The 124,839-nt window shown below is 32.5% G+C and overlaps 14 protein-coding genes and 2 long non-coding RNA genes across 26 annotated transcripts; 10 read left to right on the top strand and 6 right to left on the bottom strand.

Annotated features, from left to right (window-relative positions):
- Positions 1 to 1,702: 1,702 nt before the first annotated feature.
- LOC8284349 (kinesin-like protein KIN-7D, mitochondrial) lies at positions 1,703 to 13,679 on the top strand. 3 transcript variants are annotated; one of them, XR_001534803.2, is made up of 25 exons: positions 1,703 to 2,717; positions 2,806 to 2,903; positions 2,993 to 3,082; positions 3,177 to 3,229; positions 3,784 to 3,849; positions 4,120 to 4,173; positions 4,402 to 4,461; positions 4,854 to 4,932; positions 5,032 to 5,099; positions 5,940 to 5,996; positions 6,088 to 6,192; positions 6,497 to 6,601; positions 6,924 to 7,031; positions 7,126 to 7,257; positions 7,379 to 7,561; positions 8,044 to 8,259; positions 8,995 to 9,132; positions 9,700 to 9,819; positions 9,933 to 9,983; positions 10,332 to 10,379; positions 10,590 to 10,736; positions 11,351 to 12,076; positions 12,650 to 12,724; positions 12,869 to 12,982; positions 13,329 to 13,679. XR_001534803.2 is itself a non-coding variant. In XM_015715468.2 (25 exons), the coding sequence occupies exons 1-24, from the start codon at positions 2,353 to 2,355 to the stop codon at positions 12,952 to 12,954; spliced, it is 3,285 nt and encodes a 1,094-aa protein (XP_015570954.1). In that variant the 5' UTR covers positions 1,708 to 2,352; the 3' UTR covers positions 12,955 to 12,982; positions 13,329 to 13,679. The 3 variants fall into 3 exon arrangements, 2 of the variants coding, with proteins under 2 accessions (XP_048233983.1, XP_015570954.1); XM_015715468.2 differs by having other exon boundaries at positions 1,708 to 2,717; positions 12,650 to 12,779; XM_048378026.1 differs by lacking the exon at positions 8,044 to 8,259 and having other exon boundaries at positions 12,650 to 12,779.
- A 1,766-nt stretch (positions 13,680 to 15,445) lies between these two features.
- On the bottom strand, positions 15,446 to 17,699 carry LOC8284348 (B-box zinc finger protein 20). Of its 2 annotated transcripts, XM_048378027.1 has the most exons (3): positions 16,885 to 17,699; positions 16,237 to 16,686; positions 15,446 to 16,017 (listed from the first exon to the last, which is right to left on the bottom strand). In XM_048378027.1, exons 1-3 carry the CDS (start codon positions 17,161 to 17,163, stop codon positions 15,742 to 15,744), a joined length of 1,005 nt encoding a protein of 334 aa, XP_048233984.1. In that variant the 5' UTR covers positions 17,164 to 17,699; the 3' UTR covers positions 15,446 to 15,741. The 2 variants fall into 2 exon arrangements, with proteins under 2 accessions (XP_048233984.1, XP_015570812.1); XM_015715326.3 differs by having other exon boundaries at positions 15,875 to 16,686; positions 16,885 to 17,696.
- Positions 17,700 to 25,388: 7,689 nt separating this feature from the next.
- On the top strand, positions 25,389 to 32,012 carry LOC8284347. 3 transcript variants are annotated; one of them, XM_002512924.4, is made up of 11 exons: positions 25,389 to 25,591; positions 26,020 to 26,129; positions 26,373 to 26,478; positions 26,869 to 26,967; positions 27,060 to 27,125; positions 27,328 to 27,444; positions 28,158 to 28,232; positions 28,861 to 28,963; positions 30,276 to 30,323; positions 31,275 to 31,396; positions 31,521 to 32,012. In XM_002512924.4, the coding sequence occupies exons 1-11, from the start codon at positions 25,517 to 25,519 to the stop codon at positions 31,617 to 31,619; spliced, it is 1,020 nt and encodes a 339-aa protein (XP_002512970.1). In that variant the 5' UTR covers positions 25,389 to 25,516; the 3' UTR covers positions 31,620 to 32,012. The 3 variants fall into 3 exon arrangements, with proteins under 3 accessions (XP_002512970.1, XP_015570700.1, XP_048233965.1); XM_015715214.3 differs by lacking the exon at positions 26,373 to 26,478 and having other exon boundaries at positions 25,407 to 25,591; XM_048378008.1 differs by lacking the exon at positions 25,389 to 25,591 and having other exon boundaries at positions 26,393 to 26,478.
- A 507-nt stretch (positions 32,013 to 32,519) lies between these two features.
- On the top strand, positions 32,520 to 38,258 carry LOC8284346 (coatomer subunit alpha-1). The gene is made up of 4 exons (XM_002512923.4): positions 32,520 to 32,769; positions 32,881 to 33,122; positions 34,188 to 34,682; positions 34,938 to 38,258. The coding sequence occupies exons 2-4, from the start codon at positions 32,915 to 32,917 to the stop codon at positions 37,886 to 37,888; spliced, it is 3,654 nt and encodes a 1,217-aa protein (XP_002512969.1). The 5' UTR covers positions 32,520 to 32,769; positions 32,881 to 32,914; the 3' UTR covers positions 37,889 to 38,258.
- Positions 38,259 to 39,605: 1,347 nt separating this feature from the next.
- Positions 39,606 to 40,534, top strand: LOC8284345. Its single transcript, XM_002512922.4, has one exon. It carries the CDS (start codon positions 39,725 to 39,727, stop codon positions 40,301 to 40,303), a length of 579 nt encoding a protein of 192 aa, XP_002512968.2. The 5' UTR covers positions 39,606 to 39,724; the 3' UTR covers positions 40,304 to 40,534.
- A 3,994-nt stretch (positions 40,535 to 44,528) lies between these two features.
- LOC125370864 lies at positions 44,529 to 45,161 on the bottom strand. Its single transcript, XR_007217015.1, has 2 exons — positions 45,117 to 45,161; positions 44,529 to 44,721 (listed from the first exon to the last, which is right to left on the bottom strand). It is a non-coding gene; the product is annotated as an uncharacterized LOC125370864 (long non-coding RNA).
- Positions 45,162 to 50,342: 5,181 nt separating this feature from the next.
- LOC8284344 (protein SHI RELATED SEQUENCE 1) lies at positions 50,343 to 52,018 on the top strand. Its single transcript, XM_002512921.4, has 2 exons — positions 50,343 to 51,228; positions 51,502 to 52,018. Exons 1-2 carry the CDS (start codon positions 50,967 to 50,969, stop codon positions 51,837 to 51,839), a joined length of 600 nt encoding a protein of 199 aa, XP_002512967.1. The 5' UTR covers positions 50,343 to 50,966; the 3' UTR covers positions 51,840 to 52,018.
- Positions 52,019 to 56,138: 4,120 nt separating this feature from the next.
- On the top strand, positions 56,139 to 61,753 carry LOC8284343 (DNA replication licensing factor MCM4). 2 transcript variants are annotated; one of them, XM_015715206.3, is made up of 18 exons: positions 56,139 to 56,277; positions 56,391 to 57,035; positions 57,156 to 57,284; positions 57,361 to 57,442; positions 57,908 to 58,040; positions 58,125 to 58,196; positions 58,278 to 58,400; positions 58,485 to 58,598; positions 58,678 to 58,890; positions 58,997 to 59,095; positions 59,450 to 59,610; positions 59,861 to 59,957; positions 60,049 to 60,210; positions 60,577 to 60,657; positions 60,753 to 60,831; positions 60,935 to 61,071; positions 61,171 to 61,224; positions 61,337 to 61,753. In XM_015715206.3, the coding sequence occupies exons 1-18, from the start codon at positions 56,253 to 56,255 to the stop codon at positions 61,409 to 61,411; spliced, it is 2,481 nt and encodes an 826-aa protein (XP_015570692.2). In that variant the 5' UTR covers positions 56,139 to 56,252; the 3' UTR covers positions 61,412 to 61,753. The 2 variants fall into 2 exon arrangements, with proteins under 2 accessions (XP_015570692.2, XP_025012061.2); XM_025156293.2 differs by having other exon boundaries at positions 58,278 to 58,598.
- Positions 61,754 to 62,807: 1,054 nt separating this feature from the next.
- Positions 62,808 to 71,389, top strand: LOC8284342 (V-type proton ATPase subunit a3). The gene is made up of 18 exons (XM_002512919.4): positions 62,808 to 63,094; positions 63,340 to 63,384; positions 64,074 to 64,196; positions 64,282 to 64,389; positions 65,172 to 65,282; positions 65,356 to 65,529; positions 66,166 to 66,303; positions 66,519 to 66,626; positions 67,521 to 67,628; positions 67,736 to 67,884; positions 68,418 to 68,571; positions 68,826 to 68,986; positions 69,068 to 69,274; positions 69,391 to 69,574; positions 69,673 to 69,756; positions 69,856 to 70,049; positions 70,435 to 70,494; positions 70,823 to 71,389. The coding sequence occupies exons 1-18, from the start codon at positions 62,963 to 62,965 to the stop codon at positions 71,025 to 71,027; spliced, it is 2,445 nt and encodes an 814-aa protein (XP_002512965.1). The 5' UTR covers positions 62,808 to 62,962; the 3' UTR covers positions 71,028 to 71,389.
- An 835-nt stretch (positions 71,390 to 72,224) lies between these two features.
- LOC8284340 (cysteine protease RD19A) lies at positions 72,225 to 74,169 on the bottom strand. Its single transcript, XM_002512917.4, has 4 exons — positions 73,670 to 74,169; positions 73,453 to 73,572; positions 72,848 to 73,094; positions 72,225 to 72,741 (listed from the first exon to the last, which is right to left on the bottom strand). Exons 1-4 carry the CDS (start codon positions 74,144 to 74,146, stop codon positions 72,464 to 72,466), a joined length of 1,122 nt encoding a protein of 373 aa, XP_002512963.1. The 5' UTR covers positions 74,147 to 74,169; the 3' UTR covers positions 72,225 to 72,463.
- A 1,637-nt stretch (positions 74,170 to 75,806) lies between these two features.
- On the top strand, positions 75,807 to 77,273 carry LOC125370838. Its single transcript, XR_007216922.1, has 2 exons — positions 75,807 to 75,948; positions 76,070 to 77,273. It is a non-coding gene; the product is annotated as an uncharacterized LOC125370838 (long non-coding RNA).
- A 5,271-nt stretch (positions 77,274 to 82,544) lies between these two features.
- On the top strand, positions 82,545 to 85,908 carry LOC8284339 (purple acid phosphatase 2). Its single transcript, XM_002512916.4, has 8 exons — positions 82,545 to 82,871; positions 83,148 to 83,348; positions 83,495 to 83,606; positions 83,887 to 84,116; positions 84,554 to 84,692; positions 84,965 to 85,185; positions 85,417 to 85,538; positions 85,622 to 85,908. Exons 1-8 carry the CDS (start codon positions 82,671 to 82,673, stop codon positions 85,818 to 85,820), a joined length of 1,425 nt encoding a protein of 474 aa, XP_002512962.2. The 5' UTR covers positions 82,545 to 82,670; the 3' UTR covers positions 85,821 to 85,908.
- Positions 85,909 to 87,713: 1,805 nt separating this feature from the next.
- LOC8284338 (WD repeat-containing protein 13) lies at positions 87,714 to 95,031 on the top strand. 2 transcript variants are annotated; one of them, XR_001534799.3, is made up of 12 exons: positions 87,714 to 88,128; positions 88,690 to 88,799; positions 89,698 to 89,770; positions 90,578 to 90,722; positions 90,997 to 91,134; positions 92,792 to 92,931; positions 93,409 to 93,456; positions 93,785 to 93,895; positions 93,965 to 94,140; positions 94,206 to 94,341; positions 94,461 to 94,537; positions 94,624 to 95,031. XR_001534799.3 is itself a non-coding variant. In XM_002512915.4 (12 exons), exons 1-12 carry the CDS (start codon positions 87,895 to 87,897, stop codon positions 94,750 to 94,752), a joined length of 1,503 nt encoding a protein of 500 aa, XP_002512961.1. In that variant the 5' UTR covers positions 87,720 to 87,894; the 3' UTR covers positions 94,753 to 95,031. The 2 variants fall into 2 exon arrangements, 1 of the variants encoding a protein (XP_002512961.1); XM_002512915.4 differs by having other exon boundaries at positions 87,720 to 88,128; positions 94,220 to 94,341.
- Positions 95,032 to 97,361: 2,330 nt separating this feature from the next.
- On the bottom strand, positions 97,362 to 102,357 carry LOC8284337 (chromatin remodeling protein SHL). Of its 3 annotated transcripts, none has more exons than XM_025156267.2 (5): positions 102,104 to 102,357; positions 101,647 to 101,992; positions 101,393 to 101,461; positions 99,335 to 99,470; positions 97,362 to 97,763 (listed from the first exon to the last, which is right to left on the bottom strand). In XM_025156267.2, exons 1-5 carry the CDS (start codon positions 102,174 to 102,176, stop codon positions 97,698 to 97,700), a joined length of 690 nt encoding a protein of 229 aa, XP_025012035.1. In that variant the 5' UTR covers positions 102,177 to 102,357; the 3' UTR covers positions 97,362 to 97,697. The 3 variants fall into 3 exon arrangements, with proteins under 3 accessions (XP_025012035.1, XP_002512960.1, XP_025012036.1); XM_002512914.4 differs by having other exon boundaries at positions 97,362 to 97,746; positions 102,104 to 102,343; XM_025156268.2 differs by lacking the exon at positions 97,362 to 97,763 and adding an exon at positions 98,118 to 99,134.
- A 5,101-nt stretch (positions 102,358 to 107,458) lies between these two features.
- On the bottom strand, positions 107,459 to 113,153 carry LOC8284336 (beta-galactosidase 3). Of its 2 annotated transcripts, XM_002512913.4 has the most exons (18): positions 112,681 to 113,153; positions 112,469 to 112,564; positions 112,271 to 112,383; positions 112,054 to 112,120; positions 111,844 to 111,936; positions 111,568 to 111,711; positions 111,152 to 111,240; positions 110,956 to 111,061; positions 110,501 to 110,588; positions 110,286 to 110,404; positions 110,028 to 110,192; positions 109,699 to 109,877; positions 109,478 to 109,587; positions 109,224 to 109,336; positions 108,822 to 108,932; positions 108,618 to 108,731; positions 108,032 to 108,234; positions 107,459 to 107,793 (listed from the first exon to the last, which is right to left on the bottom strand). In XM_002512913.4, the coding sequence occupies exons 1-18, from the start codon at positions 112,849 to 112,851 to the stop codon at positions 107,676 to 107,678; spliced, it is 2,199 nt and encodes a 732-aa protein (XP_002512959.2). In that variant the 5' UTR covers positions 112,852 to 113,153; the 3' UTR covers positions 107,459 to 107,675. The 2 variants fall into 2 exon arrangements, with proteins under 2 accessions (XP_002512959.2, XP_048233724.1); XM_048377767.1 differs by lacking the exons at positions 112,054 to 112,120; positions 112,469 to 112,564; positions 112,681 to 113,153.
- Positions 113,154 to 116,278: 3,125 nt separating this feature from the next.
- On the bottom strand, positions 116,279 to 124,025 carry LOC8284335 (RNA-binding protein 28). Its single transcript, XM_048377766.1, has 18 exons — positions 123,861 to 124,025; positions 123,629 to 123,689; positions 122,963 to 122,999; positions 122,624 to 122,754; positions 122,401 to 122,481; positions 122,220 to 122,298; positions 121,032 to 121,165; positions 120,255 to 120,394; positions 119,910 to 119,960; positions 119,737 to 119,819; positions 119,592 to 119,646; positions 119,391 to 119,505; positions 118,561 to 119,059; positions 118,274 to 118,487; positions 118,071 to 118,141; positions 117,482 to 117,650; positions 117,281 to 117,407; positions 116,279 to 117,184 (listed from the first exon to the last, which is right to left on the bottom strand). Exons 1-18 carry the CDS (start codon positions 123,972 to 123,974, stop codon positions 116,457 to 116,459), a joined length of 2,889 nt encoding a protein of 962 aa, XP_048233723.1. The 5' UTR covers positions 123,975 to 124,025; the 3' UTR covers positions 116,279 to 116,456.
- Between the last annotated feature and the right edge of the window lie 814 nt (positions 124,026 to 124,839).

Genomic DNA, 124,839 nt, shown 5'->3' with positions numbered 1-124,839 from the left:
TTGCGATTAGGCGTTGATCGGTCATCCAGTTTTGGTTAAGTTGCTATTGTGTGATTACTAAATGCTAATGATTAAAGGAATGATAATATAATGTCTTCTGTTACAAAACATTTTTTGTGGTATAAGTGGGTGCCAATTTTGGTCCATTAATTGCTTAATATAAAACCACTTAATCTCTCATTAGGGGTTAATAACATAATTATAAATATGCATGGTGTACTCCATGTATATATATATACATATATACACACACATATTATTTTTGAAATACAAATAAATTTCCAGATCATTATTGTTATTTTCTCTCTTAAAATCTGTCATATTACATTAGACAATTGATTGCTTTTTAAAAGACTAGTTTTTCTTTTCTTTTAAAAGGAAAATACTTCTATGTACATGTTCTGCCTACAACTCATAGTATGTTATATAAATATCAAATCTTATGATTCATGTAATATTCACTAACAAATTACTAATTTGTAATAACTGTTATAATAAGTGACGGCTTGTTTAAGAAATTAATAATATTAATAAAAAAATTTATGCTTTTCTTACGCGTAAAATATTTTATATTTAATATTGCGTTGCAATAATGATAACAATTTAATAAAAAATTAATAATATTACTATGAGTTGAATGTTTTTTCACTTGTAAGATCTCCCTTGTATATACTTTGGCTTTTATTCCCTACAAAAATGATTATCTAAAAAGTTAATTTCTCTTTAAATCCACTCAAATCTTTATTAGAAATGAGTTTTTTTCAAATTAATCCGCACAAACACATGCACCTCAACCTCAAGAGTGTAATTATTATATTTTAAAACTTTTAAAAAGATTTTATTATCAATAAGTTGAAATAAATACTAACCTAATTTCATTGGTCATTTTTAAATTTTATATTTAAATATAAAATTTGGACTACACAGTACTATTTTATGTTTTTAATATATAAAAATATATCAATTTTATTTATAATTAAAATTCCCAATGAAATTAAATGAAGTGAGCTATAAAAAAACTATACAGATAATTACTCTTAGAATTTGATTTTAGTCAGAAAGTTTTGAGAATGTAAAAAATGTATCTAATGCTAAAAAATTATAGAATCATATAAATATAGAGTCTATAAATAAATATATATTCAATGCATCAAAAGTAAATTAATATTTTGAAAATAATAATTTTATATTTTGCATTTGAACTAAATATTTATGTTTACTTTATTTAGATACTTATGTTTTATATGTACAGAGAATTATTTATTTATTTATAAAAATATTTATTTTGGTGCAAATTGATGGAGTACGACTAGTATAATAATAGCTGAAGATTGAAAATTTAACCTTATCAGTATTATTACATGAGTTGATGATGTGGGCAAACAGTTTTCTTCTTCTTTTTTATTTTTTTTAAATAATTTTGAAAGAAACTCTAATAAGCCATTTAAAAAACTTTGTCTTAGAAAAATACTGGGCCACGTTGAATTGTATTTGCTGACGTGTAAGCATTCCGCCTGATACGGACGAGAAAACATTTTCTCCCGGCGACGCTCCTCCTCACATCATCTCTGCCACATAGTTTAAAAATACTTCCCCTTTAAATACTTCATAAAAGTTCAAATCCCCACCCTCCATGGTAAAAGGGCATTTTAGTCAAAGTATAAAACATAAAATCCCACAGTCCAGAACTCACCCCACCTAATTAACAGCTAATTAAATAAAATAACACAATTAGTTAAATTAATAAAAAATTCCCGTCTTGTCTTTACGTTAGCTAAATCCGTAAAATCGTAATAATAATAAAACCACTGTTATTCCCGCTCAAATTTTTATTGCCTTCCTAATTTCAAAATCTCTCTACTTCGCGGGTCCATTACTCTCTCTCTCACCTTCCACGTCACCACCCATATTCTTCCTTCCCTTAAGTTAACCACCTCCCCGAAAATTTTACGAATAAATAATAAAAAAATAAAATAAATAAAAATAAAGCCTATCATCACTCTCTCTTCTCTATTACAAATCAAATCTCTTCTCTTTCACTCACTCTCTATTTCTCTCTCTGCAACTCTTTAGCTTAAAGAAGAAGAAATAATCTCTTCTCTTCTCTCTTTCTAGCTTCACCAGCTTAAAGCATCAAAGCCAATTTTATTTTATTTGAAAAAAAAAGAAAACAATGTCATTCACTTTTGAATCAGACGCCATGTGACTGCACTGACTCATTCTCCTTATTTGCTTGTATTTGTGTTTTTTTTGTTGTTCTTTACACTTCTCTCAGACCGAGTCAGTCACTCATTGACTCATTCTTCTGAGTCAACTCGACTCGATTGGACTAAAGTAGTGGAATTCTAATTAATGGCATCATCGTCTCGAGCACGTAGTAGCTCTCCATTTTCTTATAGAAAACCATCAAGTCCATTCTCTTCAACTTCTTCTACTTCTTCTTTCAACAACAACAACAACAACAACAGCAGCAACAATAGGTTAATGCCTCGGTCTTGCTCTTCTTCTTATTTCAATTCTTCCGGATTCGGTACAAGATCCACGACTCCGAGTCGTTCTCGCTCTGACTCAATGTACGGCGTTCCTTCTTCGTCTAGAAACTACGGTAATCGCACTCCTGTAGGGTTTGGAGCTGATGAATTGTTAGCATCCGAGCCGATTGACGCGTCGAGAAATGGCGATAGCATATCGGTGACTATTCGGTTTAGACCGTTGAGGTAAAAAAAATTAAAAAACGGTTAGATCTGAGATTAGTATGCGGATCGGATCTACTGTGTTATAGATTTGAGTTTTATTTGGTTACAGTGAGAGGGAGTACCAGAGAGGGGATGAGATAGCGTGGTATGCGGATGGAGACAAGATTGTTAGGAATGAGTATAATCCTGCAACTGCTTATGCATTTGGTTAGTTTGATAAAGTTATGATTATTGGTTTATTTAATTAAGCTGTAAATGACCAAATGCTAATGCTAATGGATGCTTATCATTGGCAGATAGAGTATTTGGACCGCATTCCACTTCTAATGAGGTATATGAAGTTGCTGCTAAACCAGTAGTTAAGGCTGCAATGGAGGGTGTTAATGGTATGCATTGAGATTTTTGGTTACCTCTATGAATTAGTAAAATTACAGTAATTCACCTCTAGATTTAATTTTAATTGTATTCTTAACAATGCAGGAACTGTTTTTGCTTATGGTGTTACTAGCAGTGGAAAGACACACACTATGCATGTAAGTACTTTATAAATGGAGTTCTGTTTGTGAAAACTGAAAATAGTTCTTATTGGAAGTGACTAATTAGGATATATAATTAGGCAGATCTTTTTAATGCTAATTCTTTTTTGTGCAAGAATGGTAGTAATCTATCGAATTATGTTCTTCTTGTACTCGGGAATCCTATTATATTTTACCGAAATTACTTAGTCAAGTACTTTTTCTTTTCTTGATAAGTTAAAATGAAATAATGTGTCCGATGCTTAAATAAGGTGAGTTATGCTACTTAAATTCAGTGAAGAAACTCAAGATTGATGTGCACCTCACTTTTAACGAGGACCAATTACCTGCATTGCTGCTTTGATGCCTTCTCCTACATTTTCCCTCTAGTTTAATAACATGTATTATCTGATGCTCTTATGGAGACATGTAACATTTTACTGGTCTTGGTTACCATATGTCATGTGTATGCTTGTGTGGAATCTTATCCTGGTTAATTTTCTTCCTTTAGTTCCTCAATATCATTATTCATCAGAGCTAATTTTCCTCCTTTCTTATTATCATATATGCAGGGAGATCAAAACTCTCCTGGTATTATACCATTGGCCATAAAAGACGTATTCAGCATGATCCAAGATGTAAGTGTTCTTTCAGTTTTTAGTATTACATCCATAAATCTATAACATGGTTAGCTGTGTACTGCATTTTCTCCATTTTGCCTCACTCCTTTTAATTGCGTCTAACTTTTTTAACCATTCAAGGACCCTGACCCTAAGATATATTTTTAAACTGTTTCCTTATATTGTGAATTCTCTGTATGTTAATTTATTTGTTTCTCTTCATATTTTTACTGTCACAACCATCCACATTTTAATCAGATATGATTTACTTGTTGCATTCTTGTTCAGACTCCAGGAAGAGAGTTCTTACTGCGTGTGTCCTATCTTGAAATATACAATGAGGTCAGTGACATCATACAGATGAGAAAATGCTGTAGCTTTACATAATGCAACTTCTGTGGTTTAAGTCTCCTGCGGTTTATCTGGTGTCTTTATACATCTTTGCTTCTTCTTCTTCTTTCTTAAACTTAGTTTAAGCACTCACCAGCAAGCGGTTAAATTGCATGTTATCATTATTTCTTAGTAATAGTTATCTGATTTACAGTTGCGAGCATGTTTTCTTGATATCAGGTGATAAATGACTTGCTTGATCCAACTGGTCAAAATTTGCGCGTTAGAGAAGATGCCCAGGTGCTCTGCTTATGTTATCAAAATATTCTTTGATGTTTCCCATTTATCTTTGTTTTCCTTATTTTTTGGTTATTAGACCTCTTACTGACATGCATAAAGTTGCTCTCTCTTTCTCAATGAAAATTTAATTTAGCTGTAAATTATCTCAGTAGTGTGAAAAAAGTGGGCGTGTTTCTGTAATTTCTTCTTCTTCTCTCTCTTACTAACATACACAAAGTTGCTCTCTCTTTCTCAATGAAAATATTATTTAGCGGTAAGTAGTGTGAAAACAGTGTATGATATATGTGTGTATCCAAAATTGGAAAATTTATTTATATGTGAACTTTGACCTTGAAAAATGTTATATATCTCATGTCTTTTGGTCTTATTAATTCTCATGCTATGTGTTCCAGGGTACTTATGTTGAGGGTATAAAGGAGGAAGTGGTTTTATCTCCTGGGCATGCCCTTTCTTTCATTGCTGCAGGGGAAGGTAGCAACATATAGAAATCTGTTTTTCTTCTTTCCTGCATGGTATAATTGGTTGCTCAAAGTTTCCACTAAGCTACTAACGGATATTTGATATTGGCAGAGCATCGTCATGTTGGTTCGAATAATTTTAATCTCTTCAGTAGCAGAAGCCACACCATATTTACACTGGTAATTATACATGTATTGAACGCTTATCAACATTCCACTGGTACATTTGTTTAGCGAATATTTTAGGTCATTCTTTATAATGCAAAAAAGTGCCTTACATTATGAAATGCTCATACTTCAAATTGTTATACAACTAATTTGAATTCTTTTGAAATGCTTATAGTTCAAATTGTTATTGAAATAACTTAATAGCATGTTGATCAGTAAGTTCTAGGGATCACTATGTTTATATTTGAAATGCTTAATTTGGTTGATGTAGATTTCTTTTCCTTCTTCACCTGCTATCCATTAGAATTTCTGAATTTTTGTTGACAAGGCCTACTATCTACAGTTACAGTCTAGCGCTAAAGTTATCATGTTTTAACTCATAGTTGAGCACTCTAGATAAGATATATGTAGAAACCTGCCTGCGTTGTGTGTCATGCTGCTATTTGCCACAGCATACTGTTGTGATCTATGTTTTAGATTCCAACAGCCATTTCATGATATTCTGCATAATAAATTCCTATATTTATGGCATGATTGTCCTTCACCTTGTGAAACAGCATTGTCCTGGTTCTTTTTCTCCATACTTCCCTTCTGCATCTTTTATTTTGTTTTTGATGGTAGAGAATGGTGGAGGCTGGGAAGTGGGTTTGTGGAATTGTTGAATGTAAAACTTGATTGCTTGACGAAATCCTATTCGCTTTTCCTCCAGCAGAATTATTAAATATACTATTCTTTATTTTTCCGGCAAAGATTTTAACATGCCTGTACACTCGTCGGTCTGGATGCTGCAACTTCTGATTGTTTTTGTTCTTTTTTGTAATTATCCTTCACTAATATTCTATGCTTTTGCAGATGATTGAAAGTAGTGCCCATGGTGATGAGTATGATGGAGTGATCTTCTCTCAACTTGTAGGTTAATCCAATTGGTATTCTTAGAAAATAAAATATTCTTCTTAGCTGACAGCCTAATCTTACTGCCTTATTTATGTTCCCTTTTTAGAATTTGATTGATCTAGCTGGATCTGAGAGTTCAAAAACCGAAACAACTGGAGTAAGGAGAAAGGAGGGATCTTACATAAACAAAAGTCTTCTAACTCTTGGAACTGTACGTGCCTGTGCCTGTATTTGTGATCATATACCATGTTTCTCTTTTTTATCATTTGCTTTCATCTTTTTACAGATGGTTGTATTTTTCCAGAAAAAGACTAAAAAAAGCTAAGCCTATATCTATAGTGAAGAATTCATATTCTTATTTGAGTTTATTGCATGTCAGTTCTAAAACTTAAACAGCAGGTTTTCTCTTTCTTGCTTAAGGGGACGTTTGGACTTCTTAGTATGTACATGTGGCTAGGGAGTGCATTTATCTTTACAATTATGACTTTGAATTTACTTTATGATCCATTATGAAGGTGATTGGAAAGTTGAGTGAAGGGAAGGCATCTCATGTTCCTTATCGAGATTCAAAACTTACCCGCCTTTTGCAGTCTTCACTGAGTGGGCACGGACATGTTTCGGTGAGTTCAAAATACATAGACTTTTTGCATTATCAATGAGTAGGTCATCAAGAGAGTTTTTGCCTCTTTTGTTAATAGCCATGCATGATTTACTTAATGTGCATGTTCAAGTTCATCTAATGATGTGCACCTGCAAATTATCATGTTCGTCCAATTAAGTCCACATAGTGATTTCTATTTGCTCACTGTTTTACTTTTCATGTTAATTTTTGTTTCTAACTCAGTAAAAGCCTTGTCATGTTCTGTGCATGTTCTATCACTCTTATCGAGTCAAAACGAATACCACCTAATGGATGTAATCTTTTCCTGAACTGTTGTACAGCTAATTTGTACAGTTACTCCTGCATCAAGTAATTTGGAGGAAACTCATAATACACTGAAGTTTGCTAGCAGGGCTAAAAGAGTTGAAATCTATGCCTCACGAAATAAGGTATATATCATCTTCATAGGTGATATGGTTTGGTAATAGTGTGGAAGTTAACACTTGAGCTAATATTTATGCCGGTTGTGGAAATTGCTTCCAGATTATTGATGAAAAGTCTTTAATTAAGAAGTATCAAAGAGAAATCTCAAGTCTCAAGCAGGAACTTGATCAATTAAAGCAGGGAATTATCGTTGGTGTCAATCATGAGGAGATTCTAACCTTAAGGCAAAAGGTTTTGGATTTTCATTGTCACCCCTCTTCTTTGAATATTATTGTTCTCGGTTTTCTTTTTTCTGATTTCCTTATATGGTTACATTAATTTTCTCAAATGGTCCTCAATTGTTATTGGATAGTTGGAAGAAGGTCAAGTGAAGATGCAGTCAAGGTTGGAGGAAGAAGAAGAAGCCAAGGCTGCTCTTATGAGTCGAATCCAGAGGTTAACGAAGCTCATACTTGTTTCTACAAAGAATACGATTCCTGGATATTTGAGTGAAGTTCCGGTTCATCAACAGAGTCTCTCTGTTGGTGAGGATGATGTGAGTTCTTCTTCACTCTTACAAAAGCATGAACTGTGATTTTTGCAATCATCTGATGAAGAGATCTGGAGATTTAAATGTGAATAGTGTCTTCCAGAAAAATAATTTTATTTTGGAAGTTATACTACCATTGAGGTTTGAGTTGGTGACCTTTCTGGTTTAGCGAGTGTCTTTTACCCATTACATATGAAGTCTTTTCACTAAAAAAGGTTTTGTTGTTGTCATGAGTTACTCGTGTACTTGTTATATTCAGTTGTCTAGTAGAGCAGGATAATGAGTGTGGAGTGTTTTTTTTCCTTCCATTGCCCCTCATACGACTTATCATTCATTGTTTTGTTACTTGGTGCTACCATTTCTCTCTTGAATTATATGCCCTTTTATGGTAAAATATTTTCCTCCTACCAGCTTGTTTTAGATCTTCATTTATAGTCTTCCAGTTAAATGCATGATGGTTCTCTTTTATTTTTCTTCTCTTGGGTCAGAAACTGGACATTTTGAGAGAGGGTGCTTTACTTCTAGAAAGCGAGAATCCAAAAGACTCTATGTCTTCTGCATCTGGAATTCTTTCGGATGCATCTCATGAATTTAAACACAGGAGATCTTCCAGCAAGTGGAATGAAGAACTCTCACCTGTTAGCAGTACAATTACTGAATCAACTCAAGCGGGTGAACTTATGAGTGCTTCAAAACTACCTGCAGTATGTTTTACTAATTGTCTTATTACATATATTTGCAGCATTTTATTTTAAGGATTGATCTGGTGCAGTTACATTTTCCTGATTGATGGCTTAATGCTAAAATTATGGAAGATGCACCATCCAATGTGATGACGATCCTTTTTAAATCTAGAAAATAAGGAAATTCGTAACGTTAGACTTGAAAAACTTTGTTTATGTCCAAAGTGAAATTAGTTCCCTTTTCTTTCAACAGTATATAACTTGGTCTCTTGTTGGTGTTAGTTTAGTTTATATTCATTTTTCTTTCTTACAGTATTTTGTGTACCATTGTTATTCTTCTTGTGAAGAGAAATATTACTAAATGATCAAGGGGGAGTTTCTTCAAACCATCATATCATTTTCAGGTTTCTTTTGGTTCAATTTTTCTCCTGAATTTTTCAAATTAATCTAATTGTGAATGTTCCATGAGGTATTGTTGGATATCTCCCCTTACCAAGAATACTAAGTCTCTCTCTGATATTGCTTTGTTCTGGATTTAGATTTCCAAAAGCTTTCCCTTTCCTTGCTTTCATCACCTTCGATTAACATATCAGAAAATCTCCTTTTTCCTTTTTGCCACTAATGTAGAATATACATGCAACAGATGCCAAGTCATATGTTTTAGCAATTTAGATCTGCCTGTTGAGCAACCTGATGTCTTCATAATTTTGTTGATTATTAATAAATTTCTGAATGTTACTGTACATTGGGTTGTAGGGTACAATGACACAAGATCAGATGGACCTTATTGTCGAGCAAGTAAAGATGCTTGCTGGAGAGATTGCATTCAGCACAAGTACCCTTAAGCGTCTGGTGGAGCAGTCTGCGAATGATCCTGATAGCTCAAAAACTCAAGTATCCATTTCTTCCCTCTATCAACACTATTGCTTGTTTGTTTTACTCTCAAAAAGCAAAGAACATCGTTTGAAAGGGCTGTCACCAACATGATGAATAGATTATAAGGAGTGGGTGGAGTTGTAACCCCCTTGTCTGATGTTATCAAGGACAAGTGCTTCTTTATCAAAGATGAAGTGGCTCATTGAATTACAGTTTCACTTTTGCAACACTCCTCAATTTTAGCTCATTTACTGTCTTGATGTTTTGCTGTCATCCGATTAAAATTATCATTGCTGTTTTATTTAATTGCAAATGTTACCTTTGAATTTAATCAAATGTGATTTTTGATTCTTCCAATTTTTGATGTCACATTCAGGAAAACCCAATAATTCTGGGAAATATCTCATTTCTTAGATCACTTGGCTGCATTTATTTGTTTAGTCAATGCAATTTGATCTCCTCAAATGCTTTAACATTCAAGCATCCAACACTCCAATGTCTCATTAGCATTTTTAATATCCATGATGTTTGCTTATTTATCTCTAGAACTCTGATGAAGAGAAGTGCATGCTTTCTGATTGACAGATCCAGAATTTGGAACGTGAAATTCTGGAGAAGAAGAGACAAATGAGAGCTTTAGAGCAACATATTATTGAGAGTGGTGAGGCATCAATTGCTAATGCATCAACAGTTGACATGCAGCAGGTAGTATCATTTTTGTTATTTGCATATTTCTTCTCTAACATGCTTTTGTTTTTTATTTATCTATAAATTCAAATAGTTGCTGAATTTTTATAATTGTGTTTCTATTGCAACAGACAGTTATGAAGTTGATGGCCCAATGTAATGAAAAGGCTTTTGAGCTGGAGGTGAGTACTGAGTACTTAGCAAATTGCAGTCTGACATCAGATTTTGGGAAGCAAAATGAGTTCCAATTTTCTTTATTTACTAAAAGATCACTAGAAGAGAAACAGATAAATATTTCCCTAAGAAAAACCCAAATTCCTATTTCCTTTTTTAAAATTCTCCTCCCTAACAATCTTTTAAGGTCTAGCTCTTTAACATCCCATGCGACCATTTTTATCAAGTTGTTGCCATGACCATGGTCTATGGTATTCTATGTTCATGGTTTCATTTGTTCTTTATTTTGTGGTTGGAATACTGATTTTTAGTAACCTAGCTTTGATCATCACTTAAATTTTGATTAATTGCTGCAGTTGAAGACAGCAGACAACCGTATCCTCCAGGAACAACTGCAGAATAAGGTTCAAACAGCCATCTTTACACTTTCCTTTTTTTTCTCCTTTTGATCTATTCTGTATCCTATCAATTTAGCTGAAGCTTACTGCCATCTTATTTGAGGATGCTGCAAGTCTGTTCTTTAATCTCAGATGCCATCTGTCTTGCTTCCATTTGTTTGCCCAAGGTCTGGGACTCTCGAGTTATGATTTTTTCATATGCTTCCTTAATGGCAGTGTTCTGAAAACAAGGAATTGCAAGAAAGAGTGAATCTCCTTGAGCAGCAGTTGGCTTCACCTTCTGGTGATAAATCATCACTAACTTCTGAACCTGCTGTTTCTGAAGAATATGCTGGTGACTTGAAAAAGAAAGTCCAGTCACAGGTGATTAGCGCTATGATGACATTTACAAGCTTTTGACAATGCTTAATTTTGTTAGTATGCGTAGTCGATGGTTTTAACTCTCATAAAATGTTATGTAATAGTGTTGATGCGAACTTCTAGCATGGAAATCACAATAGTAGAACTATGTGTTGAAAAAAAAGCATACACTAGATTGTAGTGAACTATTGTTTGTGTTATTTTGTGAATATTTCAAAATGTCAAGGGCTTTTTCTTTCCTTTCTTTCCTTTATCTTTCTTCTGTGCTCATTGGGAAGCCAAATGAGCCATAAAATAAATAATGCCGAGTGACCATCCCCATTATACAACCGTCACAATAATGGTGATTAGCTTCCACCAATAGTAGTGGATGCGGAAACTCAAACTATAGACCTTTAAACGTCCACTTGTCACACCCTTAAGGAGTGAAGACCAATCAAGCTATGCCTGATTGCCTTAACAATTAGCTTTGACCATGTTAGTAATTCCAAATGATTGGTGATAGAGAATCAAAATATATTCACCCATGAAAGATATAACATCCATGATTTGTAACAATGGATTTATTTTTGATGCAACCTAAATGAATTTCCTATATGTTTTTCTTAAATGAGCAGGAAATTGAGAATGAAAAGCTAAAGATCGAACAGGTTCAGCTTTCAGAGGAGAATAGTGGGTTACGTGTGCAAAATCAGAAACTGGCTGAAGAAGCTTCTTATGCCAAGGAATTGGCTTCTGCTGCTGCAGTTGAGCTAAAGAACTTGGCTAGTGAAGTCACCAAGCTCTCTTTACAGAATGCGAAATTGGAAAAGGAATTGTTGGCAGCTCGAGAATCCATGCATTCTAGAGGAGCCAGCCTGAATGGTGTTAACCGCAAATACAATGACGGTATGAGACCAGGAAGGAGAGGACGATTCTCTGGCAGACCAAATGAATTTTCAGGAATGCACTCTGATGACTTTGAATCTTGGAGCCTTGATCCAGAAGATTTGAAGATGGAGTTGCAGGCAAGGAAACAAAGGGAGGCGGCTCTTGAGACCGCCTTAGCTGAAAAAGAGTTCATAGAAGAGGAATACCGGAAAAAGGCTGAAGAGGCAAAGAAAAGAGAGGAGGCTTTAGAAAATGATTTAGCAAACATGTGGGTGCTTGTTGCTAAGTTGAAGAAGGAAGGAGGAGCTGTCCCTGAGGCGAATAGTGATGAGAGGCTTAATGATATAATAAATGTAAGTGAACCCAAGATGAATGGGGTTGATCAAAGTAGTGTCCTGAAAGAGAGACAAGTTCTGGATGCATCAAAACCAACTGATGAAAGTACAGAGGAGCCCCTAGTTGTTCGCTTGAAGGTAATCCTAACTCATGTAAATGTATTTGTTTCCTTCATCTGCTATTCTGCTATCTTTTCCACATTGAGTTTTTCTCTTGATTCCGGAAAGAGGTTCAAGAGCATTTTTCAGAGATAGTATCCTTCTAAGACATGATTGAACCTGATTTAATGATAAACAAAAGAAAAAGTAGTACTCCAGTATCCTTTTAATGGTTTCATAATTACCAAGTAATATTTACCAGTATAATTTTGCGTCTATCTTTAATGTAAAAACTATCATCTCATACTTCCCTTTCTGACATGATTGTTTATGGTGCATTTTTCTCATCATCATTAGTTGTCAGCTTGAGAAATTTCTGTCTTACAAGGATATTTTAGGTCCATAATATGCTTGATTAATTAGTTGTATGTGAGTTGATCACTTCTATCAGAGGACCTATTTGTTCTGCTTGCCCATTAAAAGCAACTTGACATTTTATTGTGGTGTTCATTAAGCAATAAATCTACTTGAGCTATAATTTTGAATGATGTTGCAGTGACCATCCAACTCTGTGACCTAATCACATTTTGATTTGTACTTCTCTGATTTCAGGCAAGAATGCAAGAGATGAAAGAGAAAGAACTCAAATACTTGGGCAATGGAGATGCCAATTCACATATGTGTAAAGTATGCTTTGAATCACCAACAGCTGCAATTCTTCTCCCATGCCGACATTTTTGTTGTATGTCATTTACATCTTGCATTTGAACTATAACTATAAATTTCCCTCCTCATCTGTGATTGTAACTAAATTTCTTTTTCTGTTTGCAGTGTGTAAATCTTGTTCGCTAGCTTGTTCAGAGTGTCCAATTTGTCGCACAAAGATTGCAGATAGGCTTTTTGCTTTTACGTCTTGACACTGCAGTTTATACCCTCCAAAATGAGGTCATGATGCTTTTCTTTTCATATATGTATATATCTGTTGTCCTGATAATTTGACCCACTGCAGTAATATAGGTCCTTATTCCTTTCTTCTACCATATGACTAGACAAGTCAGGAACATTTATATCTGACCAATTTTTGGGAAGAAAAGCTTTAAAAAATTGGACAAATAGAATGGAGATGCATTTATTATTGCGCCTCTTACATAGAGTTCTGCAGAAGACAGAACCTATATTGGCTCTCTTTTTGGTGTCATTACAAGGAAAATTTGTAACCATTTTCTTGCTATGGCTGGATAAACTAACACTTTTCTTTTGTGTTCCTTTTTCTCCTTTACTCTTCTTTCAGGGTACGGCAGTTGTCTCGTGTTTGTTATATTAAGTGGGTGCAATTCTTTTATTAGTTTGATGTATGTAATTGTCTAAAAGGTATATGAATATATTGTTTTGTTCTGTTCCTCTCCCTTTGGGGCTGTAAAATAAGATTGTGATTAAAGGTTAACAAAAAAGAAAAAGAGATATCAGTACATGCAGAAGTACAGAATTGAAAGGTTGCAACGTTCTTAAAAGCAGAATATCCTGTTCTGTTTCAGTACATGTATAGAAACGATTTATGCTTCCAAACAGAAGCATTTTTTTTCTTCTTTTACCTCCTGTATCTGAGCAATGCCAGTTCCATGGTTCTCCAGCTCTTTGCTTACTCTCAATTCTCCTGTTTGTTCTACAGAATCTTGATGCATATGCTAATCATTTACTAGACAATCAAGCTGCAGATATTGTTAAATAGTGTTAGTACTACTGATAGAATTCAAGTTGGTCCTTTTAATGGCAGTTTGAAACAAAACTGTTAGTACTGATTGAAGGCAGGGCAACAATGTTAGCAGAAATTAAGCATGCTGGAAACTAAGCGGCAATTGTGCTTCTTAAATTTGCTTGGTAAAACTTCTAACTAGCCTTGTTTGTAGCTGGTTTCATTGGTCTCCTTTATGGAATATGGAAAAATTTCCAGCTATAAGTAGATGGTACTTCGAGATAGGGTCTCCATAGTTGGTGTACGGTTCTTGTTACTATGATTTTGAAATTTCAACTTGCTGTTTCGAGGCAATGGCCAATACGGCTCTAGTTAGCTGCAAATTGTCCTTTTTCACCCCATCTGGGTACTCATTTTCCGCCTGAAAACTCCTGCAAGAACCAGATCAATGTTGGATTCTTTAATTTTAGGGATTTGATTACTATGATTTACTTCCTTTTATTGGAATTCCTTGTATGGTTGACTAAGGAATAAATATTCTGTATATATAATAGATATATATTTATATATATTAATGCCTATTTGTTTTGGCTGTTTTCCCTAAGTACTCAAATACGATGCAAAGCGTTTGGCTAATTTGGAATTGGAGGTTGATTCCCTCGAGCAATCAAAGCCCTATCTCTTGTTTTTCTTTTTCAGTTTTCCCTAATTTCTTCCGTAATTACCTAAAATCAAGACAAAACTTAGGGGAATCATAGGTCTATAATCATATGCAATAGTTACTAACAGTTCTATGAAATCCCAACTTGAAGCCTTAATGGCAAAAATTGAGAACAAGATGCAGGAAACACTTAATGACTTTAAAAAGAGTTTGCTTGAGAGCCTCAGCAGAAGTCAACAAGTTATAATCTGGGCTGCTTCTGCCAGTAAACAACTGGAGCAATCTGAAGTAGCGGGAAGACATTACCAAGAGTGTGACCCTCGTACGAAAGTGGAAAATTTATGGACGTAGTTGCAGAACCATAAGAACTTTCACCTCTTCGATCATATTAGTTAGTTCCTCTAAGGCTTGACGAATTAGAGATGCACGCATTTTCACTAAACTTGATATGCACACATTCTAGTATACCAAGATGACATTCCAAAAAAAAAAAAAAAACTGCTTTTAGAACAAATAATATCACTATAAATTCTTTGATGTTCACTTTTATTAACTAATAAGCAGTCTATCTTTCAGGGTTTAATAGATAATTCATTTTCATGATTTTGTGAATCTAACTTTAAACGGATCTATCAATTATTTGACTTTCTTATGGATCTTAAGAAAATGAAAAGAATAAAACTATAAAGTTAAAAAGATATAAAATGAATGACAGTTTCTTTTTTTTTTCTTTAGCTATTCAATTTGTGAAATTGTTGAATGGATGAAGGGTAAGATGGTAAATTCAACATAAAAATCCTTTTATTCTCCCCAAATAAAGGAAAATAAGTCATATTTTACTTCATTCTCAAATAATGTGGAAAAGTATTTTTGTTTAAATTTTATTTATGTCCCATTTATACACTAAATAAATAATTAATATATATTTATTAATTTTAAATAATGGGCATGTGTTAATTATTTAATATTAAAATGTATAAAATTGATATACACGTATCACCTATTATTTATTATGGTATAGGTAAGAGTTTTTCAAAAATAAATTACTTTATTATTCTTCATTCTTATTTTCCTTCTTTTTCTTATTTTACCAGCCTCCAAACATAGGCTTATTGTAATAAAGGTACGATACCTTTTTTTTTTCCCTCCCATTGACAAACAACCCAAATTAATTAATGTGCTGTCTTTTCCACCAAGGGGAAATATCTGGCTTTGTATTCTCATTTTGACGAGGAAAGCTTACAAGTTACATCAATCAAGAATGGAGAGGAAAAAGTAGCCATTGACTGAATGCACCTCTCCATCAAACAGAACAGAAGAAAAAAGATCGAACACATTTTTCATGTTCTTCTACAGGAAATTATGCCTGGATTTCTTGAGTGGTCTATGGCTCATCTCAGGAACTTTCCAATTGTTTGCTTCTGATGTGGACTCCTTTAACATTAGTCCATCAAGGGAACCAGTAGTAGTACTAGTAACACTCTTGGGAAGAAGATTATATACAGGAGATTGATTATGAGGTGAAATTTGAGGGACCCAGAAGTTCAAATCATCTTCTGGTGAAAAAGGACCCACTTGGTTTATAAGATCTTGATGATCCACCAATGGCGAAAAAGTGTCAAAAGTCTGCAATATTAAATTCACCCGCAGAAAGGGTGTTCATGAGTACTCTCAATATTAACACCCTAAAAAAAACAAGGAAAAAGAAACAAGAAGATAGAATAGAGATCAAAGAAAGTGAAAGAGAGGCTTGAACTAATGATTCTTGTTTCTGTACTGGATTAGCTAAAGAAGATTATAATTATAGCTAGGGATCTCTCATCAAAGATAAGGCGGGCTCCAAACCTTACAGAAACCATCAGTAGCAATTGCAGGATCAAGAAAATCATCTACCCTCCAACCAGGAAGTGCCTCTAAGTACTCAGAAATACTACTTGTTGAGATCGAAACATTATCATCAAAATTATTGTATGCTGCTGTGGATGATGGTGATGATGCTCTTTCAACTGAAGAAGAACTTAACATCTCATTGGAAAAGCTTGGAGTATTAATGTTATTCACGTATGGTTGCTGTTGGAGGCTTTTCTTGTTGCTGGTAGTGATTTTCTTCGAGTCGCAGCTGCTGTTGGAAGATGATGATGTTGGGTATAAAGATGAAGAATTAGAGAGCTTTATTCCTGTAAGAAGAAACCTATTGTGTTTCTTTGTATGTTCATTTGCTTTATGGATTGGAATGTCACATTCTCTGCAAAGAATCGCTCTATCTTCTTGGCAAAAGAGAAAGGCTCGTCTCTCCTGAAAGAATTCATCATCACATGGACATATATATTAAAAAAGAATCCAACTAACACTAATTAAATTACATGAACTCTTACTCAAATGACCAAGAATTCTCTTTTTCTTTCTTTCTCGAGATCCAAGATTTGTTTTCTTTGATCGATCAAGATCGGAAAAAAGAAAAAGATTGATCAGTAAAAAAAGAACAAGAAATACCTGGCAGATATCACAAAGAGGGGATTGTTTAGAGGAAGTTCGGAGAAGAGAGAAACGGTGATGTTTGCTAGCAAGCTTGTTTGCGTGATGAACATGGCGATCACAGGCTTCACAAAGAGCAGCTTCATCAGCAGAACAAAAAACTGAGGCTTCTGACTTGTCACAGACATCACACTTGATCTTCATGCTTTTATCCCTAATGTGATGCAGATGATGATGATGATGATGATGATGATGATCTTTAGCTATATTATTCTTGGCTGGTGTCAATGTGAACATGTTTTGTATATATATAGTACGAATATTTGAAGTAAAAATAAGAAAAGTGGGGGGAAAATAAAAATAAAAAAGAAAGGAAAAGAAACTGACAAAGGTATTATGGGAGTATGGGCAATAGGGTGTCTAATGGATAAACAGCTAAGCTCAGAGATCTTGATTGTATCTGATGACTTTAAAGAGAAAGGTCTGGATGAATGGATTTGCTATGCAGATTTTCTATCTCTTTCTTGTGAGTAAAGAAGAGGGAGAACAAGTGGGTTTTCTTAGATTAATTATTTCTATATTTATATAAATGTTCTTGTACAGCAATAGCCTCTCACTTTCGTCCCCCTTTCAATGGAAACTGTATATGAAGTTTTTGAGCATGGCTTCGAATATGGCATTTATCTTCGTATTTATTGACCCGAGCCTCTCCCTTCCAAATTATTTAGCACCCACTAGCAGTAAGTGAGAGAAGAGGAAGAAGAGGGGACCAAGTGAGCAGTGTCAGCTTCTGGGAGACCAGAGCTGGTTACTTATTTTCATTGCCATAACTCTTTTATAGATTGCCATAACATTTCTCTTCATCATCTGGAGTCTTCTATTTCATACTCTCTGGAGTCTTCTATTTCATACTCTTTGAATGCGCTCTAACGTTAAATTAAATGAGTAATTTATACTTGTAAAAACAGTCGGTAAAGACGATCACTACAGCATCAATCTCGAATCTAAATAAAAGATATTCGAACAAAATACGACTTAAATAATTTTATAAGATATATAAATACTTCACCAATTATCCCTTGAGAGTCAAACTCAAATTCTTATAACTTGGAGTAATTACAGTTGCTTGAGCTTTCACATCTCAAGAGGTGAAATTATTTTACCTTGTAATAAGATCTTCATAACTTTCCACTCTCCTAGAATAGAGACCTTTCCAACCCCTGCCCTTTGTACAGTCCAAAACTGACCAAAATTCTAAACCGAGACCCACGTTACAAGTGACAACCCAACCGAAACAACTTAGGCGCCCCAATCGGTAGGGTACCATCTAAACCTAACTTCAGCAGAACCGACGAATAGGACCACTGTATGTAACTGCTATACTTTTTATTTATTTGATCTCTATATTTTTTTTTTTTTGCTTTTATTATCTGTTTCATTTATACCCTTTTAAGACAAAAAATTTTCTTCTAAAATAATTTAAATACAAATTAATTTTATCTGTTTCATTGTACTCTTTCTAAAATTTACATGTTCACCAGATATAATATACAATCTAATACAAGATTGTGAATTAGTTCAAAAAAAAAAATACAATAAAAAAGAAGGTTGTGAAAGTGGGATTGGCATGCAAATAATGCCAATATCAATATCAATACCCACACCAGCAGAAAATTTGTTTTTATTAGGCTGCATAGCTAAGGTGATTGACATAATTTAAATGTTGTTCATCCACTACCTAATTGGGATAAGAAAGGAGACCACCCCTCCCAAAGAAAAAAGGAAAAACATAATTAAAGAGTTGTTCTAATTATATGCTAATCCTCTCTTGAATTAGTTAAGTTCTTATTATATGGGCAGGAGGTAAGTTTTGTGTACAAATCTCATTGGCTGAAAATAAAACTAGTAATTCAGGTTGGCTCGTGTTAAGATACAGATATAATAAAAAATATATAAATTTAAATATAACAAATTTATTAATATGTTAGAATTGTCAATCCTAACCCTACATATTTTATTAAACAAATTATTTAAGTTGGTATATTTTACACTTTTATTAATCAAACTATTTTATAGTTATTTTTATGAATAAGTATATTACTTATAATAACTTTAAATATGTGATTCTTTATACTTTAGTATTTGGATAGTGGGTTTACTCTACCATGTTATCATCTTATAATTAAATTTAACTATTTAAGATTCAAAGTGGATTATACTCAATTTTATTTGTCTAATTATATATATATATATATATATATATATATATATATATATATATATATTAAAATTACTAGCTTCATCCGAGAGTGTTGGCCCAAACTCATAGAGTGACCAATAACTGTATATAAAGAGTTTGAACATGACTTAAATATAAAATATCAAAAAAGAATAATATATAAGTGGAGGAAGTTCGATTTTAAAAATAAATTAATTAAATACATACAATTTTAATTAAGAAACACAATACGACATGTAACTTTGAACACATAACATAAAAATCTTATTTATTTAAGCATTGATTATATAGCCGTCGGACAATGAGGCTCCTAGCAAATTGGTTGCTGGGTCTTGACCATTTCATTAATCAGAAAAGTTAATTCTGAGAATTTTGGCATGAAACATAGCAAATAAGATCAGGTTCAGGTCAAGCAGTCCAAATATCACGTGATGTTGGGAACACTCAAAAGGGGTTTATTGGCTTCTATTGGTTAGTCTTAGTCAATAAATTGTGTATGTCCCTTTGTTCAACATTTTGATGTCCATTTTATGATGATGCTTTGCTTTCTTTTACTTTATATAACTTAGCTACTCCAATTTCAAATTAGACGACTAGGCATGCGTACATGTCACGTTTTTTTCCTCCTTTTGCATTTTTAGTAAATGTGTGGAGTATAGATTTTATCATTAAAGATTGAATTTGACTTTAGCATTTAAAAAAATTTAAATTTATTTAATATCGATCCAGTATAGATCAAAAGTTTCTTACTTAATAAAATAAAGATGTAAAAGAAGAAAAAAAAAAGGGTAAAATATAATTTTTTAATTTAGTCAAAAAGTTCTATTTTGACTTTTGTTTGTATCAAATCAATAAAATTAGTACCGTGAAAAGTGAAATCAAATATGAATCTAGTCAAAGATATTTTTTTAATTAAATTTATGATACATAAAGAATGTTTTGGTTCCCTAATAAAAAATATGTTTAGGCTATAATTTTTCTCTCGTTTCTTTCCTATCTTCATGTCACCTCAACAATTTCAGATAAAATTAGCAACGAAATAGTGTACGGACGAGAAAGCAAAAGGCATTGAAACCAAGCGCAAATGTTGTAAATACAGGAAACAGAAGGCTTTGTGTTGAGCAATAATCTAGGCATATATAGAGAAGTGCTCAAACCAATGTAGGCCTAGAAATTTAATATTTAACTTTTTTGGCTAACAATCTCGTTGCCCAATACTAGTCTATGATTCATGGTTTAATTTATATGAAAGCAACAATAATTTGTGTGGGACAAGTATGCTACAACAAAGTGATTTCATAATTGTGATTAAAGCTAATTGATTTGGATTTGGGCCCTCGAAGAGAAGGAGCGACAAGGGGAGAAAACAAACTATTATTGCTTCTATTGTCCAAACTGTTACTTGTTATGAATTTGGGGTTTGAAAGATTATTTTTTCAGAAATATTTAATTTTTTTATTTATCTAATATTTAGAATTAGTCAAATTTATTATATATCCAAAAATCGAAAAAACTCTTACCGTCTTATTTATATATTCATAAATGTTAAATTACTTTTTAAATAAGAAAAAAAAAAACACGGCATAAATTAATATAGAAATAATTGATCAAAACATAAGAACCGAAATGACATTAGTATTGTAAATAGTACCAATGAATGATCCAAATATAATAATAAGTTAATTGAAAGACTTTTTCTCCATAAAAGTAACTAATAAGTCAAAAGCTGAATAGAAAGTAAAGTGCATGTTGGCTAATAGCTAAGCTCATGCGTTGCATCATCTGCATAAATTAGAGTTCTTATTTGTTCTCTCAAATTCCTCGACATTGATAAATAATTCAAATTCAAAGGCTAAAAAGTGCATGTGTATATAGTAATGATTTCTTTTGTCAAAATGTATATATATTATAATCACATACTGAATTAGTAATTTTTGTATCCAATGAATCTAAACGTTTCATGAAAGTCCCATGAATCGTACGAGATTCATCTTTGATTTTTAATACATTTTCTAAAAAGAATGGTCAACTATTTATATAACTAGACGGTATAAATTTTAATATGTTATTTCTTAAAGATATAAATAAAAATTACATAGAAAAGTAAAATCAAACTGATTAATTAAATTTTAAAATATTATAATTTATTTGTTGTTACTTTAATACTACGTGAATATAATTGTAATAAATAACGGTCAGATTGCAATACACCATTAATAAATGCTAACATAACAATTGAAAAAACAGTAATTATTACAATTCTCATTAAAACCTCTTAATAGTATTATGTAATTCGACAGTTGTTTGCTAAAATAACAAAAAAATAGACCAGATATTTTAAATAAAAATATATGTTGAATCACAAAATAGTGGAATAAAATTTTCTGTTAAATTTTTCATGGATTTTAGTGAAGCCGGGCATTAGGAATAGGAAGTGGGGCGATAGAAGAGGACAAAATACACTTTTAGGGGGGAGGGGGAGGAAAGATATGGATGATCTTTTGGGCATCTTAGAACATTGCTAACATGGACAAATTGCAAGCTGTCATCACTATAAAGGGCAAGAAGATAAGAGCAACCTTGCACCCTTTTCATATATATTTTAATCTTAATACATATATGAGTTTCAATGGCCAATGCCTCTCACATGGATAAGACTTTAGGCTATTGGTATGAACAATGAGTTATGGGTTTCCTATAAAAAGTGCCAAGAATCATGTGGAACACTCTATACTCTTTCTAAGTTAAAAGCGACATCCTGTATTTTTTTTATATATATACATATACAACATGTGACGTATTTCTTTTCCAATTTTTATTATTTTTAAAGAAATTATATATTTAAAAAAATTAAAAAAATTGAATAATATCTTCTCCTTATCGATTTCAATAGTTTTTTTTCATTTATTTCTTTTTAATGATGAAATCTTATAAGGCTGAGGCTGGTTAAAAAAATTAACGAAAATAAATAATACCCAAATTTTATTAAAAGCATTGAAAGTATTAAAATAAGTTATGCATTCAAAAGCAAATAGATCAATTGGCTAGATCTTTATTCTATTGGAGAAAAAAATTTAATACCATATAAAATATATAGAAAATAAATATTTTTTTATTTTTTTATCAATTGTAACTATTTTATAATTCAAAGCACTTTTTAAAACGAACTAACCATCAAAATTCTTAAAAAATATTATCTTTTTATGAGATCTCATCAACTATTAATTTGTAATTTTTCTAGTTTACAACAAAAGCAACAAATTTTATATTTAGACATTATAAATAAATGAAAACATATAGGTTTAACTTGATTAGATAGATGGATGGAGGTAGTTTTACAAATTAGACAATCATATTAACAAATCTCTACTTACTTGGTGAAACAATGAAAATTAATCTAGCAAAAAAATTGAGATAATACGTCTAAGAAAATTATTAAAAAATTTAAATTTCTTACATACTTGAATTAAAAGATACTAGTCATTTATTTATACATTATGTGACTATTATTATATGATCATAAAATCAAATTTATAAAAAGATTTAATAAATTTTAAATATTTAATATTTATTCATCATATTTTAAAAATAACAACAAGTTAGATATTTTTAATTTTTATTTTTAAGATTTTTAATATTTTAAAATACTTATTAATTGATTTTAATATTATATAAAATAATAATATATTATAATTGATATTATCATTTTTAGAATTAAAAATTATTGTAATGGATATTATATTTTTATTAAGAAAACTTAATTTATTAGTAAATATACTATTTAAAATATTATTTCTTAGAATTAAAATAATTATTTAATTATAAGATTAATTTATTAATAATATAAAATTAAAATAAAACTAATATACTATTTTTTAAAATAATTATTATTTAATTAAAAAATTAATTTATTATTAATATGCTATCTCTTGAATTGGAATAAATACTGAATTAATAATGCAACTTAGTAATCAATAAATTAACAGAAAAAACTATGAAAATATAATTTTAACTTTCAGTATTAAAGATAAATATATATATCAAAGTAAAAATAAAAGTATATATTAAAATATTTATATATATAAAAAAGAGAGATATATATATATAAATAAAATAAAATAAAAATAGTTGAAATAGCTGCAACATCAAATTTACCACTACCCAGACGATAGGAAATTATGCTCCAACGTTAAAATTTTAGAAAAGAGGAAACTATTATAAGTTTTTGTAACATATAAATACTAATAAATTCCCTTTAAATTTTTAAACTATTTTTTTCTGAGAATTTTAGTTTGATTTTCTAAAAGCTGTTATATAAAACTGTCAAAAAAAGTAATAAAAATATCTATAATTTAGAGTTGGAAGAGCTGTGCTAAACGGCAAAACATGTGGGAAAAAGAAAGTACTTCTTTGAATTGATATTATAAATATTAATTTTAGACCATTTTTTTAATTGATATTACTCTTATTATAATATCACCAAGATTGTTACTAAAATTGTTTGTGGGTTGACGTGGCCTTCATGAAATTGAAATTATAATAAGTATTTTAAAATTTTAATGAAATTAATATTATTATAAATAAATTAAATATTAAAATAAAAATTACCATTATATTGTAGTATATATAATTTTTTTATTTATGATCAAGCATACTACATTATATTACAATTTTTCTAAAAAAATATAATTTTTTATTAATAAAATTAAAAAATATATCTTGAAACAATAGTGAAATAAATAATTACATTCAATATAAAAGTAAAATATTAATTAAAAAGAAAAAATTATTTTAATATTTTTCAACTATATTAATGATGAATTTATTAATAGTGATCGAAAATCTTTACTCGAATGTATTCAATTGTATAAATATTATTAATAATTTTTATATTATTATATTAATAACATTTTAAAATTATAAAAAAAATTAAAAAAAATTAATTAATTGTTATTTTTTAAAATATTATAAATTAAAAATTATATTAAGAATTTATTAAAATAAATAATAATAACAGTAAACCGACCAGCAGCGTTGATATAGTTTGAAAGATACAGGAAAGCAAAGTGGCGATTCTGTTGTTGGATATGAATCTTTGACATCGAATTCGAAAGTTATTAGACGACAGAAAAGGATTATTGTGATTGTGAAACATTAAAATACAAGAAAAAAGCCCCATGCGATCCATGAAACATGTGGATCGTAAAATCTTATACCCGCATGGGCTTGGGCCACTCTTAGCCACAAAGTTAACTTGGTGCATGCTTCCTTCACGTGCTTCCACGTGTTCTTCTGTTCCCAAAAGAAGAAAGATAGATTATAATACTAAGCAAGTAAAGAATTTTCCACGTCACAAAATAAATGCATATCATATCATCAAAAATAATAAATAAAAATTTGCTAAAGTAACCATTTTATAAAATTGATGTGGTATTTTAGAGAATTATATTATAAATTATAAATATTAAAAATAATTTAATAATGTTATTATATTTATATAAAATAAATAAAAAATAAAACAAATAAAATATGCTTTGTAGCATTATTCTTTGCTAAATGTATACACGGCAGAACACAAATATAGAATAGATATAGATATAATATTAAGGTCAAATAAAATAAAAATGGATTTATATAATAATATAAAATATGTAAGAAGATATGAATTCTAGCGATTAAATATTAATAAAATATATATTATTTTATGTGTTGAAATGTTCAAAATATAACCTATATCTAAGAGTCCTTAATAAATTATAGACTATAATCTAGTTTTTCTTTTTTAACAGTGTATGGTATCCCATTATACTTGACAAAGGATTATAAATTTGAAGTACTAATATTTAAGAGATAATTATTATGTCATATAGAGAGTTTCAAACTTATTGTGTTGGTAATTCATATGTATTTAAATTTTATACAATATTAATAAATTATTATGTTTATTTATTTTAGAGAGAATTTCGACATTTTTTATTATCTCTTCTCTCAAAGCTAGAATTTCTAATAAAAAAATAAGATTTAATTAAATAAATTATACATACATATATATATATATATATATATATATATATATATATATATATATATATATATATATAAAGAAAGCGTTAGAGATACTCTAACTTGAATAGTTAGTACAAATTTAACTATTAGCTGCTATTACGTAAAAACATTTGAAAATGACAATAGGAAGAAATCACTCCCGAGTCTAATAAAAGAAGTAAGCCCACTGAATATTGAAAGGGTTAGGCCCGAAGGGTCCATTTGTCCAGTTGTCATCTTACCAGACAGTGTCAGCAGGCTCGGTTTCAGTTAAGCGTGGTGAGGATTTGGTTAGGAAATTGAAGGGTTGTTAGTTATTAGTTATTCTAGGAGTAATTTCTCCCGCCATTGTTTCCCCTACACCAAATGGCTTCACTATTTGCTAAATCCCTTTCTCTGCTTCATTTCTCATGCGCCTATTCTTCTTACCGCAAGAACAAGGTAATTAATTCACTTCAAAACCTAATTCATTGTTCACATGTGTCTTTTAATTATGCATTATTTTTCCTTTTTTTTCTTCTTTGCACTTTGATTTTAGAGATTTACATATTCTTGTCAAGTCTAAAAAAAATTTCAAGAATTTAATTGGATTCAGTCAATTCTCATGTTTGGATTGCTAGAATCTAATTCCTTTCAACTGAAAAAGAAGGATTTTTAAAGGTATTCTGAAAACAATGACATGATTTTGCACCAATTGAATTGAATTCTTGTGCATGATTTATTCCAAACAATCCTGCTTTCTATTTTATGCTAACTGATTATAGTGGCTGTGGCTTTAAGTTAGTAACTTTGATTTGTTATTGCTACTCTCAATTCATATGAATTGTCTTTTGTTTTTTTGAGTGGTGTGTTTGTTTCATATTTAATAGGTCTTTCCTTGTGTTATAATACAAAATTCGTTGCTCCAAGGGTGGAGGACCGGTTCCTTCCAGAAACTCAACCCGAATATTACGCACATATCAAGGGAATCAAAGAGGAGGTAATGTTTCTTCGTCTCTTTTAGTTTTTCTCATGTTAATCTTGACTTTTTGCAACAGAAAGCCCTTTTTTTCTTTTTGTTTACTATTTTAGGAATTGAATATACTGCCTCATTTTGCTGGTTGATCCACCAATAGTAGATTAACTAGTATTTGATTATTAAAAGCTATGCTTTGCAACTATATATGTTATGTATTATGAGTTATTGATTGTAAAATGGTGTTACTTGGGTCAAATAAAACAGGAAAACTTTGATCTGTGCAGTCAGTCAAGATGCTGAGGAATCATTTAAAAAGACTGTAGAAGTAGATAGGTTGATAGATATGCTGAGAGATGCAAGTCCGAGAGAAGTAAGTAAACTGTGAATAGGAAATTTTTTATGGGATCTGTTTAAATTTTGTATTTCGTATTCAGTAACATGCATTACTTGCTATTTTCTGATTATGGTTTAGACATGGATTACTTTGTTCTTTGGGCAATAGTGCTGAATGCTGATGTATCAAGAGTAATATTTATTTAAATAATATATTAGGACAAAAGAGATACATGCTAAGGCAAACTTATCTTGGATGCTCGAAGTAATAGAGATTTCAACTTGTATTGAATGATTTTTATATTTTCTCTGAATGGATGTAAAGCCATTGGCACAAACTAAGAATGATTTATTGTAGGATCCGCATGCAAATTCGTTTCTAATTTCAATGTACTTATTCTCACTGTATCTTCCTGCCTATGAACAGCTTCAGCAGCTTGTTGTCGAAAATGTCCTTGCTTTCAATACGGCGTTTTGGATACGACTCGCAGCAAGAAGTGACACCTGCAAATCAGAGGATGATAAAGCATGGTCTTTTAACTTGGTTACTTTTAGTTTTGATGGTGACCTCTTTCCTGTACTTGTTTTTTAGAGAATTGCTTGGTTACTCTTTTGCAGAAAGATTATGAAGAATTGGCAGTATCAGTGATGAGCATTGTGGATTGTCTTGTCCACAAGACTAAAGTACCCCTCTCTCCCTCTCGCCCCCCCCACACACACAAAGAAAAAGGAAGAGAGAGAGAATAAAAAATAGAAAATAAAAGAGGAAGAAAAACAATCAAACAACCAAGTGATGTTCTGTGGTTTTCCTGAGTTTTTCCATCTTTCAGAGTTTTATGTTTTTTTAGTTTATCTTTTTTCTTATCATACTATTTTGTCTCTGTAGGAAAAGATTGAATCAGCTACTGATGTTCTCAAATCAATTTTGAAACCTGTCGTCGATGAGGAGGAAGAGATTCCATGGCCTCCTAGAGATCCAGATACTCTCAAGCTAATGGAGAAAGTAATTTATCTTTCTTGAATTAAGTTTGAATCTATTGTTTTTTTTTCTGAAGGAATTTAACAGTGAACTTGCAGTCTGAAGACTGGCAAGACGGAAGTTTATTAAAACTGATCTAGTTATTCGATAAAACAGTTCTAGTCACATTAATAATGTTGTGGCACATTAGATATGTTTCACTTCCAAATATGTGGCACGCATATTGCTATCTCTCACAGGAATCTGATCTCCACTGAGAGGGCAAAAAGAAAATGGCGAATAGGTAGGGATAGAATTGGGCTAGAATGCATTATAGTTTTTTCAAAAAATGAAAACAGTCTCTTGTTAGATTACAACACGATCAACTTATTATGAATTTTGTCTCACGGCATCCAGTCATGCTTGGAAGAAAGAAGTAATGAATTGTTTTAAGATGATTTTTCCCTTTTTCAACTATATCAAAGGATCTTCCTCATTTTCTTGATCAAATTGTTTTGAGACAATTTCTTTCCTTTTTCGACTATGTCAGAGGATCATCCTCATTCCCTTAATCACCTCCTTGTTCTGTTCCTACATCATTGATAGAATAGTAATTGTTATTACTCTCTCAAATGAATAACTTTTATTAGGTGCTCTCCATGCAAACTTTTGCTATATATCTTCCAAGTAGCTATGAAGCTCTACTTTTCCATTAATTTCTATTGACCTCATTGATTGCAAATACTCCTGGTCGTCAGGAGATAATTCACAGGGAGCAAGAAGGCCAGCTGGATGAAGGATTCCTTGCAGAAGTCAGTGCACAACTACGGCAAGTGAGTCTGCTTTATTGCTTTACCATACCTGCCCTGAATATCCTTCTCTTCCATTGTAAGGTTATGGGAAGGGGCAGCAATAGTTTGCATCATGGTAGTGAAAAATAAAATTAGTATTAATCAGAGCATGCTATGCATGAGAAAATGTCTGAAAGAGAATTTATAATGTGCTTTTGTATGCATAGATTTTTTTCACCTTCAAACCTGTATTAGAGATGTAATATAAGCGACTTTACTGCAAAGGTTTTCATTTTCTAATCTAGTCCTTAGTAATTAATTAGTAAGATTTCTTTTAAGGTTTATCCCACAAAGAAAACCCTAATATTTGGAAACCAAAAATGTCTTTGTCTTCCTTTTCCTTTTTATAATTTTATTCAAAAGTTTGTGATGTGGAGCAGAGATGCTGATGTGACAAAAAAAGTAAACAGGGAAATAATATGTGTCTGCCTTAATTTTTTCAAATATGTGACTTTTCTCTCTCTGAACGTGTAAAACCTTGGCAACCTCCTCAATTACTTGACTTCCCTATGAATATTTAAAACCATAACACACCATGTATTACTTAGTCTGGATTTACCAGTTGTTTGATTCTATTCATTACATCCGCTATCTTACTACTCACTTGTAGGCAAACGAAGATGGGGATAAACCTGGACTCGAGGCAATGCTACAAAAGGTTTTGCAACTCTATGCTTCCAAGGTTCTTTCAAAACGTAGTTATGCACAGAAAGGTAATAATCCTAGTGTACTTGGAATATGACCTTGGAACTAAAAGTCTAGAAAATGATATGGTTTTAGATGTAACCATGTCATATCTAGCAAATTTATTGAAATCAGGTTAGCAGCCTTGAGGTTATTATTAAGTTTTCTTTTACTTTGTTTTTTGTTGTTGTTAGAACCTGGAGTCCCTTGGATGGTTCAACTGAAAAATCTTTTAACTGGCCCATATTTGTGTATAGCTTATCACGTAGCCCCTATTATGTTCAAGTGAATGTTCTGACTAAAGGTCAACCAGCTCACCTGCCACCAAACCTGGTCATTGACCTATGAGTTTTAGGGAAATTAGATTAAAGCCCAGATGTAGATATTAGAGGCTTCCATTGAGATCATGTTAGTAGAAGTATAAAACTTATATTTAGGTACCACTGCTCATTGTTAAATAACAATCAGATTATCATGTTTAATCTTTCTATTGCTAGTTAACATAAATATCTCTGCAAAAGCTTATGGTATGCACCGTTCAAAGTATTTTATATTCTTTGAAAGGATATCATCTTCTAAACAAAATTGACAATTAATTTACTGTATTGCATAAAATTGTCATCTACATGCTTATCAGTTTTCAATATTTAGAAAAAGCAATTACATTATAGATTTGTTACAACAGAGTAAATACACAGTTTGTTATATGTTGGTCAATGTTTAGCTTGTACAGGTTTTCCATGTTGACCTCTTGAAGAAAAGTAGTTACTAGAAGCTAACAATTAGTTATTACTAAACCATAAAAGCCAATTGGATTACTCTGCAAGCTTAAGCTATAAGATGTTAGATTATGTGGTTCATTAATATGATATCGTTGCAAAACGTGGTTCAATTCAATGATCCACTGTTCACCCCTTGGGGATGTTATATTTCAGTTTGAACTTTTAGCACATGGTAATTGGTGAGCCTGTGCTTGCCCGTGCATTCAAGCTCAATGGACTTCTGTGCAGGTCCTGGGTGGGACCTAGGTAAGAGGATATAGCTAGCTGAATGTGGTATTATTTTGTTGGTCTCATCTTTCCATAGTTTTGTGTGGATTTAGCACTTAGGAAGCTTGACCTGTGAAGCCAATTTCTAAGTTTGAACGTTAATTAATTTTTTTCAACTTTTTTCCAGAGTTCATCGCAACTGAAAATCTCTGTCCCATTTATATTTAACTGCTAAATATCTGTCCACTGCCTCCTTTTGCAGCTATAATCTTTGTTTTTTGTTTTCCTGTTGCTTTATGACCATTAATTGGCTGCCTTGAATAGCTGTTGCTTGTCCCTGTTTGTGGTGTAGGAGATGAAGTTTTGAAGGCCGAGCAGTTTCTTGAGACCATAATTAAAGGTTTCTACTATCCCCTTCATCGTTTTGCTTTAGGGAAATCAATTATGTCAGTAGATACGTATTAATTCCTCTTAAGAAATGGAAAAGATGTTTCTTTATCAATTTCTTATAATTGGTTTACTTCACAGTTTATTCATCTTTGTGAAATTTGCTGCATATTTATAAAAATCTTGCCATGTAAAGTCTTTTATAAAGAGAACATTCTGATACTGAACACATTATGCTTTTGCGTTGGGATGCGTGGAAAGAATGCCCTGCATGCCGTGAATAAGGAAGTCAAAAGAACCAGTCAAATTACATGCAGTAACATATCCAACTTAGGTGTGAATATCTGGTCTATATGCGGACTGTCATGGAAGGGCAACATCAAGATTCAGAATGACTTTGTGGTTTAATGATTATATAATTAGCTATTCATGAACTGCTGAAAGTTCTTGCCTGTTTTTGGAGAAAAACTTGGTTAGAACGTTACTGATTTTCCGTCTTAGCCTATGAATGGGAAGTGCAATGTGTTGCTACTTGATAGCCCTTACATGAGTGATCTTGAAGGCAAAGTCCTAAACACTTGTTTCTCTTTTCTTTTATGCCATTGGAGACTGCCAATTACTCAGGATCTTACAAGAGTGAGAAAGCTGAATATGGAGTGGGCACCAGTCTCTTGGTTTTGGTAATGATATGGATTATAATAGACTGCCTATTACAAGATTTAGTGTTGCTAATGTAGCCTTAGTTTTGTTTTATATATATAGTGGCCTTTGCCTCTAGGTAATTGATGGCGTTCCTATAATTGGATCATACAGAGACAGGAAGTTGACCTCAAAGAGATCAATTACAAGCATTTACCTATCTAATGACCATCTTATATGCATTAGAGTTTAGATCATTAAAAGAACTATGCTGAATATTATTGTTTATGAGATGTCGCCTTAAGGACATTTCTATATTGTGCAGCTCCTGAGGAAGAGTGGAACAAGCTTTTGATTAATGGCTTGACAGTTGGCAAGGGAGAAATTTCTCCTGAAGAATTTTATGCTGTCGTCAAGAAAAGAATCGAGCGGATGTTGATAAGAACAGTAAGGAAAACTCGCTGATTTTTTGCTGTAGTATCGCTCATGCTATTTACAGATCTCATACATCAGTAAAACACACATCTTTTTTCTTTTTCTTGATGTTCTGCATTTTCATTTATCTTCTCAGGAGGGAGGTTCTTACGAGCAGCGCATTCTTAGTGAATATCTTAATGGCATCCAATCAAGAGCGGAGGAGATTGTCCAAGTTCTTCAGGGCAGATCATAATATCAACAGACATGAAAACATATCCCATAAGGTATTGATACTGTATAGAATCTGCAGGGAAGTACCCATTTGAATAAGAGAACGAAGAACAAGGACACTAAGCACGTGAGACGAAAGAGGCTGTAGATTGTGTGCAGTATTATCTTTTTCAACATGTCAGGCAATTATCTTCTTCAGCTCGAGAATTTTCTTATCTGAGACCAGACCAATATAGCATCAATAATCCTTTTCTGTAAGCCAGTTTATGCATGCATTTCTTTTCCCAACAGTGCCTCATTCATATTTATTGATCCCCTTATCAAAAAGAAAAGGCAACTAAAGTTTGTAAAGAGACCTTCCAAGACTATCTTTGTATACTCCAAATTTTTTATTATAAAAAATTATTTCATAAAATAAGATTTTAATAATTTTTTTATTCCTTAAATATAAAATAAAAATTATTTTTAATATAAAAGTATCAATTGAACTGAAAATTAACAAAATTTAAAATTGAAAACAAAAGCAAACCAATCAATTTGGTTAGTTATATTAAATAAAAAATCAAAATCAAAATCGAAAATAAACCAATCACTTTGGTTAACCGGTCCGAGTTCAGGCAGTTTGATTTTTCGGTTTCCTATTGAAATTTACTATCAATCAACTTAACAAAGGACCAATCTTGTCAATTAAACACGACCTAATAAGTAATAACAGATCTACACCATTTCTTGACTAAACTTCAGCTTGTCTGTTAAATTAAATCCTTGCTTAACATTCAAGTGTAAATACAAATCAGCCACAGCCCCAACAAATCACAACCCAATTTCTAATCCAACGGCTATCATTCGCTTTAACAACATAAAAGTAAGTACCTTCATGCACTTCCCAATCTACCCTCATACATTTCCAAAATTTCCTTCCATATACAATTTCTGATTTCTTTCTCAAATTAACACACATTGTTTTTGCACTACTCGTCGAACGCACAGATCTAAAAAGAAAGAACCCAAAAACCTCTTTCTTCCCTCACTTCCTCCGATCTACCTCCGTTTCTTTCTTTTCTCTTATATATACAGTTCTCGCTTTACACATACAAATCCTTCACAATACGCACCGTTTTATCAATCGTAGATGCGATTCAGTTCCTCATCTTGATTTGATCAGATCTAAGGTAACAGAAAACTTTCTCGATCGAGGAGTATGTGATGAAACGCACCGTCTTTTTTGATAATTCAGTGTTGTCGTAATTCGTTATTGACTTGATCTTGATTGATTGTTTTAGGTTTTGATTTTGATTGAATTTAGAGAAAGACAAGATGTTGACGAAATTTGAAACGAAGAGCAATAGAGTGAAAGGACTGAGTTTCCACAGTAAGAGACCGTGGATCCTAGCGAGTCTTCACAGTGGTGTGATTCAACTATGGGATTACCGAATGGGGACTTTGATTGATAGATTTGATGAACATGATGGACCTGTTCGCGGTGTCCATTTTCATAAATCTCAGCCTTTATTTGTCTCTGGAGGTAATTCGCATTTTCACATTGCTATCATCTTATGTTTTGCTGTTTCTTTTATGGAATTGTTAGTTACTGATTTTAGATTACTGTTTAAAGTGTGTCTATTTTGTTGATAAGGTAGAAATTATAATAGATCTAGCTGATTTGCTCACAGTTTAGTTATATTTAGCATGTTCCATTAGTGATGAAATGGTACAAAGAGGGCATTTATGTCAGCCTTATCTTTTTGTTCATGTACTGTATTCAGACCCAATATGCTAATTTTATGGCTAGAACTGAAATAGTTGGTTTCTATCTTTAAATCTGGATTTCTATATATTGAATAATGCATTGTTTATATAATTCTTATTTTTACTTGAAATATTAGGGATTACTTGGAGTATTGCAATTGTGTTTGTTTTATAAGATTTTACATGAGATCTAAGGTGATTGTGCTCTTATTAGTGTAATTCTGGATGTACACTGTTAGGGGGATAATGATTTGATAAACAAAATTAAGAGATCACTATAAATGGGTGAACATTTTAATCCTTGTGCTATGATTAGAAGATGCAATTCAGTATCAACAACTAATTCCTTCACTTGCATCCAAAGCGTCCATTCTTGTCATTCTTTTTCTTGCTGGTCCTGTACTTCGGTTGGAGGACCTTGCTTATAACTAGAATTGTTGCTCTGTTGCTTTGCACCTTTTCTTTTCCCGAAGAAAAGGTTATACACTGAGCACATGCTCATATTTGCTTAGGATTTAGTATACTAGGTAAATACATATGCATGTCGTCTATGAAGCTATATTTGATTATTCAAAGTCTGTCCATTGCTTGCTTTGTCACCACCTGAAAAACTTCCCATTATATATTAAGGCAGGATTCTCTTTCAGGTATGATGTATTATAAAAGAGAATTTGATCATTAACCTAGCTTTGATCTTAATTCTAAACTAAATACGGGAAAATTGAGTCAATTATGTCTTTGTGTTTGAAATACCTTTGACAGTTGGAATTTGAAAATTGATCAAAACAAGATGCATGTTTCTTATAAAGGATGTGCGCTTCTAAGAATTGATGGTTTGTAGGTGATGATTACAAGATTAAAGTTTGGAACTACAAGATGCATAGGTGTCTGTTTACACTTCTTGGACATCTTGATTACATCCGTACTGTGCAGTTTCATCACGAGTACCCATGGATTGTGAGTGCCAGTGACGATCAGACAATCCGTATTTGGAACTGGCAATCCCGTACTTGCATTTCTGTGTTGACGGGCCACAATCATTATGTCATGTGTGCCTCATTCCATCCTAAAGAAGACCTCGTTGTTTCTGCCTCCCTAGATCAGACAGTTCGTGTTTGGGATATTGGTGCCCTGAGAAAGAAAACAGTCTCGCCTGCTGATGATATTCTGCGGTTGAGTCAGATGAATACAGATCTTTTTGGTGGGGTTGATGCTGTTGTTAAGTATGTCTTGGAAGGCCATGATCGAGGAGTCAACTGGGCTGCATTCCACCCCAACCTTCCCTTGATTGTCTCAGGAGCAGATGATCGCCAAGTGAAACTGTGGCGTATGAATGGTGAGTTGATAATGATGTGGCATATGTTCCTTAACTCCCGTTCACTTTTACCATTAGTGCTAACCGGTTCTTCTCTTTATAATTCTCGTGAATAGCTATTTTGTTGTGCTTGTATTTAGCTTCATGAAGGTCTAGTTGCATCCATACTTTGGGAGCCCAAAATGCAACATTCATACATCCCCTTATACCTTATGTCATTGTATTACCTGGGTAAACTCAAGACTGAATTGGTTAATTTTGCTGTTCTACTTTCAGACACAAAGGCTTGGGAAGTGGACACATTGAGAGGGCACATGAATAATGTGTCGTGTGTTATGTTCCATGCCAAACAGGATATCATTGTCTCAAATTCAGAGGATAAAAGCATTCGTGTTTGGGATGTCACTAAAAGAACTGGAGTTCAGACATTCCGTCGAGAACATGACCGATTCTGGATCCTTGCATCTCACCCTGAGATGAATCTCCTTGCTGCTGGTCACGATAGTGGCATGATTGTCTTTAAATTAGAGAGAGAAAGGCCTGCTTTTGCAGTGAGCGGTGACTCTTTGTTCTATGCTAAAGATCGCTTTCTGCGGTTCTATGAGTTTTCAACTCAAAGAGATACTCAGGTGATTCCCATCCGGCGACCTGGTACCACCAGCCTGAATCAAAGTCCAAGGACGCTGTCTTACAGTCCTACTGAGAATGCTGTTCTTATTTGCTCAGATGTGGATGGTGGAACTTATGAGTTGTATGTCATTCCCAAAGATAGCATCAGTAGGGGTGATACTGTGCAGGAGGCAAAGAGAGGTGCTGGGGGATCAGCCATCTTTGTGGCCCGAAATAGATTTGCTGTGCTTGACAAAAGCAGCAACCAGGTCCTAGTCAAAAACCTGAAGAACGAGGTTGTTAAAAAGAGCAGTCTCCCCATTGCTGCAGATGCAATATTCTATGCTGGGACTGGTAACTTGCTTTGCAGGGCAGAGGATCGAGTAGTCATATTTGATCTCCAGCAAAGGATTGTTCTTGGGGACCTTCAAACGCCATTTGTCAAGTATGTTGTTTGGTCTAATGACATGGAAAGTGTTGCATTGCTCAGCAAACATGCGATCATCATTGCTAGCAAGAAGCTTGTGCATCAGTGCACTCTCCATGAGACTATCCGTGTAAAGAGCGGAGCCTGGGATGACAATGGTGTTTTTATTTATACAACATTGAACCACATAAAATACTGTCTGCCCAATGGGGACAGCGGCATAATCAGAACTCTTGATGTCCCAATATATGTAACTAAGGTTTCTGGAAATACCATATTTTGCTTGGATCGGGATGGGAAGAGCAGACATATTGACATTGATGCAACAGAATACATGTTCAAACTTTCTCTTTTGAGGAAGAAGTATGACCATGTTATGAGCATGATTAGGAACTCTCAGCTCTGTGGGCAGGCAATGATCGCTTATTTGCAACAGAAGGGTTTTCCTGAAGTTGCTTTGCATTTTGTGAAGGATGAGAGGACTCGATTTAATTTGGCCTTAGAGAGTGGAAATATTCAGATTGCTGTTGCTTCAGCAAAGGAAATTGATGAGAAAGATCACTGGTATAGATTGGGAGTGGAAGCTCTTCGCCAAGGTAATTCAGGTATTGTTGAATATGCCTACCAGAGAACCAAAAACTTTGAGAGGTTGTCTTTCCTCTATCTCATTACTGGGAACCTGGAAAAGCTTTCTAAAATGCTGAAAATTGCTGAAGTTAAGAATGATGTCATGGGCCAGTTTCATAATGCACTTTATTTGGGTGATATCCAAGAACGTGTCAAGATCTTGGAGAATTCTGGCCATTTGCCACTTGCTTATATAACTGCGAAAGTCCATGGGCTAGAGGATGTTGCTGAACGTCTAGCTGCTGAGTTAGGAGATAATGTTCCATCTTTGCCGGAGGGTAAAGTGCCTTCACTTCTGATACCTCCAGCTCCCATCATGTCTGGCAGTGATTGGCCCCTTCTAAGAGTCATGAGAGGCATATTTCAAGGTGGGCTGGATGATACGGGTAAAGGTGCTGTTGATGAGGATGAAGAGGCTGCTGAAGGTGATTGGGGTGGAGATCTGGATATTGACGATGTGGATGGCTTGCAAAATGGAGATGTTTCAGGAATTTTGGAGGATGGGGAAGTGGCTGATGAAAATGGGGAGGGAGGATGGGACCTTGAAGACTTGGAGCTCCCCCCTGAGGCAGACACACCGAGGGCTTCTGTAAGTGCCCGCTCGTCTGTTTTTGTGGCTCCAACTCCTGGTATGCCTGTAAGCCAGATTTGGATCCAGAGATCATCACTTGCTGCTGAACATGCTGCAGCTGGCAATTTTGATACTGCTATGCGGTTGCTCAACAGGCAACTTGGAATTCGAAACTTTGCTCCATTGAGATCCATGTTTCTTGATCTTCACACAGGTAGCCATACCTATTTGCGTGCATTTTCATCTACTCCAGTGATATCTCTGGCTGTTGAACGTGGATGGAGTGAATCTGCTAGCCCTAATGTAAGGGGCCCTCCAGCACTGGTGTTCAATTTCTCTCAGTTGGAAGAGAAGCTCAAGGCTGGATACAGAGCCACAACAGCTGGAAAATTTACTGAGGCACTTCGACTCTTTCTCAGCATTCTTCATACAGTCCCTCTAATTGTTGTTGAGTCCAGGAGGGAGGTCGATGAAGTTAAAGAGTTGATTATCATAGTCAAAGAATATGTCCTGGCTTCGAAGATGGAGCTCAAAAGGAGGGAAATGAAAGACAATCCAATACGTCAACAGGAGCTAGCTGCCTATTTCACTCACTGCAACCTTCAAATGCCTCATTTAAGGCTTGCTCTGCAAAATGCAATGACTGTTTGCTTCAAGGCAAAGAACCTAGCTACTGCAGCTAATTTTGCCAGGCGTCTATTAGAGACGAACCCCACAATTGAGAACCAGGCAAAGATGGCCAGGCAAGTGCTGCAGGCTGCAGAAAGGAATATGACAGATGCCTCCGAGCTAAATTATGACTTCAGAAACCCATTTGTGACATGTGGTGCAACATATGTTCCAATTTACAGAGGACAAAAAGATATCTCTTGCCCATTTTGTAGTTCACGATTTGTGCCAAGCCAGGAAGGACAGTTGTGTTCTGTTTGTGATCTTGCTGTTGTTGGGGCAGATGCTTCAGGGTTACTCTGTTCTCCTACCCAGATACGATGAGCGAGTTTTTGTCAATTATTTTTCAGCTCGTCTTATCTGATAGCAGAAGTGGCGGTCTTCATTGTTTTCTATCTGCAGGGAAAAAAGGTAAGAGATACCTATAGAAGAGTTAAGTCCCCAGTGAATTTGTTTGTGTTATCTTTTTCTTCTATTCTGCTTTATTCTGGAAATCTCTTTCACCCCTTGTTTACTTAGTTGATTATGATTTTCAATGTAATAAACAACTTGAGAATTTTGGCTTGGCCTATTCTTGTTAGCTGTTCATAGACAAGAATAGACGAGGGGGCTCTTTTGTTAAATTAGATAAATCTTTATAGGCAGGACAAGTTTACATCTCAGTTGTATGGCAAAATTTGCTTATTTGTGATGATTTCGGGTTTCTATTGGTTGGCTGCAAGTGATTTTTCTAGCTTACTATTATATTCATCAACCTATTCACGGCATCATCTTTTGGTTCAGATGTTAGAGGTGGTGATCATTCACCTTTTAACGCATTTTCTTACTGGTAAAATTAAGGGATCCGCTTCCAGCCATGGTTTTGTCATATTTGATTGATAGGAATTTAAACTCGAAAAGTGAAGGAGTTTTATGGGATTTAGATTCCAAATTTGTGATTTGCGCAGATGGAAAACATGATTTTGAATTGAACAAGTTCGAACGGCTTCTCTCTGGTATCCTGTATCCTAAGCTCGTGAATTATAAAAAAGGACTTCTCAGTGTCCTGTTTGCACTGCATGGCTTCTGGGCATGGTCAATTTGCCCCCGTGAATTTGCTCACATTCTCGACAACCAGACGTAAGGGGTTTCTAAATTGAAAAGGAAAAGAGAAGAAAAACAAAAAGAAAGAAGAAATTCTTAGTTTCCTTGGAGAAATAGAACTCAAAATTTAAGAAACACCGGGTGTTTCATAGTTACCCAAAAATATTTACTGTTGAAATGTTGGACAAATGTATATGAATAACGTTTTGAGTAAAGAATTAAGGATGGGTGAAGGGAAGAAAATGATAGGGAGAGGAAGTTGAGAGTTACAATTTGTTTCTTCTAATCTCTTTTACTTATACATGTATGGTAAAGAAAGAGGAAGGTTACAAAGAAGGAGATCTTTGTGGTGTCAATGTTAAAATTCAGTTATACAATAATCAACAAATGTCTACTCCATTTTTTTTTATTTTAACAACAAACATAAACATGGTTAGCAGTGAAGAAAAAAAAGGTCAAAAAGAATGAAATCTGAGGTGTCAAAGTTAAGACCAGTTTTCTTGTCAAGTTATACCTAATAAATAGATGTTTACTCTATTTTTTCTTAACAGAAATACAATTAGCATGTAGTAATACTAATGCATTAAAGAGAAAAATAAACAAATAAAATACTCAAGTGTCTGGCCCCATGCCAAAGCTTACTCTATTTAGTCCTGAGTTGTAAGCAAGGGCATGGATTAATGTAACTTCTCCTTTCAAATATCATTGTTCCAATTACAAAATAAATCTTTTTCTTCTATTCGGTACTTGAAAGTTGTTTCAGAGGTTTATGTAATTAGTGGTGGGCGTTCGCTGTGATTTACCAGTTATACTAATACCTTTTTATAACAAATCAGCCAGGTGTCTAAAACTGATTAGTAAAAGTACGTGCACCAATGAGAATTCAAGGCACGTGATACAAAACGTGTAGCGCTAAGCTTTCATGAAAGATAAAAAGAAAAACGCTAAGCCAATAACAAAACATTATAAATCGATAAACAGAGTTGCACTCTTCACAAAAATAAACCAACTCACATCAAACACAACAGCACACACAAAAAAGGGGAAAAGAAAGAATCGGATAAAGAAAAGAAGGAAATGGCGAAGAAAACAATCACCATGAAATCACTATCTCAAGAAGTGGATCTTGTTTTTCTCGATGAGCAACAAGAGCCTGATCTTTCTTACTGGGAATTTATTAATCAATCCGATGCTGATGATTCAGATACTGAATCTTTGATTAGTCTTGAAAACGGGTTTGTTTCTTGGTATACTTTAACCCCATCTTCACCAGCGCCGCCACCACCACAGTCCCCAAACATTAACCAAGGAATTGAAGCCCAAGTGATGATTGAAGACCAATATGGTTATAATGATGTGAATTCTTGCAATGATCATGTTGGTTTTTATGGGGGTTATCAGCCTGAGGCAGGGTCTATTATTTATCATGATGATGATGACGAAGAGGATTACGATGATGATGATGTTGATGTTGATGGATATGGGCTGGATGATGAATTGGTGCCATGGAATGTGAGTGGGAAGTTAGGGAGGCAGAGAATGAGGAAATTAGGGAAAAGGGTTTTCTCAAAAATGGGTAGTTCAAAGAGGAATCCTTATCTGCATGTGAAGGCAGGTGCTGTTCATGGAAAGCATGGATTGGGGTTGAAGGCTTGAAACTTGAAGGTAATTTGTTCGGGAAAAACTATTTCATCTTGAAATGGGTATTTTTTCCATTCAAGATTTCGGTTGGTTGGTTGGATGGATGTAAGTAATGAAATTCTGAAATTGTAATTAGGCTTGATTCTGGCTTAAGGTTAACTTTAGGTTATGTTACTGGATAACAAAATGTGATGTTATTTTGACTTCTTTAAATCTTAATGTTCATAAGTTTCTTTTGCTTGTGTCTGTGGTTGAATTGCTTGGATTCAGTTAGTGGAATTGGATGTGTTGTTATCAATGGCATATGTAACCCAAGTTTTTAAGTCTTTAGATCACTTGTTTGCAAAGATAGCTACTTCTATCAGAGATTGCACAGATATAGTTGGAACTTAAGGTGATAAGTTTGTGAAAAAATTGTTTGAAAAGAAATGGTGTATAAATGTATATTTGCTCTGTTGGATTAATTACTGTTGAAACAAAGGGGTTTTGTTGGGTGATTGAATATTTAGGTTACAGTAACTGGGTTTTGCTTTTTGGCCAATTTTCTGGATATTTTTGGGGAATTGAGTTGAGGAAATTATGGATCTCAGTCTTCACTAACCGTTTTTAAATTGACATCATAAAGCAATCTTAAGGTGTGCATGATGAAGAAAATTTTGATTATGTCAAAGGCATTAGCTGTGTTGCTCTGTTGGATGGTCTTTCTCAATTACTTACCTCAAGTAATATGCCTTTTAATTTTCAACCTGTGGTTGAAATGGCATTACCAGCCTGAGTGTTTACTGTCTACAGATGGGGCAGTAGTTGAGCTTCTCTCTATGCACGCCTTAAGCAGCACCTTCTATAATGTGACTTCTTGTAGAGTGTAAAAATCTCTGGTTGCAGTATGAATGGTGCCTAAGGTGTATAGATAAACTCCTACAATAATATCTCTAAACGGTGGTCTGTGGTCCTGAACAAAAGAATAATCTATCAGATATCTCATCTCATGTGGACCTACTCTTTCAGTAGGGAGAATGCCTTGGCTAACAGTTTTTGATAGTCCTCACATGTATGGAGGCAGGGAACAAAGGAACCTTGTTACTGTTAGTTTCCCTTCGTCAAAACTATGGGCAAGAAATGCTATTTTCTCTTCTTGTGCATCTCTCCCTTTAGTTTTAGTACAGTCTTCTCTTTTTGCTGTAACTTGACCTGTTCCTGACCCATTATCTTCCAGATGCTGAATGAGAAAAGCAGACAGAGGCTCCATGGTTCACACATGCGTTTAGCTTTTAGCTCTGTCGGATAGCAGTGCTATTTGACTGATAAAGACTCCTTAGATTCCTTTTTCTTCGAGTTTATTTCTCTTTCAATCTAATAGCTACAGATAAAGAAAAAGTTTTCTTTTCTTTTCTTTTTTTTCTTCCCCTCCGATGTTCTTCACCTGGGTGGGTTTCCACTTTCTACTAGTAACATTTCCTGTTTTCCTGTATGAACAAAGGCTAAAAATTAATAGCAAGGTCGCTCAGGAATTTATGGACAGATTAAAAAAGAAAATTTCAAGTCTGCAATCTGTTAGAAAAAAGAAAGAAAAAAAAAAAGAAAAGGAGCAAGTGAATGGAGTTTGGAGTTTTCTTAGTGATCAATTCAAGTGAAATGGGAGTTGCCACTTTTTCTTTTTGTTGTGATAACTTGGTAGATTGAAAACTTTAAGCACATGTCTATGGTTTTACCAAGATTCCCGGCCATGTCAATTCATTCAGCAACTGCTCATTTTTAATTTTCTTAAGAAAAAAACAAAAATAAAAATACATTTTTATGCCGATGTTAAATTGGTAACTTATTTCTGTTTCTATTTGGTAATTTGATGGTAGGGCTGTTAAGCAATGGGCTCAATCTCCCCTGGAGGAAGGAAGGAAACCCTTAGTCACTGTTAGGAGGTTCCAGTATGTTTTCTTTTCTTTTTTCAGACAGATTTTTAAAGATTGTTTCTGACATGATTTCCAATCCAGCTCAGTTCCAGTCTTTTATAAAGAAGATCTTGTGATTTAATTCATATTGAATTTAAAAAAAATAAAAAAATTAGCTGTTTAAAGAATTTTATTATATTAACTTATTTTGTTTAATTCCATATTATTGTTTTTGATGTACAAAAGAACTAACTATTTTATTTATTGATAAAAGTAAATAATTTTTTCGTAAGGATTACCCATGATGAAATAATGCCATATTTTTTAAGGATACTCTCAAAATTTTCTCTTAAATTTTTTAGCAGTGTTATTTTTAATTAGGAATTTTAGAAAATTTAATAACATATTTTTAAAATATTTTTTTTGTTTAAAAAAATAGTTAAATATAATAATGATATATGATTTATACTAAAAAAGTTTAGGAAGCATTTACTGTAGTATGATTTATACTAAAAATACTATAATACAGTTCTAAAAAAGCTATATAAATAACATTATTGTTAAATATTTTTAACTTTTATTTTAATTATATTTTTATGTATTTTAAACTGCATTTAATATATTTTTTAGTATTATAATATATTTTCTAAAACGCATATCTGCATGTCATCAAAATACGCTAATTGTTATAAAAAAAATAATATTATTCAATTTACGAATATCAAACATAAAAATATAAAATAAAAATTATAAATATACTTCATTTGGTTAATTTCATAGTAATATAAGTTAAAATCATATATTATTGTTATCTTACATCTATAGTTTTAGTATTTTTTTTGGACGAAATTTTAAAAGCTAAATTCATAGTAATACAAGTTAAAATTAAAAAAAACTTTTGATATCTTTTAGATCTACTTTTAGTATTTTCTTCTGAATAATTTATAAAAAAATAAAAAGATCTAAAATAAAAACCGAATTCATAATAATACAAATTAAAAATAATATTCTTTCAATATCTTTTAGGTAGGGATGTTCATGAATCGTGTTGATCGGTTTAGAAGTTATATATTAATTCAAACCATTTTAGTCAGATTGTATTTATTTAAAACTGAATCTAATACTTAAAATTAAAAAATCAATAAATTTAGGTTTATTGATTTTTAATCGCATTCAATTTTAAAAATCTAATTTGAAAATTAAAATTAAAATTTGTATAAAAATCAAAACACATTAAAAAAAATTACATGTAATTTGTCACGATCCGATCCGTAGGCCCGTGACTGGCACTAGGGAATGGGTAGGCGTAAGGCCACCGAATCTCGTAATAAGCCTAACACTCACTGACTTAAACAAATCTCATCTCAATTAATGTTACTAATGCTACAATTTATCGAAACCATTAAATTTTACACAATTAATTTTGGTCTGCCAGAAGAATTTAGCGAGATACTAAACTCAGAAAATTTACAACTGATATAACTATTATTTCTACTGCGAAAAATCTAAGAATTTACGAATTTACATACCAAATTAAATACACCACCTGATGATGAAGGAGTCGGGTTACTAGATAAGAGTCGTGGGAAGATAACAATCACAAATCTAAAAAACAGTAAATTGAGACTCTCAGTCTCGAGAGTGAGTTAAAATCATATATCTAAAAATATTTGTATATACTTCGATCATACATTTATTTAATTTGAAATAAACATAAGTCGTGTAAAAACATACGTGTCATGCCATGCGTAAACAAAAAATAATAATTTTCATACACTATGGGACGGAGTACTCCAGTAGAACCCTAATCGGAATACAAACATCTCGTTCAATCTCAATACTGACATCTCGACTAATCTCAACTCTAACATCCTGACTAATCTCATGCCAATAGGATTGGCGCCCAGAGAGTAAAGCTCGACCAGGGACCTTAACTCCAGTCTGGTCACTTAATTATCACTCTCAACCTTAGTCTTTCGGCTCTCTTAATCCAATAATACTGGCGCCCAGAGGGCAAAACTCGACCAGGGACCTTACCTCCAGTCTAGTCACTTAGGTTTCCAAATAAGCCAGCGCCCAGAGAGCAATGCTCGACCAGGGACCTTTACTCCGGCATCCACACTTTACTAAGTCCAGAGAGCGATGCTCGACCAGAGCAAGTCCTAATTTTCCTTTTTAAATTTACCAATTCACCCTTTTACCATCACTCTTCTACTTATACCGGAAACACTCATCAAACTAATATTCTACTGCCGTCCCATTCCGAGTCAACACAAAATCAATAAAAATCGCAATGCGGAAAATAAAACATATATAAACAGCACATAATCAAATAGTCAAAATATTAATAATTTAATCAAAGATATCATATATATGAATAATAATTAAATCAATAATTAAATTTGTAATAAAATAATCACAATAGTAAATCAAGATTTATGCATGACATGTGCATAACCGATATATGACTTTAACTCACAACTTTGGCGACCTCCTAATTCTGCTCCGGTGCCTCGGTTGGAGCGAGCCGAACAGACGGATTATCTAATCACAGAAAATAATTTATCAATAATGCTGAACAATTTATAATTGACCCTAGGTCTAGATTGCTAAGACCGACTGTCTAAATCTCGACTCGGGTAAATTTTACCGAAAATTCGGTAGAACTTTCCCTAAAACACAGGCATTTACCCCCTATAAAACGGGTCCAGGACCTGCCAAAAAACACTACAAATATCCAACAATTCATATAACAGGAGTTGGGTCCCTAAGACTTCACTATTTTCCGACTCCACCACACAGCACAAAAATCACGACCACGACAGACAGTCCGACAAACAATTATTTTTTACTCACAAATATCATCTAATACTCAACACAATTCAATAAGCATAAATTAAATCAAGGAATTCTTAAATCAATGGGCCATAGAAAATTACCGAGACGCTTGATCGCTGGTTGACTCGCCTCCAGCCACCAGAGTCTGATTGACGATCCGAACACACCATGACGCGCTGATGACGATCCTTACTTCCAATTTTCCGATCCGACCCCCGATCATCCGGAGAGATTAACGGACGATCTCAGCCGTCAATTTGCAAACAGAGCCCGATCACTACGAAACCGGTGCCATTGCGAAGCTTGAGCTGAAGAGAGTCGGGATACGTCCTCCGATCGTCCATCCTCCGCCGGAGCTCACCGAAAAATGCCGCTGCCCCATACTTTCTCTCTCCACCGGATCTTCCATCTCTGGCCACCATTCACGTCGCCGTTGCCGCCAAAAGGAAGCTCTCGTCGAGAGGAGTCGATCGCCACCCGAAATGGCCTCCGGTACGCCCTTCAGCGATTTCGTCAGCTCTCGTCGTTAAACGCGCCGCTCCGTCGGCGTTCGCGCCACCACCGACGCCCGTAGTGTCCGCCTCCTTCTTCTTCTTTCGCTTCCTCTCTCTCTCTCCCTGATTCCTTTTCTTCTTTCTTTCCTTCCAATATCGATATTAGGCCCCTGAACTTTTCCTTCTTACAATTTAGTTCCTCAACTTTTTTAATTACTTACAATTTTATCTTGCAGAATTTTCAATTAATTCCTAAACTTTTCTTTATCCTTTCAATTAAGCCCCCAACTATTTAATTTGGGCCAAATTAGAATTATAGAAAATACATAATTACATATATACATTTGCTTTTAAATGTAAAATTACTAAAAAAGCCCTTACCGACATATTTAATTACAAAAAAGACCAAACATACAAATTTTCATTAAACTCCCATATTACTAAAATTATACTTTTTATTCTTATTCCAAAATAAATCTCTAATTAGTCCTAACACAATTAAATTAAATAACCGATCTATTAAATATTTTTCAACTTAAAATTAAATACCACTAGCTAATTAAAATACCAATTTCTCCAAGAAATTTCTTTTATAAGAACATTCTTTATAAATTCTTCCATAATTCTCCAATATATAATTTTATTTTTATATATGTACATTTGGTAAAAATTTGAATAACCAAAATATAATTTATTTCTCAAATAATTTACTTAATTAATTTCTTAAAGATCCAACTAATTGGGTATAGAAAAATAACTCATTTATTTGTCTAACATTAAAATTTCACTTAATTCATTCCAATTTAAACCAAATAAAAATAAAATAAAATAAATTTAAATAAAAATTTATTTATTAATCATTATTAATATTATCTTTATTAAAGAAAAATTCCGGGTATTACATAATTACATAGTCGGATTAGATGAATAAATATAGTTAAATAAATAAAATTTAAAATTTGATATTACTTTTTAATGAAGAAAAGTAAAACTAAAATAACAATTCTAAGGATTTAAGAGAAAAAATGGTAAAATAAAATAAAATATTATTATTAAAATATTTATAGTTATAAAAATTATATAATATTAAAATGACGTAATTTTATATAAATTATATATTATATATTAATTTTAATTTTTAGTTTTATATCATACTAAATTGGATTTTACTATAATTTTTAAGTTTAAAATCGAATCCAATTCACTTTTATTTGGTTTTAGATATTTTCAAACCATTTCAAATTCAGTATAATTTAAATCTAATAAATTAATTTCGATTTTAATAAGAATTTTTGAATTGATGAGGTTATTGGTTTGGTTGAAAATTCCTATTTTTAAGTATATCTTTAGTATTTTTTTTAATAAAATTTTATAAGAAAATATATAAAATAAAAACTGAAATCATAATAATACAAATTTTAAATATATTTTTCGGATATTTTATAGGGTATACTTTAGATATTTTTTTGACAAAATTTTATAAAAAAAAAATCATATAAGTTTTTTTATAAAAACATAAAAATTAATTTTTAAAAATAAATCACAAAAAGATTGTATTTTACTGCAGAACATTTTTTCAAAAAATTGGTGGACGTAAAAATTAAAAGTTTATTCAAACAATTAGTAATACTTAATTTTAGTTGATAAAGATGCGGTCAAAGCATTGAAAGCAACCATCATTTCAAATGCTATCCTGCCGCATTGAGGCTATCAGCTAGGCACAGTCGCTATAAACCTATCGTTTCTGCATTATTTACGGCCGTAACACAAATTACCCAACATTTATTCATATAATTATTATCCATAATAAATTTAAAATTTGTAAGCATGTCAAGTTTTTATGTTGATTATTTTACATTCCATATATTTTGAACGATTATTATTATTATTTTAATTATAAAATTAAATTTATAGATATAATTTAATTAAATTTTTAATATGAGTTATTTTTATAGGATTAAAATGAGTGTTTAATTAGAAATGTAACTTAATAATCAATAAATTAATAGAACGAACCATAAAATTATATATAATTTTGAATTTTATTTATCAAAAATAGTATATATGTCTAAATAAAAATTATATGTGTCAAAAATTAAGTACACGTGTCAAACAAATTTAAAATTTCAAAAATCAATATATATATAGATTATTTGATATTATAAAAATAAATAAATTTGATATTTATTATAAATAATTTATATAATCAATAGATAAAACGTAATTACTGTAAAAAAAAATTTATTTATGTTATCTTTAATTGATAAAAAAGCAATGTATTATTTTATTGAAAGAAGATTCTCATCCGACTGTTGTGATTATGATAGTAGCATTTTATGACTCCAATTCTATTGCTCTGAAAAATTTGTAGAGGATATATATCTCAATTGTGAATTGCATATGTTACCCCTTTTGCACGTCCAAATTTACTCCAAAAACTACTTGTACCTGAGTTATAAATTGGGTCATGGGCTCAGTTTATTTTGGGCCTTCAAACATAGTCCCTATTGAATTGGTCCGGCCCAAAATTTATTTGGGCACACGTTTGTTTTCTTCTAGGACTCGCAAAAAAGAAAACATTTAATTACCATTTCCCCCTTTATTTATGTTTAACATAATGTTTTTTTCTTATCCAATATATAATATGTTTGTCTTGTAATTCAGTTTACTTTATTTTGTGAATAGCTTCTCTTTAAACTAAACCAGTAAAACAAATAAAATCGAGCATGTGAAGTCTACTTTAACATTTTTCCTATTGTTTTTCTTTTTTAAAAAAAAGAAAACACTTAAACACTTGTGTTCTTTTTAATTATAAAATCATTTATAGTCAAAATTCCAAATTTTTAAAATATTATAATTGAAATTTTACTTTATATTGTAGAAGAAGTAGTTATTTTTTTTTAATTAATAAATTAACATGTTGTTTATTAGATAAGAAATCATTATATGATAAGCAATTTACTATATAAGCGTAAATTTATAAAACACTGAGAGTTAAATATTAAACATACAATTTGAGTAGAATAAGAGAAAATAAATAATAAATATCTGAAATGTTTGAAACTAAAATTAAAAAATTAATTTCATTGGTAAATTTACTAATTAATATTTTTATCAACTTTCTCCAAATCAAATTATAATTTTTGATTTTTAAGATAATAGGATATTTTTATTTAAAAATAAATTATTTACTATTTAATCATTATTTAAAGTAATATTATTTTTTATGGTTAGAAATAATTATCTAATATTAATTTCAATTATAGTACAATTTTAGCATAACAAGGAATGTTAAAGTATAAATATCTAAAATCGTCAAAATAAAGAGAATTATAACGCTTAATACAATATTTATTCCTTCTCGTGGAGTATAGTAATTAAAGAAAAGAATATTTTTGTTACAATTCATATTTTAATTTTAAATATAATTATTTTTAAATTTTAATTTATTATTAATCAATATATGAGCATATTATAACACGATACAAATTTATATAACGAAGGAATTATTTTATGAAATATGTTTATAAAAAAAAAGTAGATGTATAAATTATTAGAGTAGAAATAAATAAATAAAGTAATGATTTTATTTAATGAGAATTTAATATTCATGACAAGTCCATTGGTAAAGTATGACGAAAGAACCTTTATATAGGTTGAACAGAGAGACCCCTTAGCCTGGCCTACCAACAAAAATAACTGTCTTTTCTCTCCCAGAAAAACGGCTTTAACATCGTGACAACGTGACACTCCTTTTTTCCTATCTTTTATACTATTAACATTATTTAAAAAAATGCACAGGCAAATTTAATTTTTAAGAAAAACCCTTTTGCATTTGCTCCATTAAAAAGAGTGATCAATTTAAAAAATTTATTAACTAATATTATTTTAAATTTTAATAAAGAATAAAAAAATTTATTGTAATTTAGTAATTAAAAAACAATAATTTTATGAGTGGTTGTATTTTTGCAATTTATAAATAAAAGTTCTAAAATAAAATAGAGTTTTAATTGTAAAGCAAATAAAAGTTATTTAATCTTATTCATAATAAAATAAGAAACATTTAAAATTATATAAATATTAGTTATCAGTGGAACAGGATAATGCTCACTCCAAACAAACTCATACATTATTTTTACCGTTGAAAAAGTTTTAGAAGTTTGGAGTAAATAGAGGTTGCATTTTAGGATATTATTACTATATAAATTAAATAATATAATAAGTGGGATGGCTGAAGCATCCAAGTTTATTAAAAAAAAGTCTTAATTGATATTTTTATAATCATGAACTAATTTAATCATTTGCTTATAAGTACCATTTAATTTGTTAAATGAGATCTTGTTTATAATTAAATCCTTTTATAAGTACAATTTAATTTATTTAGAAAATTATTTAGTTGTGATGCTATCAACTTTTTAAAAAAAACATAAAACAAGATAAAGAGAGAAAAGAAGTATTGAGGTGAATTATAATATAAAAGAGATTTATTCTTAAATGGAGATATAAACTTTCTTTACTTTTCTGTCGTATAATGGGTAACCAAAACAACCATAAAATTAATTAAACACTTATAATCTTTAAAACTAATATATAAAAACGGTATCGTACATCATTAATTAAATTTAAATTTAAAAATATATAGATAAGATAATAAAAAAATTATAATTTATTTAAGATTTTGAATTCGATTTTTAGTCACGCAGTCAAAACATTTTAGAAAAGATTTAACAAAATGGGGAATGATTCTATCCTAACACATTTTTGGATTAGTTAAATAATTATAGATATTAAATAGAAAAAATTAAAAAGAAAAACACGAAGGTAAAATTGTACGTATGCTACCAGGTAGAAAGTGCCAAAGTGCTTCAATTGTTGCACGCATAGGCTGAAGAAATTATTAGCCATGCTTTCTCTCACAAACCACAATCAATAGTTGTACACTTGTACTATATCAATTCATCAAGAATGTAATCAATTACTGTACAGAAAAAATCTAAGTGTTAAAATAATCTGATTTTCTTTTTCTCCCATTTCAATAATTATTTATATCTTGTACTGCTTCTAAGATTTTTCTGTTTGATGCTGGGACTAAAGAAAGACTGAAAGAGTTTGTTTCAGGATTCATTTGAGCACTTGGAACTCATGGTGCTTGCTTCTGCGGTGGCTGGCTGTGTTCTATTGCTCAGATAAAGTTCCTCACTTCTTCTTTCTTTCTTTTTTAATCACATATGAAATCAGTACAAATTCTATGAACCGTGAATATGAACTAGAAGCAAAAAAGATAGACCCAAAAACCCAAAACCAAAACTTGTCACGCCAATCAAACACCACCATCACCATCATCAACAGCAAGAGACTGGAACAAATAACAGGAGAAGTACAAGAGGCAGCAGATAATTAACTAGAAATGATCAGGCGTGAGGACTGGATTCATGATGATGATGTGTAGTAATAACAATGATGATGAGACAAGGAGGTTTAGGTGGTTCAAGATGTCAAGACTGCGGAAACCAAGCCAAGAAAGATTGTGTTTATATGAGGTGCAGAACTTGTTGTAAAAGTAAAGGATTTCACTGCCAAACACACGTCAAAAGCACTTGGGTTCCTGCTTATAGAAGGCAACAGAGGCTTCAAAATGTTTCTTCAATTCAACTTCAACAACAGCACCCTCAAGATCAACTACACAACCCTAAAAGACTCCGAGAAAATCCTGCTACAGGTATAGATCTATTCAATATTTTGAGAAACTGGTGAGAAAGATTTTCAAGAAACATCCATACTTATATATAGTAACCCTAGCTTGCAGCTTTTCTTTTCCTTTTTCTTTTCTATTATATATACTGCTTGAGGGTGTAATTCTGACAAGAAAAAAAAAAAACTAACATCTATAGAAAAGGATGAACTTTTTTGCTCTTTTTCTTTGTTGAAGCTAAGATCTTGTTTCTGATGATGACAGTACTGTTCTTGAACTTTTCTTTCTGTCTTTCTTTAGAGAATTTTCCTGCTGAAGTGAACTCTTTAGCTACATTTCGCTGCCTTAGAGTGAGCTCTATTGATGAAGGAGATGATCAGTTTGCATATCAGACAAGTATGAGTATAGGAGGCCATGTTTTTAAGGGTATTCTTTATGATCAAGGTCCTACTTACACCATTGGAGAAAGCTCCACTACCCAGATTCAAGAACCTAATCTTGCAAATGCTGCTGCCCTAACTAGTACTACTTTAGCTCCAACCTCTTCAGTTGATGCGGATTCACTTCCTCCTTCTTACCCTTTTCCCTTTAATGCTTTCATGTCCGGTACGCAACTTTTCTTGCACCCAAAATCTTAGGGCAAAAGAAGGAAAAAGAAAGATGTTTTGTTTTATATTGTCTATTTGATTCTATTTTATTAGGAGGCCTATCTCCCCCTTTATCATATCACCAACATTGCTATGTATCTGCATTACTGGTGCCATTTAAATGAACTGCTAGAGATGAATAAGAGGGAGATGACCATGTTCATTGTTCAGATTTCAGCTATATTTATTATTTAGTGCACAATTATATAATCTTGTCTATTGATATTATATTATTTGATTAACTGAAATGTTTATATGCTAGCTACACTTAGGATTTTCAGTTTGTCTTCTTGTTTACTTTCTTTATTTGTTTATATTCTGTTCTGGGTTCAGCCTTATGTTTCTTCCATTATTGTTTATGAACTTCGAAGCTGCTTTTTTTCCTGTTTACCCGTTTCTTTGCCGGCTTGAAGCCGACTATTGAGATCATATCCTCTTGTATATTAATAGACAAATTAGTTACCAAGATCTTAGAGATAGTCTTTTACATGTTTATTAATTGTTATATTTCACCAATGCATGTGCATCAGACCCAAAAAATTCATGCATTGCAGCCATATCTAGTTAAATAATACGATACCATCCATGCTTATGTACCGGCTAGTCGAAAAGATGGAAATGATCACTGCATCTCAGAGCCTCTTATTCATTATTTTTGCTCTATATTTTCACAAATTTACCATATCGTACACCATTGGTTTGTTTGTTTTGATTTATTGTGTACACGTCTTAGCAAGTTCTTGTGTGCCTAACATCTCAAAGTAATATATATATATTTGAGTGAAGCTGCACTTTTATACATAAAATTTAATCAAGTGGTAAGCTTCGGGGAATCACCCTATATAACTATAAAGCACAAGCTAAACCCTTAGGTTACATACTTTAATTAAGATTTAAACAGAAAGAGATTAGGTGGGCATCTTGTGAGATTTTTGAGATAATGACTTTCTTTACTTACAAAGCACTATATAATTAGTTTCCATGCTCATATATATATATATATATATACATGCTAAAGAGACGATCATACCAACTATAGGCAAAAAAATTGATACCCTCATCAATGACCCAACTACTCGAATATATCTTGTATTACTCAGAGGGAAAAACTTTGCTACAAAAGTCACAGTAAATAATATTTAGTATTGGTTGCATCTACAATTGCCTTCTTAAAGAAACTCATTGAGTGGATTCTCACTTAGAGTTAGCTAGATAGCTTTCCTAATGTAGTTATAGAAAAAGATGGTTCTTCACATGTAAAGAAATGACTTCTCATTGAAGATATGCTGCAAATTGGATTGCAAAAAAAAAAAAAAAAGAAAAACAATCAAAAGAATATTGATCAAGCTAAGTGGGTAAATTGTCATGTACAAATATATGATCAATAAATCCACATGCAAGTGCAAGTGTTCTAATATATATATATGTGTGTGTGTGTGTGTGTGTGTGTGTGTGTGTGTGTATTTGTCAAACTATAGGAAATGGGTGACCTGCTCAAAGACACCCCCAAATAGGAGAATGCTGTTCTTTTGTCCTTTCTCTTTTTACTCAACAGGAGGATGCTATTAGTGATTTACTGATGTTGACCTTACATCTCTTAACTATTACTAGCTTTCTACATTGAAGATATGTTTATATAAAAATCAAATTTGTTTATATTGAATTCCCTCTTTCCCTTTTCTTGATTTGCTGCTAAATCACATATACATTAGGTTATCAGTTTTCAGAAGGTATATGTTGAGGGGAAAAAAGGGTTTTCAACCATGTGAATTATTTAAGCTTGTACTACTACCAAATTGTTTGTCCGTACATATTTAGACCTAATTAATAATTGGAGGATCATATTGCAAGTGTCGAGAGAACAAACATATAATAATGAGGTTTACTTTGTTCATGTTATTCTCTGTGATAAAACTTTAGTAATTAAGTCATAGAAAAAGTAATATTGTTAATAAAAAGTATGCTTTTGATGCTTTGGCTACAATATGGTGCAATATTTTGTGAATACCATTAATTATATACTATGAGCACTAGCTAGATAGACATGCCAAAATCAGCTTTTCAAAGAAGTTAAAATAACTAAACAGCCTCCAACTAGCCAGTGTGTGAGTGAGAAATACTCGATCATGTTATTATATTAGTTCAGGCATGGAGAAAAGGAAAAAAGAAAAAAACCTGATGTTTCTTTAATCATGCATGAATGTGAATCTAATTCGTCATTGTTCTTAACAAAGCATATATACATATAGTTATTCCTTTCAATTGCAGGGATGTCTTGCAACATATATATATATATATACCCAATGGGCATTTATAGAAACTTATGAATCTCTTCTATAAATGACCTTATAAATGTGATTCTCATAGCAAGTGCTACATTATATATTTGCCTCAATAATATGGTATTACTTTTACATGCATGAACTAACCCTCTTGCAGTTTTTGAAACTTTGAATTGAAATTTGTGAATGCAGTTTCATAAAGATTACGTGTTATAATTTCTTTTGGTATGCATTTTTTTTTTTATTATCTAAGTGTAAAATACTCGAATTAAGTATTATTCGATGGTTCAATGTAATATATAAAAAGTAGCCAATAATATACACCTTTCTATATACACAGAATATGTTTGCATGCATTTTAATTCTTTAATCATTTAATAAGGATTATTCTTGTTTGTTTCAAATATTCATATAGTCGCTAATATTGACTTTGAAATTATTTACAATGACTAAACACAATTATCTCTCAATATATATTTTGCTTTGGGAAATTCTTATTTAGTCTAGCTATGTTCTTATTTACATATGAAACTGTGTATTTATTAGTATTAAATAATTAAATATATATTAATTATTTTGTGAAATATTCATATACAAGTGTATTTATTTATATGTATCTAAATAGAGATTTATGCGCATATGCTATGTAGTTGTTGTCGTTGTTCTTATTTACATATCAATTCATTAATTTGTTTTATGCTACTTACTCCTAAGAATTCATCATCTTAGAGATGAAAATAATTATGTAATTGGTGCTTTATTTGTTTATAAATCCACTTAAATAGCTTATTGCAGTTTAGTGATTTGGATTACAGTGATATGTCTGAAGAGTAGTATTAGTTAACTGTTTATTCTGATAAGTTTTTTAGCATATTTAATTTATAAATTTTGTCTATATATATATAATATAACATAATATATAATCGACTAAATTAATTTTGTGTTGACTATAAAATCCAATTCACAAACTTAATTCTGTGTAATGACTGCGGATATGGAGATTTCGAAAATTGCTACCAAGTAATTATGCAGTGAGAAGTAAATCTCAAAGGCTTTTATCAAAATCATATTAATTAATAATAATGCATTTCTTAGGATAATATGGGTTTCCATTTAATAATGAATATTGAGTTAGGAAAATATTTAAAATCAATTATTCTATGTGATATATAATCATTAGTTGATGTGACTCGCACGTATTGAATGTATTTATAGGTGATATTGATAGAAAGTTTTACTTCAGAATTCAGGACGCAATAAGCCTCTGAACTAAGCAAACAATCCTTACAAAAGGATTTCTTTTTATCAATTGGTTGTGGTAATGGCTTTCCATCAATTTGAGCACTGAAAATAGAAAACATCCACATTGAATTAAGAGATAATAAAGAGAAAAAAAAATTCAATACAAATGTAACTTGATAGTTCAAATTCAACTATAATAGCAATAAACTCACTTATTAAGTTAATTGAATTTTAGAACAAAAATTTAAATATGATATTTAAAATGGGTTGATATATGTGTCAAGTTGAGTAACGTCTCAAATTTAAATATCGCTCTTTTTATTTATAATTCAGTAAAAGAAATTATAAATATATAATAAATTTTGACTTTTTAATGAATGGTGGATGTGGATATTTTAAGCATATTACTTGTTAAAAATTATTCAAAATGAGATTACATTATTAATTTTGCAAAAAGAAAAAAAAAAATGAAAAGAAATCTTCAATATGATTTTTATATAGAAAACATCTATTTGATACAACCTCATATACAGGCCCATTATCTTAACTAAACATAATGCAATCAGTCCTTTCACAGTACAAAACCCTTAATATGGGCCTTAATTAATTATTTGGTCTTAGTGCCAACCTTATCTTATCTGTCCCCTCCAATTATTTTCAGCGAGATGGGCCTACGCCTAATTATACTAAACGGGCCTCAGATTAAAAGTCCAAGTAACAAACTGGATAGAGAGCCCACTAAGAATTTTGGCGCGAATCGCCATCACTCCATTTCCCGCCAAACCACCAAAGCAGAAAAAAAAAGAAAACTGAATCCCTAATTCCCTCCCTCCATTCACCAAAAGTTTTCCGTCTCCTCTCACTTCCAGTCTTTGCAGCTATGGCTTCCGATTCTTTCAACAACGGTAAATCTCATTCTTTCCCTCTCTGTCTCTTTTGTCTTTCATCTATACGCACGCGTGTATCAATCAAATCTTACAGTAGAAAAGACTTATGAATTGAATTAACCTCCAAACAGGTCCTTCATCACCAGATGATTCATTCTCAAGTCCAATCGGCAACACATTCTCATCTCCAGCTACACGTGGAAACACGCGCAGAAGCAGATCTTCTGCTTCTGCCTATGCGACTCCACCTCCTCCACAATCCCGCTTTCCTGCTTCAGAATCAACTCCAACTCCCCGCAGATCCAATGGCCACCATGCTGCCACGTCAACTCCATCTTCCATGTCAGAAGGGGTACCACCTTCCTCCGAAGGAGGCGATGACATGGAAGACGCCACCCCTACGTTTGTTTGGGGTACTAATATTAGTGTGCAGGATGTGAAGGGCAAAATACAAATGTTTTTGAAGCATTTCAGGGATTTGAATAAAAGTCAAAGTCAAGGGGCTGAGGTGTTTGAAGAAGGGAAGTATATGAAGGGGATAAATAGAGTGTTGGAAATTGAAGGAGAATGGCTTGATGTTGATGGGCATGATGTGTTTGATTATGATTCTGATTTGTATAATAAAATGGTTAGGTATCCACTTGAGGTTTTGGCTATTTTTGATATCGTTTTGATGGATATTGTTAGTTTGATTAATCCTTTGTTCGACAAGCATGTTCAAGTCAGGATTTTTGATCTCAAGACTTCTACTACTATGAGAAATCTTAACCCTTCTGGTAAATTATCTTTTCTTTGGTCTGTCCTATGGCTTTTCATGTTTCTTTATTTGATTGCTGTAACATTTTTCTTTCTATTTGAACTGGAAGTTCTGATAGATTGTTGTGGAAATTGATTAGATATCGAGAAGATGGTTTCGCTCAAAGGAATGATAATTCGATGCAGTTCTATAATACCAGAGATCAGGGAAGCAATATTTAGATGCCTTGTATGTGGCTACTTATCAGACCCTATTGTTGTGGATAGAGGTAACTGCAGCAACCTGTTAGTTTTGCATGCGTTGTTTTCTGTGGTGTTAAACTGCTTTATGATTACTGATATCAGGAAGGATAAATGAACCTACAAATTGCTCGAAGGAAGAGTGCCTTGCTAGAAACTCTATGACATTGCTTCATAATCGGTGCAGGTAATAACTATTTTTGCTTGATTTGCTAAGCTTAATAGTCTCTGTCCTGTTTCAATTTTGGGACTTGAAACTCACAATTCGTTTACTTCAAGATTCTCATTCTTTTGTAATGTATGTATGCTCTAGGTATGCACTTTTAATAGCTATACTAGTATTTCAGTAAACAATTTTATGCTACTAATTCTATGCAGTCCAAAGAACTTTTCTAAACCTTCCACAGCTTGCCACATAACATTAAGGCTTAGATAACACCCGAAGGTGGATAGAACCCCAAAATTAATTTCAATTGGACAGATGAGGTCATGACCAATGTTACACCTGGTTGGAGAAGAGGAAGCAAATCTATGACTGTCTATTAATATAATAAGACCAACTCTATTCAGTTTTACAGGATTTAAATTTGAGTAGTTGGGTTTCCTGGTACTGTTGGAATATAATTCATAACTAACTGGTTCAAAATTTTAGATTCGCTGATAAGCAGATTGTGAGGCTCCAGGAGACACCTGATGAGATTCCTGAAGGAGGAACACCACACACGGTGAGCTTGTTGTTGCATGACAAGCTGGTAGATACTGGAAAGCCTGGTGATAGAGTTGAGGTGAGACCAGAATAGATCGTATTTTATATAAGAAGGTTAGAAACTTCTGCTTCTCCTATTAATGAATTTCTGTTTTCTCTATAGGTCACTGGGATTTATAGAGCTATGAGTGTCAGAGTCGGACCCACACAGAGAACTGTAAAATCATTATTCAAGGCATGTATAGATCTTTTTGACATTATATGAGTTGAATTCTATCCAGACATGAATATAATGGTCTTTTCCTTTTGCTTGCAGACTTACATTGACTGTCTTCATATAAAGAAAACTGACAAGTCAAGAATGACGACGGAAAATCCTATGGAAATTGATGATGGCTTGCATAGAACAGAGGACGATGTCCAATTTGATGAAGCTAAGGCATGTTTGTCAATATTTTTCTCTTCTGGAAAGAACTTGTGTTACTGTTGTCTGCTTGGATCATATTCTTGTTTGAACCTGCAGATAAAGCAATTGAAGGAGCTCTCTGAACAGCCTGATATTTACGACAGACTAACAAAGTCTCTGGCACCAAACATTTGGGAGCTTGATGATGTGAAGAGAGGCCTTCTCTGCCAGGTATTTGTATGAGTTTGGAAAAATCTGCCTGTGATGATTCTTCATTAAGTAACATTGTAGTTGATTGCCCGAAATGCAGCTCTTTGGTGGAAATGCTGTGAAGTTGCCATCTGGTGCTAGCTTCCGAGGGGATATCAACATCCTTCTTGTTGGTGATCCTGGAACCAGTAAGTCCCAGCTGCTCCAATACATACACAAATTATCTCCCCGTGGCATCTATACTAGCGGAAGAGGAAGTTCTGCTGTTGGCTTGACTGCCTATGTCAGCAAAGATCCTGAGACAGGGGAAACGGTATTAACTATATGTTATGATTCTTATATTCTCTATTTATCCAAGTGGCTCTTGCATGCAAGCAAACTTTTGGGAGATATTGATACTTATCATATACTTGTATTAGGTTCTGGAGAGTGGAGCACTTGTCCTGAGTGACCGAGGAATCTGTTGTATTGATGAATTTGACAAAATGTCTGAAAATGCAAGGAGCATGTTGCATGAGGTTAGTTGTCTTTTTCTTTCTCGGTGTTATGCTGGCCGCTTTTGTTTGTTTATGCACACAAAATTCTTCATTAACTGGTATATAATTTTTTTTTGCATAAATGTTGAAAATGAGAATCTCAAAGAACATTTACTTATTTTTCTGCTAGTTATTTATGTTTGAGATTATTTTCCTATTTATATATTAGGGTTTCATAAAAAGTTTTGCCCACGAAAGATCTGAATTAATGGTTTCTGACTACATAATAGGATACTTGCATTCACTTCCGACATGGATTAGACATGGTCTATGTAGCATTACAAAGTGTTATACTTCTTATAATGGGAGTGTCTAATTTCATCTTAATTCTTCCAGGTGATGGAACAGCAAACTATTTCTATTGCAAAGGCTGGAATTATTGCTTCCCTTAATGCTAGAACTTCAGTATTAGCTTGTGCAAATCCTATTGGTTCGCGCTATAATCCTAGGTTGTCTGTAATTGACAACATACACCTTCCTCCTTCCTTGTTGTCCAGGTAAGAGATAATATCCGATTGCTATGCAACTGGGGCAGTTAACAGTTTTTTCTTCTAGCTAAATGATTACAGCCTTGCGTTTATGCATCTGGTTTGAGTGTAATATATGACGAGAAAATATGTTGCGAATTTCTAATTTGGAAATGAAGGCATTCTTCATTTCAGCTACAAGTCAGTGCATATTGGCTAAGGAATAACTTTCAAATATATGTTAATGGTAAAATGAATCTGATCATGGATGCTTTCTCAGGTTTGACCTAATATACTTAATTCTTGACAAGGCTGACGAACAAACGGACAGGCACCTTGCCAAGCATATTGTTTCGTTACACTTTGAGAATCCTGAGGTCTGATAAACTATGGAAAACCTTTTTTGAGAACCAGTATTAGTTATTTGCCAACTTCAGTGATTTCACTTCAAATCTTGTCTATTTACAGAGTGCTCAACACAATGTCTTAGACATTGCTACATTAACTGCATACTTGAGTTATGCTCGTAAGCATATTCACCCAAAGTTATCTGATGAAGCTGCTGAAGAGTTGACTCGTGGATATGTTGAGATGAGGAGAAGAGGGAACTTTCCCGGCAGTAGCAAAAAGGTGTGATATTATAATATACTTTTCATACTTATTTCTCATGCAATCTTGTTAGATAAAAATAAATACATTTAATAACCTTTTAGCCATTTGTTCTTGCATATCCATGTTTTTGGTGTTCTTTTGTTTATTTAACACATTATAGTGCCATTTCATTCACTCAAATTTCTGTTGACCATGACTGTTTTTTCATCAGTATCATCTCCTTCCTATGATTCTCAAGTCATTTATATTTTTCTTGTCTAGATTGGCACAACCGCGTCCTTGTCCCTTTTCCAAGATGATCAAATTAACAGTTATTTTTTGAAGGTTAAAGATACAAATATATGCAACTTTTTCTGAATTACCCATCTTTCTTATCCTGTTTAGGTAATAACTGCAACACCTAGGCAGATAGAAAGTCTGATACGCCTGAGTGAAGCTCTGGCTCGAATACGTTTCTCAGAATGGGTTAGTATATTACTCCTTTGTCTGTCAGCAGTACTTGTTTCATTAGGAATACAATTTCAGAAATTTTAGCTTCCTTTGTTCTCTGGTACATGCAGGTTGAGAAGCATGATGTGATTGAGGCATTTCGACTTCTGGAAGTGGCAATGCAACAGTCAGCAACGGATCATTCCACAGGTAACTCTCTAATGCTCATCCCTTAATTTTTCTGACTTCATTTACCTGGCCATACAAGCAGGATTATAACGTAATGATGCCTTCTCTATTCTCCTTTATACAGGAACTATTGATATGGATCTCATCACAACTGGAGTTTCGGCAAGTGAAAGGATGAGAAGAGAGAATCTTGTATCAGCAACCCGCAACATTATTATGGAGAAGTTGCAACTTGGGGGACCTTCAATGCGCTTGCTGGAGGTAAAATTGATCTGATATATTTAAAAAGAAAAAAAAGATGAATGCTAGTTAATTTCAGCCACAACTGACACTTGGACATACTTCTTTTTGATCTTGTAGATACTGGAAGAACTGAAGAAGCAGAACACTAGCAACGAAGTTCATCTTCAAGATGTAAGTATTTAGTTATCTCTCTCACACACACCAACATACTTGAAGAAGATAATGCTGACCCTGATGACATGTATTTTGTTAATTTACCTTTTTCTTTTTTTTTGGGGTTCAGCTGAGGAATGCAGTTGCAAATCTAGCAAGTGAAGGGTTTGTAGTTGTGCATGGCGACAGTGTAAAAAGGATATAGTTGGTTAGAGAATCAAATCTTAGTGTACGATTAGCAAGTATTGCTAAGCCATGTATGTATCATTTGTTATATGATGATTGTAAAGCCTTTTCGAGCTTTTTCTTTTTAAATTTTGTTGGGTTAAATTTATGAAATTAAAGGGAAGCTGTTTTTGCTTCCATGTATGAAAGTGTCACATGACCATGAACCTTGATGGTACAGTTACAGCAGTGTTGATTAGGCAGCCTGGCTAGGTGAGCCTGCAAATGGATGAGGTAAATCCTATATATGTACAAGGGATAGACTTTAGGCGTTGATAATGATGAGCTTCACGTGGATCTTGATGATCAGAATATTCTTGAACTCTAGGCTTGTTAACATGGCTGAATTGCTTTTTTGTTTTTCTCTAAAAAGAAAAAAGAGAACATGGCTAAGGAAATGCTTCCAGTCCGCATCACTCTGGTCTTATGGAAGCTTAGCGAAACATAAATTTTGAAATTTTATACCGAACCTTCCAAATAACCCAATAAATCATTTGATTAGTAATCTTTAGGTTAGATGGCATTCCTCGTAAGAAATTGGCAATGTTAAATGACAACGAGCATTATAGCTATAAAATTTTAATTTTTCTTATCTCATATTTAGTGGTCTAATAATTAATAAACAATAAAATTAGTATTTTAATTCAGTAACAATTAGTTAAAATTTAAATATTTATGTTATATATTTATCCTTTTGTCTGGTGAAATTAGTCCTAGATATTTTATTGTAGAATTTTAATATGTGCTAGTAAAGGTTGAAAAATACAGATATAATTCGGTCAAATTTAATTTAAATATATTGTTTTAACAATCCATGACTGACTGCTTGATTTTTAGTTGAATATCTTATTTAAATATCCTACAAATATTTGAATATTCAATTTTTTTCAGTTTTAGAAAAAGTGAAGTATTATTAAAAATTATGAAATCTCCGTGGAAAATGACCGCACCTGAATTGTTCCAAACAAGGAACATATCTTTGTACAAATTCATGTTTCAAATTCCTTATCAAATTTGGATTTTAGATAATAAAATTTTACATTCAAACGATTTCAGGAAATCCTACTGTGCGTATTTGAAAAAGAGCAAAACATGCGGGGTCAAATCCCAATATAATCCAAAAACGGGGATGCAAATATAAAATCAAAGCCATCTTTTACAAGGAGTGGGAAAAGATTAGTATTTTTAGTGGCTGGAGCCTGTAGTGCAGCAAAAAGAAAGAAAAAGATGTTAGCGAGGGTATAATTGAAAAGAAACTTCCTAAAAATTGGTACAATTGTAATAGACAAACAATAGGAAGAAAGCAGACGTGGAACCCTTTTGGCAATAAGCAGAAGCAACACGACATCTCTCACTGTCCTTTCAAGTCTCTCTGTTAATTATTATTATTAATACTAAAAATAAATTAAATGAAATCAAGAGATTAGAAATCAGTAGAAAGATAGATAAATCCAGCTCCTACTGTCTGTATCTATAATCACGCGACACAGAGAGAGAGAAAGAGAGAAATCAAAGAAACGGGATATCGGCAATGGGTTGCTGTCCGCCGATGGATCTGTTCCGGTCGGAGGCGATGCAGTTGGTGCAGCTCATTATTCCTATTGAGTCTGCTCATCTCACCGTCTCTTATCTCGGTGACCTTGGTCTCCTTCAATTCAAGGATGTACGTACAATTTCTACTCAATTGTGTTTTCTTTCTTCTTTTTCCTTTTTCCCCTGCCTAAACAATCGCATTCCAAATTATGGCGATTTTATCGTGGCTAGGGTCATTCTTTCATTTAGTTGGAATCCATGTAAATCTGGTTTTTGATTAATTCACATACTAGCTTTATTTAGCTAGTGATTGGTTAATTAGATATATTCAGCTTCTGATTTTTTCTTTTTTCAAATTTGACGTGTTATTTCCAGCTCAATTCCGAGAAGAGCCCTTTTCAGAGAACTTATGCTGCTCAGGTACACTTATGTCTCTTTTGCTTATTTTTCTTTTCTTGTTTGGTTTCTGGTGGTAAATAATGTAAGTTAAAATTTGAAGATATAACGTGAAGCTTAGCAGTAATTGAAGAAGAATTCATATAAATATTGAACTATTTATGACAACCATTTTTAATGGTTCGGAAAGTCCAAAACTACAAGGTTTCAGTTCATTTAATTTCTAATTTAGTGTGTTTGAATGATCTAAACATGCAAAATTCTTAATGCAATTGAACTCTATTTAGTCAATTCTTGTGTTTGCAAAGCTTACAGCTGCTAAAATTCATTTCTTTCAACTTAAGAAAACTAGGCAATTTTCAAAGAAATGAAATTGTGCCAGAGTTGACGTGATTTTGCAAGAATTCAATTAAATTTGAACTATTGAACACGATTTATTCCAAAAAAGAATTTAGGATATACATCAAAAGTTGAAAAATAGCTTCCCAATGGTTGCATTTAGTTTCCTTTGAAACAGTTAACCATCTCATGTTTTATATATTCAACATCATTAATCATACAAAAATATAGGGAGCTTAAGATATTTCATCTGCCCCTGTAATGTTGTGAAAATATTGCTTCTAATGTCACTTGTCGATAATATAAATCTCTTATCAGAATTGAAGGTAATTTCTGGAGTGCAAATCTTTTAATTATTTCTTTGTATTGTTAAGCTCAAAAAATGTGGAGAGATGGCTCGGAAATTACGCTTTTTCAAGGACCAAATGGAGAAAGCGGGTGTCTTCCCTTCATCAAAGTCTACGACTCGAAATGATATCAATATGGATGGCCTAGATGTATGTCAAGAGATTGATTGAATAGCTGGAAATGTTTAGGTTTGTCATGCTCTTAACGTTTTTCTTCTTTTTGAACATCTGCCAGATAAAACTTGGAGAACTTGAAGCAGAGCTGGTTGAAATGAATGCGAATAATGATAAATTACAACGGACTTATAACGAGCTTATAGAATATAAACTTGTTCTTCATAAGGTATGGCTACTTCTTTTTTCCTCTATCACCAAGTAATATTGGTTCTATGAGAACAAATAAAATTCTTATGGAAAGGCATGAATTTCTGATATTTAAAAAATTGGAAGCTTCTAGTAGTTGTGTGGAGATTTTTTTTTCTTAGATAGTGGAATAAAAGGGATGCAGGGAAAGGAAAGGGCAGAAAGATTATTTTATTTTAAATAAAAGAAGATAAATGAAGTCAGGGGACTCAATAAGCTATGTTTCGCAAAAGAATGCCTGAATATGCCACTGGTGTATGATATATCCTGCTATTAAATTGTGAATCACCTGTTCAAGCAGCACAATTAAGAACTATGAATAGTTACTCCTTGGATTAAACCACTTGCCTGGCTGTCTTTGAGCTAATTGGAAATGAAATTATGCAACAGAAGTAAGTTTTTACATGTGGTCTTGTCAATCACCTTGATGCCTGTTTCATTTGATGTCATTAAGTTGCTTTAAGATTTTTTTATTTTTTCTTACAAAAGTTCTCGGAGCTCATTATCTTTTCAGTGTAAAGTGTGAAATATATTTCACAAGTGGCCTTTCTGCAGTTTTACCTCAGTATGCCTTCAGGACTTTGTACTCCACACGTTACCTTAATTACGTAGTTTTCTCTTAGAGATTGATCATCTGAATTTTAATGTTATAGCGAATGCGTTTCTCTTCATGTTCATTCTTTTTAGATGGGTATTTTAGTATTAATTTTGTGTTGGTTTTATATGAAATCAATCAAAATCCTAATTTTCTTTTTTTTTTAGGCTGGTGAATTTTTTTCTTCAGCATTAAGCAGTGCAACCTCTCAGCAGAGGGAACTGGAATCAGGTCAAGTTGGTGAAGAATCACTAGAGACTCCTTTGTTAGGAGATCAAGTATGAATATTTTTAAATTTTTGGTGTTCTACCTGTCTTTGTGTCCCAGTTTTACTAATAGCATTTTGAATAGGAAATATCAACTGACTCATCAAAGCAAGTAAAGTTGGGGTTTCTCACTGGTCTTGTTCCCAAAGACAAGTCTATAGCATTTGAGAGGATTATATTCCGTGCTACCAGGGGCAATGTATTTCTCAGGCAGGCTGCTGTTGAGGAACCTGTTATCGATCCTGTTTCAGGGGAGAAGGTTAGTTTTGGCCATTGTTTTTGCTAATTGATAAATTATTACTTCTGTTTATTTTTTTTTTCTTGAAGAATTTCTAGTTAGCCTGTTAAATAATGTGAGCTTTCTGTATGGCCCTAGTTATTTGCCATCTAGGTAGTCGCCTTTATTTTAAGTTGATTCCGTGGGAAGGAAAGGCAGGGGAAGGCTATCGTTTTGCTATTATAATGACAACATTTGTGACTAAGAAATACAGGCATACTTTGACTTTCATGAAGGTGCTTTATGATAAAGAATCATTGTTTTTAACGATGCAGATGTAGAAAGCCTTTGACAGTTCCAATAAGATTTGACTCTTGAACAAAAACCACTTTTTGACTTATGTGGCATACAAGTCTGAGTTTCTGTTAGGGCCATGTTTTTGCCTTTATATACTATTATTTGAACCCAGTGATCAGTGTTTTATTGATTTGAATAGAGATTTCTAGTCTTAGTGTAAGGCTGCTTGATACTTCTCATAGTTGTGTGATTATTGAAAGTTCATTTGCATTCACTATTTTGTTGTCATGGGCTTCTTGCAGAGTTTCTTTTTTTCAATTTAGCTATTTGTATGTCCCACACTTCCATATCTTTTTCTGACTTCTGAATGTCAATGTACAGATTGAGAAAAACGTATTTGTTGTCTTCTTTTCTGGAGAAAAAGCTAAAACAAAAATACTCAAAATATGTGAAGCTTTTGGGGCAAATCGTTATCCTTTCACTGAGGATCTTGGCAAGCAAAATCAGATGATTACTGAGGTATGTTATTGTTCATCCTTTGTGATATTCTTTTTAAAATTAGAAATTAATTTCTGAGAGCTGTATCTTCATATAAATATCTGAAACTTCAATTTTTCACACTTCAAGGAAATGTTTCTTGTTTTGTGCATGGTTATCTTTGTCTATGCGACTGAAGTTTCAACATATTTCCTAACCTTTTTTATTTGGTGATGCATTATTACTTCCATCTTCAGGTCTCTGGAAGACTCTCAGAATTGAAGACTACCATAGATGCAGGATTACTTCACAGGAGCAATTTGTTGCGGACTATTGCCGATCAATTTGTGCAGTGGAATTCTATGGTATGTTCATATTTATACACCACATATACATACATGCAATAATTGGAGAACAAACTACCCCTTCTTTTTTTCTGCATCCTTGCATAGTTTTGATATATTCTTGGCCCATCATGACCGCATGCTTTGTTACTTACCAGTCACAGATGCTTGATTCATGTTCTTTATTCTCTCTCTCTCTCTCTCTCACTCATACTAAGTATTTTGTAACATCAATTTACGATTGTGTCTTATAGCGATGAAGTTGGCAGTATGTTCTCTCTCTTTTAATAATAAGGAAAAAAATAAAATTAATTTATTATAAAGTTAAACAATCCATCTTGGTCATTGTAAAAGCAATTGTATTTCTGAATTTAAATTAATCAGCATTTAGTTCAATATTGATCTGAAGCTTGCCATCATAATCAACTTTACTTTTTGGGTCCTAAATTGGATTTTGGGATACTAGGATCCTTATTCTGTTACTTTATAAGTTTATTTTAAACTGGTAGCATCTTCAGAAATTAGAGGTGGAACATAAAGAGAAACAAGATTGGTTGATCCAAATGAAGATGAGGCCCAATGGACCAACTCCAATTATAACCCCGACCCCTTCCCCCAGTCCGACCTGTTTAAAAAATAATAATAATAATAATAATAATTATAAAGAAAGAAGATGCAGAAGAAGAAAGAGACAGACAGTCAGATTCATCTGAACAACATCTGTTATTCATTGTGATTATTTTCCGTTATTAATAAGGCAGGACGTAAACACCGCTAAGGGGTCTGTGAAGATAATTTTGCTCCTATATATTGTTGTGTAACATCTTTTAGATATTTGTTGATAATCATATAAGAAGCTTTTTTTGCTTTGTTTGGATTGCATACAGTCGCTAATGCTACTCTGAACTTGTGAAGGTAAGGAAGGAGAAATCCGTATACCACACTCTAAACATGCTTAGTCTTGATGTGACAAAAAAGTGTCTTGTTGCTGAGGCATGGAGTCCTGTTTTTGCCTCAAAGCAGGTAAATCTTTTAATTTAAGATGGGTCCTATGCATATTTCAACTAACACATCCGTGAAATTATTTCTTGGGGTTACAGATGAACAAATTTTGAACTTGATATGTGCAGATCCAGGAAGCATTGCATCGAGCTGCATTTGATTCCAACTCACAGGTTGGGGCCATTTTTCAGGTGTTGCACGCAAAGGAGTCACCACCTACATACTTCCGCACAAATAAGTTTACCTCTGCATTTCAAGAAATTGTTGATTCATATGGGTGAGTTTTGGTCTAAGTCTTGCTAATCATTTTGGTTAATGAAGATGGATTGTAAACCTAAGTAATTTGGTAATATAGTAATGTGATAAATCTTTTTGAGCCAGCATATCTAGCCTCCTAGTTGTCCTCTGATCATGTGACATTGATACATCATGCTGTTCAATTTAAAGAGAAGAGTAACATTGTATACATGAACATTGGTTACTAGCAGGTCTTCCAAAATAGAAATATGGCATCTGTCCAATTTAATGACGCCATATTCTTAGTTTTTACAATAAACATCATGTAATTATGGTAAACTGGTAATAATAATAGTTGGTGGCCAAAGTTTCATTTACCTGCGATGTAACCCAGCAAGTTACTGCTATGAGTTCTTTGCATCATATGATTTGATTTCACCTGTAGACAAGTTTTTCTGAACATGAATGCATGTGTGTGCCGTTTGTCCATAAATGATTCTTTTTGTTTGATACATGTGCCAAGTGCAATTTTATTAATGGAAATGAGATGCCGTTTCATTCATCTGATTGCAGGGTGGCCAAGTATCAAGAAGCAAATCCTGGTGTATTCACAATCGTTACATTCCCTTTTCTTTTTGCTGTCATGTTTGGTGATTGGGGACATGGAATATGCTTGTTACTTGCAACTTTAGTCTTTATAATCAGGGAAAAGAAACTTTCCAGCCAGGTGAGCTCTTTGTGCCTCGTTTTCACCAGCCAGGCAATTTATGTATTTCATGTTTAGTTTGATTATTATTGTTATGTAACATTGAGCTCACCAAATTTCAAATATTCTTTCACCTTTTATCAGTTTGTTTTAGGATGTTATGGAAAATGAGGTTAATTCTTTGTCTTACTACTGAGTGGTGTTTATATCAAGAACAATTCAATAGTTCATTCTATAATCAGAATCTAATTGAACAATATTCTTATGAACTACAGAAACTTGGGGATATCACTGAAATGACCTTTGGGGGTCGATATGTTATCTTGTTGATGGCCCTCTTCTCAATTTACACTGGTCTAATCTACAACGAATTCTTCTCAGTCCCCTTTGAGCTATTTGGACGCTCAGCATATGCATGCCGTGACCTTTCTTGCAGGTATTGGGCTTAAGCCTTTGATATATTGTATAGTTTCATTTATGATCTTTAATTTAAATGCCATTTCGTGAATCTTCCCAGGGATGCTACTACGGATGGGTTGATTAAGGTGGGCCCTACTTATCCATTTGGTGTGGATCCTGTATGGCACGGCACTCGTAGCGAGCTTCCATTTCTCAACTCTTTGAAGATGAAAATGTCAATCCTTATTGGAGTTGCTCAAATGAATCTTGGAATTATACTGAGTTACTTCAATGCATTATATTTTAGAAATAGCTTGAATACCTGGTGAGTTTGATAACATGGAAATTAGTTGCTTCATCATCTTTCAAGTTCTTTTCCTGGAGTCATGATAGTGGTGTAATGATTTGTGGTGTTACTGAAATTTTCTTGCATTTTTTCAGGTTTCAATTCATTCCCCAAATGATATTTTTAAACAGCTTGTTTGGCTATTTATCACTCCTTATAATTCTAAAGTGGTCTACTGGTTCACAAGCTGATTTATACCATGTAATGATATACATGTTCTTGAGTCCAACAGATGAGTTGGAGGAAAACCAACTTTTTCCTGGGCAAAAAACAGCTCAGGTTGGTTCTATCTATTCAGTTCCTTTCACACTTTATTTCCATATGCGTCCATTATGAGATGCGACAATTATAACTTTCTCTCCTGACTTTGTTTTCAGCTTGTTCTATTATTACTGGCTCTTGTTTCTGTACCATGGATGCTGCTTCCAAAGCCTTTGCTTCTGAAGAAGCAACACCAAGATGTAAGCTGTAGTTGTCCGGTTGTCTAGTATTACTTCATATATTTAAGCATGCTATAGTTTGGTTCTCTTTCCATTGCTGCTGATGGTCTTGTTTTTCAGAGGCACCAAGGCCAATTATATACACCACTTCAGAGCACTGAAGAGTCCCTTCAGGTGGAGGTGAACCATGATTCCCATGGTCATGAGGAGTTTGAATTCAGCGAAGTGTTCGTACATCAGTTGATACATACCATTGAGTTTGTACTTGGAGCAGTCTCGAACACAGCTTCTTACCTGCGTTTGTGGGCACTCAGGTATGTACTAGAAAATGGAAGTTACACATCAGCCTGCATTAATCATAGACGAATCATTGAGCCCAGATGAGATCAGTTCAATTTTGTTTGTTGCATTATTGAGACTTGTCTTATGCTGGATTAGTGACATTGTTTGTAGATATGCAACAATCCGTTGACAACTGTTGCTATACGATCAGGCATTTTGTGCATACATGCCAACTTGCTGTATTCTCTTCGTAAAAGCCATAAGGAGACCATCTCCATTTTTGTATATTACTTGTTAGAAGGGTGCTGATTGTGGAGAGATCACTTCCCGTCGACTTTTCGTTTTCTATTAGCATATGCATCTGCTTTTTCACAGAGTGCTAACTGTATGCTCTATCTTGCTTCTTTCTTTCTGCAGTCTTGCCCACTCAGAGTTGTCAAGTGTATTCTATGAGAAGGTTCTTCTCCTTGCTTGGGGGTATGTTACAGTCTCCATCTGATATTTATAACATGGTCGAGTAAAAAATCAGTTCTTTCATTTTATAGTTTTGAATTCACCATTGTTATATAGCTCTACTTGCATAGATTTGCCTGTCATTATATGTTAAGATATGCGTTTGAAATTATCCTAGACAATCCTGGCTATGGCATTCATGCCACTCATTATTGAACTATTTTCTGCTAAAAATATGTTGTATTGCAAGCGATTATTCTAGTGTGCAACTTAGCAGTCAAGTGGATATAAGAAACATAAATACACGTGTATAAACAATGATGATTATGACACTGGTTTCCACATCCTGCAGGTTCAACAATGTAATCATCCTCATTGTCGGCATCATCGTCTTTATTTTTGCAACTGTTGGTGTGTTGCTGGTGATGGAAACTCTCAGTGCCTTCCTCCATGCTTTGCGTCTTCATTGGGTGGAATTCCAAAACAAATTCTACGAGGGAGATGGTTATAAATTCCATCCCTTTTCATTTGCATTGGTTGATGATGAAGAGGAATGATGCATTGAACTAAACCGTGATTGGGATTGAAGATAATGGTGCTCAATGTGTATAGGTATGGACTTTGTGTTGATTTATTCATTTGAACATGATCAGAAGTGATTGTTATGAATATTGTAGGGGGAGCTGTTGAAGCTTCCTACCATCTTGAGCATTGCTCCTTTACCTTCCAGTTATTAGTTCTTTTGGAAGGCATAAGCAGTTCCATGTTTGGCAGGCTAGTTTGTGGAAAACATTTATACCCTGCACATGATGTATGTCATGGTGGTTCTGGCCGAGTGTAATAATTAGAATATTTAATTTATTTCAACGTTTTATTTATTGCTTTATTTAAAATAAATAAAGGTGTGGCCTTTTTGGAAGTTAAAGATTCTTCTGATGATATTGTTGCATTGGAATTTGCCACGGACTTAGAAGATTATGCAACAATCACTCTTGTAATGATTTACCATGAGAAATTTACCATTGTTTGCATATCATGTGTCAAACCATAAAATCTTTTTCATATCCCTAAAGCATAACCAAGGAAAAAAGGACCAAAAAAAAAAAAGGTTGATTGTCTGCAAACCAAATCACGATCTCGGTAGAAAACGAACGGCTGCGTGAAGTTGATGACCAGGAACGACATATTATCTTGCAAGTAGCAGACATGAATGGAAGTGCGCATCCATCTGAATTACGGTGGATTTAAAAAAGGTTGCAAGGAGAGGAGGAAATTAGGAAAGTAGAGCATGGATGGAAAGTATCCAGTTTTCATGTCAGCCTATCCAGGTTATGATTCCAGACATGATACATATGAAACAACCAGCCAAGTTGGGAAGTGGACCTACCATGAAATGGAAATGCGGCTCCACGAAACACGACCCTAATCACCAATCAGCACTGTAAATGCAAATAATTCATAAAAGCAAGTGCAAGCTTCAACAGAACTATTTCTTATGTCCACATGAATTTAAGAATTGTTGAGTTAAAAATGGGAAAGCAGGAGTCTTTCAGAGTAAAAATATTCAGAGTAAACATATGCATTTTTTACCAGCGCTAAATTACTGCTCATGGGAATCTTCATCTGCAGTTACATATAATCGTTTAATTTATTCTATTCGCCTACGTTTTATTCCATACAACTTGCATGTATCTTAAAGAAGACAATTATACTAGTTGCATGTCAGGATCTTAGCATCTTAAACTAGAAGACAATTCAGCAACGTCCTGACAAAGCAAGACGATAGCACATTTCCATGAAATTTCAATCCGATAATTTAATGTTGTTCTGACAACAAGCCCAAAGCATAGGAATTTCCAAGAAATTTCCAACCGATGCTTTCGCCGAATATGACAAGTACATAATTTGAAATTAATTATCAAACTGACAGTTCTTTTTTTTGGTAGCATTGCATATATACAAAAGATCCAGTTACTACTCTGGCGTAAGCAGCCTACTCGGAGGCAGTTTGAACAGCAGCAACAGTTGAGACCATGGAATCGACGCCACAGATATTGCGACCCCTGCAAATTTTGTAGTATCCGCTCTCTCCCCAGTTTTCTCCCCAAGAGTTCTTGATAATCCAATAAGGCTTCTCCTTCATTCTGATTGGAGCATAGCCAGCTGAGCCATATCCTACCAAAAGCACTCCGTGATCCAGCCTCTTTGAGCAGATGTAAGGGCATGAAACTCCCCCAATGTATGTCTGCATGAATACGGCATTGATAGCCACTACATTCAAACAAAAACCAAGTCAGCCACAGCACAAAATCAAAACCAACAAACCCAAAAAAAACAAAATTAAATCACTCAATTTTAAACTCAATCACCCGTATACCTGCGAGAGGGCCATTCTTCACAAGATTGGCAGCAATTTGATCTTCGTCGAGAGAGACAACACTAAAGTTGGCAACTTTAGCTGCAATCTTAGTCTTGTCAAATTGACAAGCACCACGATCAGTACCAGTGTAAGGATAATCTTCCTCACGCATAAGACCACCAGCTTTGAGAGTGTACTCAAAAGCACTGTTCATCAGCCCACCGTTGCAGCCCGAGTCACAGGCACCTTCTTCTGCAGGATCACACTGCAGATACCATACAACAGTCAAAACCTTAATTTATTAGATAAAATCAAATCCAAAATTACACAACATGTCAATACACAAAAGGTTGACGTGATACTTCATGTTATTCTTGTTGAAAAATGGGTAAACTATTTTTGGATATTCGACACTATTCATGCACTAAAGACATTTATTATTTATTAGTATTAAACAACCGGAAGGAAATGTTAAGTAGCATTTATATAACATGTGTCATTAGAATAATAGCCGAAATTCAAAGTTAATTAAACGTGTAACTGTGGTGCCTAATTTATGCAATTAAATTCTAATAAGAGATTAATTATCAAGCATAAAACATGAACCAACAAACAGTTAATACCTCATGATCACAATCCACAAGCTGTTGTTCGCTAAGGCTAACAAGTTTTCCAGTAGCCAGATAATTAGCACCTTCCAAAGCCCCTGTAGTACTAAAACTCCAGCATGATCCACATGAACCCTAAAAAAATTAAAAGAAAACAGAAACCAAAATCAACATCGAGACATCTTCTTCATCATTAATATCAGTATCCAAAATAAATAAAGAAATACAAAACCTGGTTTTTAACAGCAGTAACAGCTCCTTTCTCTCTCCAATCAAAATCAGCAGGCAAATCATTAGTAGGTAACATCGGTGCTTCATTAGCATCTTTAGGCAATCTCAATCTTCTCAGCCCCAAAAACTGTCTCCTAAACTCAGAATGAGTCAAATCGGAGAACTGAGTCACACCGTGAGTGGCTGTGGGGTCCAGTTTCTGGTGACGTTCCGCACGTCTTAAATTAGACTTAAAAATCTTGAATCTGTAGTCATGCTCTTCTTGTGATGCATACGTTTTCTTGAACTTCTTTTTGAATAGCGAAAAGTGATGCTCTGCGCCGAGAAGATTAGGGTTCGCCGACGATTCATCCTGTCCGTCGGTTACCTGCCTGATCAATGGATCCTCACCGTCGGTAGTCAACGTCTCCGCTGTAACAGCGGAGACAAAAAGGATGGAGGATATAACAAAGAAAGAGAAACGTACAGCCATAACCATGATTGTTAGGTGAGACCCCAATAAGAGACGGAGGGTGTATATATACACACATGATCCCAAACAGTTAAGGTTAATTACTAAAATATCCCTAAAATTTTCTTCCGTGTACACTTTAATCCCTGCTCTTTCAGAAAGCTTAATCTGATATTAACTTTAGTTATCAATTCCAATAGTCCAAATCAAATTTTAAAATGAAGATATTCAATTCATCCTATTTCAACTAAAAAGTATCTCAGTCTCATTTTAGCTTAGCTGATTTTATTAACACTTATTTCTAATTAATATATAAATCCTTTAGACTTAATAGTTATTATGAAATTATTAGTTGATTATTTTATATCCATTAAATTTTATACTTTAATTAAATTATTTAGATTTATAGACATAATTAAAATTTATAATAGTAAATGATTATATTAATATAATGAAAAATATAAATCATTAAATTAATTATTAAAAGTATTATATAGTTTAATTATAATTATACTATATTTTTATTTAATATATAGATCAAAATAAAACGTGGAAATAGATTATTACTAAAATATATTGTTCCAATAGAAAATCCAAAATACTCACTGAAATGGTATTGAAAACTTTGATATTAACTCTAGAGTTAAACTTATTATTAACAAAATTTATGATAAAAAAATACAACTGTATTATAGTTTGGAGCTATTTGTACGATCTTCACCAAAAATATATGTACAGTAAAAGAAGCAAAAGTGCTAAAATGGCAAATTTGAGACATAAGCAGGGACGAGAGTGTATATAACGGTGAACTCAAGGGAAGTATTAGTAATTAACAAAAGGGTCAAAGCTACCAGTCATGAAACGTCTAGTTTGTTTTTAATGGGCAGGGGGTTTGCTTGAGGAGAAGGGAAAGGAGGAGGGCCCAATAGGAGAAGGACGCGTGGAGGGAGGTGGAGTGGAGTGTTTGAATGGTGGGTTGTTTGGTTTTCTGTTATTATCATTTAATTGGAAATTAGAAAACTGAAAGATAAAAGGATGGATTGGGTTCGGTTTTGGGAATTTGGCGTGGAGTAAGGGCTTTCTGATAAGAATGCGGATTGGCATTAGATCCATTAAAGATAATAAATAAATATTTTATTTTATTAATATTTGTATTTGTATTTGTATTTGTATTTGTATTTACCTTTTCTGTTTCTTTTTGCCGTTTTGCTTTGTGTTTGGGTTGGAGGGTGGACTGTTAGTTGAGTTGAGACCTATTTATTACTATTAGTAGCTAACATATGTTTAAAAAAAGCTTCTTGCTTTCTTGTGTATTCGATTTTCTGCCCTATTTTTATTATTTTTGTTACTATCGTTATTATATGCACAAGTTGTTTAAATTACAATTCAATTATTTGAGGTTGTTGATCTTTTCCAACAATCTAACTGTTTTTTCTTTTCTTTTTTTTTTTAATAAATCTTAAATTCCACAATTAAGTTTATTTAACTTTTAAATTCGATGCATAAATAATGTCAAATTTATTAAATGAAGGTAAGAATTATACATATAAAAACTGAGATATAAAAAGTTGTCGATATATGTAAAAACTGAGTTAAGCTCCAACATTCCTTTTTGACAAATTGAGTCTTAATCTGAAATGCCACATTTAGAACAAATGCTCGATGGAATGATACCCCTCCTCGCACACAAACTTGCAGTAGCCAACCTATATGAGCCAACAGCCACTAAGATGTTTTGAATTTGTCCCAAACCACATTAGCTCCATTAAACGTATACTCCGGAGAGGGCAAAGAATTAGCATGGCTGACACGCACAAAATCGATAAATGGTATCAGAATATTCATGTTTAGTAAATGTATTTAATTTCGAAATCAAGAATAGCGAAGAATTCTTTTTGACAGATTGCATAGCATATGACCAATATACCTTATTATTGCTATCATTTACAGGATGATGAATTAATAGCAGCAAGTTCGTTGCAAAACGATCTTGATTTCTTGCAAGTAAGCATCAAGAGCAGTTTGATGCTCGTCTCTCTTGACTTCTTAGAATCGACACCTGCAAGTGCAGTAAATCTCGAGCCCACCAAGCAGTAAATCTCTTTGGACGAGTTTGCATGTCATTCTTTTGCAAAAGTTCTGCAAACATCTCTGAAAGTTTCAAGTCCACCAAGAAGACTTCGAAACCTCTGAGGTTAATTTATTAGCATATCAGTCTTCTTGGAGCCATTTGAGGTAAGCAAGGCTGGAAATTTCCTTGCCTTCAGGTGAGATTACTTTGATTTGAGAACCTCTTTATCATCAAAAATGTTCCCAGTGACTGTTATGCCTAGATGCAGTGAATCAGAAAACTTGGAAAGAATTACTTAAATATCTCTCAGTTAAGTGTTACGTTTTGCTATATTTATAATTGTTCAAATTATGCAATTTTAAGTATCAAACTTGTTTATAGCATAATTTTAAGTATATAATACACGCTAATAATCATAAAAAAAATTTCAAATAGTCAATGATTTGCCAAGTGTTTGCAATAATTGTTTGTGCCTCATTGATGACGTCTAGGGTTGCATAAAAAATGGACTAAAATTTTCGAATGGACCAAGATGGAAAAATGACTATCGATTTAGGACTAAATCTTGTATGTATGTTCATCCTGCTAAATAGTTTGCCTTTTGAGCTGGGTCGAAATTCTTTTAGCTTTCATCTTTGCCTTTCTATTTCTCTTTTTAATTTCCTATGAAGAAGTTCTCTAAGGGAATCAAATAAATGAAGAAGAAGAATAAGAAGAAAAGAGTTGCATCTAGAATCAGTTTCCTGTTTAAAAAAAATGCTGGAGTTGACCTGAGAAATGGTAGTTGGGTCATAGACCGAGCAGTAGCCTAGCCTCTGATCTATTCCAAGTGCCCGGGTGGTCCAGGCTTACGAAAGTGGGTTGGTTGAGTCCACAAAATGGATATGGGTCAGAGCGATGCACGCTTACTCAGATGACTGGTCCTGGCCCATGCTGTCTCTGGCAAATAGATACGAGAAAGGAAAATATGTCATTTTTTCTTTTTCTATTTTTTTTTTCTGTTAAAGAAAATAACACACTATACTCCGTTTTCGGTTTTATTACAAAAACACATCATGAATTTAATTTTTATATTTTAACATTTTTTCTTCTGAAATATTTATTTCTTCACACTGATTTGTTATTTGTTTTCTGTTTTCAGTTTCTCTTTATACTCACTAGGTTTTGCTTATTTGATGTTTTGATCATCCAGTTTTTTCATTTTTCCGTTTTCTCTTTGTTTCTTTTTTATTGCTTTTTTGTGGTTCTCTGTTATATTATATTGTCCTAATATGTTAGCATATAATTAAGGTTGATTAGTTCTTCTAATCAAATTCCGAAGAAATTAATGAAATATGATGAGAAATTCACGATAGCTAGTAATTGGCTCTCATTCTTCCAAAGGAGCTTCTAAAATTGATGATTCTAATAAGAAATATCACAAGGAAATAGCCATTTGAGAGTAAAAGGAAGGTTGTATATTTTTATTTACAGTTTATTTTTGGTTATCTTTAGTTTAATGATTTAACTAACTCTTTAAATATTAGCTTTATTTAGTGGTTTATGTTGGTAACTTAATGTTGATAGAAAGTTTACTTTAATTATCTAAAAATAAAAATAATTATAAAAATAGTTTTTGAGTTTATTAAAAGTTGATAATTAAGTGTTTAAACTTATAAAAATTATAATTTAATATATAAACTTAGTAGATACTTATAATTGAGTATATATAGTAGATCAACCATAGGTTACACGTTATACATATCAGCTTATTAAAAAATAGTGTATCAACTTATTAAAATTTAATAATCAAATATTTAAATTTTTAAAATTATAATTTAGTATGTAAAATTAAAAATTATTAACTTACAGATAAATAAACCTCAATTATATTTTTATAATAAAAGATAATATTTATATGAAAAATGGTAAATTTTTCATATAAATAAATATTATACATGTCATAAGGAGATGTATTAGTAATGAATTCAAACTTAGATATAATTATTTTTAAAAAGTTAATAAAAATATAGTGAAAACAATGTAATGGTGGTGGCAGTAAGAGCGGAATATATTAAAAGTAAAATAATTTATAATAAAAATTTAATGTTTTATTCTTTTTAATCTATTTAAACGATAATTTTTGTTTTAAGATTACAAATCTGTAATTGTTATTGACATGTTCTATACACTCAATTATAATTATTTATTAAATTCACACACCAAATTATAATTTTTAAAAATTTAAATATTTTATTGTCAAATTTTAGTAAGTTTATGATCCATTTTTGTAATTATTTAACTTCGTTTATATAGGTTACCAGTTCAATATACTTAAATGTTGATAATTTTCAGTGTCACACAATAAAATGTAACTTTTAAAAATTTAAACACTTTATTATTAAATATTAATAAGTTTATACACAATTTTTATAATTATCGCTTTAAAAATATCAATAAATATTATAATTATATAAGTTATTTTAGATTTAATTATTTTTGTATATTTTAGTAAAGTTTGTATTATCTTATTTAGTTCTATGACATAGAATGAAGTGTTTCAACTTTGAACACTGTTTATTTTTATTTTTTTACTGAAAATATATATCAATATTAAACATAAATTTATTATAAATCTAATGTAAATTATGCATAAACAATATTCATAAAGGCTTAATGAATCATAGACTACATAATAATAAATAATTATATTTTTATATTCACTATAAAAAAGTAAAAACTTTGCAATGTACTAAAATACAATCTCTTTATTTTTAAATATAAATACTCTTGTTATTTCCACTAAAGTTTTATTATTTTAGCAAAACTATAGAATTTTTTAGATGCATACAGAATTATGGAATTGAATAGGTGTAGGTTAGGCTGCTTCAGGTTTGTTTGGATTTTTTTTTTTCTTTTTTTCTCAAAAATTTGGATTATTTACTGTATTTAGTGGATGACTTGGGTTTTCTTTTTCCACAAAATTTGAATTATTTACTGGATTTAACTAATAAAAGGAATTCAACAAGATTACTGATAAAAAGATTGAGTTTCTTGGAAAGAAAGGCTAAAATATGTTAGTATTAGCATATCTAAAGAAATTACTTCCATGTTCACATTTAAATTTAAATATAATAATAATAATCACAACATTAATGTCTTTGGATGTCAGATTGTATGGAAAAAAATTTGTTCTCTTACAAAAGCTTTAAATAAAGAACGTAAACGAAGAAAAATGGTTGGCCAGGTGGGGCAGCAATGGCAATGTCACACCGTGGAGCTCCCGCACGTGCGCTAAGTTTGCGGACCAAACAAAACTCATGTACACACAGATGGACCAGCTTTATCCTGATATAGTGTCAGTGGCGAGGCCTTTTTCACGCAAAATTGGCCATTCATGAATCCGTTCATTGCTCGCTGGATCACTAGAATTTTCATCAAGTAAACTCATGGACATTATATTAGTATCTTTTAAAACAGTAATTTACCCTTTATTTGGGAATAAATTAAGAGGAAATAATATTTAATTATATGATAGTATAAAATATATTAAAAAATCATGTGATTTTGATGTTGATTATTTATCTAATATAGCATAGTATCATTTTTATTTATTATAAATTATATTTAAATAGCACATGTATATGTTGATATTATTATATTATATGAGTAAAACTTTATTTGTTATTATTTGGACGAAATAAAGATAATGCTTCGTTATATAATAATATATAAGAATTAATCAAATAAAAACTTCTACTTTTCAAATATCTAATTATTTATTACAGTGCTTTTAGCATACTAAAGAAAGGAGACGCATTATAATGAGGCAAGACTTCTGATATGTACGAAGCCACTTTGTTGGACCATTTCCATTTTTCTATCAATCCTCAAAAGAAAAAGCTGACTACCGATTAATGTGGGGAGCGGGGAAGATTAGACGGTCCATAAATTATTTTTATTTATTTAACATTCATATATCATTATTGAATCTTTGACTTTCCATTGCATTGACTTCCCAGATATCATTATCCTGTTAGTGGTAAAAGAAAAGAAGAAATAAATGGTTATTTTTTTAAAATTATTAATCATTATGTTTTGCACATCATTATTTTTTAAATTTGCTTCAATAAAAGAGAAACCTTTCCTTCTATTGGGTGTGGCAATAAATCAATTAGGAACAAAGCTGAATTTGGTTACTTCCTTTGTCAGTTTTTTCAAATTTATGGATATTCTAACTTAAATATTTACATAACTAGTTTAAATTAACTTATTTTGGTTAAAAATGTGAGAATGAGAGTTGCTTCCTTAATAAACAAAAATAATTTAAAAATTATAATGATTTCTAAAAATAATTTTTAATTTCAATAAATTAATATAATTATAATAATAAATAACTCTTTACTACCTTCATTTTTTATCGAAATCACTTTTTTCTTCCATCACTCTATTTGTCCAATCTTGACAAGAATGACTAACCTCCACGATGAAGAGCAAAAAGAACAAGAGTAAGACTAGGGGTTTATGAAATATCTCTTTCATATATAAGAGAGAAAAGTTTGTAGGATTCTTTCTATTTGTAATATGAAATATAATTGCTAATTTTTATTTTTGTTCATAAAGCTATGATGTATTATATACTAATAATATTTAGTAAAAAAATATCATCTTTTATAACGGAAATAGAGACTTGCTTAAAAAGATTTTTCAAAATAATTTAAATTAATAGTAGGGTTGTTAATTTAATTTAATTTTATTTTATAAATAGCAATCTATATCCTTTTATCGGACCATAATTTTCGATTCCTAAAATAACAAAATCTATATCTCTCCTCAATTAGAGTACCACTTCCTATAGTCTTAATTCTTACAAATACTAAACGTCACATCAGAAGACAAATAGCAAATTATATATAATATTTTAAACACTGTATTGAAATTAATGTTCATACTAATTTAAGCATAAGGGTATTTTTCTAGACATAAATTTTAGATTTTTATTCGTGCAGGGTGACATCACTTCCTAACAGAAATAGAATGCACATTTCTACACCAACTAGAGGGCATTAATAGCAAATACTGGGTATAGCTTTTATTAATACGATGATATTTGGTTGTTTGTTTGTTTATTTATTTATTTGGCCTTTTTTGGTCGTATAGGTAAACACAGTATAATATAACGTTTAAATGTGTTTTCTTCAATGAAAGTTCTCTGTTTATGGCATAGATTGACAGCGATAGGGTTTTGGTTAAAATTTTGAGATTCGGATTGAGTGTTAACCATTATAAATGGGCCCTTTAATTTTCCAACTCAGGGCACAGAAACCGAAAGCACTGAAGAAAATCTAGATCGCTAATGGGATATATAGTCGGATTCTGGTAGTGTAAGTTGGACGATGAAATTATAATAGCTGGTTTAGGCATTTATTTTACATCTCAAAGTATAAATAATTATCTGAAATTTTTAATAGTATAAATACATAAAAATTAATAAAAATTATTTAGGCTACCAGCCTAGCAACATTTGGTGTTATAATTATAAAAATAATTAAATTTTTTTATTTAAATTTAGTGTATATATCATAATTAATAATATCATTTAAAAATATATGTGTATATATAAAAATATAAATTTTCTAAAAATAACTGAATATATTCTTGTGATTAATGAATTTTTTTCAAATAATTATTAAAAATTCTCCGTGCATGTTCTGATGTATAATAAAAAAAATGATCAGCCGTTAGATTGGTCGATTAGAGACAATCCAACGATAGATATCTTGCTCACAGGTACTAACGTGCACCTATGATGACTTCTTTATGCTACAAAGTCAATGAGTCGCGACATTGCCCGTTCGTGACTCTACTTTTGGACTCTTATTTATTTATTGACAATAACAATTGATCTAATAACCTCGGGGCTAGTGCCCTTTGTAGAAGCGTTCCTTTTTCTTGTTAAAGAGTTTTTTTTTTTCTAAAAAAAGATCTATTTAGTATATTAATATGTTAAAAGAAGTTAGAGATGACTAGAAAATTTAGTTTGAATTGAAGAATAAAATTGCTGAATTATAATTTTAGAGTCTAAAAAGAAATGATCCTAAATAATATATATATATATATATATATATACTATTTTTGAGCTGGACATATTATATATTCCGTGCCTTGTTAGTATATGCTTTTATTAGTATTTACATTCACATTCTATATTCCACAAGATGCCATTTTGTTCAGACAGAGTCCTTATTTTTTGAACTGTACGCCCACTGCTAACTCTTTCCTTTTTTTTTTTTTTTCTTTTTAAAATTTTCAGAAGTCGTTGACCACTTATCTGTATAATTCGGCATAAATCCCTTTGAATATTCGCCGTATTCTAAGCTAAGCACATTATCTTTCTATATTTATTGTGTTAATAATAAATATACAAAGATTATCAAATATTTGAAGGGTATATATATATATATAAGAGCGCGCAGAGCTCAAGAGGGGTTGCGGGCTGGGATGTCGAGCTGTGAATCACAGATGGGTTCTTCTTCTTTTTCTGTATTGTTTATTGTTCTTTTTGGTTTGGTTTTGAATGTTGCAGTGCTGTGTAATGGAGGCAAAACCAGTAGTTTCGTTAGGCCAGTGGAGAAAACTGTTGACATGCCTCTTGACAGTGATGTTTTTCAAGTCCCTCCAGGCTACAATGCTCCCCAGCAGGTTTCTTTCTCTTTTCTTGCGTTTCTTTATGTTCTTCTCCTTGTTATTTGCTGCTTCACTGTTTTTTTCTTTTTCTAAATGATTGTTGGAAGATGCAATTATGACATTGCTAGCAGTGTTTTGCTTCTCGGTGGGGGTTTTAAATTGTAAATGGAAAAAGTTCTTATTTATTTGTTAAATCAAATTCAGGTTCTTTTTATAGTATCATTGATCTTTCTTGATGCAAAAAGTAAGCAATGGTAGGTGTAACTGATATGTTGGTGGTTATGAAATAAGGTGCACATAACACAAGGTGATCATGATGGAAAGGCAGTTATTGTATCATGGGTGACCGAGGATGAACCAGGTTCAAGTAATGTGCTTTACTGGAGTAAAAGTAGTCCACATAAAAAGCAGGCCAAAGGCAAATATACTACCTACAAGTTCTACAACTACACCTCCGGTTATATTCATCACTGCACCATTAGAAACTTGGAGGTAAGCTGTGAATCGCCTTCATATTATCCATAAATCCTCTGTTTCTGTCTTGTTTACGTCAAATTAAATGATGTCTTCTTTTGTGTTGTTGTATGGAACTGAATTAGAATATTGCTTTTGTTAAATGCTTAAAATTTGTTTGGCAGTACAACACAAAATATTACTATGCAGTTGGGATTGGTCACACGACAAGGCAATTCTGGTTTGTGACTCCTCCTGCTGTTGGTCCTGATGTTCCCTATACATTTGGTCTCATAGGTATGCATAAGCTTGCTGCAACTCCACGTTTGCTCAAATTTAGTGGTATAATGGTTCTCGCTTATCTGCAGCTTGTGTTTGTCACGAAGTTTATGGTTTTCCTTATCATTGTAAAAGTTAGTTAATGAGTTAGGCCTAGCATACAAACGTTCAGATATAATTAACAATTAATAGTTTACTGCTTAATATGATGAGTTTGTTGGAAAGGATTTTCAGGAAATTAAAGAGTTTTGAAATATTTAGAAGTGCTTATATCCTCACCATGGTGCATCAATTGCAGGGGATCTTGGTCAGAGTTTTGATTCAAACAAGACACTTACTCATTATGAAATGAACCCACAAAAAGGACAGACGGTGTTGTTTGTAGGAGACCTCTCTTATGCAGATAACTACCCGAATCACGACAATGTGAGGTGGGATACATGGGGAAGGTTTACAGAGAGAAGTATTGCTTATCAGCCTTGGATATGGACAGCAGGAAATCATGAGATCGACTTTGCCCCTGAAATCGTAAGCGAATTCCCAAATAGTAATATCTAATCTCTAGAGTATTATTTCTATCTTTCCTGAGAATTTGTTAACAAGCTCCATGAATTTTTATGCTCTAAGAATTTGTTATAGTCGCATTCTCAGGGCTGCTATTCAATGCCTTTATCACAAGTAGCTATATTGCAGTTGAATCAATGTTCTTCTATAGAACATTGTTTTGTAACTTTAGTAATGTGGTTTCCTCAATCCATGGAACCTGGAAGGATTACCATTATCATTGGCTGACAGAAAAATCCCAGATTTAGCTTTGATACTTGGATGGTTACTTTCTAAATTCAATACTGTCTTTTGCGACTGCTGGTCAGAATTCTATATTGTATTTTAGATGTATATTGCCAATTGAGAGTACATTTACTTGAGAAGTGATCTCTAACAAAAGAATTTTATCATTTTTGCAGGGTGAAACTAAACCATTTAAACCATATACTCATCGTTATCATGTCCCGTATAAAGCATCAGGCAGTACTACTCCTTTTTGGTACTCCATCAAGAGAGCTTCAGCATATATAATTGTCTTGTCTTCATATTCAGCGTATGGTAAGAATATATACTTTTCTATATTATAGAAGTACAAATAAGTGAGCAATTATGCACATAGACATGCAGCAACATCTTTAATAAGACCATTTTAAGTGAAATCCAAGCGGGGCATTTCTGGATTCGGAAATCTGTGTATCAGTCCATCATTCTATGAAATGTTTTTCAGTAATTTCTGTTGATCAAATGAAAGACTAGTAACAACAGATAGTCTATTTATATACGGGAGCTTGTATTGTATATTCACTTGTGTTATACTTGTCATGATTTAGGTAAATATACTCCTCAGTATGAATGGCTTGAAGAAGAGTTTCCAAAAGTTAACAGGACCGAGACACCATGGTTGATTGTTCTTATGCATTCCCCATGGTACAATAGCTACAACTATCATTACATGGAAGGAGAGACCATGAGAGTAATGTATGAGCCATGGTTTGTTAAGTATAAAGTGGATGTCGTTTTTGCTGGGCATGTTCATGCCTATGAGCGATCTGTAAGTCCATCTTATATCTTAAGCTATCAAATTACAAGCGCTTCTTTTAATTGAAACGTTTCCTGATCTTCTGTATGATAGTAGTTTGCCTCTATTTTGACCTTCTGAAACCTCAATAGTACTGTAAAAACTGTTTACTATGTTTTCAACTTACATTTTCATTATGTGAGGCGCAAGCCCAGCTCACATAGATATACAACAAGACCTAATTTTGTGTATCTTGCCTTCTAGGAACGCATATCAAATGTTGCATACAACATTGTAAATGGAAAATGCAGTCCAGTAGAAGATAAATCTGCCCCAGTTTACATTACAATTGGTGATGGAGGAAATCTTGAAGGCTTAGCAACCAAGTAAGATAGTTAAAAAGTGCTATCCTACTAGATAACTTTCTCTATTGATGTGCACATTTGAAATGTCTTGTTCTGTAATGCAGCATGACAGACCCACAGCCAGCATATTCAGCATATCGCGAGGCCAGTTTCGGCCATGCAATCTTCGATATTAAAAACCGAACCCACGCTTACTACAGTTGGCACCGGAACCAGGATGGATATGCTGTAGAGGCTGATACTATGTGGTTCTACAACAGATACTGGCATCCAGTTGATGATTCTACAAGTGCTCCATTGTAATGACAAATTGTGTACTTCGTTCTGTTGAAATTTTATGGAATTAGTCAATGCATAACTTGACCATAATACAAAAAGAATTTCCTATTAATTTCGAGAATCATGAACTTGGCTTAGCATTGTTTTGTGGAAACTGGAAACTAACAGTCTATGCTATTTACAATCTATATATCACATCCAACAACAGCTATAATCAACCAATTTTTAACTATTACATCAAACACTTACTGAAGTTTTATCATGAGCAAGTTAAAAAGATCATGTAATTGATTATCATGCAAATTCATAACAGCAGCAGCACCAGAAATGAGATATGCCAAAATGCAACAGGCATAGCACAACAACTGGACAAAGAATGTGGGAAGCAAACGGACACCATACCCGGACATATTGCAAGGAAAAAGCACAACTTCCTCAGTTCATGTAAATAACATCAGCAAAACCGCACCAGAAAAAAGAAGAATCAAATTAAACCACTCAAACCAGAATCCAAAAAGAGAACCAACCATTCTCCAAAAACAACCTCCATCCACTATTCCATACATGTATGACATAGTGCCAACAGGATTAAGTTCAGTTGTAAACAATAGCACCGATAGCATTTTTTAATAGAGACACGTTTTGGAAACCATGGAACAAGGTTCGATCAAGTCATCATATCATACAAAATATTTAGCACATTGTTATTATTTCGGTTGCTATATTTACCGATTAATCGAGAGTATATATATTTCTAAAACCATATATAAAAATTAGTTATTACGCGTCATAGTTAAGGAGGGAATTTAAACTTTTTTATTTTTTTTTTATTGAGATTTCATAGAAATTTTTTGTCTGTAAATTCATGGTTTAAATAAAGCAAAACAATTGTACAAATGGTTTTTATTTATTTATTATTTGGTGGAAAACCTCTATGAAATCTCAATTCGTTCATGATTGAGGCACCATGAGGAAGGACATCCACATTATGGAGGCCAAATTGAGAAGAGCCTGCATAATATGCAAGCCAATGGGATGCATAATTGGCTTCACGATATGCATGAGTAACTATGAATTTGATTGGATTGTCAAAAAGAAAAAGAAAGACATTATAGATTCGATTGGAGTTTGGATGGTTGAATGCTTAGTATTTCATCAATCACTAGAAAGAAAGTTAGCGAGTCAATAAACATTGTGTCCAAATTAGTTTTTTTCACGATCAAGTTAGTGATTAAAAATGGATAGAGCAAAACAATAATATGAATAGAAATGGTTAATTTAGTGACCGTCCAAGAGTCAATTTGAACACCACGTCCGTTGGTTCACTGACTTTTTTTTTTTTTTGTTTTTTTTTGTTTTTGTTTCAGTGACTAATAGGATATTCAAGCATTCAACAGTTCAAACTCCAACGAATCCATAAGTAATGTGAAATTAAAATTGGCAATTCATTAATTTTGGAAATCATTTGTTAGCATTGTTTTGTGGAAATTGGAAACTAACGGTCTCTAGCATAAATCAGTTCTCTTCACCAGGAAATGCTAGTTACAATTGGACAAACCTTGTAGCAATTCTTGATTTGCCACCATGTTTGGTTAGAAAATCAAAATCCAGTGTTAGGAATGAATTGGCAAAGAAAACGAAGCATGATACGAGGGAATAACTAACAGAGATTCATTTACTTATTTTTGATTTCAATGGATCTTTCCAAAAGGCTAAAGTAATTAATTTTGAGGCAGATAAGCATTTGATTAAATGAATTTCCAAAACTTAAAATAATCCTTTTAAAGTTATGTACAAAAATTGAAGTGTGAATTTTATTTTATTTTTATATAATTATAGTTTCGTCAGGTCAACGTATCCGTCACCTATTTACGCTTCAAAGTGCAAATGCCTCCTATTTAACGAAAAATTCCAAATTCCAATCAGTAAAATCCAAAAATTCTAAATGTTAACGATAATTTTGCTCATCAAATAAACCAATTTCACCATTTTATTATTATTATTGCTTTCAAGATTCCAAAAATTTCAGCATTTGAACGCACGACAGCTACAACACATATTTCTCTCTGATGAAGGATCCAAACTAAGCTTACACAGAATGGCAGCAGCAGCAGAAGTAAAAGCTGTCGACGACGACGACAACAACAACAACAACAATAACGATAATACATCTACGTCACTAACTGATAACAATGAGAAGAAGAACAAAGTGGATCCAGAGCTGTTTAGCTGCTTGCTTCAACCGGTAACCACCGATTCCGATCCTGAATATATCGGCATCCGCCGCCTCCTTCTCTACCGCAAATCCGACTCTGGTGTTAATCGTCGACTCGTAATCTCTTTCGCTCTCTCTCTCTCTCTCTCATATAATATATATAAATATATATATATATAGACGATTGATGTACTTGACAGATGAGCATTTTGAAATAGTTTGGGGCTTAATGTTATTTAATTCGTTGCTTCCTTTTGAACTGACCTCTTTTCTTAACTTTGAAAGAAAATTCAAATTAGAATTAGTGCTTTGAAAGTGTTTATTAACAGAAGTTAAGTCTAGGATTTGCAATTCAATTTACTTTTACTTTGCTTCTGCAAGAGATCTTCATCGTCGCGGAAGATTTATTATGTCCCAGTGTCGAAAGCGAGCATTATTATTGTCTTGATAAGTATCTCCTAGCTATATGTTTATATTTTTTGTTATGTTATATGTATTATCTTACTTTAAAAGAAACTTCAAAGTATCCAAATCGTATATTAAAATCATCACCGTAAACTAAAATCTAAATGGATAAATCTATATTGAGAGATTATTTTTTTATTCAATTGTTTCTATTGTTTCCTTATTTTTCTCTGAAAATTTAAGAATGACTTGCCATATGATTATATCTTGAAGGACTGGAGATGCAATGGAAAAGGATATGTTAGCTATCGTAATTATATTCGCAGGCCGAGAAATTGGGAAAATCAGCAAATACCGAGCCTCCAAACCACTCCAGGGGACAGGTAAACTTTACTTGGATGAGTAATACTATCTTCTGATATGATTTTATTATCATCTGCATTAGTTACATTTACATTGTTCATTAACAACTTAATGTGATTTTATTTTATTTCCTAAAAGCATTAAGATGAGTTTGATTGAAGGTATATGAGTGAAGGAATTTCTTGTACCTTAGAAGGCTCAGAAAATTGTGACTGAATGGAGTCTCGTAATATTTTTTGTTCAAATGGATACGGCTATTTCCTGTGCACGTATTAGAAAGCAGAGTGGATGCTCCTTTGATTGATAACATCTGTCAGACTAAATTTGATTAAAAGTTGATATCAGTTTCATATAGTAGATTAGCTGGTCAAAAGTCTGAAAGCTTAAGACGGAATCACTGTATGGTGTGATCTCTATATTAATATATATTTTATAGTTCCACAAAAAGCTTGGCATTCCAGTTTTGCATAAAAAAAATCCAAAAATGCCACATTGTTATCTAGCATATTAGTTTGAGAAGCTACCTAGGAAACCATATGATTTACTAAAATTGAAATAGACCCTTATGATAGAGTTCTTGTTGAGAAACAAAGCACGATTATATAATTTCCTTGAATGGTTTAAGAATGGCCTACTATGATGCCAAAAGCTATCAATATTGGTATGGTCCTTTTACTGATTGGCCCTTCCCCGAGATTCACATCTGCAATAAATTGTCTCACGACGAGTTGCACATATCATATATCTGTTCTGATGCTTTGGTCACTGGCTTGTGTTTAACTTTCATTATTGTAATCTTTTGCTTTATTGAGAAACACTGAACTCTTTTAATAATCTATCTTTTAAATGTGAGTGCTATTTTAAATTCATGTTTCTATCAATTCTGACATCAGGATAATTTACTGGTTGATGCTTCAGTGGGCGATGGCTTCAATGTCCAAGTCCTCCACTCTCCCATATGTTTGATGCAGAGAGCTGGAGTTCTAGTAGGGTATGTATCATTTTACCGTGGTTTGCTTTTCTAAATTTCGTAATGATATCTTAGAGTTGGAGATCTGGAGATATTCTTTTAAAATGAATGTCATACTTATGCAAAGAGCGAATGTTGCCTGCCAGTGCCATGTCCACCAATTCCTAACTTTAACACATCTGATGTTGCTTCAATCTCTTTTCTCATGCCATTTCAACTTGGTGAGATGCATTGGCTCTTTACTGTGATGAATCTATTCTCTTTAACTTGCTGAAAGCAGCATGTTCTATCTCACTAAGGATTTTTGTGATGATTATTAAGAGAAAACAAGTTAAAGGCTTCTCCCACAAAGAAAAGAAAAGGAAAAGGGTTTATATCTCTTAAGTTCATCTTGTCTCAGTTAGTTGTTAAGTAAATATTATGAAAGTATATTGAAATAATTAGTTTGTGACGCGATTCATGTGAATTCTGCCTGGAATTTGATGTTTGGAACCTCTTTGCAGAAAGATATCTATTCGTAAAAGTTGCCATTCCTTAGGTTCAATACTTTATTTTCAGTTAATTTGTTGCCAAAGTATTGAAAATTTGACTCCACTAGAACTCTTTTACATTGAATGATTGCATCCAAACATTTTTTATTTTCATGTAATAAGGAAAAGTAAGGGTAAGTCATTGACTTTAAAAGGTGGGAAAAAGAGATGGTGGGTCTTTTATACCTCATGGATCTTCTGAACTTCTACAACAGTGTATGAGAATAATTGCATGGCAATGACAAAAATTTATACATTTGACTTACTCTGCTCATGTAACTTGAACCTCATTTTGCAGAACCTAAGTGGAAATCTGGCTTCAACACACAGAACAAGTTTCAGTTCAAGTGTGAGTGATAATGATCGCCCACGTCGTCGAGGGGTTGAACCAGCATATTCTTTTGTAGGAATGCATTGCATATTTGATCAATGCAAATCTGCTGGTAATTGTTTCTGCTTTCAAATATTTCACTGCCATATGTATTATTTGGGGTGAATGTGTAAAAACTGGAACTTAAGGAGTTATATGAGTTATATTACCATCAATGTTTTGAAATATGGTTCAGCAAGATGGATGTTGCTTTTCTTTTCAATGGCTGGCTATGTCGCTTTTGTGTTTTGTTAATGCTAAAGTTGTAATCTTCTTTACTTTTTGGTGTCATTTCTTTTCTGAAAAAGGAAATCAGAATTATGCAACCTGATTTGTCTTGTATGCAGTTACAGTTTTGAAGTTTGGGCACATGAGTTCCAATCTACTTGCTTATGGGGCGTCAGATGGGTCCTTAACAGTATGCACTGTTTCTGAGCCACCTTCGGTCCTCAAACAATTGAAGGGGCATTCGAAAGATGTCACAGGTTTGATTAACTGGTATTTTTTCTGTGGTCTTTTCTTATGTCCTAGAATGAGTACAGTACTGCTTGTCCATATATTGCAAAGGTGAAAGGTGTGATACATATATTGCAAAGGTGAAAGATGTGATAGGTGATAATTGGGCTTGGGTAGTGTTAGAAGTTGTATTTATCCCACATCGCTTGGTTATTGGGCTGTTATAGTGTATATAAGTGGATTAGGCACCCTCTTCCTTTGAGCTAGCTTTTGGGATAAAAACAACTTCTAACAATGGGCAATGCCAATGTGTTGGCAAGAATGGTGGCATGTGGGACTTCTAGCATATGCAAAAAGCATTTTTTGTCTGAGTGCCAGCAGTTTTCAACATGTGGTATCTGAATAGTTGAACGAAAATTAACCATAAATGTCTCAAGTGCACTAATTGAATTAGAAATGGAAATGGAAAACATGGTTATGTGAAGCACTGAAGAATACAGTCAACTGTTGTATTTACTAAATGAGTTGTACGGGGAGGTAGGGCAGATATTGTTTTCCCCAGTTATTTTTGAGTTAAATAACCAATGATCTGAAATAGTGCAGATTCTATTCGATAGGATCATCCCTGGACTGCTGTTAAGGGTGAAACCCCTTAGGCCCTTTCTCTGCTTCATTTTTCTCAAGATCTCAATTTCGGAACATAAACAAAGGCAATGGAAGACGCCAATACAAGCAAGAGTCAAAATGTTGCTAGGGAGATTCTGGTTGCTGACTTCTGCACCTATGATGATTTTCAGTAGTGAGAATTTTAGTTTTGCAATCTGGTATCACAACATTAAAGGAGAAAACTAAACTCACAGGTGCTATATATTGCACAGACCCGTAGAGGGAGCAAAAGAATACGGTTAAGAGAAGCCACAGCACGGAGGAATACACTATTAGATTGTGGGCATTGGTTTAACTGTGAAGTTTTCTGATGCCCAAGCCTGAAGGAGGCAGTTCTAGAGATCAAAATATTCCGCCCCTTTGGCAAGCTTGCTGTTGCCAGTATGCTTGTGCATACTGATTTTTTTTATGATGTACATATTCAAAAAAAAAAAAAAAAAAAATGCTATCATCTGTCTTAAGGACAGCAAGGTGCCGTTGGAAAGTAATATACCTCCCCCTTTCCTATACCTTGAGAAAAAGGCCAAATTACTGCAGAAGCTGAAATGTGGTACTTGTGATATTTTCTTCAATAGAACATGCTCTTTAATTGTTCTCTTCTTCCACAGAATGATAAATTCTGTGAACATCTGTGGAATTAACTTAGCAAACCTTTCCTAAAGAAAGGGATAATTTATGTTATGTTCTGCTTGTCTGCTTCCATTTTTGAGCTATTCCCCTAAGTTTGGACTTCTGGGATTGGAGGGTCCCATGTCTGCTAAATCAGCAAGCACAACTGTAGAAGTTGAATGAATTCATCAAAAGCAAAGTGTTCAATGACTATACTTTGCGCTTTCTGAATGTTGAATAACTGAACCTGGTATTGCTGTGTCATTGGCATGTTTCTAGTTTTTGTTGAATGTTGTAAAATGCATTGAAACAAGTGTTGAATGACTGTACTTCATGCACTCTGAATTGTAAATATTTGAAGTCTGTATTGCTGCCATAACCACATTTTCTAAATCGTAATCATACTTCCAGATTTTGATTTCTCATCCAACAATCAGTACATTGCATCGTCTTCCATGGATAAAACTGTCAGAGTGTGGGAGTTATCACAAGGTCTTTGCATTCGAGTAATATATGGAGTCTCTTCACAGTTCTGTATTCGTTTTCACCCTGTGAGTATGCTTTACATTAAATATTTTCAATTATTTTAAACTATAATAGTTTTATCTACATTAACTTGCCTCTGGAAATTTACTTGCTCATTTAAGTGTTAGGAACATTATGCTGTTTTATGTGGAGCAAATTTGGTTCAAATCTGAAATAATGTTGTCAGCCACTAATTTTGGATTATAAATTGCAGCATGCTTTCTCCGTTCCTTCTATTTTTATGGATCTTTGATTTCCCTTTCAAGTTTATCCTTATATACATGTACCTGTCTCTGAAAGTATTTTATCCTTGCATGCAAATTCCAATTCCAGCATTTCTTATTGTGGGGTGTTAGCCTCTATGTATGCGCCTGTGGTGTATGAAGTAAACAACAGGCTTCATGACTGGAAGAGTTTTGTTTCCTTTTATATATTCTTCTTTCTTTGTGATGCATTTGACCACGCTATGTTACAACTTTTTCTTTGTTTGTTCTTTAATGCAGGTAAATAACAACTTTCTTTCAGCTGGAAATGAAAACAAAGAAATTACTGTAATTACTTTTTGCTTTGCTTCCTTTCTCTATTTACTTATAATTTTACTCTGATAATCGTTGAATATAACAAGGCCCCTATACTGTTTGATGATCTGAACTGAATTAAAGGGATCTTCCTGACTTCTTAACCTGACTTGAAGACTATTTACTTCCCTGTGTTCTTCCATTCATGTGGGGGCAATAAATAATTGGATAACTCTCAACTTTGAGATCATGCTTGGTTTTTAGAATACAAGGAACCGACTGGTCTGGTCTGTCCTTATCTGTAGAATTATTATTATTGATTGCCAACCATATTTTGCCAACCATATTTGTCCATATATAGGTATTCAATTTCAGCACTGGAAGAATCATTCATAAAGCAGGTTTTGATGCTAAGATCACCTCTATGGACCATGATCACACTGGTCAGCTTATTTTCTGCGGGGATGGACAGGTGAACCTATTTGCACTACAACCCCATGCATCACTATTTGGACATTGGCTGATGAAGCAACACATGCAGGGATCAATATACTGCGTAAGCATGGACTCTCACACAGGTATGCTATCGCGTTCTCATCGCCATCGAGGCAAGAGCAAATCTCCAGTGACAACTGTGCAGTACCGAAGTTTCTCTTTGCTGGCAGGAGGCCCTGTGTTACTGACATGCACTCAAGATGGAAATCTATCTTTCTTCAGGTTTGTTTGTGAGAGCATTATTTAGCAGCCTTTAAGCACTGTATCAAAGCTTTGAGCGAGTATAGTTATGCTGGTGCAGTGTGGCTTTGGAAATACAAGGTTATCTGACGCTTCGTTGCTCACTCAAACTGGCTCCAAGAGTACATAGCATTCGGGCGTCTTTCTGCCCCCTGCTTTCCCTTGAAAAGGGAGAATACATAGGTCTTTTTTTGAATCAATTAAACCGCATATTTTCTTTTTGAAGAATTTAACTTTCAAAGCTGACTGAAGGAGCTGTAACAAATGGCTTGCTGACTATTTCACTTTGTATTTATGCATAGTTGTTGGAAGTGAGGATTCCAATGTCTACTTCTATGATTTAACTCGGCCAAGGCATACATGCGTAAACAAGCTACAGGTTCTCTTTTGCGTACTAGGTTTTGTTTGTTAGTAAACTATTTGCACACAATATATTTTCATCATGAAGAACATTTGTCGCTGCAGGGACATCGTTTTCCAGTTATCGGTGTTGCTTGGAACCATGGAGAGAATTTGTTGGCTTCATCTGATCTTTATGGCATTGTTATAGTATGGAAGAGAGCAAAGTCTAGTTCAAACAAATATACGGGGTAATAAATCTCAAACACATGCATTTCATGGATGAGGAAAAAAATTAGCTTATTTTGTCATTTTACTACGTCTGGCTATTCTTTTATAAATGTCAATTACCAGTGGTTGCTCTGCTCACATGTTATTTCATGTTTTATTGTCTCCGATTGATAAGAAAACTGAGTGACCATTGTTTGTATTACATTTTGTAACATCAATTCGGTGTCTTGAAATTCTGGATGCTTCTGATGCATTTTTGAAGTACAAGAGCTTGTATAAAGTGATTTACAACTTTTTCAGAAATATTTGCTTGAAATCGCTCTTTAACCTAGGAATTGTACCGGTGAGGCCTTCTCTAGTGTGGATATTCCTTTTTAGTGCAATCACCAGTAGAAGAATATGTTAAATTAAAGATACATCTACGCACGATATTCCTTTCTCAATTGCTCTTCATTTGAGGTGTCGAATTGTGATCCCACTTGGTTCAATCTAGAACGGTTAAGTTTAGAACTTTTCAATCTAAATTTAAACAGTAGTAAATGATTGGAATACTATTTGGGTTGTGTGGAAACCGGCCCTGAAAGGCACATTAGACTAGATAATGGGTCCAATACCAAGTCATTTGAAATTTCAATTGGGAACTTTTCAAAAAAATTCTAAAATCAACAAAAAAATAAAAATACTGTTTTAACTTCTTTTTTTTAAATGCATGTTTTTTAATTGTTTAATAAAAAAACTAGAGAAAAACTCAAAAACAACCCATATATACCTTATTTTAAGAAAAGGTTAAAATCCATATCTTTGATAAAAATATTTTTAATATGGGTATTCTTGTAGTTTTTCCATTTCAATTTGACAATAAGAGGACTAGAGATGACGCGGAGCAATCATGTATATATTTTTGGAAAACTATCAAAATTATTCATTTTTTTATTTTTTTTATCAAATTTATAATAATTTTATTATTATTTTTACTGTGTTAAAATATTAAAAATACAGTTTTTTTAATTTTTTTTTTAAAAGTAGAACTTTAGGATTCTTTAGTTGTTTTTAGTAAACAATCGAAAAATAATAAAAAAAAACACCATCTATTTTAAAAAAAAGTTAAGAAAACAGTATTTTAAAAAAGATTACATAGTCAAAATGATATTTCTTATTAATCTTAGAACATTTCGAATTGTTCCTTATATTTTTCAGCTTGGAGATGGCCAAGTGCCAACGAATTTTACAAATAAATAAAATTTTATTAAAGGAACTAAAGAGATCTCGGATTAAATTACTCTCAGTTTAGATTAAAATCGTCATCTTTCTAAAAATGGAAAAATTGAATTAAGTTTAGTGTTATAATATGATGTTTTAGCTATACAGGTTGCAACTCGAATTTGGCTCAAACTACTTCGTTTTAGAGTAAGAGATATTATAATATATAAATTAGTAGGTATTTGATTAAAAAAGAAGAAAAAAAGTTCAAACACTAGCATTTAAAAAATTTTAAAAAGAAATAGTTCAAACATTAAATAAAAACGATTGGAAAGTTAAAAGAAATTAAATTTATAATTTTTCAAAAAAAACACCACGTATTCTGTTCAAAATCATCTTTGGATCATCTTTTCAGATCGTGGATCAAGGACACATTCGACACAGTTTTCAAGTAAGTTCAGATGGAACTTTTAAGCCTAATTATAAATTAGGACCTCTATATTTAGCTTAAAATCGCTTTAATATCATTTCAGGTTTGTGTATTACGAACAAATTTAATGACACATTTTCCATGCGAGTTGGGATGAATTTATAAGTGGGTCAAAAACGGCCACCTCTATTTGTTAAATTTAAAACTGCTACAGTTTCGAGTTTTACTCAGGCTACAGCTTATGCTAAGCTTTGACATATGAACTTAAGAATTAAGATTTCAAATTGAGTTGATGACTCGTAGTCTCAATCTGCCTATTGAGTTAATGACTCATAGTGGATGGCCACTCAGGTGAGAAGGATACATTGGTAGAAGACTTCACATTGTAACTGTCTAACTGCTAGACCAAGAGTTATTGTAACGTCTCACTTCAGAAGTTCGGACTTCATTAAAAGCGATCCTAATTCTCTTATATAATTTTTTTTTGCGCTATCTTCAATAAATTTAAGTGTAAAATGTATTAATGCGACTAAAATTTATTCGTTATAAACATATAAATTAATTATTTTTTTAACTTTAGTTCAGTTGTTATTTTATTATACATTTTTAAAAATAACATAACTAAGATCTTAAATGTTAGAATAAGGTCACCGTCTATGAAACTTCTACCTTATTATTTGAATATACGTCTATCATTTTTTTTCTTCTTATAATATGTGATATCTAGTTAACTTAATTCTGATATTTTATCTTTGATTGAACTTCTACTCAAATCCCTAGTTTTTAGACCTGATTTTGCATAATTCTCAAAATTTATAATCAGCACAGTTTGATTATTTAGAAAACCACCATTTCATATTACATTATAATAAAAATAAAATAAAAAGTGTTTTGTTCAAGTATTTGAAGGAATAAATTTTTGTTTTGTTTTGTTATTTTGTTCTGTTCCTTTTCTTGTTCGTCTCAAGTAGCCTAGGCCAGAAGAAAATTGTAAGAAGAAGCATAATAGAGAGACCCTTGTATCTATTTGATTGTCAACAAGTTAAAAAGTGGTCCTGTGATGAACAATCCTAAATTATAAACGAGAAACCAGAGTAAAGGGAAATCTAGATAACACAACTATAGCAACCAAACACATCCTCGACCATGAAAGGAAGGAAAACAAGTTGATCACCCTCAAACCCATATAAACATAAACAAAGGTACCAGTTTCCCCTCTGCCATGGACTCACAAATATTACATCTTGTCATGCAAATTGCCTCCGTGTTTGCTTGAAGCCCTACCCAAGTTTAAAAAAGTAAAAGATAAAAGCTCCAGTCCCCCGTTATCATCTCTATATCAACACTGTCTATTTACTTTATCACCTACGACGCCTCTTTGTTTCCACCTGAAAGAGCACCACCGCTGATTATCAATAGAACATCAATACTAGCCTCACACTTGCTGTATTATTATGCCACTTCCTATGCAACTTTAAAATCAACAGTGTTCTCTATTTCATGAATTAAGCCCACAGTAGTATCATATCTAGAACAACTACAAACTATATTCTCGTAGAACAAGATCTAAAACACAAATAAACCTCTAAATCAACTGCCTATGTAAAAGATACAGGCTAGTCACCCAAACCTCCCAAAGTACACATGCGCAAAATATTTTGTTATGAACAAATGAGTATGATACTTATTTATGTGACCATATAATTTTGGAATTAAAATAGATACTTTACTATATGTTATGGCTATTCATTCTTTTTTATTGTTGATATTTTCTTCTTTTCTTGTTTTGTTTCCCTTTTCTTTTAAGAAGATGATAGCTATCTGCTGTATACGACTTCCTTTTATATTTTGATATTCTTGTTGTAAGTAATCTTAATCAAATAAAAGAATATCTTCAAAACTTTTTTCAAATTCCAGGAAATGTGACCTCGACATATAGTGTTTGAATCAATCTATCTTTATCTATGCAAATAAGACCATTGATGCTTCTTCATTGTTAACATCAAGGTATGCTACATAAACTTTTAGCAAACTACACTGCAGGCTTTAGCTAAGCAATAGAAAGCAAATGCACTCCATCATTTCAATAATCGCCTTAAACATACTTTGCCAATATTTATAGTGCATGCAAGTGTGGTTGGAAAAAGTTGAACATTTACAAAGCCCAAGAAAAATCATCTCAAGCGCTGCTAATGTGGCTACTACGCTATTTTTTTGGAAAGCTCCTACTGAGATGAGAAATTCCCCAATAAAGCTGCTAGTACCAGGTGAACTCATATTAGCCAAAGTAGAAGAGAAGTCCATTGGCCAGTGAGGTAATTCAAAAGGTGAGGAGTTTAAATCATAAGTGAAATGAAGAAAAAAGAATCCAAATGTTTCCATGTTTTTGCAATTTTAAACTATCATTTTAACTTACTGAGCAATTTTTATCAAATTGGTCAAATAGCATTAAAAATAATATCTTATAGCTTATTGCAATAAAATAATTAATTATTAATTTATTTTTCCTTCGTGTCTAGCCTTAAGATTTTTTTAAAGAAAGCCAGATAATCAAAACCCACTATCTGCCAAAAATTGAGCATATACAACAAGAAATTCAAACGAAGAAAAACCTGGACTGATGCGAGAAAAAGGAGTCAGCTGAGAAGTTTTAGGGCAAGGATGTATATAGGCAAAGGGAGTGAGAGAGAGACAGGGAGCCTGGTGACTACAGAATCTGATATGCCACTGTGAATGCAGCTTGAGATTTAGCTTAAAGTGATATTATCACGGAGATCTGCAGGTTTGTGTGGTGACGGAAATTGTTTGTGTGAGAGATTAGGTTCCGTGACATGGTATTTGCAATTCAAATTAGGAGAAATTTGCAAAAGTTAAAACAAGATAAAAAAAAATATTGCAAGTCCAGATGAAATAACGAGCTTGGGTAATAAATAAACGCTGAAAGATTTATTCAACACATTCAGTAAACGAGAATACCTTCGTCTCTGGTTGTCTGGAAGTAGTATGGGAATTCTGCAGCTTCTTTTGACCTTCAGATGAACAATTCTCGCAGAAGAAATGGTCAAGCCTTTTCGCTTCCTCTGCAGTCATTTCTATACAAGTAGGATGAAACCTGGACAAAAATTAGAATGCTCAATGATGTATCTCATTTGCATAAAATGGAAACATTTGCTATATGAAATATGTTTAGAAGCACCGCCAAATGGGAAAGAAACACACAAGACAAAGTTAAAAGAAAAAGAATTCATAGAGCATCACGTATAACTTTGTATAATCTTGTAGTTAACTATTTTATAATGAGGGCCCAATAGACAGCTTCAGACTTCAATATAACAAGTTCCTTAAAGTAAAGGCTAAATGCTTCTCATGATTGAGGCTTTGTTCTCATTCATAAACAACTACAAGAATAGATGTGAGAACATCCTTCATAACATTGAGTTGATGTTTAGTCTAACACTTCTTTACATGTGGACAATTTTCAACAGCCAAAGTCCCTACATGTGCAACAAATCTTCGCATAACATTTGTCCTAAGAATAGGGTTATGGGAGAGCAATACAAGTATAGTGCTGATCCAGCTTTTATACAGGCTTTGAGAGATGATATCGCAAATTTTTTCGATCAACGAACTCTAGCCTTTTTCTCCTATAGCTTAGCCAAAAAGGTGTGTTCTCTAACATCAAATATTAACCTTATAAGATCTATGACAGAAGTACCATTACATACATGAACCATCTAAAACAACCAAAAATACCTTGTAATATGGACAGGGATTGTGTTGCTATAAATAAACACTAGCATAAGTAGTCCATGTACCCCCAACAATAGTTCTATGGAATATAAGCCCCCTTAATCCTTAGCAAGTGTCTAACTCCACCATTGTTTCAGAGATATGCTAGTAATAAATGACATGAAACATGAATTTTTCCATTGTTTAAGCAACCAATATAAGATTATCATTAAGATAAAGTTAGGTAAAGTATTACACTAGTAATAGTCAATGGTGCAGATGTTGGGAGGATGGTGATTAAAGTCTTTCAAATGCAGTGTAGAAAGTTTAGAACGGAATAATATATTGTAACAGCTACTTCCTTTTCTACTTTCATCCTTCTAACCTAGTGCCTTCCCTTCAGGATGACATCTAAACAAATTTATGGCCTTAAATGGAATTCAGTATTAGCACCCCCAAGCCTCACCATTTTCATCTTTGCTATCAGAGACAGTGGAATGGACGAAAAGTTGCAACTCACCAACTAATATTAAACACATACCAAAGACAACCTGAAATTGTAAAATAACCACAAACAGAAATAGAAAATAGACAGATATTCAGATAAGCATTATACTGTTCCAGTATCGGACTACAGAAACAATTCCGTGATTGCACTCAGTTGAGGCTAAACTTGCTTATAAAACTTTCTCCCATCTTCAGATGCCACAAGAATACTTCTATATGCACTAGTGCTTTCAAATCTAATAAGTTCAATATCTTGTTTAAACGGCACACTTCTACTCATAATTACTATAAGGTGAACCTTCACTTTTCAAACAATCTATTACCTGCGATATTGTTTAAATAAGACTTCAGTATGCATGTTTGTGGGACCAAATTCTTTCCAAACTTCTTGAGCAAATTCCATAATATAACAAATTCCCCAAATCTATAATGTCTCTCCAGATACCCGATATCACGATCATTTATAAGGCCAATCTTTTCTACCTAACTAGCGAATGCCCCCATCACATCTATCCAACCTTTCAAACTCAGAAAAGCCCCAGCTCCTTAATTCGAATGGAATTTGGTGAAACAATTAAGAAAGAGCAGCGCAAATGCCTGGGCATATTTTAGCATTATAAACATAATAAAAAGCATCAAGATGCCTCCAAAAATATAAAATATTTGAATAAAACAATACTATTCACCAATAATACCAGAGTTTTTTTAAGAAAAGAAAAATTCAGAAATTAAAATTACATAATAATAATAATAATAATAATAATAATAATAATAATAATAATAATAATCTCAACTAACCAGTCAGTGCAGCCTTCACATTGAACCATTAAATCATCAGGATTGTAAGGCATCTCACATTTACAATACCTAGAATAGTAAATAAATCAAATTACATATTTCATAAACAAATAAAGAAACCTCAGTTATACATATTTCCTTATAACCTAAGCCATGAGAACTCTCAAATTAACCAATAATTAAATCTCTAAACTACAATTAACAATATATAAAAATGAAATGGAAACAAAAGAAAACAGAAAATGGAAACATACACGGCGACTCTATCGGGATTAAAAGCGCCAGTAGAGGAATTATACTCAAAACGACAGAAGAAGTCATCGTTTCCAACAGCTTCAAGTCTGGTGTAATTTTTAAAACTATGAACCGTACACTTTCCTTCGATCGTATCAGCGCTTTGTATATCATAATGATCAGATAGAAATACCTCTTTCGAGCCGTGAAATTGCCGCCGGCCGCCGATCGATTCCTCCGGCCGGTAGTACCAGCGCACGTGGACTCTTACGTTAGCACCACGACCGTCGGACTCGATCCGCTCGATCCTTGCCACGTAGGATGGCTTTGATGGATCAGACGGCCGCATCAACACGCAGTCGCCAGCTGTGTAAGAGAGAGAGAGAGAGAGAGAGAGAGAGAGAGAGAACTCGTCAGGACGGGAGTGTTTGTTTCTCTAAAAAAGTAGAGAGAGAAAGTAAAGGAAAATCAGTTTACCTTTAATGGTTTTGCTGATGTGCTTGACAGAGTAGGAGTCGAGAGTGCGTCTTGGTGCTTTGGGTTTGGCCATGGAAGTGTTTTGTGTTGTGTGTTTGTGCGTTCAGTTAAAAAAATGTGTATTTCAGGATTTTATATTATTATTTTCTTTTTTAGCAAAATGACAGCACAAAGACAACATAGAGATTGTGCAGAGACGAACTGAAAAATAAATTAATAATAAGCAACTAAAATAAATTCCTTCTGTATTCTCTGTCCCCAAAAATTCCAGGGGATGATTGCTATAAAGATATTCGTGTAAGAATCAAAATTAAGCAATTTTCTATAGTTTATTTTTGGGAGGGCAGAGGCTAAAGTCTCTTTTTTAAAAAGAAAAAATAAAGATCAAATTAATAATTATATTTAACAAAAACTGTTTAAAAAAAATAATAATTCAAATCCTGATTTTTGATAATTAAAGGTGGGTATATATAAATGCCCGATCAATAGCATCCTTAGTTTTAATAATAACTTGATTCAATTAATTAAATATTTTGTGAATTGAATTTTGTAAATAAAAAGAAAGTAATATCATATATTATTAAGACGAGAATTATGTAAGTAAAAATGCAAAAGAAATTTTACTAATTTTCGTTTAATTAGTTAGATTTGTATTATATTTTTGGAGCCGATTTCTCAATTATAATGTGTAGTTAATGTTTTGAGTTGGTTAAAAAGAGATAAAATTCAATGAAAGTGAATTAAAAATATGACTTAAAAGATGTCTCAAATTAAAGTCTTTCTATATTCACCAGTATTATTAATTTAATAAAAAATTAAATATCTGATAAAAATAAATTAAAAGGATAATATCATTTTATATATGAGATAGATAGCATCCCTAAAAAGATAAAATTAAAGCCATTCATTTTGAAAGAAAGAAATAGGAGCCAATTTTTTAACAAGATTATGTCAGGATGGAGACCCACATAAGTTTTTATGAATATGTGTATGGCATTTTAGAAACATAATCTAAACGATGTCATTAAATCTTGGCCTCTTCTCTTCTAACAAAACTGTCATAATTTTTGCCCTCCTAAGTGAAGAAGCATTATACCTAAACTTTTGTCATCGTCATTTTTCAATAGTTTCTTCGAATGAGTCAAACACTTTATAGAAAAAGCTTTTGTTTTTTTAGTATTGAGAAATGCAACACTTTTTGTGAAAAGCTATTCAGGCCATTACAAAAATCAAATCCTTTTATAAATGTCAAAAGAGATAGGCTTTTAGGAAATGTAATTTTATCTCTAATTCTTCAAAAGTATGGCAATAATAGCCATCATTAATTAAAATGATAATTCGTGTGAAGACTAAAATTTAAATCAGTGAGTTAAGTGGTAATTTAGTTTTGTCTTTTTAAGATACTAGATATTAGCCTGCATGTTGTATATGACTAGTGTAAATGAAACTTAATTAATATATAATAGAAAATATTATTAAGATAAATTATATTAAATTTTTATCTTAACTATACTCATATAAGAATCTGTAAATAAAACTATTTGTTTTTGTTATAATTTAAGTAAAAGATTTTGAAATTGTTCTCTTTATATTTATATTATTATATAATATAATTAACCATATTGAAATTTGATAATAACAAAAAGAAAAGATGAATGAATTTAGTATTAGAATTTTTGTCCGTATTAACAGGAAGAAGAATCAGTTAGAAAAGAAAAATGGTAAAATCATAAATAAAGTATGAAAGAGTGGCATTTTAAATGTTGGAAATGCGAATCTCTTGTATAGAAATTTCTTGAAATTTTCAGTTACAGTAGCTGAAAAGAAATTTGGATAGAGAAGCAGGGATAGATAAGAATCCAAGTCAGCGCGATATTGATTTGGTAATACTGTGAGCTGGAGAGTACGGTGTGTCGTTCACGTTTTCTTTTTTTTCTTTTGGAAGGAAGTTTGGTGGGAGTTTAAATTGTGTGTTGCAAGTACCAATATAACGTAAATACGACTAGGGTTTCTCTCGTATTGCCACGTCAAAAATCCAGGTCCTTGCTTCACCGGTAATTGCCGCGTCAAGTTCAGGTTCCGTTTCTGCTGGTGCCACCTCATCATTATAAAATCAGAATTTTATAGATTTTTTGAGATTTGAACCTCTCGCTTTTTTTCAGAAAACTACGGTTATTTGTAACCATATAAATATAAATAATGGCTGAGACTTTCCTACTTTCTTCTAGACGTTGTCTGGGCTGTGTCGGTCCAACCAGACTTTTAGTTCTGAAAATTTCATATAATTATGCTACTTTCAGACCATTTTCCTCAATAAATATAATTCTTGAAAGAGTTGATTAATAAATAAATTTATTTTTTATTTAATTAATGATAATATCACAGTTTAAATTATAAAATAATTATATTCTTTTGAGTGATTTTTTTTTAACTTAAAATTTAGAAATGCATAATTTCACATAAATACTTTATTCTCTTTTTTTGTACTGGAAATAAAAATAGTTCGCAAAAAATTATTTTCTTACAAATATTAACATGAATAATTATATTTTATATGTGTTAATACAAATCATATAATATATATATGTTATTGATTGGATGTATAAGGATATTTTTAATATATTGTTTATAAAGCAGAGAAAAGATAAAATAAAATAAAAAACATAAAAAATGAAATGAGGGATTAATATTTCCTTGTTTGAAATTAAAAAGAAAACAACAATCTCTTGATCTCAGTACTTTTTATCATTCATTTAAAAAAAAAGTATAAGAGTTTTATCTATTATATAATTACTAATTTACCCATTAAACTAATATATATGCTTACTTTTTCTACTCTTTTTTCTTTTATTTTTATAAGTTCAAATAACAAAAATTATTATTTTTAGAAAATTTTAACTATATCATTTATATATTCAAATAATAAATAATTACTATATGTTTTAATTTTCAGATAATTAAATATCAATTAATATTCAATTAAATACATACATTATATATATTATATATATATTCTTTCTTTAACAATATATATAATTATAAACTAATTATATTTTTCTTCCATTCTTTTTCCTTTTCTCCATCTGCCTTTCCCATTTATCATTTTCTTGGTAAAATAAAATGAGATAAGTGGAATATGATTCTATGATTTTGTTTCCAACGACGTAATTGCTTTTCCATCGTAAACGAACGTGTTTTGTGCGTGTCGTGTGGGTCGCCCAGTCACGTCAACATATCTTTTGGATTCTTCATTTGTTAACTTTACTGTCCAAAAAAAAGTAGAAATTAGTTTTGCTGACTTTGCTTTTAGAGATTTAATTATTAAATCAACTTTGTATTTTGTATTTATCTTTATATTTATAACATAATTTGTTTTTTAATATTAATAAATATATTTTAATATTAACTTTAATTTTAATTGTTTAAAATATTATTAACTAAGATTTACAATATGAATATAATTTTGTGATAAAAAAGAAATTGCATAACTAGATTGTATTATTTGTATTTGAAATCGTAAAAGTTTAAACTTTAACATTTTCAACTATTGCAATAAACAAATAAACAAAAGATTGTTAAATTTATTTCTGAATCTTAATAAACATAATTAAAATGTTAAAGAAGACTATATATTATTAAATTATCTATATAGTATTACATGATAGAATGTTATATGTAGTAAATAATGATCTTCTATATTTAAACTTTAATAGAAAATAGATTCCAATAAATAGGAATTTACCTTTTAAAATATTAATATAATAACATCCCGCTTATAACTATGAAAATGACAAAAAATTAATAATATATTATTCTGAATAGCGATATAAGTATTTAAATATAATATTTTTAGTTTTTTATTTTAATTATATTGAAATTGAATACTTTAGAATATATTAGTAAATTAAATTATACTTAATAAGTAAAATTCTACTTATTTAGCTTCATTTAATATAAGGGAAGTTAAATTGTTTATTTTATAAGAAATTTTTTTAATCATGCATTCAAAACAATAACTAAAACTTATATTTCTCAAAAAGTGCTACTTCCTCTCCTTACTTATTTCATACCAAACAGAATCTAAATATAAAATATAATGACGGCTTACATTAATAACCCTAATTGAATTAGCAAATGGGTTCTCCTATGATATTGCCCATTTTATTCTATTTTAGTTTAATGTTCCTTATAGAGTACACTGTATCTTTTTTTGTTAATAGGTAAAAAGAGTAAAAGTATTTATAACTATTATTTCTTTTTAAAGTAAATATAATTACCATATATTAGTGTCTTAAATAAGAAAAGGAAATTCTTTCTTTTTATAAATAAAGTGAATAAACCATGATATTTACATACAAAAGATCTTAAATTCAAAATCTCAGTTTTCGGCAGTAAACAGTTTGGTGATTATAGAGAAGAAATGTTTATCCATCAGTGGGGTAAAGGGTACTTGTACCATAGGGCCTTTGTTGCATAAGATATTAGGCAAATTTTGTTACCTTTTTCAGTTTTCATTTTTATAGACAATGGTTGCTTGAAAAGGAATTGGAAGGAGGGACCATATAAATTGTCAAATTTAGCATTATAGAAAAGACTAGCAATTATTATTATTCATGCATGTATTTAAATCTCGTGATGGTTTTACCCCCCACGTAAGTACTTTGGTACTCTACTAGCAAAAGACACCTAATCCCAAATTGGTTCATTTTCTTTTGGACGAAGATGGAATCAGCCTTGTCACGGATCCATCAAAGCACAGTAGTCTGCTACTGCTACCTGGTTGCTTTTTTTTTTTTTTTTACAGTCATCGTTAAACTAAAAAATACATCTAATGCAGAAAAAAGAAAAACTTAAATCTAAAATCTTTCATTTTCAATAATAAACGCTCCTAATAGTTGAATTATCTCTTAAATTTAGCTGGTTTTTTTTTTTTTTTTTTTCTTTTGACTTGTGAATTGTGTGATTGATAAGCCTTTTTGTTGCTATCATGCCTTGCTATAGCCGTGCAGTCCTTCCACCACAAATTTCGTAACACGTTCGAGGACAGTGAAATTAGAATTTGTAATTAAATAAATAAATCTAAATTATTTTATATATTTAAATCAAGAAATTAGATTTTTTTAGCTAAATCCTAATAATGTATGGAAATAATTAGACGGTGAAAGATTAAACGTTGAGTATAATAATATTGAGTCTGATCATTCTCTTTGTTAGGAATAATTACTAAAAGTCGTTAAAACTTTTAGTTAAACATATTTAATTTAATAATATTTATTCTTCTTAAGATTTTAGCCATTAAACTATTATCTAAAATTATTAAAGATAAAAAAAATTATAAAATTAGTAATCAAATAATAGACATAACTTTTAATAATTTATTTTTTTCTTAAAATAATATGCGAGTAAAAAGTTTAAATCACGCAATTTATATGCCATATAAAATAAAAATTAAAAAGCAATGGGTATTATACACAATAGCTGGTCTCTAACCCTTCTAAATTGTGATGATTTAATGCCCCTATCAATTGGCATGACCAGAATGGGAAGCTCTTGGTAGGAATATGTTCCAAAATTAGCTACTAGTGACTAATCTTTTTACAAGATAAATCTTTGATACATCTCCTCCAATTTCTTCAAACACTACCAATAGGTTTTCAGTTGGCTTTAGCAATGATCTAGGAATATGGTACCTGAAGAGTAATAACAAATTAGCAACAACTATACCATTTGTTAAAAGACATCTAATTTGTAATTCTAATTTGCAAAAACTGAAAAAGCGATCTCATTTATAATTTTATCTTGTAAAAATTGAAAAATCTCGAGTTCAAGTCTCAGATTCACCGGTCTATTTAACCTCTAATAATTTTCTTTTAAAGAAAAGAAAATAAAAAATTAGGAATAATTGGAGAGTGTTGAGAAAGATGGTACCATTTTTGAGTGGGTTGACCACAACCAAATTGGCAGGTTGAAGGGCGGAATGTTCCGGAATAACTACATGCAGTGCAATTGCCATCAGCATAAACAGTCCAATATCTTCCAATGCTATTGCCATTTATCCACACCTGACCCTTCACCATGCTGCTCATGTCCAAAGCCAAGGGATCATCTCCTCTTGGTGCATCAAAGAAGGCCTGCAACTCCGATTACATATCACAAATTAGCCCTAGGACCCATTTTTCATGCTCAATTTTGTTTCTTTGATTAACAGGCCTGTCTAATAATGTCCTATATCAATTGGCACCCAAGTGCAGCCCAATAGTTGCAAGAGAGTTAGCTCATGTCATCACACATCATAAATTTTAGACTTCATACTTGGCTCAACTTTTAAGTAGTAACAGCATTTGCTCTTGTAAAATGAAGATTTTGAATTTCAAATTCTCACAATTTTCACTTTTACTTGCTTTTACAAAAAGTATTATGATGATTACTTTTATTATGTAGTTCGTATATCTATGAATAAGAAAAATAGAAAAAAAAAAAAATCAACATTATTTCGAATTGCTTGGTGCCATACCCTATGCCAAGTCAATGGTTGTCTCTCTGCCACCATGGCTGACTCCTGCATCCAATTAATTGACGGAATAGAATTTGGAGATCCAAGGTTCAAGTCCTCTCCTTTAAGTCCAACCTACATATATAAACAAAATCTACTTAGAAAGTAAAAACAAAGCTAAAAAGGGCCTCAGAATAAGATAAAAGAAGACATGAATTGAAGGACCTTGTATGACCATTTCTGCCATGTCAAGTCCCTGTGTCCTTGGTCCAGGCCATGGATAACAACTGGCCCTAGAACTCCTGTGTTCCATGTCTCAAAGCGGGGACCATTGTTCTGCACCAATTTAGCATAGAAAAGATCAGTGCCAAAAGGTCCTGACAGATTAAACATGACAGAATGAGCACAATTGACAATCTAATGAACCGAAGTTTTTTGAACTTCTTTTCAAGGAGCAACTCCTACAGCATTCCACCAGTAGCCCAGTGATGAGCGCTTGGCTTGTAGTATAACACAATAGGTTATCTAAAGAATTTTCATAGTAAAGAAAACAAGAAACAGCTACTATATAGCATACAGAGAATGATATTAAATCTGTTAAAATTGGGGAGTCGTTGAACTATTAACTGGCAATCCAACTGCTACACTGAGTAGTGAGATTCTGTTCCTTCCAGCATGCAGCTGCTTCAATTCTCCTGAAAAACTGATTCTCCTATTTCCTCTAGTACCATAGACAGATCCTGCCACGCCCAATATTTTAAATTCTTTAGCAATTCATATCTATAGCTCATCTATCATTTCTTATTGGTTCTGCAGAATTAAAAGATACTTGGCTATAAATAATAGAATGCAGTGATTCTCATTCACATAAATGTATGTACCAGAAAGCTGTCCATTGACAAAAACATGGATCCCATGGCCTGCTGAAATCACTTTCAGAATAGGAGGTTGGCCTCCATCTAGAAATGTTTCTGATGAGCTTATATGAACACTGGAAACAACATATAATTGGAGAAATAAGAAAATTCTTCTTTTGTCATTATTTTGTTCATCAAGGTTTTGAAAAAGAAAAAATGCCAACTGAAATTTGGAAGTAACTAACCCAGTTGTGTACCATAGATAGTCACTAGCATCTCTAGTGACATTTATTTGCTCCAGCAGGCCAGCAACTGTACCTATTTTATCATCATCAACAGATGATATATCTTCACTTAAGGCTTCCCATGAAAGGAATCTAGCCTCTGTTGGCAACATTTGTATTTTGGATGGTTGAACTCCAGCCTGCATGTTGAGTGATGGAAACATTTTTCTATCAACTATGAAAATATATATACACACATTCCCATTATGCGAAGTGATTCTCCGCAGAAAAAGAAAAAATGAAAAACCAATTACTACTGCTTAGAGCTACAAACGGTCCATTTCACTTACTTCGGCAGTATTGAAAACAACATTTTTGCAATCAGGAAGGATGCTGACGGACCAAGGTGGCAGGTTGTAATGCATGTTATTAAATGTCACCTTTGCAGTAGCCTTCGGATTGTAGTTTGCAAGGAAAGCAGCACAATCTCCTGAATTGGAAGAGAACACATGTGCCTGAAAATTGTATTTGTTATCCAGTCATTCCGGTTTCCATAAATAGGTCTGAATTGTATGTTTGTGTTATGTTATTTAGTAGAGATAACAGACCTGTTCATAACTTCCCAAGGTTGTGACAACAGGATCAGAACTGAGCAAAGCTCTTTCACATAGCTTAATAGCCTTGTGAAGATCCTTCAAATGGCCATATTTAGGTTGCCTAATCAAGCCTACCAAGTTAAAATGCAGCTGCCATGAGTGAGTTCGTATGTTTAACAGATGAATTATTTGATTAAAAACTTGAAATGGGATTCAATATTTTCCACCATATTCATCAATAGGCGCATCATAGTCATAGCTGGTAGTAATGAAAGGACCTCCAGCAGTTCTTCCAAAGTTGGTTCCTCCATGATACTGCAGAAAACAATATGAAAGTCAGCTTTTTCTTTTTCCTCTTTTAACTTTTTCCCCAAATCCCGGAACCTGAACAAACAGAATTCTCCTTTTAAAAGGAAGAAGTTTCATGAAAAGTAAAGGAAAACTTAAGTTCAGATACTTAATGTTTTCCTTACAACTCAAGAAGAGCATAAAGGAACTTGGGTTTCTTTTGTTTTTACTTTTACAACTAAAGGACAAGTATATATATATATATATATATATATATATATAGGTGTTTGCTTCTCTAAACAGTCAAAATGAGTGAGAAGATTTGTGGAATCATGTATATAGGAAGACTTTACTTCTTTAGTATCAAATTCAGCAGGAAATTTAGTATACTAACCATGTAATAGTTAACAAAGGAGCCTCCTTTCTGAATAAACCGAGCAACTGCAAATGCTAAATCCTCAACTGGACGCTGGTGAATTGGCCCTCCAAAGTCTGTAAACCTTTAAGATATACATAAAATAAATAAACAACAATTACCCCCATAGAACAGTGCGATAATTAAGGAGTAATGGAGGATATAGAATGTTTACCAGCCAGTCCAAGCCTCAGTCCACATTGTTGGTTTGTAAGCTTTATTGGGAGAGAAATAGTCACAATAGAAACCATTGCATGTATTTACCTGTCAACAAATGATTCGAAACCTCTTCATTGTTAAAGAAGAATACATGATTAATTAGTTTTTTTGTGTGGGACAGGACCCTTACTGGTGGCAAAACACTACCTCAAAAGTTTTAACTCAGCTGAATATCCGAGGCTCGAACTCGAGAATTTAGTTAAGCTAGAAAGGACACTTACCATCTTATTTATACGCTCTTGGATGAAGAGACATATTTCCAAAGTATATTAATTTAACATATTCCAGGAATGCAAAAAATCCTGTAACATTATAACATATTCTGAAAAAGAAGAAAAAGGGTAGATGAAAAGGAAGTAGTGATTTACATACCACAGGGTCTGGAGCATCAAATTCCTTGCACATAACCCATGGAACACCAGTATTAAGTGAAACAGCCATATGTGCGGCCCAAGTCATATAAGCATGACCAGCTGCTCCAAATGCCTTGTCTTCAGGTTCATACTCATTCTCAATCTTCAGCACACGAAATTAAAAGAAAAAAAAAAAAAGAAACACATAAACAAGCAGAGTAAATTTAATGCACTTGAGAACTTAAATATATATCTTATATAATTTTGATTTATAAGCCAAAATTAAGTTAACTACCTGAGAGAGTATAATAGGACCACCTTGAGACTCGTACAACTGTTCATCCTTCATCATTTGAACAATCTTTTGGGTGAATTTTTGCATTTGCAGCTGCAATATCAAGATTGGAAATTGTAATATCATAATAAAAAAATCCATATAAATTAGTATGAATCCACACACACACACACACATATATATTATATATCCAAAGAGGAAGACAGAGACCTTGAAAGGCTCATTATCTGTTCTAAAAATCATGCCTGGAATATACTTCAACCAAACTGGAAACCCCCTGAAACAATAGGATAATATGCAAAATCCAACCAAAAAATAAAAAGAAAAAAAGAAAAAGAATACAACAATTAAGGAAAACCAAGTATGGATAATATGAACTCAAACACCATCTAATAAGTGTAATTCATAAAAATTCTGATCTTATTACCCAAAGTTCCATTCTCCACATATATAAGGTCCAATGCGAAGATGAACATATAATCCAGCTTTATGTACCAACTTGATGAACTGAACTAAATCATTCCTACCTTCAAAATTATACTGCAAAACTCATATCAAAAGCAAAAAACTATAATCAATACAGAATAGAGACAGAGTTAAAGAAACACAAGAGATAGCAAAGTACATTGCCAGGAGAAGGCTCATGAAGATTCCAAAAAACGTAAGTGTCGATAACATCCAAACCACCATCTTTAGCTTTCTGTATAAGTCCTTCCCACATCTGCATATACATATGTATTTTTACATTGTTACATTAGCAAAAATGCAAAAAGAATCTCATCATGGCAACAATGTTTTCCTGGGAAAATCTGAGGGAAAGTATGTGAAAGAATGGACCTGAGGAGTGCTTCTTGGATAGTGAATGGAGCCAGAGAAGAGAATTCTTTTCTGTCCATTGATGATAAGAGCTTTCTTGTCATAAGTAACGTTGCACTCTATGATCTGGGAACTTAGTGATAACAACACCACACACAACGAAAGCCACTTGGTAGCTGAGTTACCTTCCATTTTTTCTCTTTTGCATATGTTTTAGACAGAGAGAGAGAGAGAGAGAGAGAGAGAAAGAGAGAGAGAGATGGAGCAGTGAGAAGTGGACAAAAGTATTATGAAATGTGAGAAAGAAACAAACAATGTGATATAAGGGAAGAAAAGGTGGGTTATATATATATGGCTAGTGCCCTCCAAAGCAAGGGTACATTTGTCTTGATGCTAGTTGCTATTATTAAAGTATGAATGGACAAGAAAAAAGAAAGATGGTTCAAGTGAGAATGGTCACCCTAGCAATTAATCCCAGCACAATTATCACATAAGAACTTGGAAAGAATTATATGTGAAAAATTATAACTATCAAACTAGAGAAAATTCAGAAAAATCAAGACATAATTGAACAATGGATTTGAAAAGTAGAATTAGTTTCTTTTGCTTAGAAAAGAACTGTGCTAGATGACCCTCATTTGACTCTTATATAGTCAGAAAATAAACTAATTATGTATATGGGAATTAGCTATACATGTCTACATTTGTGTACTATTTTTTAACATTAAAAAAAGGGCAAAAAAAAGGCCATTCCCTTATCATGTTTGTTGTGAACTTAACAATAACCCACTATATATGGTTGGACCATGAAAAACATAGCAAGAATGTGAGTGAGTTAGTGCAACCAAGAATCATGCAAGAATGTGAGTGAGGTAATGCATTTAACTTGTGGGGAAAGGGTTGTGTTCATCATTGAAAAAATATCAGAAAGAAAAAAGTATTCAAATGGGAGTCCCTACCATGTCCTAAAATAGAAGATAATTAGGATACAATGATAAGAGCAAGAAACAGGAAAAAGATAGGCACATGTCATATGGGTTTTCTTGAACTAATCCTCCCAACAACTTGCTAATTCTGCAGGCTTAGCATACCTTCCATTTCAAGATATAATTATCCTTTCTATATATATATAAATATTTAATCTTCACCTTTTCTTTTATTATTCATTATTTGTTGTTTTTTTTGTTCATATAGTTCTTAAAAAGGGAAGATTTTGATTCAACAAATATAGATTTGGAAGGGTCAAATTTGCTACATTTTCAAAATTATTTATACAAGTTTGCTGTGCAACCTCCTTGTTAACATCATTTTGAGTAATTCAATATCATAGAATAAATTCAATTTCAACAACCATTTCATGAAATACTAATATCTTAATACAAAATCTTAATATTGCAAAAGGGAAGAACATTCATTATCTTGCCAACTCCTCATCTCATTTGCTACGATTTTAAGAACTGAAAATAGAGGTATATGTCTTCTTTTCCTAATTAATCCTGAGTTCAATTAAATTATTTAATAATCCTAATCTAATGTTTTAAATAATTTGAAGACGTTTTTTTTTTCTTTTTGGCTCTAGCAATAGGACATAGGATGCTCTCATGTTTTTCAAGCTAGGCCATGAAACAAATGAATAATTTCAAGCATGTAGAGAGAGAGAGAGAGAGAGAGAGAGAGAGAGAGAGAGAGAGGTGATCTTTGAAAAAGAAAACATTGGAGGCTTGGTGTGACCCAACAACCACTAAGTACATACAATGTTCATGCGAGCGAGCTCATTCCCACTAACCAATTCCCTGACTTCTGCTCTCTCATTGTGCACACATATGAATAACACTTATTCAAATTAGTTATTCACAACAAAAAGAATACTGGACTATATTTGATATACAAAAAACTCTATAGGTTATCATTATTAAGATGTTAAAATATCATAATTTTCTTTTTCAATGAGTAATCATCAAAAAGAATTATGATGATTGTTTATATTTTAATTTTCTTTTCGTTTATTTCCTCTAATAATTGATAACCTTCATAAAAAAATGTTAAAGAATATAATTATTTAACTATTTAATTAAAACAAAGTTAATTTCTAAGAAATTTATTTATTAATGGAATTATTAATTTATTAAAAAGTAAGTATATAAAAGCTGATGGTAAGTATGATAATATTATACATTTGATATATATAAATTTATTTTTCTAGTTCATATGAATTTATTTAAACAGATGTCAAAATCATAAAAGTTAAAACTTATATCGAAAGTATGCAGAATTATAAAAAATTTATGAAAATAGTAATTATACCCTTAATATATCTTATTTGATATTTGAAAGTAATCTTGAGAAAATATGACTAATTTAAAAAAAAAAAAAAAAAAAAAGAGATTCTTACAAGAGATAAAGAAAAGAATAAAGGGAAGATTGCTATATCTCTGAATAGATAGGAAAAGTTTGAGAAATAAGGAATGCGCCTCATGGTTTTAGTTTCACCCAATAAAATAGACTCCCTGATTGAATATCATTTCTGCTCTTCTTTTACTTTTTCTCACCTCTGTCATCCTCTCTAATCCTAAAGCTAAATTATTTTAAGCACCAAAAGTTATTCTGTAGAATAACCAAAATCCGTTGCTTAATTCATCATTTTTCATGGTATAATTGTCGACATCTGGAAAAGCTGACATATTCTAGAACGTGTATAAATTTAAATTGGATAAATTTATATTCATATTCTACTGTTTTAAGAAAAATAAAAATATCTGCATACAGGGTATCTAATAGTAACTTTATTATACATGAAAAATGCATATTCTAGTTTGAATTAAATTTTAGTTGGAACTTTATCTATAAATAAAATAATAAAATAACAATAACTCTTATCATAAAAGCAGGATATTTTAAAAGTATATTTTAGCATCATATTCAAATACCTTCTTTCCTAAATACATTGACAAATTGCATTAATTTTGAAACCAGTTAGCTATGTTAATTAAAGGTCTTATCTCCTGAATGTGAGCTGTGAAACGATAAGGCTCAACATAATATCTCTACCTAATGGAATATAATATATATATAAAGAAAAAAGAAAAAGAATTGCTTTTGCCCGTAGCCCAGAGCCCCTACACTATATCTGGTGGAAGCCCAGAAGATAATGTGCCACATGATGTAACCAAAACATACCCGTCACGGTCTGAAAAAGACCCGTAAAAGAGTAGTAGAGCTATTCAGAGTAAATCTATATCAAACTAAGTAATTACTTTTAACAAGTTAATTAAAAGAAAATTCGCTTACTACTTTTTGGTAAAAATTAATTTTTTTAAAAAGTAACCTATGCAGAATTAAAGTAAATAGCAAAAGAAATAAAATCCGGAAACAAAAAAAAAATAAAAAAAATAGAAGACCCCGAAAATGTGAAACTAATTACTGTTGTATTTTGCTGAATCTTCTGCGTTTCTCAACATTTCACCATCATAAGATAAGAGTTCTGAGAATCTTAAACTGCCTTGCTTTTGATTTCTGTTCCTAGAGGTCAAATCCAGGCAGTGAACCAATATATTATAGCATGCACAAGCTCCAGAGAAAATTAAAGAGAACTGAACTAAGATCTCTGCAATTCTAAATGTGATTTTGAGTTTCCAAAGTTTCGAATTTATCATGCAAACCAAAAATGTACAAGTTCCCCAAAATTTTGAAATTAACATGACAGGAAAATCAAGCATCGCATTCAAGTTAGGTTTCTCATGAACTTTTTACAGAAATTTCGATATCGAAAGATGCAAAACATTAAGAGAAAAAGGAAACTATGATTGGAACCATCTCTTACGTGGTTTATTAGCTTGCTTTTCATCATCAGGTTTCTCTGAAGTTCGTTTTGAAAACTTGGATCTGTATTGCTCTATAAGCATGTCAAGTTTGTCAACTACGTCCCGCCCTACAGGGTCTTTGTGCTTTTTGAGCCTTTTCCTTCTCTTTGAATTTTCTTCTCCCTCTTGTTGCTTCCCTTGGCTCAACGGTTTCCTCTTTTGCAGCCTCAACCCTGCTTCCTCTAAAGGTTGGGATTTGCGAGTAATTTTGCCCATCAATTCACCTTTGACTGAATCAACCACATCAGGTTTCCTGACTTGGTGATGATTTTGCTTGTCGACAGAGTCTTTCACCTTCTGTTTTGCACCATCAAATTTTTCTTTTGTAGCAGTTTTTCTTTTATCACTCCCTGTATTCCTCTTGCGTTTCTTAGTGCTTATCTTTTCAGAGGAAGTTCCCTCAGAAACCAAAATTTCCACTTCAGTTTCATTTGGTTCTGAAGTTTTCATTGCTCTGTTATCAGCTCGGGATTTCCACTTTCTGAAATTCTCCTTTTCACCTGGAATGTCATTTGGTGCATGCGACTCAATGTTATCCTGCATATCCTTTGAATCAGCATTGTTGTCCTGCTGCTGAGCGTGTAACTTAGCTTTCCGGAACTTCAACTTTTGAACATTATCAACTGCGAACTCCACAATTGGACGATGTTCAGGGCCAAAAGTTTCTACAAATAGCCAAAGGTTGCATTCAAGTTAGAAGAGAAACTTGCCCTCAATCATCGCATTCATAGAAGAATACCAGCTGCAACATGAATAATTACCAGGATTATTATTAAGAACCCTCAGGGCCACGAGTGCATGCTGATGCTCTGTAAACTCTATAAAGGCAACCCCACGTGAGTGGTTCTTTGTGACCTTTCCAGTCTTTGTACTTTGCAAGAATTTTATCTGCATCAGCAATAAATACGTGTGAGAGAGAGATTACACCCCAAAACAAGTACGAACTGATAACTAAAGGCAACCTGTCGAATCACTGGTTTTTGCTTTGTAGCTCGTGAGATAACTGCATCAATACAAAGTTTTTTCAGCTTCTTTTCAGTCACTGAGTGGGGTAAGTTGTAAACAACAAGCCTGTTCCTTGAAACATGAAAATTTGGCGACCGAAGCTTAGTCATCTTCTTTTCATGCAGCCTGCAGAATTTAAGAAGCATTATGAATTGTTGGCTCAAATCAGCATCCATATCAGCAGGAATATTGAGAAAGATCATCAAGCTCTAGCTGGCAGATACTGTAATTCAAAAAACTCAAGCATAAATCCTTACTCTCTTGACCTAAAAACATATTCGAACATAAAACAATGTTCACATTTACTGTGTATGTGCATGAGAGAGAGAGAGAGAGAGAGAGAGAGAGAGAGAGAGCTCTATCAATATAGTTTGCAGTACCTTTCAGATTCTATATAACCAAATTTTAGGCATAAAACTACTAGGCAGTGTACTAAACATGCCTGCATGCAACATGGGATTGCAGCAGTCAAGAAGGAATCGCCTCTCATCCTATGTTCTGATCTCAAATGATTGGGGCCCTGAGAAAGGGGAAGAAGGGACTTACGCTTTCCGCTTATCCATATCACTTGCCGAAACACCTTCAGAAGCTGGAGTTCCCTCAAGAATAACACCTTCCTATTTTAAATTCAGGGAGAGAGAAAAGGAAGGTCAAACTCTATTAAAAAGAAAACCATCAGAAAATACTAGGAATAAAGCAGGAGTTGTGAGGTAGTAAAAGTGGTAGGACAGAGGTTGACGAAAGCCAACCTTTGCCAGGTAAAGATTACGGTGATCATTATCCTCATTTTTTGCCTTCTCCATCTCCTTATTATGAGCTGAATTCTTATCCAATGCCTTCAAGACTGTCAGTTGCCTACCTTTTAGCAAAATCCCCAAACCAGATGCAAGATTGGCTGCAGAAACTGCTGCAATAGCTGCATCTTCGGTTTTAAATTTGAGAAAACCAGTACCCCTTGGTCGCCTGCATGGGCACAAGTATCACATTAAATTAAAGAAGTGCAAGTACAGATGCATGTAGAACTGTGACTCCATACTTGGTAACTTGATGAAGGACTGGGACAAAGGATTTCACTTCTCCAAATACAGAAAACCGTTGTTTCACTTCTTCATTATCAGCATCGAAAGGCAGGTTGCTTATGAAAACTGTTCTCTGTAAATCATCGTCGTCTATTGCGGCCTTTCTAACATCGGCTGAATCGCTTTTACCTGACTTTTCAGGCACAGTGAAACCAGACATATTTTCTTGCACACTGGAATTACTTTTTGGCAAAATAACAGTTTCATCTGAATTTGGCTTCTGAGTTCCCATAGGTACTACAGAATCATCCACATCAATGGTACTGGTACCTTTGGATGACAATGTGATTGAATTAAGAACTTTTCTTGCCATGTCTGCTTCTGCATCAAAATCACCTTCAGTAGGCATGTCATTTTTCTCAAATGGATCTGAATTGTCTGAGGCACCGTCGACGTCATCATCATTTTCATCATCCTCTGTGTCATCACTACTACCATCACTTTCATTCTGATGTCCTGTATACCAATGCTCAGCAAATCAATGGAACGGTTTACTTCACTAGCATAACAATAAGGTGTCAAGTTCTGTTAATAAAAGGATACAGGGACAGAAAAAGGAGCTTGCTGGTATAATTATAACAACAAATCCTTTTTAGATAATTAGCTTAAGCTTTTCCCACTAAAACTCATTATTTAACAACTCCTAAACACAAAGGCCTTATGTTGGACTGTCGCTGACTTCTACTTTTTAGACAAAAAAGGGGGAAAAGTATGTCACCAAACTGCATTTATATTTATGAACTAAAAGTACGAAATTAATCATAATAAATAAAATCAATGCAATTACCCTCTTCTGGAGGAACAGATCCAATGGCACCACTACTATACATTTTCTTTGAAACAGCCCAGTCAACAGCCATGGGTCTTTTGCCATACTTTTGCAAATTGAATTGTTTAATGGCCTGTCAGAAAACAATAAATGTATCATAAAACATTCTAGATAATCTAAACAGCGCTTTAAAGATGAAACAATTGTATCAAGCCATACATTTTCTGCATCCCGTTTGCATGTGAATTTGACAAATGCAAACCCTTTGGATAATCTGCAGAAATAAATCATAAAATATGAAAACAAATAAATAAAATGGATGTTTATTAAAAAAGAAACTGTTCTGGATAACATGTCCATCTACCCTGTTTCAGAGTTCTGTGGGATAAATACATCCCAAACAAAACCTGCTGATGAAAATACATCCTTTATTTCGCTTGCTGCAGCCTGCATTGATGTTCATTGAGCTAGTTTACAAGTCAAGTTCTATTAATGATGAGTATTGTTGAAAGTGATAAAATTATAGCATAGAAAAACCTTGAAAGGAAGATTTCTGACAATAAGTTTCCATTTCTGAGTCTTCGAGCCCTGGGTCATATACAGAGTAGAAAAATAATTAGATTACTCTGACCAACATTCTCTTGTTCTGGTACCAGTTGTTTTCTTTGCTCGTAGAATTTACAGCACTTCAATTCATGATGTAATTATCTTACAGTAAGTGGTAATAAGAGGTAGAATTTTGATACAAGGAATAAAACCATGAAGCTGACTCCAACATAAGGGAATCACTATTCAGTTCAAGCAGAAACCTTAGTAAAGTATAAACCAATTATGTTTCCATTGCGGCAATATCATACAGGTAGCAACCTATTTCTCACTTACCTCTCCGCCTAGTTGGCGTGCCCAAACAATCCCACCCCTTATCTCTTTTTGGTGTAACATTCTCACAGACAAACGTGCTTCCTTGACGCTAGTATACAGTATAGCTGATACATCTGATCGGCATCCATCTTGAGCAAGACCTGGAACATTTTGGCATTTGCCCATTTAAAGACATAATATGTTCAGTATATGAATAACTTTCAAATGAGATAGAAAGTTGCAGCTTTCCTCGAGCAAATTTATAAGCAGAGTGCTAAGGCATCCATGTTGAATAACCATTCCAGCAGATACATTAGAACTACTAAGGCAGTTATTCATATGCCAAAAACATGGATGAAATACTAGATTTAGCACACCAATGCAAAATTAAAAAGGCATTTCATGATTATTATAATCAATCCGCATTTGAATGTAAGTGGATGACAACAACAAAAAAAAACTATCCAAGAAGAGTAAAATGGCAGCAATTTATGTTCTGGTTGAATGCAGGTCCAAAATAAATTGTTGCAGCAATACCTGAAAATAACATGATAGCAAAACCGATTTTGGGATGACTAGCATTAAAATTGAACATTATATAACATGAATTATAGATGTGCAACAGTGACTTCAAAAGAAGTGACAGCATCATACAGTGATTTATCATCTTAATTAAGAGACATGCTGACTAGATAAAAATTTGAAAACCTACAGCGTCATCCTTCCCCAACTATAACCCTTAAATATGATACAAAATAAACAAAAGAAATGAACTCTCAGCCCAATACATGCCCTTACCATTTTTCTCAAGGTCTTCCTTGGGGAGAGGATATGTTACAGAACATGCATTCCCGACCTCTCTGGCAAGTCGATGAACCTCTTCAGCCATTGCATCATCTAGAAGGCCACCAAATATTACAGTCCGAGCAACCCTTCATGACAACCAAAAGAGAAAAAGTATGAAGCATATGAAGACTTTTCATGAATGAAATAGATAACATCATGCAACAACATAGAACATGTATCCCTAAAAACATGCTACTAAATTCAGAAATAAAATGTACCGCATGGTCAATTCGAATTATTTACTATAATTCCAATTGGTAGTTGAGAACCAGAATTCCAAATAAAATTTCAATCTATATCACAGCATTTTTTGGGGGCAGCTATGCCTCACCAAGGCCTTAGTTTCCATTTCTGACCCTGGAGATATTGAAAGCTTTGACAAATCAAGCCAAGGAGTATAAAGTTCAAATTTGAAAGAAGTAAGTCCTCAAATTGTCGTTCCTTGTCAAAGAAACTTTCAACCCAAAAGCTTAAGTCGTTAAGTGAGAACCAAAGAATATAAACACCCCCAGACGCAAATACCCATTCAACATGAAGCATGGACAAGTACAAACCTAGCGTATCTTTTGCTGAAATATTTAATTAATAATATTGGGGTGGCCAAGGATCAAACTCTAGACCCTTCGATCAAAAACTCTAGACCTTTCCACCCAAAATCTTAAGTTCTTAGGTAAGACCCCAAGAATAGTTTTATATTTCTAACACTCCCAAGCACAAGCTTAGGTCCCAACAAGATATCCATTGTTGTTTTCCCAACAGCACCAAACTTGAGCCCTTCAAAAGAAAGGATCATGGGAACGTTAGTGGTTGGGAATTTCAAATGAGTTCCCACGTGTCCAATCAAGTACAAAACCAATTTCCAAATAACCAAAGACCAAGAGTTAATAATTCACACTTCAACAAGTTTACACACAAAAAGTTATCGAACTTCATTTAGAAAAATCTCATTTCCGAGAAGCGGTAAAAATCTAGATACCTATGAGGATTTTAACATGACATACAACAAAATGTAAACATTAAGGATAATTAATCAACCAACGATGCATTTTTTTTCTTTCAGGCTCAAGTCTTCATAGCCAAGTCTGAAACATCTAACTGATTAAGGTAAAAATCAATAAGATTATTGAGAAAAGTAAATACCTTTGCTTTTCAGAACAATTCTCTTCATCAACTAATTCACTGGAAAGTTTCACTGGTTTTCTTGGTTTCAGATGCTTCACTGAATTTTTTGCTCAAATTATTAATTTCAAAATAAAACTAAAAATGAAGCTTGAATGTACAATTTTGGACACAATTGGTAAAATATGCAATAGATTGTAACCTGCTTCTGTTAATTTTGAAGCATACTTGTCTACCCTAGTGGTGTCATTCTCTGTCTTTGCTGCACCATCTGATTCAACCACTAATTGGGAAAAGATGAAGGAAATTAGAAGAGAGCAAACTCAGCATACTAGTCAACTGGTTTTATAATGCCATTGTTCAAGTATATTAAAATAGCTATAGAAAAAAAAATGGGATCAGAAAACTAATGGGCATCTATCAACCTTGAGCTGCCTTAGCTCGACGCTGGTCCAGGGGCGCACGGCTCATAGCATGTTTAACAAAAATTTTCTGACCACTAACAGAAGAACCATCTTTTAGCTCAATTGCACGATTTGCATCTTCTTTAATAGCACTGGAAATGCACAAAAACAACATAAGGTTAAAAAAAAAGGCCAACAAGATTAAGAAACGTTGCTTTAGATACCATCCCATACAGAAAAATCAACAAAAAAATAGACATCCAGAGAGAGAGAGTATTTAAAATTCTAAGCTGAGAAATGAGCTATTCATAAGGATAAAAGGAAAAGGAAAAGAATTGAAAATGTAGCAATACAACTTACAACTGGACAAAACCGAAACCACGGTGTTCAGATGATCCTGTGAATATGACAAGAAACATAAACAACTTAATAATGTGATTACGAAATTGCAGTTTAAAACCAAATCAGAAAGCTGATACCAATTGAGTTGAGCTTGTGTAGGCATTGTTTGGAATAAATCATGGGGAAAAAGTTCAATTAAATTAAATTGAATTCTTGCAAAACCATGTGCAACTTTGGCATAGTTTCATTTTTCTTTTCCAAAATGCCTTGATTTTTAAAAGTTGAAAGAAATGAATTCTAGAAATCATAAGCTTTCAAAACATGAAATTGAATTCAATTGAATTGAGTTCATGCAATTTTTAGACTTTCCAAACAAGATGTAATATAATAGTCCTTGTTTGGAATAAATCATGTGCAAGAGTTCAAATGAACTGAATTCTTGTGAAATCATGTCATCTTTTGGCATGCTGTCACTTCTTTCAAAATTCCTTGCCTTTTTAATTTTTTTTTAAGTTGAAAGAATTGAATTCTAGAAACTCCTGGCTTCCAAACACAAAAATCGAATAAATAAAACACACTTATAAACAAAATTCAGTCAAATTGAATTCTTGCATTTTTACACTTTCCAAACACACTTATAAACAAAAAAAGCTATCAGTTATAAAGAGCTCTGTCTATCCTTACCTTTCTGTGTAACCAAAAAACATCTCCTGATAGGTCCAACATCGCTAAATGTCTCTTCAAGCTATATAATTTTTAAAATGAACAAATAAAAAAAATCAAATAAGTTAGTGAATCAGTACAGTGAACAGCGACATTGTATTTGAGCAAGTTACGGTTGATAATGCTACTTGCCATTTTCTTTTGCTTTTCGTGTTATTTTATTTCTCGGGAAACAAACATAAAAGGAAGGTACCTGAGAGTTGGTAAAAGAGCGAGGAAAGTTAGAAACGAAAACAGTATTAGGACTGTGTTTGGTTTCGGATTCTTCCCCACTTTCCTTCGTATTCTTCTTCTTCTTCTTTCCCATTTTTGGTGCTTGCTGAGAAATTGAACCTAAAATCTCAAAAACCCATTGAAAACGCAAGCTTTTATATGTCTGAGATTATAAATGGGCCGGGTTCGGGCTGAAAATATTCTTCGTGAGCCGGAAGCCCAACTAAATTATACAGATTTTTTTATTTATTTATGAGTTATTTGATGTCACATGATGGGTACCATAAAAATTTATTTTTAATAAAAATAAAATTAATATTTTTTTTTTAAATTTATATAATTAATGGCATAAAACATAAGTAATACTAAATTTTTTTTATTTTTATTGCATGTAATCACTAAAAAGAACATTAGTAATCTTTTCATTCCACAATTGTAATTAAAGATAATAAATCTAATGGATTAAAATATTTATAGCACTGAAATTATGTGATACTGAATCAACCGCTATTAAGCAATTGGAATTGCTAAGTTCACATTATGAAAAATGGGCAATTACCCTTTTATCAAAAAAAAAAAAATCATTTTAGTAGTAGTACCTTATAAGCTATTTAAATTATTCCTATAAATTTCCCATTAAGCTTGTATAAATTTGAGAATTTACAATTATAATAAAATACAACTTTGTCAGCATTATATTCTTTAGTGCTTGGAGAATTTTGAAGGGAGAGGAAACTGTGAAAAGGCTTGAACTTTCCTTCTTATCAAAATATAAAAGAAATGCTTAGAATCTTGCAAAGTTTCCTATGCTGTAATTACCGCTATTCTAATCACATAATCGCCATTTTTTCAGAGATAATTTAAGAGAACCATTGATATACGACTGCAGTTTTTTTTTCTTCAGGCAAGGAAAGACATTAATTGGGTTAGAAGCCGGTCAGAGAAATGACTAATAAATC

This window comes from Ricinus communis, chromosome 8 (genome assembly GCF_019578655.1).
Source record: "Ricinus communis isolate WT05 ecotype wild-type chromosome 8, ASM1957865v1, whole genome shotgun sequence".
In the NCBI taxonomy this organism is placed as follows: Eukaryota; Viridiplantae; Streptophyta; class Magnoliopsida; order Malpighiales; family Euphorbiaceae; genus Ricinus; species Ricinus communis.
The sequence above is the reverse complement of the archived record's forward strand: the minus strand, read 5'-3'. Positions and strand labels throughout refer to the sequence as shown.

What these genes read in the sequence shown, in the direction of transcription:
- LOC8284349 (XM_015715468.2), top strand. Translation starts at nt 2,353, where the DNA reads ATGGCATCATCGTCTCGAGCACGTAGTAGCTCTCCATTTTCTTATAGA. An exon ending in ATTCGGTTTAGACCGTTGAG is followed by an intron (nt 2,718 to 2,805) that starts GTAAAAAAAATT and finishes ATTTGGTTACAG; the next exon opens with TGAGAGGGAGTACCAGAGAG. An exon ending in TCTCTGTTGGTGAGGATGAT is followed by an intron (nt 7,562 to 8,043) that starts GTGAGTTCTTCT and finishes CTCTTGGGTCAG; the next exon opens with AAACTGGACATTTTGAGAGA.
- LOC8284348 (XM_048378027.1), bottom strand. Translation starts at nt 17,163, where the DNA reads ATGTTCACATTGACACCAGCCAAGAATAATATAGCTAAAGATCATCAT. An exon ending in CTCTTTGTGATATCTGCCAG is followed by an intron (nt 16,687 to 16,884) that starts GTATTTCTTGTT and finishes GAATTCTTTCAG; the next exon opens with GAGAGACGAGCCTTTCTCTT. An exon ending in CTACTGATGGTTTCTGTAAG is followed by an intron (nt 16,018 to 16,236) that starts GTTTGGAGCCCG and finishes TTAATATTGCAG; the next exon opens with ACTTTTGACACTTTTTCGCC.
- LOC8284347 (XM_002512924.4), top strand. Translation starts at nt 25,517, where the DNA reads ATGGCTTCACTATTTGCTAAATCCCTTTCTCTGCTTCATTTCTCATGC. An exon ending in CTTCTTACCGCAAGAACAAG is followed by an intron (nt 25,592 to 26,019) that starts GTAATTAATTCA and finishes CATATTTAATAG; the next exon opens with GTCTTTCCTTGTGTTATAAT. An exon ending in CTCTCAAGCTAATGGAGAAA is followed by an intron (nt 27,445 to 28,157) that starts GTAATTTATCTT and finishes CCTGGTCGTCAG; the next exon opens with GAGATAATTCACAGGGAGCA.
- LOC8284346 (XM_002512923.4), top strand. Translation starts at nt 32,915, where the DNA reads ATGTTGACGAAATTTGAAACGAAGAGCAATAGAGTGAAAGGACTGAGT. An exon ending in GCCTTTATTTGTCTCTGGAG is followed by an intron (nt 33,123 to 34,187) that starts GTAATTCGCATT and finishes GATGGTTTGTAG; the next exon opens with GTGATGATTACAAGATTAAA. An exon ending in GAAACTGTGGCGTATGAATG is followed by an intron (nt 34,683 to 34,937) that starts GTGAGTTGATAA and finishes TTCTACTTTCAG; the next exon opens with ACACAAAGGCTTGGGAAGTG.
- LOC8284345 (XM_002512922.4), top strand. Translation starts at nt 39,725, where the DNA reads ATGGCGAAGAAAACAATCACCATGAAATCACTATCTCAAGAAGTGGAT.
- LOC8284344 (XM_002512921.4), top strand. Translation starts at nt 50,967, where the DNA reads ATGATGATGAGACAAGGAGGTTTAGGTGGTTCAAGATGTCAAGACTGC. An exon ending in CCGAGAAAATCCTGCTACAG is followed by an intron (nt 51,229 to 51,501) that starts GTATAGATCTAT and finishes GTCTTTCTTTAG; the next exon opens with AGAATTTTCCTGCTGAAGTG.
- LOC8284343 (XM_025156293.2), top strand. Translation starts at nt 56,253, where the DNA reads ATGGCTTCCGATTCTTTCAACAACG. An exon ending in AGCCTGGTGATAGAGTTGAG is followed by an intron (nt 58,041 to 58,124) that starts GTGAGACCAGAA and finishes TTTTCTCTATAG; the next exon opens with GTCACTGGGATTTATAGAGC. An exon ending in ATCCTGAGACAGGGGAAACG is followed by an intron (nt 58,891 to 58,996) that starts GTATTAACTATA and finishes TACTTGTATTAG; the next exon opens with GTTCTGGAGAGTGGAGCACT.
- LOC8284342 (XM_002512919.4), top strand. Translation starts at nt 62,963, where the DNA reads ATGGGTTGCTGTCCGCCGATGGATCTGTTCCGGTCGGAGGCGATGCAG. An exon ending in GTCTCCTTCAATTCAAGGAT is followed by an intron (nt 63,095 to 63,339) that starts GTACGTACAATT and finishes TGTTATTTCCAG; the next exon opens with CTCAATTCCGAGAAGAGCCC. An exon ending in AGAAATAGCTTGAATACCTG is followed by an intron (nt 69,275 to 69,390) that starts GTGAGTTTGATA and finishes GCATTTTTTCAG; the next exon opens with GTTTCAATTCATTCCCCAAA.
- LOC8284340 (XM_002512917.4), bottom strand. Translation starts at nt 74,146, where the DNA reads ATGGTTATGGCTGTACGTTTCTCTTTCTTTGTTATATCCTCCATCCTT. An exon ending in TTGTGGATTGTGATCATGAG is followed by an intron (nt 73,095 to 73,452) that starts GTATTAACTGTT and finishes TGGTATCTGCAG; the next exon opens with TGTGATCCTGCAGAAGAAGG. An exon ending in GAAGAATGGCCCTCTCGCAG is followed by an intron (nt 72,742 to 72,847) that starts GTATACGGGTGA and finishes GTTTGAATGTAG; the next exon opens with TGGCTATCAATGCCGTATTC.
- LOC8284339 (XM_002512916.4), top strand. Translation starts at nt 82,671, where the DNA reads ATGTCGAGCTGTGAATCACAGATGGGTTCTTCTTCTTTTTCTGTATTG. An exon ending in CTATACATTTGGTCTCATAG is followed by an intron (nt 83,607 to 83,886) that starts GTATGCATAAGC and finishes CATCAATTGCAG; the next exon opens with GGGATCTTGGTCAGAGTTTT. An exon ending in TCGACTTTGCCCCTGAAATC is followed by an intron (nt 84,117 to 84,553) that starts GTAAGCGAATTC and finishes TCATTTTTGCAG; the next exon opens with GGTGAAACTAAACCATTTAA.
- LOC8284338 (XM_002512915.4), top strand. Translation starts at nt 87,895, where the DNA reads ATGGCAGCAGCAGCAGAAGTAAAAGCTGTCGACGACGACGACAACAAC. An exon ending in CTGGTGTTAATCGTCGACTC is followed by an intron (nt 88,129 to 88,689) that starts GTAATCTCTTTC and finishes TATATCTTGAAG; the next exon opens with GACTGGAGATGCAATGGAAA. An exon ending in TCTGTATTCGTTTTCACCCT is followed by an intron (nt 92,932 to 93,408) that starts GTGAGTATGCTT and finishes TCTTTAATGCAG; the next exon opens with GTAAATAACAACTTTCTTTC.
- LOC8284337 (XM_025156267.2), bottom strand. Translation starts at nt 102,176, where the DNA reads ATGGCCAAACCCAAAGCACCAAGACGCACTCTCGACTCCTACTCTGTC. An exon ending in CATCAGCAAAACCATTAAAG is followed by an intron (nt 101,993 to 102,103) that starts GTAAACTGATTT and finishes TCTCTTACACAG; the next exon opens with CTGGCGACTGCGTGTTGATG. An exon ending in CCAGACAACCAGAGACGAAG is followed by an intron (nt 97,764 to 99,334) that starts GTATTCTCGTTT and finishes ATTGATAATCAG; the next exon opens with CGGTGGTGCTCTTTCAGGTG.
- LOC8284336 (XM_002512913.4), bottom strand. Translation starts at nt 112,851, where the DNA reads ATGGAAGGTAACTCAGCTACCAAGTGGCTTTCGTTGTGTGTGGTGTTG. An exon ending in CAGATAATGAGCCTTTCAAG is followed by an intron (nt 111,937 to 112,053) that starts GTCTCTGTCTTC and finishes TTGATATTGCAG; the next exon opens with CTGCAAATGCAAAAATTCAC. An exon ending in TTGATGCTCCAGACCCTGTG is followed by an intron (nt 111,241 to 111,567) that starts GTATGTAAATCA and finishes ATTTGTTGACAG; the next exon opens with GTAAATACATGCAATGGTTT.
- LOC8284335 (XM_048377766.1), bottom strand. Translation starts at nt 123,974, where the DNA reads ATGGGAAAGAAGAAGAAGAAGAATACGAAGGAAAGTGGGGAAGAATCC. An exon ending in TTCAAAATTAACAGAAGCAG is followed by an intron (nt 122,299 to 122,400) that starts GTTACAATCTAT and finishes CAAAAAATTCAG; the next exon opens with TGAAGCATCTGAAACCAAGA. An exon ending in CCACAGAACTCTGAAACAGG is followed by an intron (nt 119,647 to 119,736) that starts GTAGATGGACAT and finishes TTATTTCTGCAG; the next exon opens with ATTATCCAAAGGGTTTGCAT.